This window comes from Chiloscyllium punctatum, chromosome 46, assembly GCF_047496795.1.
Source record: "Chiloscyllium punctatum isolate Juve2018m chromosome 46, sChiPun1.3, whole genome shotgun sequence".
NCBI classification, from domain to species: domain Eukaryota; kingdom Metazoa; phylum Chordata; class Chondrichthyes; order Orectolobiformes; family Hemiscylliidae; genus Chiloscyllium; species Chiloscyllium punctatum.
In genome coordinates, this window is record NC_092784.1 from 27,921,082 (window position 1) to 28,065,260 (window position 144,179).

A 144,179-nucleotide genomic window follows, 5' to 3' on the forward strand; every position below is an offset into this window, starting at 1 on the left:
TCTAATAGTACTGCATTTCTGAATTCCTGGAGTCCGTTGACTGCATTCCAAACTGTGTCTCAATCCACAACGAGAGAGGTTGACGTTCCAGTGAATACAAGGCTATTGTAAAAATGATACAATTCGACATAGGGACAACAGTATGTCTATCCGCTCACTGAGTCTGCTTTTCCACTCAATTAGATGAGATCTATTTTGATAATCCCCATTCCACTTCTCTGCATTTTCCCCATAAACTTTGTATAAAAATCAGTCTGCCTCAACCCTGAATATATTTAATGAGCCAGCCTCAACAGGCCACAGAACCTTCCACAATTTTTGCCTCTCACTGATATGAGACTTGGTGGTCTTTAACCTATGCGGTATTTCTAGCACTGTTTGAATGTTGTACCAATATTAGGTATTATCCTGTCCTCTCACATCTTCTCTGTGGCCAGAGGCAAAACAAAAATGAAAGGTTAAGAGACTTTAATCTCCTCACTCGTCTTCCACGTCAGCCTAAGATACAGCTCATCCTGATCTGTGGATTTGCCAACTCTCTATGCCGCATAAACTTCCAATTCTTCATCAGCTTCTGTATCAATTCACTTAAGGATCACACGGTCTCTCTCCCTGAATCCAGGAACTCCTTCCTCAAACTGAAGACCAAAAGAAAGTCCCTGTTTAACATATTCTCTGGCTCCATGCACCCCCTTGGTCCACAATACTCCCACTTCTCTCCTGCGTTATCCTCTTCTCCTTAATAAACTGAAAGAATGTCTTTGAATTCTTGCTAATCATACTCTCAAATGTTTTAACTCCCCGCCTCCACTTCTGCTCTTCTACTGACTTTTTAAGTTTAACCCTTCACGTTCTATATTCTTTTCGGATCTCCATTGACCTGCTCACTTTGTAACAGCTTTAAGCTTCACTATCCTTTTTTAATTCTGTTCGAAATTTGTGTCGGCATCTGAGGTTGTCTTAGCTTGTTTTCCTAAATCATGCTGGACCGACACTGTCATCAATTCCATTTTGATCAAGTGATCCCTCAACTCCCCGTCCCACGCTGTTCTGCGACAGTTTCACCCAGAAGCAACTTCACTTTAGTCAGATCCTGTCATATTTTTTCCTAAAATCGGTCTCCCAAATCCAAAAAGCTTTTATTTTTCAAACATGTTTGGGTCTTTTCCTTCGGAAACTCATAACATATGAGTCACGGCCACTAGTCCTTTCATGCTCTCCCAATCTTGCCTACAATACCTGGCTTCTTTCCCCACGGTGAGGCCCAACAAGCCCCGCCCATTGTTGTAACTGCTACACGTTGATATATTTAGCTCTGTGGAATAACTTTCGAGGCATCTGTCCCCTCTAAAAAAGTTACCACTGCCTGAATGAATGTTTGGAATTGAAATGCCTGAATATAATGATCCTATTGTTATATTAACACATCTCAGGAAATTGGTTTTATATCAGCTCCTGTACTTTCTTTTATCTGGGAGTCTACAATATATTCCCAATGGTGTGTCTGTCATGGTTTTGATCCTGAGCTCGTACCACCAAGTCTCATTAGAAGATCCTTCTTACTGCAATAACTGACTCCATAATTAATAATGTAACAACACTTCCTCTTTTACCACCTTGCCAGTCGTGCCTATGGATCTTGTACCACTGGATATTGTGTTGTCAGCCCTGACCTCCCTCATACACATCTCTGTGATGGTAAAAATGTCACAAGTCCCCATTTCACCTTGTTCACTTATCATATCTGTCTGTCGGATAATATTCCCAGCATTGAGGTAAATGACACCCAGCCTGGAATATAACACCTGGATTACTCTAAAACGCGGAGTTCTTCAATTATTCATTGTTTGTTCTCAAGCTGCTCAATTCATGAATAAAACTTACTCTGGGAATGAATGAATATTTGTTGAATTGTAATTTCTCTTTTAATGAATGTATTCATCAAATGCAACTTTCCAGAAATAAACAGGCAGCTCCACATGTAATGAGTTTCTGCTGTTTAATTCCCTGTTCAGTGTGCAGAGGGGACAGCTCTCAGTAATGGAGAAAGTGAGAACTGAAGGTCCTGGGGATCAGAATCGAAACGTGTGGCGCTGGTAAACCACAGCCAGTGGGGCAGCATCTGAGGAACAGGAGAGTCAAAGCTTTGGGCATCAGTAAGGATTTGGTACCATCCCATGCTTTCCATTTCACGATTGACAGCATATTGGGAAGGCAGCACTGTATATAGTCCTGAAATGGAAAGCAGTCAATCATTTGTTTGGACAGGGAGCAGATATTTTGAGGTGAAGTACTGATTAAATTCAAGTACAAACTCAAGAATTGATAAATCCCTTGGGCCAAACGGACAAAACCCGAAGTTACTACTGGAAGACAGGGAAGAGATTCCTGCGCCCTTGGCGATGATCTTTACTTCCTCACTGTCGACTGGAGTAGTGCCAGATGACTGGAGGGCGGTAAATGTTACTCCTTGTTCAAGGAAGGTACTAGGGATTACCCTGAGAATTACAGACCAGTCAGTCTTACATCAGTATTGGGAAAAGTATTGGAGGGGTTTTTGAGAGACAGGATTTATGATTACTTGGAAAACCATAGATTGATTAGAAATAGTCAGCATGGCTTTGTAAGGGGCAGGTCATGCTTCACAAAACTTATTAAAACTTTGAGGATGGGATCAAACACATTGAAGACGGAGGAGCAATGGATGTGGAATGCATGGATTTTAACAAGGCGTTTGATGATATTCCCCAAGGTAGGTTCATTCAGAAAGGAATGAGGGATGGGATGCAAGGAAGCCTGTCTGTCTGGATACAGAACTGGCTGGCACACAGAATACACAAAGTGGTGGTAAATGGGAAGTATTCAGTCTGGAGTTAATGATGATCAGTGGTGTTCGGTTGGGATCAGTTCTGGGACCTCTGCTGTTTGTGATTTTTATAACTGACTAAGATGAAGAAGTGGAAGTGTCGGTTAGTAAGTCTGTATATATAATAAATATTGTTGAAGTTGTGGATTGTGTGGAGGGCTGTTGTAGTTTGCAATGGGACATTGACAGGATGCAGAACGGGGCTGATAAGTGGCAGATGGAGTTCAATCTGGAAATGTGTGAAGCAATTCATTTTGGAAGGTCGAATTTGAATGCAGAAAAAAGGGCAGGATTCTTGCATTGTGGAAGAACAGGGTGATCTTGTGGTCCATGTCATAGCTCCCTCAGAGTTGCCACCCAGTTTGATAAGGTTGTTAAGAAGGCGTATGATGTTTTCATTTGCATGGGGATAGGGTTTAAGAGCTGCGAGGTTATGCTGCAGCTCTATGTCACCTGGTGAGATCACACTTAGAATATTGTGATCAGTTCTGGTCGCCTCATTGTAGGAAGGAGGTGAAAACCTTAATGAGGGTGCTGAGGAGATTTATCAGGATGCTAACAAAGATGAGTTCAGGGCTTTTCTCATTGGAGTAAAGAAGGATGAGAGATGACTTGATAGATGTGTACAAAATGATGAGAGTAAAATATAGAGTGGATTGCCAGAGACTTTTTTCACATGCGGAAATATCTATCACGAGGGCGAAAAACTTTAATGTAATTGGAGGAAGGATTAGTGGAGATGTCAGAGGTAGGTTCCTTACACAGAGAATTGTGAATGGGTGGAATGTACTGCTGGCAACTGTAGTAGAGTCAGCTGCATTGGGGATATATTAGGCGACTATTGGATTTGTAAATGAATGATAGAATAATGAAGGGTATGTAGGTTAATCTGGTCTTAGAGTAGGATAAAAGGTTGGCTGGACGTCAAGGGCCGAAAGATCTGCATTGTGCTGTACTGTTCTGTGTTTCATGTTTCACCCAGCTTGAGGATTCTTATCAATTGTTGAATGTGTGAGGGAATAATGTGTGTGAGATCAGGAAGCTTTGTAGTGTCGTTAGGCCAAGATGTCCACTTATGGTGTGCATTCTTACAGTCACTTGAGTACCAGTACAATATGTGTGTGACGACCTACACCAGACAGAATCCGTCAAGTTCAGTTATTGACGTGATGCTGGACTTGCCATTTGCTGCTGTTTTCTTCAGATAAATTCTATTGGGTGGCCCATGTATTAATTTTTTTCCATCAACAGAGAAGTGCAATTTCATTTTGATACTGATGGATATGAAGGTGAAATTTGTTGGACACAGTTTTAGAAGGTTCATTGCAAGTAACAGTGTGCTGCAGAATACTGTCAATGTGATAACGTCTTCGCCCAGTGCTTGGTCCAGATAGCAGATGGTTGGAATCTGGGGGGCAGGCCAGATGCAATCACCATAAATAACTTGTGCGATGTGATTCTGACACTCCATGTACATTCATCTGCCCCCGAACAAGGCTCAGACCGAAGATGGAGTCGAACTAATTTGTTGTGAACTAATGATTAAATGACTGACCTGACCCAGGTGGAAGTTCTCTGGATTCATTTAAGAGCAGAATAATGTATTATCCAGTACCACACGCAGCTGTGACTGAATTCAAATCTTTCAAAATCTTTTTTCAATGTAGGTTATGATTGCAAGCTGATCTGAAAAAAAATCAGATATTTGCTATGTTTGTGAATTGTGATTCACAAAAATGTGAATTATCATTATTCAACCAAACAATTCTCTGAAAACAATTAGGTTGATATTATATTTACGTAAATAAAATATACTTTCCTGCCAACATTTTATGATACAAAAACAAAGAATGTATATTTTATTTAATATCGAGCAAAGAACATGTTAAATGACTATAGTGCTGATCACAATTACATACTTTTGGATATATGAACACCAACTAACCACAAAACGTCATCATCCTCTCTCACTGGTATCCTCACATACGGATGAGGAAGGACACCACTTTGACTGGGATAACACATCCATCCTCGGACAAACCAAATAGAGGCACGCACGAGAATTCCTAGAAGTATGGCATTCCAACCAGAACTCTAACCACAAACTCATGGAGTTAGACCTCAACTACCACGCCTGAGAAAAGAAACAGGACGTGACTTCTCCACAGGAAATAACATAACAGCAGGAAATGACACCACAAATCCAAAGAAACCCAAACATATAAATAGAAAGCAGGAATTTTCTGCATTGATTCGCCTGAGGTCCACTGAAGATGAAGATGGTTAAAAGTTTGGAAATGAACTCCCAGCTCAACGAGCAAGCCTACATCCAAAACCTCAAACTGAGCTACAAATATTCTCAAAACTCGCAACAATTACATACTCATTGTCAGTATTCAAAAGAATACATCGTTGGTCCAATATGTGGAAAGTCGTTGGCTTCTGAATGATTGTATTTTTCGAGTGAGAAAACGATTGAACTATCATATAGAAATAGCGTCCTTACACATTTATATAAAATCAATCAGTTTAATTTCTCCCTAAATGTGCAAGCTTCAGCTCTTTACCAACAATTGAAAATGACAATAATTCAACATGAACAGAGAATATTTGTATGAATAAATTATTTGTGTTATTAAATTGAAGTGGACAATCATTGTAAACCTTACAATTTTTAGAATGGATGGTATTTAATGTGAAATGTGCAAAAGAACGATGAACATACATCCTTGTGAGTGAACAGTCAGACATTTTCAAAGCATTTTGTTGCAAAGCAAAGGAAATATTTGTTTTATTTGTAGGGATGCATGATTTAAAATATTCGTATGCTGAGTACTGATTAGACTTTATCATCAAGCTGACCTTGCTATATTTGCATTTTAAATGATTATGCTGCAGCAAATTGATCAGATATTTCCCAACATGTACAACTGGAAATAATCTGATACTGGCTTTGACTTGCATCTGTACATGATAGAGTACAGAACTTTAATGTACACAAGGAGGCTATTTGGCCACAGTGTATGCATCAGCTTGTGAAGTGCCTCCCAAATGCTCCCATTTGCCACCTCTATCACTGTTTTCCTTTAATGTCGGAACTTTCAAATATATATACAGTTCCCTCTTGAATCTTCATTCACAAAGCTCCCAGGCAGGGCATTCCAAATCTTAACAACTCTCTCAATAAATAACTTTTGCCTTATCTAACTCCGAGGTCTTCTGCCGACGATCTTGATGCAGTAATGCCAGCTAACAGAAACGGAGTATTGTTATTTTACCCTGTTTTTCTTTTCATAATTTTGAGCACTGCAATAAGTTCTCATCTTCGACTGTTCTGATCAATAAGGAATAATTTCATTACACTAATTTCTCGCATCCTACCTTAAACTAATTTCTTCATTCCACTTATCATTCTGATTATTTATAAGGTTACAGGTATTCTTTTTCAAAGTGATGAAGGGTGTGTGTTTGTGTGTGTGTGTGTGTGTGTGTGTGTGAGAGAGAGAGAGAGAGAGAGAGGGAGGGAGAGAGAGAGGGAGACAGAGAACACAATTCTCTGTAATGTCTGAATTACACCCAGTGCCTCGTGTAAAAGAGGTAGGGAGTAGGTAACGATTAACTCAGGGGCAAGGGTTTCAGATTTCTGGATCATTGGGCCCTCTTCCAGGACAGGTGGGGGCTTTAAGAAATGGACAGATTGCATCTTAACTGGACAAGCACCAACATCCTGGTGGGGAGGTTTTCGAGTGGAAATTGGGTGGAGTTAAACTAATAAACCAGCAGGCTGGGAAACAAAGCAGCCGGAAAGGAACTGAGCAGAAGGTAGAGGTGAGTAGGACATCAGGCACGGCCAGTCTCATGACCATGCTTCGAGAAGGAATCAAGTCAGTCCAAAATGTGAGTTGGAGGTTGGAATAAATGACAGAGATGTTTATCAGAGATTAACAATTGAAGATGGAATGTATGGGGGACGTGAAGTAGTGAGGTGTGTGAGATCAGGAAGCTCGTACTCAAGAAAACATTAAAGTGGAAAAACAAATCAAAGAAGTTATTTAAAATCCTTAGTTCTAAAAGCACAAAGCATTTGGAATAAAATTGATGAGCTGGCAGTAGATACAGAGATACATACGTATGACCTGGTTAGGATGATTGAAACATGGTTACAGGAAGATCAGGGCTGGACAGTGAACTGTCCATGGATACTTGGTATTCCGAAAGGATATACATGAAGGTAAAGGAGGAGGGATTGGTGTATTGGTTAAGGATGATATCAAGGCTATATTAAGAAATGGTATTGGCACGAAAGAACAAAATGAGAGTTCGTGACAAGTTAACAACGGTGGGATGAACGTGCATATTGAATCAATTAATCAATTAATCAACTAGGCAAAGTAGGCGGCTCCAAGTACAAATCGTAGAGTAGATGAAGGAATGTTTCGGAGAACACATGCATGGAACCCCCCAGAGAGCAGGGTACTTTAGATTTGATATAAAAAAGGAATGAAAAACGATCTTGCAGTTAAGGATCGTCTTGGAAAAAATGATCACAACGTATAGTAGTTTCAAATTCAGATGGAAAGAGAGAGAACAGAGTCACATACGAGAGCCTTAGTGTTGGGTAATGATACTTACAGTGGCCTAAAGAAGGTATTGATGGGGGGTGGAGGGTGGGGGATCAGTCAAAGGCAGGACAGATGAAGAAATTTGGCAAATACTTAAGAGGATACTAAATACCTCTCAATGAAAGTATATTTGTGAGAGAAGAGGAATTGCATGACAGAGAAAAATTATCCATGTCTCGATAAGGAAATCATTGACAGCATGAGGGAAAAATATTGGGCAAATCATACTGCACAAGTTGTCACACTGCACGGGATTGTGTAAGGCAGTGGCCTAGTGCATTATAGCTGAACTGTTCATCGAGAGACCCAGATAATGTTCTGGGGAGCTGGGTTCGAATCCTGCCATGGCAGATGGTGGAGTTTGATTTCAAATTTGGGATTACCAAACTGATGGTGAATATGAATAGATTGTCAGGAGACTGTCACCTGTTTCACTAATGTTCTACGGGAAAGGAAACTTCCATCCTAACCTAGTCTGAGCGACATGTGACTCCAGACCCACAACAATGTAGATAACTCCTAACTGCCCTTTGGGAAATCTGGGATGGGCAATAAATGCTGGCCTACGTAGCAATGCCCACTTCCTGTGAATTAATGAAAACAAACAAAAAAATCAGCAAACGGTTAACACACAACATTAACAGAAGCTATGACTGGAAATGAACGGAACAATAAATACTGATACCAGTAGCTTTCAGTAGTACATAAAAAGAATCGCAGAGTGAAACTAAGTGATGGAACTGACATGGTAACGATGAGAAACACAACAATGGCAAAGGCACAAAAGCAATGCTTTCTGTTTTCACAGACTATACTAAAAACTGTAGTTCCTACAGAGGATCTTGCTGGGATTACTGCTGCTTGTCATTTTTATAAATTACCTCGATGAGGGCATAAAATGATGTGTAAGTAAATTTAATGATGATACTAAGCTTGGTGAAGTGTGGATAGTGCTGAAGGATATTGCAGGTTACAGAGGGACATAGATAAGCTGCAGAGCTGGGCTGAGAGCTGTCAATTTGAGTTTAATGTGTTAGGTGATTCATTTTGAAAGGAGCAAAAGGAATGAAGAGTACTGGGCCAATGGTAAGATTCTTGGCAATGTCCATGAGCAGAGAGATCTTGGTGTCAATGTACGTAGGTCACAGAAAGTTGCCAATCTGGTTAATAGGCTTGTTAAGAAGGCGTACAGTATGTTAGATTTACTTGGAAGAGGGATAGAATTTTGGAGCCACGCGATCATACCGCACTTGGAGTACTGTATATTTCTGTTTGCTACATTGCAGGAAGGGCGTGGAGCGTTTGGAAAGGGTTCAAAAGAGATTTACGAGAATGTTGCCTGATTTGGAAGGAAGGTCTTATAAGGAAAGTCTGAGGTAGTTGCCGCTGTTTTCATTAAAGAGAAGAAGGTTGAGAGCTGTCTGAATTGATCTAGAAAAGATAATCAGAGGGTTAGATAGGGTGGACAGTGTTATGAATTTTTAAGTGTACCATACCTTCAAGTGACTTGAAAGGCTGGCCAGAATACTGGAAAAATTAAAAATGCAATATATGGTCAAACAGCTAGCACTATCTGGGTTGCTATGAGACAAATTCAAATTCAAATTCAGCCAATCAGTTTAAATAATGTACCAAGATGCCAAATGCTAATCAAGTTTGTATTTAGTGTTTTGACAATATTAAAACCTATCAAACAATCCAATCTTTTGGGGTATGAATATTAAACTTTTTGAACAGTTGGCCAGAGCGGCAAAGGGCAACAAGCCGCTAACAAGTCTAGCCTGGGACCAGAAAGATCTGGTGTCTGACAGGGACCTTTATAAACCAAAGACCTGGCAAGCAGAATCCCCAAGAATAAGAAAAGAAGACAGGAATATGGTGACGAATCGATATCTGCTTGGTTTTGAAATAAGACTTTTTAGAAAATCGTAATCAGGATTCTTTGATCGGACTATTATTATAGAGGTGGAGGTATCAGTGTGCATATCAGTCTATTGGTGCGTAAAAACGGCGAACTTGCAAAATTTTGGGCACTACCATGATGACCTTTGAAAAGATAAGATGCTTTTCAATGATTAAACAGAAGAACGAATGTCTGTGGGTAAGCAGTTTGCAGGTGCCCACATTGACAGAATGGATCAAACCTGTTCAGTTAGCAGGCCCAAGCAGCATTTTTATACAGGCAACAGTTCAAATGCTGTCAATTAACTTGAAACGGCACTCGGAGAGTAAGGATCCATTTTAGTGCTAACAATATGAAATCAATCATGCAATAAGACCTTCTTGTGTCAAGGAGATATATATAACAGAGAGGCAATTGGACAGAGGGGGAGAGTCCACTGTTCTCTGCAAAAAATGATGACAGGGAAGTGTCATCTGCAAAATAAATATTGGGGTCACACAAAAAAATCTCCATGCTCTGCCGATAAAGCTCTATCCATCAATAAAGGTGCAGAACACGCTGAGCAAATATTCTTGAAACCAGAAAACAACTAAAAAAGACACTTCGGACAGATAAAGACGAGGGAATAAGATACACAAATTTCAAGAGTGTCTATTCTGGATGAACATTGAGAAACTAAGTTTAATTTTGTTCTTACTAATAATGGATTTATGAGTAGAATCTGCATTAGTAAAACCGCATATCAGGAAAATCTTGTTTTATTCCAGAATAAGTAATTAGTTGCAGAGAGATTGTTCAGTTTGTTAGTGGTTTGTTCACTGTTAAAGTTAGAATCATAGAATTCCTAGAGTAGGAAAACAGGCCTTTCAGACGAACACGGACCACACTGACCCCCGCAAAGAGTATACCACTCAGATGCACTCTCTACCCTATTAACTATATTTACCCCTGACTAATGCACCTAACTTACCCATCCATGAACATTATGGGCAATTTAGAATTCCCAATTCAAGTAACCTGCACATGTTTGGATTGTGAGAGGAAACAGGAGCACGTGTTTGAAGCCCACGCAGACACGAGTAGAATGTGATAACTCCACATAGAGGCTGGAATCGAACCTGTGTCTTTCGCGTTGTGACGCAGCAGTGCTAGACCCTGAGCCACGATGTCACCCCTAGGCAGCCGAATAGTAATTGTTAATTACAGAATCCGTGAAAGGATTCCATTTCATTGAACCACTCCTTTATAACAAACTGGGTGTCAAAAAGCAGGTGTGTTACATCATTTGTCAAACTCCCTTACCACATTATAAGGCGAGGAGATCTTCGCTGGGTGCATTGCTTTTAATTATCAGATGGATGTTGACCTCCACTTCATAATATTATAGAGAGATCGAAGTGGGTCAAGTGAATGATATATTGGTATATGGGGCTTAGCAGGAAAAATGTGTCTGTATTTGAATAGATTGGTGGTTTGAATGGAAAAACAGTACATTAATCCAATGGAGAGATTGCAAATCTGAGGCACAGAGGAATCAGGCAACTGGATCGCAAAAAAATACACGTTGCGTGCACATCATAGGGAGGCAATATAAATTTTCATACATTTCGAAAGAGAATACATTCAGGAGAAGGGAAGATTTCCTACAGTTTTGCAGGGTACGGTTAGACTACTTCAGGAGAGCTGAGGGCTCAATGACATGAAAAGTAGTCCAGAGAAGATTCACTCAACTGATTCCTTTGAGGAGCATTTATCTCTGGAGGAAACATTGTCAGATTGGTTCAGTTGGAGCTTAGGCAAATGACGCATGATCCCATTTAAAGACATAATATTCTGAGTAGTCTATTCAAGTTAAATGCTGAAACAATATTTCAATTTGTGCGAGAGATTCCTCAAATGGATGGACTCCTGGAAACTGGAGAATATCCCAGTGAAGGAGTTGTTTTAACCATCTCAAAGGGTTCTGCGTCTGTGGAAACTTCTCTCCCAGAGTGTGATGGAAGGTGAGACATTGAATATTCTTAAGACACAGTCAGACATTCTATCGGCTATGAATTATGAATTAAAGTTATAGGGCATAGCAGGAATGTGTGTTTCTGGCCACAATCAGATGATCTTATCACATGGCAGACATGATTCAAATTGTCCAGTCATTTACTCCTGATCTTAGTTTCAACGTTGCTTTTGCCTTTAGATACTGACAAATAATGAAAGCATTCTCAAGCGCACAAAGGCTCTCCCTTTCAGAATGATGAGCACAACTTGCAAATGTGATTTTTAATCAGCACTGCGAAAGCACTTGTGGAAGTTTCATGGAGTTATGGAAAGATCAGATGCTTATGTCAAAGTAAAAGCCTCATTAAAACTGCGTTAGAAATCAGATAGGTTAGAATGGATGCCTTTAATTGAGCAGATTCCTGTCAGTTATTCTTGTAAGGTGAATTCCGTTAGCAAAACCAGCATTTATTGCCTATGTCTAACTTCCATTCAGAATAATGTGGTGAACCCCAGTGATCCTCGTGGTGCAGGGACACTAACTGATATGTTTCAAAGAGAGCAACAGGATTCTGAACAAGTGACAGTGAAGGGACAATGATATTGATTCAAGTCAGGATGCTGTGTAACCTTGGAGATTGTATTCCTCACCGAATGATAGCGACGGAAATAGTGGGACAGTCTCTTGTTGTTCTTATTTTTGGGAATTTACAGAGTGATGTAGTGAAGGTCTTTTATGAGGGAGCCTGAAATAGCATTTTGAAAACAGAGCTGAACTCTCTTTTTACGTACGTTCTGCCACCTCTGCATGTTTTATTTACAAAGCTTGTAAATAATTTAGGATGGACCAGGATTTGGCATCTTGCACTGGAACATTTGTATTTTCCGTGCCACTGAAGTATGTGCTTTGTAACATTCCCAAGAATCGTCACAGCTGAAACAAAAATCTGCAGAATTTAGGGATTCATTCATTGTTGTTTGTAAGAGTGAGTGTGATGAGGATAAAGATTCAATTAAATTGCACGTAATGGACACACTGCCGGAGTTCAAAATCATATTCCCACGTTTTCCTTGAATTGGAAGCAAATTATTAGAACAAACGCCCATTTGCACATCCTGTAAAAAAAAAGTTTAAGAAATGTTGAGACGCCACACTGGGCGAGAAAATACATGTCGTCTGCACCTGATGGAGACAGAGAAATTCAGAATAGCTGCACAATCTGAGCAAGAATCAAGTGATAGAAAAAAACATATAACAAGTCTTTTCTTAGACCATGATCCCCACCATGGCCCATCAGGCAATTACATCAACTGCAGTAACTAATCTAATTTCTCCTGGTGATCCACTAACTCCACACTGCCCTCCCAAACACCAGTCAATATCCCCAAGCTGATGGCCCTCTGATAGCACAGGTCGCTTCCATCTCCTCCAGACATCCACAAACAGGATAGCCCAGGCAGACACATTACTTCAGTCTGCACATGCTACAAACACTCATCTCTTCCTACTTTTACTCTAATCCCTCCTGGTCCAGTCCCTTTCCACATACATCCGTAATTCATCTGACTCTTTACACCAATTTAGAATTTCCATTTTGCAGGTTCCATCCACCTCCTCTTTCCCATGGACGTACCATCCTATTACACATCCACCAACACCCTCCCCACCCCACCCCCACTAGGATGGTCTCAGGAATCTCCGCTTCTTCCTGGAACAAATGGCCTGAACTGCACCCAAACACCATCCTCCAACTGGCTGAGCCCGTCTTCACTCTCAATAACCTTTCTTTTTAACATCCCCATGATCACTCTAACTTTGCCTTTCCTACACAACTCTTCTCTCTTCTGGTGTATCTTGTGCCCCAGCTCCTGACTATTGTTGCGAGGCCTGGAAAGGACTCCAATCATGTTTTCTTTCACCTTTTCGATACCTCAATTCTACCCAAGATTCCCCATCATCTGACCCTACTTTATATCTTACTATTGATTTAGTTTTATTTCTTACCAATAAGGCAACCCCACCTCCTCTGCCCACCTGCCTATCTTTTCAATAAGATGTATATCCTTGAATATTCAGCTCCCAATCCTGATACCCTTGCAACCATGTCTCCGTGATGCCCGCCACGTCATACCTGCCAATTCTGATGTGCGCCACAAGCTCATTTACTCAATTCCTTCCACTGCATACATTCAGATACAACGCCTTCAGGCCTGTATTAACAGTTCCTCTTCACGTTGTCATTCGTTTGTCCAGTTTGCTTGAAGTTTGATTGCTATCATTCTCCATACACTCTATCATATTTATGTCTGTGTTGGAGATTTTAATAACTTCTCCTGAGTTCAACACTCTTACCTCCTGCTTTAACTCGGGTTTTCTAATTCCGCCAATATCCGACCTTGCCCACCCTCGCCCTATTTAGTTTAAAGCCCTGTCTACAGCCCTGGATGCGCGATCCCGTAGTACTCTGATCCAAGCACGGTTTGGATGAAGACCACGCCATTGGATTCCATTCAGCCCGTTTACTCTGCTTTGCTATTCAAGTGAATTGTATTTATTCTGTTCCTTTCAATGGCAGTGTCTATACTCAGCATCCCTAGTGGGTCACAAAGTGCCTAGTGTCTTTCGGTACACCGTCCAACTTAGGGAGCATCCAATGCCAGGCGATGAGTTCTGAGGAGTCTCAGGAGTGGTTCGAGGAAAGGCTGCATGCAGTAATGGATGGACTGAGGGACTGAGAGGGATAGCTTGGGAACCAGTGACACTGCACTCACACAAGTGGCCAGGCAAGTCTCCTGAACACCCAGGGCAGCCTGAAAACCAGGGTCTCTTTTACGAAAATCGGTTGCATTTGCTTCATCGGCCTGAAGCAGAAATCCTGCCGATGGCATAAACACGGAGATAGACAGTGGAGAGACGAACGGAGTTAATGCTCCGAATGGAAACATGGGGAGATTGTACAAACGCCACACAGATAGGCTCCAGAGATTGGAATTGAACCCGAGTCCCTGGCACTGTGAGGCAGCAGAGCTGTGTCATCATGCCTCCCAATGATGGTTAAATGGATTAGCATAGTTACATGTTGCCTTCTGCAGTCAATTCCCTGGAATAATCTCCCTCAGTCTCGATAAGACTGGGAAGCCTTTCTATAGCAGCAGAGGATAATTCAAAATAAACAATAAGGTAGATAATATGGAACGTATAAGCTAGCTCCCCATATGAAAGGAGACTGCAAGAGTTTAGGTAAGATTTATAACAGGAAGAGATGCAAGAGTGAACATTGGGCAACTTGAAAACGAGGCCAGCCACAGAGAAACGGAGAAGAAAAGAATTTGAGAATGAAATGAATAGGTGCTTTACATCAGTCCTCACAATGGTTGACAACTAGCAGCATTCTAGAACTTCAAGACAGTCAAGGGCGAGAGATGAGTGTAGTGGTCGGTGCTGATGAGAATGTGCTGTGGAAGCTGCAATGTTTGAAGATGGAAGGCTAACAACCCAAAGTTCTGAAGGATATAGAGAAGATTGTGGAGGCAGTGGTGGTGGATTTTCAGAAATAAATGTCCTCAGGAAGCGTCACAGACAACTGGAAAATCGGAATGTAAAATCTCTGTGCAAGGAAAGAACGGAGGCAAAAGACAAGAAATCATAAAGCAGTTAGCCTGACATCGGTCATTAATCGGGTTTTCGAGCCCACTATTAACAATGAGGCCGCGGAGTAGAGTCATCGAGATGTACAGCACGGAAACAGACCCTTCGGTCCAACTCGTCCATGCCGAATCAGATATTCAATGTCATATCGTTCCATTTTCCAGCATCCAGCCCATATCCCTCTAAAGTCTTTTTAAGCATATACCCATCCAGATGCATTTTAAGTGTTGCAAATGTACCAGCCTCATTAGCCATGGTTGATTTATCTCTTCAATTAGATATTTATGCATTTGAAGAATGTATATGTGTTATAAATGATGTATCTTTTCAAATTCTAGCTATTTCCTGTCTCTGGACAAAGCTTTTAGTGATTTAGAGGTCTCCTCTTTCCCAGTTAATAAAATCACACTTAAGTATTTATTTTCATGTCTGTTCATTTTAAAGAAAAAAGTCTTGCCGGAGTGTTGCTGAAATGATATTTAAATTTTGGTGTGACAAGACTATTCCATGTGCCAATGTGGTTAGGAATAGGATGGTAGTAGAGTTAAATACATGGCCAAAGAACTGGTAGAGGAGGCAGCACTTCCAATATGTGTATCATTGGGATTCCCGAGTTCCTCTCTCAAACAAATCTGTATAATATTAACCTAGCAGTTATACATACTCACCCAAGCTTCAAGTTCATCCGTCTTGCCTGTCATACTCCTCACATTATAATCAGCGCACTTCAGACTCATTGTGTTCAGTAACCTCTGTCTGTTTGTTGTTGGTCTTCGCTATAGTGGGATTAGTCACCAACCCCGCCTCAGTCGTGTACTTGTTGACCTACTGCTCTGGTTCCCAATGTGCCCCCCTTCCCCAACGGCCACATTATTTTAAATCCTCCTGAGTGACAGCAGCAAACCTGCCTGCCAGGAGATTGCTGCCAGTTCAGGTCCATCCCGTCCTCTTGCGTACATCCTATCGACCTGCAAATCCCAATGATCTTCATATCGGAGATTACTGCCAATTAAGGTACATTCCGTCCTTCTTGTGTATATTCTATCGACTCAGGATCTGAAGGCATTGGGCTGAAGTGTGTTTATGGCAAAGCAATGATTATTATGGGTAAGGCAGATGAGCTTACAGCCTGATTCAATACATGGGACCATGATGTTGCAGCCATTAAAGACACTTATTTTGGAGAAGGACAGGACTGGGCGTTCACCGTTCGAGGGTTTTGTTGTGTTAGACAATATATAGAGGAAGGTTAAATAGGTGGAAGAGCAGTATTACTAATCAGGGATAATGTTGCATTTGCACTCAGAGAGTTCGTACTGGAGGGCTCATCCACTGAGGCAATATGAGTACAGCACAAAAAAAAGATTGATGCAATTACTGTGTTCGGATTATACTATAGTCCTTTCAACAGCTACCGAGACTTTGAGAACAAATGCGTGGGCCAGTTATGGAAAGGTGTAATAAAAACAGAGTTATCATCGTGAGTGACTTCAACATCCCCAGCATTGATTGGGACTCCCTTAGAGCAAGTGGCTTCGACGGGGCAGAATTTGTTTTGTTTACTTGAAACGATATGTGGATATTCCACGATAGGAAGGGCCATACTGGACCTCGTATTGGCTAATGAGCGTGGACAGGTGTCTGACATTTCAGGGGGACAGCATTGTGGAATCATTTTGGAAACGCCTTCAGTTTTAAGATAGCTAAGAACATGGATAAGTCAGGACCTTTTGACAAGCTATGGAATTGGAGTAAGGCAATTTACGTCAGTATCAGGCAGGAGCTTGGGAGTGTTAATTGAGAGGAGTAGCTGTCAGGCAAATCCACATTTTGTGTATGGCAACTATTTATTAAATCCTAATTGCAATATCATCTGGTGAACGTCCTCCCGACTGTTCGAATTTCAATCTATTTTATTTGAACAGATATTTCAAAGTTGCTGTATACCAGAGAACAGCAAGCTCCATTGTGCCCTGTGTCCTTCACTGAACCAGCTTGTCTCTACAGGCACCTAACGTTCCTATTGTGGGTCAGAGAACCACAGAATTAATAGAGCACAGACGGAAGCCATTCAGTCCTTCGTACACCCATGAGCTCTCCAACTACGCTATCTTGAAAGCAGAGAGAGTTATTGGAGATTGATACACACACACACACACACAGACACAGAGAGAGAGAGAGAGAGAGAGAGAGAGATGGAAAATGAAAGAGAAAGAAAGAATGTGAATGGAGATAAACAGAGAGGAGAGAAAACGGAGTGACAGAGTGAGTGACAAATGATGAGGTGTGAATCGGACATGAAATTAGATAGATCAAGAGACAGCATGAGGAGAAATAGACAGGATATGGAAGTTTTATTTAAACATTTTCCCTGAATCACAAGCCCTTTGTCTGGGATCCATACCCTGTGAGCACCATGCTGATACTGGTTGTGATCCTAGATCATTTATCTCCTATAATATCACAGAGTTGAGTGGCTAACAGCTACACAGAATGCAAGAGATCAATTGACTGGCTCCAGATAGAAGTTAAATTAAATTAAATGGACTGTGCCAATAGTAGCAGGAACTGATCACCTCCTGAGTCACTGTGCGAGAGACTGGGCCAGAGAATCTCAGTGAGGGGTTCGCTGTCAGAGGGCAAATCAGCATCTCAGCTGTGGGTCAAGTAATGACTGAAAATGATTGGACACCACTTCCATGGTTTAGTAATCCACATTTCACTTCATCTAGCTCGATATCATTAGTGCATTTTAACAATCTGTTCTCTTTGTAAATTTCATATTTTGGTTTGTCCAGAAAATCGTGGTGTCCCTGTATTTTGTGTCGAATAAACACATTTCATTTCTGGGGAAGAAAGAACCTGTTCTGATGATTTGGAGATGCCGGTGTTGGACTGGGGTGTAAAAAGCTTAAAATCACAAAGCACCAGGTTATAGTCCAACAGGTTTAATTGGAATCACACGAGCTTTCGGAGCAACGCTCCTTCATCAGGTGATAGTGGACGGCTCAATTGTAACACAGAATTTATAGCAAATATTTACAGTGTGAGGTAACTGAAACCAGACATTGGAAAAATTGATTGTCTGTTAATCCTTTCATCTGTTAGAATACAGTGCTGGTTTCACTTCTTTCATGTGTAAATCACAACCCCCTTTTTTTTAAAGTTACATTCTCGGGTTAGCTGTTAACAATGGTGATAACTAGACAATATGCTGAAGGTTTTGGCCCCCTGTGTTCTCTGTCTATGCCATAATGCTTAGATTGATTCGAATCTAAAAAGTGAGATAACGGAGTTTTACATAAATTCATGCAATTTTTGAGCTCAGAGTTCTACATGAATGCATGCAGTTTTTGAGCAAAGTACAAGGTAACCCTGAAAGGACAAATTCACCCCACCTATGTGTGCATGTGGGTCTTTGTCTGTCTGCGTGTGTGTCTGTATCTGTTGGAGGTTGTGAGTGTGAGAAAGTGTATGTGTGTGTGTGTGTAGTGAGTGCAGAATGTTTTAAGTCTGTGAGCGGGTGCGTGTGGGAGTGTGTGTATGTAAGAGTGTGTGAGGGCGTCTGTGTGCGTGTCTGTGTGTGCTTGTGTCCGTGTGTATATGAGTGTGTGTGTGTGTGTGTGTAGGAGTATAGTGCAATGGTGGTCGCCTGCAATGTGACATGAACCCAAAGTCCCGGTTGAGGCCCTCCCTATGGGTACCGAACTTAGCTATCAGCCTCTGACTCGGCAACTATTATCTGCTGCCTGTCCCGAAGTCCACCTAGGAGGATGGTCACCCGAAGTGCCGAGGCTCAATGTCCTGGACCACTGAAGTGTTCCCCAAATGGGAGGGAAACCTCCTGTCTGTTGATTGTTGTGCATTGCCCATTTTTCCGTTGTCGTAGCCTTTGCTCGGTTTCCCCAATGTACCATGCCTCTGGGCATCCCTGCCTTCAACCTCTAAGATAGACAACGTTGGCTGAGTCACATGAGTACCTTCCATGTCCAAGTAGGAGGTGGCTACACGCGTAATGGTGGTATCCTTGTCCACACTCTGATCCGTCTTGCAGCATCCACCGTGACAGGGTTGTATGGAGTTGTCCTGAGAGCCGGGCAGTTTGCTACAAACAACGATCTGTTTGAGGTTCAGCGGTGTTTAAAGGCAAGTAGTGGAGGCGTGGGGAAGGTCTTGGTGAGGTGCTCATCCTCATTGATAATGTGTTGCAGGTCACGAAGAACATAGTGTAAATTTTCAGCTCCTGGGAAGTACTGAACAACGAAGGGTACCCTCTCAGTTGCAGCACGTGTCTATCTCCTGAGGAGGTCATTACGGTTCCTTGCTGTGGCACATCGGAACGGGCGGTCGATGAGTTGTGCATCATACCCCGTTATTGTGAGGGCATCCTTAAGTACTTAGATGTGTCCGTCAGGTCCCTCCTCATCTGAGCAGATCCGGTGTATGCATAGGGCTTGTCCATAGGGATGGCTGTTTTAATATGTTTTGGGTGAAAGCTGGAGAAGTGTAGCATTGTGAAGTTGTCTGCAGTTTTGCGGTAGATGTTCTGATGGGACAGCCTTTATCGGATCCATGCTGAAACCAGAGTCCAACGGAATCGCATAACTAGAGCAATAGAAAGGGATGTAAATGGAATGGGAGTGGTGGTGGGGGTGGGAGTGGGGGAACTGGAATCAGTTATGGGGTAATTAGAAACCTGAATTAAAAGTGCAGAATTCAGGATAGATTATTAAAATCTCCATCACAGACATGAATAGGATAGAGTATCTGGAAATGATTAACAAACAAACTTCAAGCACATTGAAAGACGAATGACAATGAGAGGAAGGATGGTTAATATAGGACTGACAGTGTTATATCTGAATGCATGCAGTATAAAGAATAGGTAAATGAATTCGTGACCCAGATCAAAATTAGCAGGTATGACGTGATGGGCATCACGGAAACATGACTGCAAGGTGATCAGGATTGGCAGCTAAATATTCAAGGGTATGCTCCCTATCCAAAAGATACGCAGGTGGGATGATGAGGTGAGGTTGCCTTATGAGTAAGCAATGAAATTAAATCAATAGCAAGAAATAACATAGGGTCAGATGGTGTAGAATCTGCATGGGTAAAATTGTGGAAGCACAATGTTAAAGCAACCACAGTTGGAGTCTTATACAGTCATATACAGTAGTGAGGAGCTGAGCCATCAGATACATCAGAAGATAGAAAGGTTGTGTAGGAAAGGCAAGGTTACAGTGATCATGGGCGATTTCAATATGCAGGGGGACTGGGAAAATCAGATTGGTAGTGGATTATAAGAAAAGCAATTCATGGAATGTCAAAAAGATGTTTTTTTTTAGTAGCTTGTGGTGCAGTCCACGAGGGAACAGGCAATACTGGTTTTAGTGTTGTGCAACGAGGCAGACTAGATAAGGGAGCTTAAATTGAAGGAAGCCGTCAGAAGCAGCGATCATAACAGGTTTGAATTTATACTGCAATTTGAGAGAGGCAGAAGATAGAATCAGAGGCAACAGTACTTCAGCTGAATAAAGGCAACTGCAGAGGCATGAGGGAAAAGCTGGGTAGAATTGACGGGGACAGTAGCCGAGCAGAAAAGACAGTAGAACAGCAATGGCAGGAGGCTCTAAGAGTAACTTAGGAGACACAGCAGAGATACATTGCAGGGAGAAAAAGGCATGGTAGAGGGAGGATGAGGCAACCATGGCTGACGAGGGAAGTCAGGGGTAGCATCAAAGCAAAAGAGAGAAGTATATAAGGTAGTGAAGGACAGCGTGAAACCAGAGTATTGGGAAGCTTACAAAGACCAACAGAGGGCGACAAAAATGTATAGGGAAGGAGAAAATAAAATAAGTGGTAAGCTAGCCACTTAGATATATAAAGTGCAAAAGAGAGGCAAAAGTAAATAATGGAAATGATGCCAGGGATTTGGTGGTGGGGAACTTTGAGTCAGTCTTCACAGTGGAAGACATGATTAATTTCCCAAAAATTCAACAGAGTGAGAGGAAGAACGGACTATGGTGGTCATCACCAAAGAGAACGGGTTAGAAAACAGAATGGACAGAATGCAGATAAATTACCTGGACCACATGGACTACACACAAGCCTTGAAAGGGAGATAGCTGAAGGTGTAGTGCAAGCGTTAGTTGTGATCTTTCAGGAATGACTAGATCGGGAAAGGGCAAAGTGGACTGGAAAATCGCTAACGTGACAACCTGTTTGACAAGGGATTGAGGCATAAAACATAACATTACCGACTGATTAACCGAACCTCAGTTGTGGGTAAGATCCTGAAATATATCATGAAGGATGAGATTTCTGAATACTTGGACGTAGATGGTAAAATTGGGCAGAATTAGCATGGTTTCATCAGGGGCGGTCATGCCTGAGAAACCCACTAGAATGTTTTGAGGAAGTACTGAGCAGATTAGGAGAACCAATGGATATTATTACCTACACCTCAAGATGTCCTTTGACAAATTGCTACACTGGAGGTTATTGAGAAAGGGGACCCATGGTGTTAGAGGCAACGTGCTCGCATCGATTGAAGCTAGCAGAGAGTAAGGGTAAAGTGTGCCTTCTCACGATGGCAGTCAGTGACAAGCATTGTTCCACAATGCTCCATGTTGGGAGCACCAAATTCCACATTATACAGTTAACGATCTAGATGAAGGAACTGAGGGCACTTTGGATAATTTTTAGTATTAAAATCACCAGAGTGTGGAAACAGGCCTTTTGGCAAAATAACACCACACCAACCCTCCGAAGAGTAACCCAAGCAGACCCATTTTCTGCTGACTAATAACGTAATTTATGGGCGATTGAGCATACTCATTTCACCTAATCTGAGCATGTTTGGACTGTAGCAGGAAACCAGAACACCCGGAGGGAACCCATGCAGATATGGGGAGAATGTGCAAACTCCAAACTGGCAGTCACTCGAAGTAGGAATCGAACCTAGTTTCCTGGCACTGTAATAACCTCCAAGCTACCGTGCCACCCACAGCCTGATGTTCAGACTGTACAAAGATATGAAGAGGGTCAGATAGCATTGAAGAGGACGAGAGCTTGCAAAAAGGTGCTCCACCGATTCTCCTCAACTTCCCACACCTCTGGACGGGAACACCACCCTTCCGACCACAACAAGGATAGACCGCCATGATCCTCAACTTCCACCCCACCAATCTCCAGATACAAGTCATCATCCTCCATTATTTCTGCCACCTCGAGTCAGACACCACCACCAGAGATATATTTCCCTCCCCACCCCTATTCGCATTCTGCAGAGACCATTCCCTCCACGCCTCCCACATTAGGTCCCGCCCCCATTCCCCACCAAGCCATTATCCACTCCCGGCATCTCTCCTTGCCATCCTAAGTTGTGTAAAACGCGCGCCTACATCTCCCCCCTCACCTACATCTAAGGCCCCATAGGACCGTTCCACACCCCATAGATATTGCATTGTGTTCCCTGTCTCCTGTACATTGAGGAGGTAGGATGTCTGCTTTTGGAACGTTTCAGGGAACATCTCTGGGACACACACACATACACACAGACACATACATACACACACACACACACACACACACACGCACACACACACGCACACACAATGATCCCACCACCCTATGGCCGAACACTTCAACTCTCCCTCCCAATCCGCCAAAGACATGCCACTCCTGGGGCTGCTCCACTGCCAAACCAAAGTCACCCAACACCTGGAGGTACAACATCTCGTCATCCACCTTAGGGCCGTGCAACCACATGGTGTCAATGTCAATTTCACCAGTTTCCTCAACTTACCTTCCTCCACCTTATCTCACATCGAACACTCCAACTTCGCACTTCCCCTTTGAACTTTCCAATCTGTCCACCTTCTCTGACCTTCACGACACAACCCACCTTCGTCGAACTATCGCCTTCGACGCTATCACCCCCCCAGCCTGACCCTCTCTATTTGTCTACAACCCCCTTCCGCCCACCCTCCTCAATCCTGACGAAGAGCTTATGCCTGAAAGGTAGCACCTCCTGCTCCTCGGATGTTGCCTGACCAGCTGTGCTTTTATAGCACCACACTTTTGGACTGTGATCTTTTGCACCTGCAGTCCTCACGTTCGTCTGCAGAAGGATGTAGGCAGTTTGGGAGATTGGGTAAAGACCTGCTCAATAAAGTATAGTGTGCGAAAGTGTGTGGTCGTGGTCTTTACCAGAAAGACAAGAGGTATGGACTATTTTCAATATTAAGAGTAAAATCAGAAGTCTGAAGTCCAAAGAGACTTGGTAGTTCTAGTCCAGGCGTCTCTCAAGGTAGACTTGCAGGTTCTCAGTAGTTAGGTTGGCAAATACAATCATGCCATTCATTTCAAAAGGGTGTGAATATAAAAGCAGGGATATACTTCAGAGTCTGTATAAGGCTCTCGTCAGACTGCGTTTAGAGTATTGCGTGCGGTTTTGGGCCCTCTATCTCAGGAAGGATGCACAGACACTGGAGGACGTTCATAGAAGATTCAACGGAATGGTCCCAGGAATGAAAAGCTTAACATATGTGGGACATTTGACGATTCTGGGTCAATATTTGATGGAGTTTAGAATGATCCCGGGCATCTAATTGAAACTTACTAAATACTGAATGACGTGGACAGAGAGGATGTTGGAAAGATGCTTCCATTGATAGGAGAGACTAGGACTCGGCCCGGCATAAAGGGAAGATCTTTTAGAACAGAGATAAGGAGAAACTTCTTCAGCCAATGAGTCGGGGATCTATGGAATTCACGGCTACAGAAGCTGTAGAGACCGGGTCATTATGTATATTTAAGATTGAGATCGTTAGGTTCTTGATTGTCAAGTGGATCAAGGGTTATGGTGAGAAAGTGGGAGAGTGATGTTGAGAAGCTTAACAGCTATGATCAAATGGTGGAGCAGACTCAATGTACTGAAAGGTTAAATTTCTGCTCCTATGTCTTCTGGTCTTATGGTTAATGTTGGCTGTCCTCATCCCTCACTATAGATGCGTCATGATTCTGACCTTATGATTTATAAAGTGGCACCTTCCAATACTGATGACTGGCAATATTATTATCTCTCCCTTCAGTCGCAGCAGCCATTTCCTCCAATTCCTCTGTCTCCTCCCCAATGTCATAATCACACTGTAATTGAAGTCCAATAAATGATACTTCATCATAGTTCGTTGATATCAATAACCTCAACAGCATGACCCTCACTTGCCCCGTCTGATCCTCAAATAACAATCTGAATTGTATTTGTCACGTACAATTCTGTGTAACGTATCCATGCAGTTTGCCTGTTATAATCCATGTTTTATTAAGCACATTTTCCCATCAGATTATGGACTAAAAAAAATCACTCATCAATAGAATCACGGATCAATAATTTCAGGCTATAAGTTTCCATTTATAACGGAAGAAATTTATAAATGGAGAAACTGGTTTATTGTCCAACACTCCTCCGTCATTATTCTCATATCCAAGGCAGATTGAATGATTACACACAAACATCTCCAACATCCCTTCTCCCAGTCACTCCCACATATCCCATGTTTAAATGTTAAACGTTATTTTGAATTTTAATAAAATTAATATTGAATTGAAAGGGGTTAGCTGGAGCTAATTGTTCACCGACTGTGATTATTGTCAATCTCTTTGGATTCTATTTATCCCAGTGGAGGGTTTCCATCGTTAAACAATAAATGGGCTCTGTCAATACATTTCCCCATTAGTGTGAGAGGGAGTACCACCGACAGCACTAACAGGGATCAGCAGCTCCAAAGGGAAAGGAGGAGAGATTAGAATCTGAGAACATTACACTCGAATGTTCCAACAATGGATCAGAATCTGTGAACATTTGATTTGAATGTTTCAACAAGGAACAGGAGTTTATCCTTGGGTCTTTTACTTTCTTTCTCAGTCTTGGATATCATTAGCATGGCGGATCCAGGAAATCCTTTGGATTATTCAAGGTGGTTACTATGCCATCCTCACTATAGTTGGTACTCCTAGCAAGTCATTCTCTTTGACTGTTACACTGGATTGAACTGAATTTCTGCTCATGATACGTAAAGTTTAGAAAATGGAAATCAATGTCTTCGGTTCCAATCAAAAATTCCTTTGCTTATAAAGTATATAAAGCAAATTACTATTTACAAATTATTCACTGATATGCGAGAAGGAACCAGACTGTTCTCAAACTCCATAATCCTTTCTGTCCGGCACAAATTTACATTATCATATCCTCCCCACCCACCAATCCTGCCCAATGCCACCATTATGATATCCCAGTCGCCTCCTCAGCCTCAGTGTAATTCCTAAATGAACCATCGTTTTTGCTTTTGTTAAATCCGATACAGTTGTTTCTTCAAGGCTCTTCAGACCACGTGTCAATTACAAAATAATTGCACTTGAGATGTTTAACTTGTTCTCTGCACAGAATCTGTCAGATGTATGACAGTGTATAGTACTCAAGTCATTGACTCTTAACCTAATGCCATCGAATCATAATCCATTGACATCTCATGAAGGAAGTTGACATAATTGAAATGAACCCATTATCATTTGTGAGAAAAAGCCCATCTGCTTGCCTCATGTCCTTTAGAGAAGGCAATGGGTCATCCTTGCCTGGTCAGGTCTCGGTGTGACTGCAATCCCACAGCAATGTAGTTTACTCTTTACTGTCCTGTGGAACAGCTGAACCAGCCACTCAGTTTCAGATCGGTATAACATGCTGGCCTGACCAGGGCTGCACACATCCCGTGAGGGAAGAACAATGGAATGATAGCTCCTTCCTCTGCCTGTTTACCATATCCCGATAGCTCATTTCCATTCAGGTAAGTGAACATTCCTTGTTTTAGGTGTATTCTATATCTTTGAAGTTCTCCACAAGTGTGATGTTCAACTCCATCTCTGGTGTTGTCTTTATTGGTGTTGATGTACAGACGTAAGGAACTTGTAAATGTCACGTCAGTCTCAGGGCATAGAGAAGGAATGGCTTTTTGACACCACAGGAAAGAAACAGAGACGGCAAAGTGAGGGAATTCAATTATTATGAGAGTGTTGTTGAGGCAGTATTTAGGGTATTGTGGGCAGATTTTCTCTCCTTTATAAGAAATGATCTCCTCGTCACAGAGAGAGTGTGAAATAGTATCAACAGACTAATCACTCGGATCATGGTACCATGACGAGTGAATGAAGATTAATCTGTAGCGCTGTGAGAGAATAAGAGGTGATTGCAATGAAACTTGAGGGGAATAGACAATCACTCATTATGTTCTAAACAGACACTAAGAACGTGATAAATTCCATTGTATGGTTTTTTACTCGGGCTATAATTCTCGATGGTTTAAGTGCCTCTGAGAACGTTTTCCCTACTTCAACCCCACTCTCCATGTCGATTGACAGAGACAGGTTCAGGCTTTGCATACAGTCTCCCCACATTAATACAGTGCATTCGGTGTGTGTGATTCTGCTCAGAACGTCATGTTATCCACAATCCCGACAGCAGCCACAATACCTTCACTCTAAAACAGTTAACTATTCTCAACAGTTTCTGTCCTCGATGGAGAACATGGGTCTGTCTTCTCGGAGGTGGAAGATACCTCCTTGAGACTTCGCACAAAATATTTGGCTTCTCTCCTCACTGCCAGGAAACGATGTTAAAATGGCACACGTTCCACATGCAATGGGGCTATGAGGAACATCATAGAGCCGTCTCCGAGTGCAGTCTCTGCTCCTTTGGTTTGTCACGTTGGAGCATCAATGACATCCTCCTGTTCCTGCATAAGCCCTTGAAGGGATGAATCTTCTCGTCCTGGTCGTATGGAACACGTTCAATTGTCTGATTGGTCTTTGCACGTTCCTGTTCAGCAGTTAAATGCACTGACCAGACTGCTTCTTTTCCTGTGGAACAGGCAGAAGGGTTGAATGGTTTGTCCCTCTTCTTGTTCATTCGTTTCGATGGCCTGAATTACTTCCTCATATCCGGATGCAAGCACCTTGAGATGCTGAATGAGGTCCTCTTTTAACTGTGGAAATGTGCAGTGTCTGGCCGTGCTGTTACATGATTGTTACCGACACTTTAACAGCACAAGCCTGAATGTTGTCCGGGTCTTGCTCTATATGGATACAAACTGGTTCAGGAGCTGACAGTGTATAAAATGTTCTGAATATTGTCTGATCTTCAGTGACCATCACAACTTCTGATATTATGGTGGTGGAAAGGATTGATGCAGCAGCTGGAGCTGTTTGTGCTAAGGAAGCTCCCCTGAGAATCTCTAAAGTGATGTCCTGGAACTGAAAGGATTGATTTCCACAAACCACGCATATCTTCCGTTGTGCTATGGATGACCCCGACCAGAAGAGATATTGTGGCTGATGTCCACTAAATTTAATTTAGTCAGCGTTCCTTGGTACCATCCTGAGTCAACTCCGACCTTGATATCAGGGTCTGTCACTCTTAGCTGGGCTCCTGTGTTCACCTCTTTTGAACTCATCAATAGGTTACTGTGTCTGTGTCGGGAGTGTGTTCTTCTCACAGAGGGTATTGAATGTCAGGAACTATCTGGATGAGAGATTTCGGGGATCTAGATCACTCAAAGCAGTTACAGTGGAGGTCGATTGTTTTTTGCCCACTATCATTGAGTTGAAGTGTGTGAAGAATTGGGAAATGAATGGAATTGTTACCAACAGTGGATCAGCCATCATGGTATACAATGGCACAGCAGAATTGACTGGCCAAATTAACTCATCCTGTTCCTTATGTTCTCATATCCTGTATCTGGAAAGTTAATGGTTGTAATTTTCCTGAATGTTGCAGTCAGAGAGATCAAATTATTTTGTGAATCATCTCTGAGTGATATCTGTGGGCTGTATTCACAGTGAATCTTTTTCCACTACATGACCAACAAATGAACCACAGGTTGCAGAGCGGAAACACTCTGTAAAGAGACCAGAGGCGTCTTTCGAACCCAGCTTGTATTAGTCAATAACATTTTCCAACCCACACCATACTGTGTGTGTCAGTCTGGAGGAACTGAATGATATCCTATGTTACTGTGAACCAGGTATTTGGAGCAAGTGGCCTCCATCTGCTCCTGTGCGGGGCTGAATAAAACATTGGAACATTTGAGTAAGGAGCAGGAGTGGGTCATTAACCACTTTGCCACTGCTGTACCAGGTACTAAGTTCGTGGCTGATCTGGTTGTGGTCTTAGCAGCACTTTTCTGTATGCACCATTTCCATTCATTTATTTCTCTATTCAATACAAACACCTAGACATCACATACTTCTGGGAAAGGCATTTCCCACTTTTACAGGTCTTTCAGAATTTCTCATTCGTGTTCCAACCAATGTTACAGGGTCACTGATTCCTTTTGCAGTCACATTCCTCCACTGGTTACAACAAATTTCAAAGTTTAGTGATAAGGCCAATAATATTAGTGTCAGCCTGGCTCATCTTCTCGAAAAATGTCACAAACAGATAAACGTACAGCTGCATGCACACATGAACACACACATTTTAAGACAAAACAGAAAAAATGAAAACTTTCCTGAGTTTCATAATGGCTGAACTCGTAACAAATGGAAGATGACAGAATATCCCAAACGTTATTCTGTCCTCTGAAGTTCTTCCGCTCACACAAGCTGCTAGTAATGGGATATCTCCCCGGAACAGTTGGATTTGGTTCAATTCGCTTTGCGTCAGATGGTGGAAAGATGCCAAAAAAACTGTCATCAGGAAACCTCCACGATTGGTAAAGATGAGGCAGGATTTCTTTTTCTCTTGTCAGGCGGAAGAAAATGAGAGCGTGTGTGTATGTGGGGGGGGGGGGGGGGGGTGTGAGGGGGGGTGGGGGTGGTGGGTCACTTTGCTGCTGTTTCTTAGGCAGGTACCATTTTTCTCCCACCCTGTGCTAAAATATGTAATAATGCCAACTGAACACCAAAAAGGACCATGTGTGATTTCCTTGAACATTCTCTGGAATGGATGATAAGGCGCTATATGCAAATGCATCATTACTGCTGTTGTACATTGTGCCTTTCCTTTGCAACAACAAAAAAAACAAAATCCCAGCTGTTTAATTTGATACCATGTTTACATGTGTCTGCATAATTTTAAGTAATCGGTTGATGTCTTCATTACATCTGCGTTAAAATCAATTTTACAACAGAGTGTGAAGCCCTTCGTTGTGACTCCTATCGCCGAGCTGGGAATTTGTGTTGCAAACGTTTTGTCCCCTGTCTAGGTGACATCCTCAGTGCTTGGGAGCCTCCTGTGAAGCGCTTCTGTGATCTTTCCTCCGGCATTTAGAGTGATTTTGCAATTCCCTTGCAAGGACTGCACAAAACACTACATAGGACAAACAGGAAAACAGCTAACAGTCCGCATCCATGACCACCAACTAGCCACTAAACGACACGACCAGCTATTCTTAGTAGCCACACACGCAGATGACAAGCAATATGAGTTCAACTGGGACAATACTACTATTATAGGAGAAGCCAAACAGAGAACAGCCAGGGACTTCCTAGAGGCATGGCACTCATGCACAGATTCAATCAATAAGCACGTCGACCTGGACCCAATATACTGGCCACTGCAGCGGACAGCTGGAACTGACAACCGGAAACGGCAGATACAAATCACGATAAATGCCAGAGGAAACATCACAGAAACGCTTCACTGTCTGTTCCCAATAAACATTGGCTCTCCTGTCCAGCAAAGATCACTCGAGCTCAGCCCTGAATATCGTCAATAATCGCGTCATTACTGCTCTATGAGGAAAAGGGCACCACAGATAGCACAACACTTAAGGGGAAAGGAACGTCCTTATTTCATTGCTGGGCCCGCTATTTTAAAACTGTGTTAACCTAACATCAAATTGTCACCTTTTCTGAAACATGGGAACAGAATAATTAGGAATAGACATAGACTATACAGCCCTCTAAACGTGTCCAACATTACCACTGACTCATTCTCTGCTCCTGTCCCAGGAAGAGAATACCAGATAGCATAACACCACACGAGCATTAAAAAAAGAAGCAGAATTAGGCGATTCTGCCCATCGAGTCTGAATGTCATTGAATAATGGCTGAGAAGTTTTGTCAACATCATTCTCCTGACGTCTATCTGTAACCCTTGGTACCCCTATTCATTAAAAAAAACTATCTATGTCTGGTTTATCGACTCAATTGTCAGTGTTTCTTTGTGTCTGTCTGCGTGCCATCTGTTTGTTCATGTGCTTGGGTCTCTGTGTATTTGTGTGTAAACATTTGTTCTTCCGTGTATTAGCCTCTGCATTTTATCTGTTTAAGTCTGTTTGTGTGTGACAGTGCATATCTCTGTATACCTCGACATGTGTGCGGGTCCGTCTCAGTGCATGTGCTGTGAGTGTTTGTATATTGGGGTGTTTACATGTGTCTCTAAGTATTTCTGTGTCTGCATCTTTCTGCAATGGGATACTTGTTGTTTTGGGAAGGAAAGAAGTAGCAGAACAGACAGAGCGGTTAAAGTGAGTATTGCCCTCCACATATTCAGTTCCTTATTCAGTTGGTTGGATGTGGATATGACGGAATCTCCATCCAATTCACTCGGTCCGCTCCGGCTCATGCTAGAGTCCTACCAACATGGCGGGGAGAGGGGGTTAGGGAACGGATATCGGACATGCCAACACCCGGCTTGGTCTTGTTCCAGGCTTTTTATCCAAGAATGGGAGAAAGGGAAGCGGGGAATGAGTTGTTCGTACTGTTGTAGGTGGTGCTGGGGGAGAGGGTTGCTGAATGGTGAGGTGTCTGGAGGGAGTCAGTCCACAGTGCAGAATCCATAAGGTCTTATTGGTGTGGGGGTATTGCATTGGCGACGGAAAAAATGATGGAAGGAAGGTGCTGAATCCAACAGTGAGAGTAGTTGTACACGAACTTTATCTGGAGATAGAGCATGAGCCTTGTTCAGCGGTAGGTGCTATAAGAGATATACAGTGAGTGTGAGGGAGCAGAGAGAATATGGTCACGCTTATCCTGGCAGAACGAGGATACAGAAAGTCCTGTATTGCTGGACATTTCTTCAGATCATCTCAGCGTCGAGGTGAGCCTCAATGAACGTCTTCTCTCAGTCTGTCACTAATAATGCCAGCGACCCTGTCCATCAGATCCCACAGAATCGGTTTGGGAGCATCTTAGCAATGAGAAACAAGCATTGGTGTGTTCTGCCGTGCAAAATTGTCGTGGAAATTTTGTATATTTTATGCTGTGGAAAATTGGTATTGTTGGTGCTGCAGTAAGACTGAATTATCTCACTTTACATCTAAACTGCGTAAACTGCTAATGCTGTGAAAAATAAATTCCAGCAGTGTGTATCAGGGAGCTTGAAGAGTGTGTTGTGATCCAAACTAGAGACAAGGTTAGTTTGGATTTGGTGATGTGTGATTTGAAGGATTAATTAATAACCTTGTTCTGAGGAAAAGTGACATTAATAGGTTGCATTTTACACGGCATCTGCATATACTATCGAATGTTGAATATGATGGTCCAACATAATGGAAGCCTGGAGGCTGGAGGGTCAAGTTCGCTCCAGTGAATTGAGAAAGTACAATACAGCATTCAGTGAAAGACACGTCATGTTTGTCAGAGTCATAGAGTCCTAAAGCACAGAGGCAGACCCTTTGTTCCAAACCGATCCTTTCCAACCAAAATGTGCATTCACACTAACCCCATCTCCCTGCCATTGTCCCGTTTCCATCCAATCCTTTTCTATCCGTGTATTTGTCCAAATTCCTTTCAAATGTTGTTCATGTTAACCCCTCAACCACTGGCTGCTCATTCCATATGTGCACCAGCCTCTGTTTAAAAAAAGTTGCCCTTCAGATTCTCTTTACTTCTTTCCCCTCTGACATTAAACGGATGCCCTTTGGTCTATGATTCACAACACTGGGAAAAAGATTGAGTGCATTAGCCCTATCTTGTCTCTCATGATCTTATATACTTCTGTAATATATCATCACATTCTTGTACACTCTAAAGAAAGAAATCTAGCCTGTCCAAACTCTCCGTATAATTCAACATTGAGTACTGGCGATATCCTTGTGAATTTCTTCTGCACTCTTTCCAATTTCATCGCATACTCATGGGGCAAATTGAACAAAACCAAACAGAGTATTCCAAGCGCAGCCTCACCAACATCCTGTATAACTGCAACGTAACTCCCCAACTTCGATGTTCAATTCCCTGACTAATGAAGGCCAATATGCCAAAAGCATTCCTCACTGTCGTCTACCTGTGACTCGACTTTGAGAGAACCGTGCACCTCAATTCCAAGGACCCTCTGTTCCACTGCACTCCTTCAGTCCCATCCATTCACCATGAAACTCCTACCTTGATTGGGTTTTCCAAAATGCAAGACCTCACATTAATCTATATTTAACTCCATTTGTCATTTCTCGATCATCTACCCCAGGTGATCAAGGTCCTGATGCAATTTCTGATAACCCTCCTCACTGTACACCATACCGCCTATTTTAGTGACATAAGCAAAATTACGAATCTTGCTTTGTACATTCTCAATAAAATCATTGATAGAGCTAACAGCAATGGTCCCAGCACAGACCCCTGAGGCACTCCACTTGCCACAGGCCTCAATCCGACAAGCATCCTTCCACTATTACACTCTGCTATCTCACATCAAGCCAATTGTGTGTTCATTTTTCCAGCTCCCTCTGGATTCCATCTGATCGAACATTTCAGAGCAGTCTATCATATGGAACCTTGGGGTGACGCAGTGGCTGAGTGGTTAACATTGCCGCCTTACAGCGCCAGGGACCTGGATTCAATTCCGGCCTCAGGCAACTGACTGTTTGGAGTTTGATCATTCTCCGGTGTCTGCGTGGATTTCCAGCGGGTGTTCCGGTTTCCTCCCACAGTCCAAAGATGTGCAGGTTACGTGAATTGGTCATGCTAAATTGCCCGTAGTGTTAGGTGCATTTGTCAGGGTGGGTTGCTCTTCGGAGGGGTCGTGTGGGTTCCCACACTGTAGGTAATCTAATCTAATCTAAAGGCCTTTCTGAAATCTATGTAGACTACGTTTGTCACACGACCCTCGTCTACGTTCCTGGTCAGTTCATCAAAGAACTCTAAAAATTAGTAAATTGTGACCTTCCATGCACAAAGCCGTGCAGACTGCTCCGTGTCTTTCCAAATGAATGTGTATCTTATCTCCGAACCTTCTCAAGTAACATACCTATCACAGTTGTGAAGCTAATTGGTTTATAGTTCCCATGTTCTTCGTTGAAGCTCTTTTTGAATAAGGGCACAACATTCGCTCCCCACCAGCCTTCGGTGACTTCACCTGTGGCTAACGATGATGCAAAATAATCAGCCAGGGCTCCCGCAATGTCTTCTCTCTCTGATGGCTGTGTTCTTGGATATATCTGGTCAGGGCCAGGAGATCTGTAGAAATATTGCATATTCTAAAAAATACGTCTTTTTAAAGATACAATTACCAAAGAAAGGGAAAGTGATTTCATGATGGTTAATATAACAAATTAAAAATTATATTCATCATAGGAAGTGACTTCAGGAGAATTTCAGACATTGTGAAAACGTGAGAATACTCAGACATTTTTCTGTGTGGAGTTTCCAATGCTCCCTCTGTCTCAGTTGGTTTCCTCTGGATGCTCCAGTTTCCTCCCACAATCCAAAGATCTGCAGGTTAGGTGAATTGGCCATGCTAAATTGCTCCATAGTGTTCAGGGATGCGTGCATTCGGTGCATTAGTCCGGTGTAAACGTAGAATCGTATGGAAATGGGTCTGCGTAGGTTACCCTTCGAAGGGGCAGTGTGGAACTGCTGGGCCCAACGGCCTTTTTCACAATGTTAGCATGCTCAGAGCACAAAATCTGCATAAATCTACAATCTGTATTTCAAAGGAAACAAAATAAAGCAAGGTCAAATCAGAAATTGTGAAATCGGGAAAGGAGAATATATTGTTGGAAACAGGGAAATGGCCGAGATATCAACCAGTTACTTTGCATCTGTCTTCATGGAGGAAGAGCCAGAAAATCACCCAGAAATACCAAGTGATCATATGGAACTTGTGACACTAAAGAAGTAAAGTCAATTTATGCCAGTAACAAGGTAGTACGTGAACCTGTAGCTGGATTGCACATTTCTAAGTCTGACAAACCAGATATACTTCACATCAAAATATTAGCAATAAATCAGCAAGAGAATTATAAACTGTGCTGTCGATGACTGTTTACTTTCCTGCTCTTTGTGCAGTGGCCGGAAGCCATTGTAGATAAATGGCAGGAAATAAACGTGTTCCAAGAATTGTTAGTAAATGGAATGGATCCAAACATCTGCAACGGAAGAAGAGACAGTGTGGACAACTGCAGACCAATTAACTTGACATCTGTAAGAAAACCGTTGGAATCTACTACATACCACGTGATGTTCGATATTTAGAAATTAACAGCAACATTTGAGAGTATCAGAATGTGTTTCTGACAGAGAAATCATACTTGACAAACTTCAGAATTATTTGAAATTGCTTCTTACAGCATAGATAATGGGGAACCAGTAGAATTGGCATATTTGGATTTCCAGAAGGCTTTTGGTAAGGACTCATGCAGTGAGTTCATAACAAAATTCGTGTGAAAGGCATTTTGATGAATATATGTAAGTGGATAGTTAAAGTTATGTTCGCCTTCGTTTAGATGGAAGGACATGTTGAAGCAGTTTCACAGCGTGTTGGTGAGACTGTTTTTGGAGAATTGTGTGCAGTGTTTTTCATTCAATCTGAGAAAGAATATACTGACCGCAGAGGAAGTGCAATGGACATTCTCCAGATTAATCCCTCAGAAGGCGAGATTGAGAAGTGCCTGCAGTGAAATTTAGAAAATTCAGTGAACATATGACAAGTTGGAAATAAACAAATTGTTTCTCTGGCTGTCTAATCTACAGTAAAGACCAATAATGGCAGGATAAGGGGCAGGCCATTTAAAATAGAAAGAAGAAGCAAATTCACCACTTGAAGGGACTGACTAACACAGGGGCATGGAAACTTGCTGGCAGGGTAAGATCAGGGAGAATCCCCAGGTATTCTGCAGGTATATCAAGCGGCAGAGTAGTTCTGTGGTTAGCATAGCTGCCTCACAGCACCAGGGTCCCAGGTTCAATGCATACCTTGGACAACTCTCTGTGTGGAGTTTGCCAGTTCTCCCTGTGTCTGCATGTGTTTCCTCCGTGGTCTCCGGTTTCTCCCACAGTCCAAAAATGTGCAGTTCCGGTGAAATGGCTGTGCTAAATTGCCCATAGTGTTAGGTGCAATCGTCAGAGGGAACTGGGTCCTGATAGGCTACTCTTTGTGGACTGGTTGGGCCGACCGACCTGCTTTCACACTGTAGGGAATGTAATCTTATTAAAAAGGGAACAATTCACACTCATGAATGACTTGCCAAATTGCATCCAAATCAACTTAGTGTTCGCATACAGAGCATGATATTAGAAGGCTATTTGTGTGACTGTAGATTGATGTCCAAAGTGCACCACAGGGATCAGTGCTGTTTCCTCGTTACAGGTAATCCGGATGTGCTAATGTTGGACTGGGGTGGACAAAGTTAAAAGTCAGTTAACACTAGATTATAGTTGTTGTGGTTCTGTTCGCCGATCTGGGAATTTGTGTTGCAGACGTTTTGCCCCCTGTCTAGGTGACATCCTTAGTGCTTGGGAGCCTCCTGTGACGCGCTTCTGTGATGTTTCCTCCGGCATTTATAGTGGTATGTCTCTGCCACTTCCGGTTGTCAGTTCCAACTGTCCGTTATATTATATATTTCAGTGGTCAGTATATTGGGTCCAGGTCGATGTGCGTAATGGGTGAGCCCATTGGTGTGCGGATGATTTGTTTATATATTTGGTTGTGGAATGTGAAGTGTGTTGTGAGGCACAGGTCCGGTAGGTTGAGTATGCAGTCTCTGTTTATAGAACAAAGGATGAAACCTGAAAGCAACAACAACCCCAGATTCTATGGACTACCTAAATTGCACAAACCAGACATCCCACTCAGACCCATAGTATCACTACCCGGTACACCATCACACAAACTGGCTAAAGAACTACAGTAGAAACTGAAACACCTGATCTGCGGATCCAGACACTCTATACAGTCAATTTAGGAATTCTTGGACATCATCAGAAATATACACATAGACAAGGAAGAAACTCTGGTCTCATTCGACGTCATGGCACTGTTCACCTCTATCAACCAAACCCTAGCCAGAGAAACAATAGCCAACTTGCTGGACATACAGAATAGACAACAGGACGGTGAACCTATCAACAAAGACGGCATACTCAAACTACTGGGCCTGTGCCTCACAACACACTTCACATTTCACAAATCAATGGGACACCCATGGACTCACCCATCTCTGGACTCATAGCAGAAGCGGTATTGCAAAGGTTAAAATAAACTGTGTGACCGCAAATTCAACCCAAACTCTGTGTCAGATATGTGGACGACACCTTTGTATTCATTAAAAACACAAAAATCGAGAACACACACCGGATCATCAACGCCACACTCACAGGAATCCGATTCACTCGAGAGGAAGATAAGAACAACCAACTCCAATTCCTTCACATTATGGTACAGAGAACACCGAACGGAGAATTCACCACGAAGGTATACGGGAAAGCCACACACAGAGACCAAGTCCTGAACTACGAAAGCAACCACCCCAGCACACACAAAAGAAGATGCATCAAGACACTGCAGTACATTAGAACTGCAAAAACGGGAAGAAGAACACCTATACAATGTACTCGCCAAAAACGGTTACCCTAGCAATTTCATCAACGGATGCCAAAGGGAAAGACAACGAAATGAGTACATGCCATAACCCAAAGGACTAGCCACACTACCATAAATCAAGAGCATTTCCGAACTGACAGCCAGACTACTGCGACCACTAGGACTCATAACAGCACACAAACCAACAGCCACTCTCAGACAACAGCTCATCAGGACGAAGGACCTGACACCCAGCATGACCAAAACCAATGTAATGTACAAAATCCCATGCAAGGACTGCACAAAACACTACATAGGACAAGCAGGAAGACAGCTAACGATCTGCATCCATGAACACCAACTAGCCACGAAACGACGCGACCAGCTATCTTTAGTAGCCACACATGCAGATGACAGGCAATATGAATTCGACTGGGACAACACTGCTATCATAGGACAAGCCAAACAGAGAACAGCCAGGGAATTCCTAGAGGCATGGCACTCATCCACAGATTCAATCAATAAGCACATTGACGTGGACCCAATATACCAGGCACTGCAGCGGACAGCCTGAACTGACAACCGGAAGTGGCAGAGACAAACCACTATAAATGTGGAGGAAAAATCACAGAATCACCTGATGAAGAAGCAGAGCATCGAATGCTAGTGCCTCTGAATAAAAGTGTTGGACTATAACCTGGTGTGATTTTGTAACCTTAAAAACAATTAGCCAGTTGGTTGCAAATGAGGAGGAAGGTCTACATTTACAGGAAGGTGTAAATGGAACCGTCAGATGGGCAGATCAATGACTGACGGATCGTAACCCTAATAAAGGTGATGATTAAGGGTAGCGCTAAATTAATGGAAACACGCAAGGCAGTTCAGCGGGTGCTTCTCCACACATCCCTGAATGGGTATGGACAGGGTAAGACACAAGTTGATAAAGCATAGCGAATGTAAACCTGGCCTTTTTTTCATCGACGCATAGATTATAAGAGCTATGCAGAACGTTAGTTAATCCAAGATGGAATAATTTGCATAGTTCTGAGATCCACGTTACAGGAAGATTGGGATTGTACTGGAGGGGTTACAGAGGAGATTCACCAGGATGTTCACTGGGATGTACTATATCAGCAATGGAGAGAGGATGGATAAGCTCCGGTTGCTTACTTTGGATCAGAGAAGGCTGAAGGGGAGTTGATTCCGGAGGATAAGATTACAAGGGTCATGGAAAGCGTAGATAGACAGCAGTTGTTCCTTTTTGTCAGTGGGTCAAGAACAGGTCAGCCCACCTTTTAAGAGGAGGGTTTGAGGTTTAGTGAGAACTTGGGGATTTTGTTGACCCAGCTGGTTGTGGGTCCTGGGATTTACTTCCTGAGAGGGGAGTTGTCAGGGGTAACCTAACAACCGTGAGAAAATGATTCAAGGTTGCGCACTTGAACTGCCATAACATTCCCAATAATGGGTCGTGGTTCAGAAAGTTGGACTAATGTCGACCCTGCTGTATTTGTGATGGCACAGAGTCTATGCTCCTCTGATTGTATGGCTGTGGAATGTTAGTCATTCAGCACCTTAATCCGGAATTGATGGGTTTCTGAATAGTATATTAACAAGGGTTAGAAATGCGAATTTATAATTGGTTCTAAAAACATATACCCGGCAAAATTAAGGGAAAAACGGTGCAGTTTCCTGACAGGCTGAAACCAGAGAATTGAGGACAGGGTAATGGCAGAACAATGAAGCAAATATTTCAGTTTTGTCTTCACAGAAGAAAACAAATTTTAAAAAATCAATCTTCCCAGCAATACTAGGAAACTTCAATCTGGTGGGAAATAAAGGCAATAGAATGAATTGGCAACTAAACAGTTGTAGAGGAAGTATTGGAAACGAAAGTAATGGGCTGAGACAAAGTCAATAGAGATTTATGAAAAGGGAATCATATTTGAGAAACTGACTGAGCAAAATTATGGGGAAACAATCAATACAATATGACTGAATTTTTAGGAGAATAAGTGATAAAGCTCCAAGCCTACCATACAAATTCAAATCTTATGGGACTGGGGTTAATATGTGGATATAATTTAGAATGGGGGAGCTGACATGACACAGCGAATAGGAATAAAACAATGTGTTTTCGAGTGGAAAGCTTGGGGGTATAGCAGGAATCGGGGCTTGGGTCCCAGCTATTCCCAATAAACACCAAACTTGTGGGATTCAAATGCAATATTCCCAATTCTGCTGATGGCACTAAATGTCGATTTCGGATTGTGAATCGTTGAGCAGGATGTAAAAAAGCTCCAAGGTGATTGAGACAAGTGGAGTGAACAGGCAAATACGTGGCAAATGGAGAGCAATGGGGGTATATGTGTCGTCGTGCCGTTTGGTGGGAAAACAGGACAGAAACCTCCAATTTGAAAAGGGATTGGTTGAAAAACTATTGATTTATAAAGGAACTTCTGCTGCATTTTTGTTTCGTTCTGCGCAGACCTCCGAGGTCTATGCAAGACAGTGCGTTCTGAAGCAAGCAGTCAATACTGGGAATGGCTTCGGCACCCTGACCAGTGTACATAGAGCCACCAAGTGGGGAGCTGTAACATTGAAAAGGGTTTGGATCTGACTTCACACCATTCACTGAATGTATTATTGCAGGAACAGAAAGCAGTTAGGAAGATAAATGGGGTGTTGATCTTCATTCTAGGAGGATTTGAGTCCAGGAGGAAGGGTGCCTTACTGCAGCTGTGCAGGTCATTAGTGAGACCCCATCTTGAACATTGTGGAGTATTGTGTGCGGTTTTGGTCTCCTTGCTTAATAAAAGACAAACCTGACATGACCTGACTGATCTCTGGGATGACAGGCTTGTTGTGGGAGCAGAGTTTGGGGCGACTGGGTCCGTATTCCATGGGCTTCAGGAAAATGAGTGGAAATCTCAGAGAAGTATATAAAACTCTGACAGGGCGAGACAGACTGGAAGCAGGGATAATAATCCCCCTCACGGGGATGTCTAAAACAAGGGACCACAGTATTAGATACAGGCAGGTCATTCTGCTTTGAGATGAGAATAAATGCGTGTACTCAGAGACTGGCGAACCTGGGGAGTTCTCTCCCACATAAGGCTGTGGAAACCAGGGCATTAAATATAAATAAGGATTTCTGGACACTAAAGGGATCAGCAGACAGCTGGAGTGCAGCTGCCACATCAATCAGATGTTAAGAAAGAGATCTCTGCAGTGTCAACAGGACTATGTTTCCCGTTCCCTTTTCCGACAACGAATTTTCGGTCAGTTGCATCGTTCCAAATCTTGGAGCAGTTTGATAATGGTGCAATATAAATAACAGGGGTTTTGGGGTTAAGGGACGAACCCTGAAATACCAGTAAAAACCAAAAATGAAAGGTGGTCTAACACACACTCTAGCACAGTCTAAGTTAATCTGTAAAACATATATTGCAATGAAATAGTGCTTTACATGTTGCATTTCAACATTACAGCCACTGACTACAGCGCTGTACCTTTCATGATGCTCTTCACCAGACGTTTTCGGGGCTGACTGACCATGTGATGTTGCCATAGAATTCCAGTTCTCCCCAAAATTCTCCCCCCGTTCGTAAAACGATGATGTTTCTTCGAAATGTAGCCTACAATTCCCAGTGTGAGGCTCAGTTTCAAGGCTTGCAGGGCGGATTGCAACCCTGTTTTAGCTGAACACACTGTGTGCGCATTTTGCATGGAGAGGATCACAAGCTTGGGTTTTGCTGTTCAGCCAGTATTGGAGATGGAATCGCGTAACAGTGACCAGGAACTTGCTTTATGTTTTAAGAAAAGCACACAATTTGGAAACGGCATTGCAGCCAAATCATGATTAATAGGCATGTGTCATCACAGAACGGCCTGTATGTTGATTGGAGGAGCAAAATGTATGGACAACAGTGACGACAGCAATCCTTATTACATATTTCACGATGTTTAAGCATATAAAGGGATACAGACACTGTGTGAGGGAAACTACACTGAGGACATTTTCTCCATTAGCTAGAATGGGGAAGGCTCACTGTGTTGAATAGCCTACTCCTTTCCTGATGTTTCTGTGCAGTCTGTGGGAAAGCTTTGCAAAAGTTGTCAATAACTCTTACATGTTCGGAAGGAAATCTCTTCAGGGTGGACAGTATAGTGTCTCCTGTTCGCTTTTCAATACTGAGTCTAGTGCTGGGTATTAGGACCAGTTTTACCCTTGAAGTATTCGAAGCACTTTGATACAATTGAGAAACTTTCTTGGCCGTTTCAGAGACAATTGAAGAGTTTATCACATGTCTGTGCGTCTGGAGTCACTTTTAGGCCAGACCAGAAAAGCACAGGAGATTCGCTTCCTGAAAGTACATTAGGGAAGGAAATAGATGTTTACAATGTACAATGGCTTTAGGGTCACGATTACCGATACAAGATTTTAGATATTTATATGATATTAAATTTTTAAATTTCCACCAGCTGCCAGAGCATTAGCCTGGTCTGGATGAGTAATCCAGTGACATTTCCATAGCAGCACCATTTCCATATGGGGGCCTATCAGAAACCGCACTGAGCAGGTTATTTCTGTGCTGCTTGACAACTCTGTCAGAAAGAACTCCTAACAATTTGAGTATCCAGATGGGACTGAGGGCGTGGTAATTTGTCAGATTGTAATTATTCACCTATTAGCAGACTGAACATAATTGAGTAATTTTCCGCATTGCCAGGGAGATGTCAGAGTTGAAGCTGAAATGAAGCAGCTTCCCCAGGGACACGGCTTGTTGTGCAGCACAAGTCTTCAGTCCTATTTTAGGAATGGAGTCAGCGCCCATTTCCTTTGTTGTATCGACTGTGTTCAGCTGTTTCTTCATCTCACGTGCAGCAAATCAAATTGATTGAAGACTGGCATCTGTGATTCCATGTGCATTATAGCGAGGGTGATCTGCATCATCCAAGCAACACGTCTTGCTGAGGATAGTGCATGCACTGTATTGTTGTCTTTTACACTGATGTACAGGGTTGTTCCATTATTTAGGATGGTGATATATCTGGAGTCCTCTCCTCCAGTAAGGTTTTAAATTGTCAGTTTACATTTATGACTGGATGTGGCAGGACTGCAAATCTTAAATCGGATCTGTCAGCCTTGAAATAATATCTCCCTCTCTCCCAGATGTTAGCCCTGATGTCTGGAATCCAACCAGCCAAGTACGGTAGCTTTAATGGGTTATCATTACGTTTAGATACACATGATTCTGACTCTGACACGTTCACCCCACATTTGTCACTGAACAGTAGATCAGCTTGATGCTCAGTGTAGACTGATGGATTATCCTGGGTAAACAGTTACAGATTGTGATTGCTTACAATGCTGCTTCTGCTGCTGCTGTTGTCACATAATAGGACCAGTTCGAACTGCAATATCTGCGATTCCATACTTCTGACCGTCCCGCAGTTCACATCAAGACCCATTCACCCATCAGGCCTGTACTCAGTGACCTAACCTGGTTTCTGATGTGGTAATACTTCAATTTTCATATCCTCATTCTGCTGAGGGTGTCTCCCGAGTGTAACGCCTACAATTTGTTACATTTTTAGACATATTAACATATTCATCTGAATCTTTTCCTATCCTGCAATGCCATTTTCTGTGTTCAAAGTGAATATGTTTCCTTTTCTCTCCCTGACCATTTATAGTATCAGTGATGCCAAACTTATTTGTGCAAGAAAGTTGTGCACATTGTGTTATCGTTCACTTCCTGGTGTATGGAAGTCCATGCTGAACAGGGCGTATGAGCAGCTTTGACACACAATTTTGGAACTTGTTCAAAAACAGAAATTGCTGAACAAACTATGCAGGTCAGGCAGTATATTCTGGAGAAAATGCAGAGTAAATCTTTCGGTTAAGTGTCCATTCTACAAAGCTCCCAGATACTATAGCGTTTTTTGTATTTTTGTTTCCAGTGTCCATTGTTTGTTTAATTGGAAATTTGTGCTGTGCCTATTCTGAAGAAACACAGCAGGTCTGGCAGCATTTGGAGAGATATAGAAACAGAGTTAGCGTTTCCAGTCCAGTGTGTCGCTTGTTCAGAATTGCAAATGATCAGAAAATGGGCTTTTTATTCCCTTGTCAGAGGTGAGGGATGGATGACAGTGTAAAGAGGGTGTGGCAAAAGATAAATCGGGCTTTTATCAATCGTGAACGAGAAGATGATGTAAAATGGGTTTAAATTAAGATGTGAGTTGGGGAAAATGGTTTTCCATCCTGAGTACAAGCTATAGAAGGCACAACCAAATTGGGAGACCAGGAGGAAGAATGTTGACTATGTGGCATTACACAGATTTGGGCAGAGATACGTTTTCACTGTAGACACAGTCACCCCCTTCAAACAAAGATATTCCGCTGTTTGATTTCTTATTGGCAACAGTAAGAGTTTCATGCTGCCTTAGTAATGTAATACGAAAAAAAAAACAGATCACAGTATGAAGTTTGGGGCTGAGTGTTGTTTAGCATTCGCTGTTAATATTGTCTCAAATTTCTAATGATTATTTTTACATGCTTGGTCTTGAAGTTAATATCAGATGGAGTGAAGAAGATTGTGGGGTGAAATGAAAGAAGTGTATAAAATCATGAGAGACATGGATAGGTTGCACAGCCAACGTCTTTTCGACAGGATAGTGAATGTCAAACATGGAGGGCATAGCTTTAAGGTGAAAGGAGAAGATTTAAAAGTGACGAAGAAGCAACTTTGTCATGCAGAGGGTGACGAGTGCATGGAATGAGCTGCCAGAGGAAAAGTGGTAGATGCAGCTACAATATTGAAAAGACAGTTGGACAAACATATTAATGGGAAACGTACAGAGGCATTTGGGACAAGGGCAAGCAGGTGGAACTAGTTTAGTTTGGAAAACCTGGTCAGAATAGATAAGTTGGACAAAGGGTCTGTTTGTGGGTTATATGGCTGTATCAATCAAGAAAGTGAGGGAAAAGAAATAAAAGATACGATGTAAGTACATTGGCTGAAATATAAAAACAAGCAGCATGAGATTTTCTGTGTTTATAAAAAAAATCAGAATGAGTGCGTGACGTTTTGTGGAAATGAAGTCAGGAAAGTATATTGAGGATTTTTGGAGGGTGTGACGGGGGAATTGCCCAAAGGGAATTTGCAGGTAATTTACACCAATATTTTGCATTGGTCCTCACAAGGTGAGGCAATGTAAATATTTCAATGCTATAAACAAAATAGTATTCGTAGGGAAGTTCGAACAAAAGGAACAAGGATATTTTAAACAAATAGAGAATTGTAAGGGGGGAACAGGTCCGCAGAAATTCATAGCTGGTTTTAGAGGAAGTAGTCACAGAGTGACTGGTGGCACTGTGTAAAATTTTCCATAACTCTCTGGATTACAGGAGTGTTCCAGCGAGTACCACCAATATGGCGCCTGTCTTCAAGAAATGAACAAGACTGAAAGCAGGAACCATTTAGCTTCACCATTATTGTTGGGAATCTGCGAGAGTTTGGTATTAAGGATGGAATTGCAGGGCATTTAGTAGTGCTTCAAGCAGAATCATTATGGTTTTATGAAAGGGGATCTATAAAAAATCGTGCAAAATTTATCTGGATACCCCTGACAATGTAACAAGCGGACATGATGAAAGGGAACTGGTAGACATGAGGCTTTCCAAAGATTATCCATAAGGTATCACAACAGAAAGGTTTTTACACAATACTGGAGCTCATAATATGACGGATAATATATTTGATGGAATGACGATTGGTTAACACGTAGAAACTGGAGAGTAAGGATTAATAGATCTTTATGATAAAATGTATCAAGTGGAGTACCACAAATGCCAGTCCGATGGCATGAGTTATTGACCATCTATACTGATAGCCTGATGGTGGAAGCTGAGTGCAGTGTCCATCCGAGTTTGTGGATGACACTGAGAACCAAAAGACAGTCCGTTATATAATGAAAGTGACTCCGAAAAAAGGAGCAGTTAAAAGGGATTGGAGTGTTTTTGTGTATGAAGCATAAAGTCAGCATGCTGATGAAGCAAGTAACTAGGTTGGTTTATTAGGCAGGTTCCTAGGATGAAAAGGTGGAATTATTGAGTACTTCTAAATTGGTGAGGTGATTATTCATTGTCGCTGAAATGAATGAGGGTGATGTAAATGAAACTTACAAAATACAGAGAACGCTGAAAGGTAAATGTAGAGAATATGGGTCCACTCTTGGCCAGAGTCTTGAATTCGGGCATATCGGTACAGAATAAGGGATACTGAATTCAAACTGAGATGCAACAAATGTCTTCTTTCTGAAGGTAATGAATATCTGGAATACCCTAACGCAGAGAGTTGTGGGGGCTGGGATACTGAATGTATTTACAGATGGAGTGGAATGGATTTTGACATATCAGCGAGTTGTAGGATACAAGGGGTGATCAGGAAAGTGGAGTTGAGCCCTGGAGTAGACTAGCCATCTTCTTATTGAATGACAGTGTAGGCTTGAGGGGCTGATTAGACCCCTTCTGTTCCTATTTCTTTCGTTCCTATGTTATGCTTTTGAAAAGTAACTGGTTACTTTCCTGGAAGTCGTGTTGTACAATGTTGCGTTCAAGGAGAATCGAGAATTTGTTTGAGTTAACCCTGGGTGGGGTATGGGGCTATATCCACAACGAACCTGGATCTCCCCACCCAAGTGGGGAGCAGAAATTACAGAGAAGGGAGGCATGGAAAGAGGAATTGGGAGGTGGCGGTCACTTCCTGAATCAGTCTGAATTTTCCAAGTCCATTTCTGAAACTACACCTAACCATCGGAATGGACTCGATCTTCCCCAGTATAGCAGGTCCTAAGGGCTGAATGGAACATCAGAGAGTAGGGTTGACAGACACGATTGGACCTTTCGGACCTTTGACACTACTCCACCATTAAATAAGGACATGGCTCATCTCATTGTGTTCCAAGCTGCTCTTTCCTCTCCATGCACAATTATCCCTGATTCACTTGTCTGTGGAAAAGCAGACGAGTCCAGCATCGATATAATATAAAGATCAACCATCAAACCTCTGGGAAAGAGAATTCCCACTTGAATGAAATCCCACTTTGTGAATTTCTCCTCACTCTGGTTGAGGTTGGAGGGTGTAAACAGTTTGCCTTTTTAGTCCCACTCCTCCATTGCTCGCAACAAATTTTAAATGGAACCATGCTGGTGATATGGCCAATGATAAAGGTCTCAGACTGGGTCAGGTTCAGTGACAGGAACAAGTCAGACAGTTACTTTTCTTAAGGCACAGAGGAGCATGGTGGATCTGTGTTCAGCACTGATGCTTCACATCACCAAGCAGCTGACCTTAATTCCAACCTTGGGCAACCCTCTATGTGGAGTTTAAACATTCACCCCGTGTCTGTGTGGGTTTCCTCCCAGTGCTCCAGTTTCCCCCCAACAATCTAAAGATGCGCAACTTAGAGTGGATCAGCCATGTCAGATTGCCCTTAGTGCCCGGGGACGTGTTAGTTAGGTGGGTTAGTCATGGCAAAAGCTGCATTACGTGGACGGGGCGGGGCTGTCTGGGATGCTTTTCAGTGGGTCAGTGTGGACTCGATAGGCAGAATGTCGTGCTTCACCATTGTCGAAGTTCTCTGAAAATGACACAAGTTTGGATTATAAAAACTCCTAGTGTGTATTTACCAGATCGACTGTCCTCAAGGTTTTTTGTGTGTTTAAATCAAATCATGTCTCATTCCAAGAGTAACCTGTTAAAACCCCCATTATATAAGCTCGTCATCGTAGTGAAGTGAAACATCTCTGAACTTCTTCCAATGCAACTATATCCTTACTCAGGTAAGGACACACAAAAGATTGACACATAGATATGACGTTAATTTTGTTTTTGATAATTCTTTAATTTTTTTTCAGATAATTGGATGCAGAGATGTTGAATTTTTTTGAGATACAGACCGGAAGGTTCATAAATAACGACGGAGCCATGGATATTTGGGGTATGGGCAGGAAAGTACAGTGTGGGGGTAATGCTGACAGTGGTACAAAATAACACTGCTCCACAACATCCAGGAATATAAGCCAAAACGAAATGATGACAAGGATAACATTTTAAAATGTTAACAGTGATAGAATACAGATCCAAAGGACCATGGGGCTGTTCTGTCAATAGAGAAGGAGACCACTCGTGGTGGTTTACGCTGAGGGTTACCAAACCTCGGGTGACGGGGTAAGGTTGAGAAAGCGTCCCCTTCATGGTAACCTCTGTCAGTGTGGGGAATTGAACCTGGGCTGTTGGTTTCCCTGTACATCACAAACCATCCGTCCAGCCAACTGCGTGGGAGACTGTGTAACTGCTACATACAGAAAAAGTCACAGACAAAGGGCAATAGAATTTTTCATAACAAGGAAAACGGTACAATTCAGAGAACGGTCAAGATAATGGCTGAGGATAAAAATGATCTTTGCTATGATTTGTATGTTATAATGAGAAAAGTATTTAAGAGCTGTCTTTAGCTGAATACGATAAGGTTAGACAAGTGAAATAACCAGAATTATTGATTGTAATTTGATATTAAAACCATAAAATAAGAGTATATTTCCGAATAGTCTGTGTAAAATGTGCTTACCATTACATAGACATATAACGCTCGTGGAATATATTGTGAGGAGAGTCCGTCCCCCATGGGAAATGGCTGCGAACAGGTACTTGATGAAAACCGGGGTAAAAGTTCTTGAGTGTCGTGTCGTCAGTGACATAAACTCAAGGGGTTGAATGTCTGAAGCTCCTTTAACATGGAGCTCAGGTCACAATCAGATCACCTCCGATCTTATTAATACTAGAGCACGTTTAAATGGTTGAATGCTCTCATGATGGATTTGAATAGTATGTGATTTTAAAAACATAAATCTCTACTCCTTCACCTTACGTATTGCATACTGGGCCACTGACATTTTTCTGAAAATTGGAATTACTTGGAACGTTGTCTGGAACATTCCATAATTAGCATTCTCCAGAACATTCTATCGCCGTGTGGTGGTATTGAAAATGTGAGGGGGTGGGGAGAGAGAGAGAGACAGAGAGAAAGAGAGACAGAGAGAGACTGCTGCATGCGGTAGAGGGAGCACCATTGAATGAGAGGGACACCAAGGGGTGGGGTGGGTAGTTAATGAGGTGAGTTCCATAAGATAGCACCAGGAAACTAGCTCAACCTCGTACAGAAAATCCCTCTGTCACACTCAATGAAAATGGCACTGAGACAAACCAGTTTTCGATTCAGCCCAATGAGTCATACACTTTGCTGACCACACTCCCAGATACAAAGCTGCAGAACAAACGCTTATCCAAAATTCTCCATCATCTGAACTGACACCAATGGGATGCAAAGTGTCCTATTCACCCATCATTCCTGAGAATACTGGCTCATGTTGTAGGATGCTCTCGAAATATCTTCATTTCAGCATTCTGAAACCTGTGATCTTCCATGAAGTCGTCTCTCAATCTCGCTTTCTCTTTTTCACAAAATGCTTTTGTTTGTAGGTATTTTAACTGATTCCTCTGTCATCACTCTGCCAGTGATTTACACACCCACAAAACCCCTTGCAATTGCATAACGGAGGTATGGAGCTGTAAATGGACGGGAGCTGCATATCCTCTCACCTCCAGCATGGGCTGCTAGTTTCTCAACACTGGGCAGGGGTCTAACACAGTGTTACTGAACAATGCACTGGGGTGGTGCACACAGCTCTGCATGGTGGGAGGGTTACAGATGAATTCACTGCTATTCACAATACAGCTCCCCACACTGAACATGATACCTTGTTCGCGTTTATAGAGAAAGACTCTCGTGTGGGCTACATATCACCCATGCTGGACAGACTGTTTTGTCCAGGCTTCTTAATCAATGCACCAATGTGGTCTGTACTGCTCTGCATCTTGGACAGATAGCTAGTGGATTACTGACAGCTGGACAGTATTCCATTCTGGACAGATTGCTGAGTTGTACTGAGCCTGGTCTGCACAGTCCTCCGTGCTGAGCAGATATCTCATCTGGTCTTATATCTGGGCTGGAACTGTCGTGTGGACTGTGTATCTGATAAAATTCCTGATAGCGTTATCACTCATACAGCTCGGCGCATTTCGCTGTCAAACCCCGTGTTCCTGAAACTTCTTGTCCATTAAATAATTGTCCAATTAAAACATGAATATCTGTCCTTCTTCTAATGGGCTCGAACAGACCCCTCTCATAATATATGAAGAAGGTGGTCTCGACCCGAACATTTTCTTATTTTAAAAGTAATTGCGAGGTGCTGTGTTTCAGGTGCAATTCGTTTGGTCAAAATATTTGACCTTAAGCAAAACACAATTTATTCAAACAATGTAGACAAAAAAAACAACAAAAAAGGAATTTAGAATAATTTAATTCTTGGAAAACTTAACAGATTAATAGGTTATTTTTTAAATTACTAAACAGTAACTGCTCCAAAATGGTAACATCCCAGAAACGCACACTTGTCCAAAAACCAATTGAGGAAACATATTGTCTGACATGCAGTTCTCCAATCCAGGAGGAATGAACATCAAAAGCCAATTCTGAGGGAAATCTCAGTGTGTGCAGCAGCCGCGAGAGATTTTCTGCCTTCGACACCTGCTGAGACCCCAGCAATAACTGGTGAAAGGTAAAACTAAGAATCCTGGTTCAATGAGAGTTGGACCATCACTCTACAGGACCAGGCCGCGGCTGCAAGGACAACAAGGAATGGACTGTATCTACACTGTCATTACAGCTGTAGTAGGTCTCTCAAAAATGCCTAACCCCACCTAAGCCATGCAATGTTAGTAAGATAAATGTCAAAGTTAAATAGAAATAAATAAAGCAAAAGGATGCAGCAGGCCTGGTAATCAGATTCAGCCTCAGGAGCCCAGCAATTCCTACCCTGCCAACAGAGAGGAGAATCACTGAGCTTGTGAAGAGAAAGCATCATCTCTCTGCCTCACCTCTAACTTTACAATTCGTGACTTGCCATTAGCCCGACAGCCAGCAATGTCAACATCTTAGGAAGACCAAGTGTTATGGCCATTTGTCATGGTTGTTGTGAAAGGGGTTAAATTGAGCAGTTTGTTCGGTGACTGTGATTGATGTCAGTCTTCCTGGATCCCAACTGTGTCCCTGGAGGCTTCTATTAATTAGGGCCTTTCTTCAACCTGTTATCACATAGTATCAGCGGCAGTGTCATCCTTAAGATGATTGGGATCATCAGCTACAGAGAATGTGTAGCACTGTGAGACAATACGAAGTTGAAACTTGATGGATATGGACGAATTCTCATTACATCCCAAACAGATTAATAGGGTGAAAATTCCGTATTTTGAACTGGATGATTAACTCCCGATAGTTGACATGCCTGTGCAGAACCCTTCTGTCCATTGACAGAGAGGTACAGGCTCTGAATGAACCCTGACATTTTAATGCACAGTTACTGTGTGACACTGAATTGAATGTCACTTTGGGCACAATCCTGTCAGCAGTCACAATACCATCAATATGAAAGAGCTAACAATTCTGCACCACCTTCTGACCTCCATGGAGACCATGGGTGTACTATCCTGGAGATGCAAGACACCTTGGTGTATGGCTATAAAATGTTGGCCTCATCCCTACCACCAGAAAACCATATTAAAGTTACACATATGTACTGTGAGTAATTAAGCCACGAAAAAACAAGATGGTGCAATCTATCTGTTTATTCCCTGCTCCATTTGTTTGTGAAGTTGCAGCATTTCTGACACCTTCCTGTTCCTGGGTTAGTGACTTGAGAAGTTGAATTATCGCTTTCTGTCCCTCAGTAAGTAACTCCAGGTGCAAAACACTCTCTTTCTGATCCCGTGTAAGTGAGGGAGTGAGCAGATTCCTTCTCCTACTGTGTATTTGGCAGGAGGGACTGAATGAGCTATCACACATCTTGTCCAATAGTTTGATGAGTTGAATGACTTCCACGTATTCTTGTGAACAGAGATTGAGGTGCTAAATGAGCTGCACCTTTTACTGTGGAAATGTACAGTGTCTAGCAGTGTTGTTACGTGAATGTTACCCAGACTTTAACAGCACTATCTTGAATGGTGTCCAGTTCTTGTTGCACATGGACACAGACTGCTTCAAGAGCTGAGGAGGGTCACCTTGTTCTGAAAACTATGTAAACGTCAGTGAATATCCCCAATTCTGCTCAGTTTGGACTCAATGGTCTGATTAGCCTCCTTCCACGCTGTAAGAATTCTATGATGACAAATTGGGGATGCCTGGACTGAGGGATCTACCCTGAGAATCTCTTGCAATGACGTCCCACGGCTGAGATGATTGATGTCCACTGATGATAAACATCTTCCCTTGTGATGTGAATGATTACAAACAGTATAGAGGTCGTAATTAATTCTCATTAAGTGTGATTTTCCTCAGACTCCTTAAAATCAACCTCAGTCTAATACTGCCTTGAGTTCAGGGCCAGACTCTCTGTCTAATCCCTCGTGTTTCCTATTTTGTTCATATCAGTAGGTCATGGTGTAGAAGCAGAGAATGTTTTCTTCATACAGAGGATAGCGAATGACAGGAATTCTCTTGCACAGACAGTTAGGGGAGCTAGATCACTGAAAGTGACCAGTGGTGTCCCGCAGGGATCAGTTATGGGACCTCTTCTCTTTGTGATTTTTATAACTGACTTGGATGAGGAAGTGGAAGGGTGGGTTAGTAAGTTTGCCGGTGACACTCATGTTTGTAAAGTTATACATGGGTGTTTGCAGGGCTTTTGAAGGTTGCAACAGGACATTGAGATAGTGCAGAGCTGGGCTAAGAAGTGTCCGATGGAATTCAAGCTGGAAACGTGTGAAATAATTCCCTTTGAAAGCTCAAATTTGCAGAATATGGGGTGAGAGGCATGGTTCCTGGTTGTGTGGAAGAACAGGGATTTTGGTGTCCATGTCCATAGATACCTCAAAGTTGCTACCTAAATTGATAGGGTTTCTAAGGATGCGAATGTTGTGTTAGCTTTCATTCGAAGGGAGATTGACTTTAAGAGCCGTGTGGTTATACTGCAGATCTGTAGAGCACTGGTTAGACGGCAACTGGTATATTTTGTTCACTTCTGGTCACCCCATTATTGGAAGGATGAGGAAGCTTCAGAAAGGGTGCAGAGTAAATTTACCAGAATGCTGCCTGGACTGGAGGGCAGGTCTTATGAAGAAAGGTAGAGAGCTAGGTTTTTTTTCTCATTTACATTAATAAGAATGAGAGGTGACTTGATAGAAGTGTAAAAGGTGATGAGAGGCACAGAGAGAGTGAATAGCTAGAGACTTTTCACCAGGACAGAAATGTCTATCACCATCGGTCATAATTTTTAAGGTAATTTAAGGAAGGTTTAGGGGAGATGTCAGTGGTAGGTTTTTCACACAGAGCATGGTGGTTGTAGATTCAATTACGTGAGGGAAACTTGGCAGAATCTTGGATAGGCACGTGGAAGAAAGTGCACGGAAGAATGTATGCGAATCTGATCTTAGAGTAAGATAAACGGGTGATACAACATCAAGGGTCGAGGGCCTCTACTGTGCTGTACTGTCCAATGTTCTGTATTGGATGGATGTGTTTGGAGAGGTTGGAGAAGGCTTCTGACCTGGCAGAAAGTTGAGAGTTATGACGATTTGGACTTTAAAGAGGATTTGAGACGAAGGGCAGATCAGCCACAATCTTAGTGAAGGGCAAGGCCGGCTTGGTTGGTGGTGGTGGCGGGGGGGGGGGTGGGGGGGGAGGTGGTTGGGGTGAACAACATGCTCTTGTTTCTGATGTTCTCACAATCTGTTATTGGAAAGTGTTATTTTCCTGGAAGTTCTGTTTGAATATTGTGGCCTGGGAGACCAGAGAATTTTGTGAGCCATCTCTGAGTGAGGTACGGGGGCTGTATTCACAATGAATCTGGGTTTGCAACATGACCAATAAATGACACACAAGTTGCAGACAGGGGAAGCTCAGTAAGGAGACATGAGGGTTCTCTTCCATAATCTTCCTGGGATTTCCAATTGCATTTTCCAAATCACCCCAAACTGTATGTGACAGTATTAAGGGACTGAATGGTAGCCGCTGTTTCTGGCACCAGTTTATAGCAGCAAGTGGTCTCCAACTGCTCCTGTCTAGCAGGTTTTAGTGGCTGAATGGAACACAGAAACATGGGACTGAGGAGCAGGTGTGGGTCATGAGATACTTCGAGCTTTTTTCACTAGGCACTACTATTGAGGCTGATCAGGTTGTATTGTCAGCCCCACTTTAATGTCTGTATTCCAGTATCCGTGACTCACTTCTCTGTCAAATATTGAACGAACTCAGGTTTGAATTTCTGCAATCAGAGAGGCACCTCAAACTTCTGGGGAAGAGAATTTTCACTTGAAAGGACATTTTAAAAAAAATTCCTCATCCCTCTTATTCAACTAGAGAGTGATACAGCGTGGAAACAGATCCTTTATTCCAGCTGGTCCGTACTGACCAGATATCACAATCTGATCTAGTCCCACTTGCCAGCATTTAGCTCATCTCGCTCTGGACCACTCCTATTGATGTACCTGTCCAAATATATTTAAACATGTAATTGTACCTGCTTCTGTCACCTTCTCTGACAGCACTTTCCATACATGCACCACCCTCTTCATGAAAAAAGTTACCCCTAACGTACCTTCGAAGTCTTTCCCCCGTCACCTTCAATCGATGACTCTACTTGTGGACTCCCCGGCCCTGGGGAAAAGACCTTGGCCATTCAGGCTATCCGAACCCCTTATGATTTTATAAACCACTTTCATTTCACCCCTCAGCACTCGACAGTCCAGGGAAAAAGCCTCAACCTGTTCATCCTCTCCCTGTCGATGAAACCTTCAGGTTATCGAAAACCATTATAAATCTTTTCTGCACCCTTTCAAACTTAACAACATCAATCCTTTAGCAGAGCCAACCAAATTGTACGTTGTATTCTTAATGTGGCCTCACAAGCGTCCCTATGCAAGTGCAACATGCCACCCCAACTTCTATACTCAATGTTCTGACCGATTCAGGCGAGCATGCCAACTGCATTGTTCACCACCCGGTCTACCTGCAACTACACTTTCAAGGAACTATGAACCTTCATCCGTAGGTCACTTTATTCAGCAACATTCCCCAGGGCACTATCCTGCTTTAACTTACCAAAATGCAAAACCTCACAAATATCTAAATTAAACTTTGTCTGCCTGTCCTTGGCCCTTTGATGGTCAACGGTGCCGTTGTACTCTGAGATAATCTTCTTCACTGTCAACTGCACCATGATTTTGATGTTATCTGTAAACTTACTAACCATGTATCCAATATTCCCATCCAAGTCGTTTATATTCATGATGAAAAGCAGTGAGCTCAGCACTGATTCTTTCAGCACACCGCTGGCGTCAGGACGCCAGTCTGGAAAACAATCTTTTACCTTCAGGACAACGGGAACATGCTGACCCAAATGTCCATCCACACTGACCCGATTTCCCAGCACTTGGCCCATAAACGTCTCTGCCTTTCCTGGCCATGCACTTGTCCAAATGACGTTTCAATATTCTTTCTTTCACCCTCTCTCTCTCGTCCCTTCTCTGTCCGCGCCCTCTCTCGCTTTTGCACCCTCTGTCTCTCAGCTCCTCTCGCTATCTCTGGCCCCCTCGATGTCCCCTCTCTCTCGCTCCCACCTCTCACTCCCCCTATCTCTCTCACCCCTCTCTCTCGACCTCTTTCTCACCCCCTCTGTCTCTCTCGCTCCCCCTCTCGCCCCCTCTCTTTCCAACCCCCTCTTTCTCTCTCTCTCCCGCTCCCTCGATCTCTCGCTCCCCCACGGCCCCTCTTTCTCTCTATCTCTCTTGCCCCTTCTCTCTCTCAGTCGTCTTTCTCTCTCTCTAACACCCCTCTCTCTCGCCCCTTCTGTCTTTTTCTCGCCCCTGTCTCTCGCTTACTCACCCGCTCTCTCTCTCTCTCGCCCCCTCTCATTCATTCTCGCCCTCTTTGTCGTGCCCTCTCTTTTTCCTTGCCGTCTCTCTCTCTCGACCCTCTCTCTAACGCCCTCTCTCTCTTGCTCGCCCTCTCTTTCTCTCGCCCCGTCTGTCATGTCCCCTCTCTCTCTGTCTCTCGCCCCTCTCTCTCTTAAACCACTCTCTCTCTCGTGCCCCCCTCTCTCTCTCCCTATCTCTCTTGCCCACTCTCACTTGCTCCCTCTCTGTATCCTCCCCTCTCTCCTACTCACCCACTCTCTCTCTCCACTCTCTGTCTCACCCTCAGTCTCTCACCACCCCCTCTCTCCTCCCCTATTTCTCGCCCCCTTTCTCTCTCATCCCCCCTCTCTCCCTCTCTCCCCTCTCTTTCTCGCCCCCCTCGCTCTCGCTCCCCTCTCTCTCTCGCCCACCCCCCTCTCTCGGCCACTCTCTCTCCCTCTCGCCCTCTCTCTCACCCCCCTCTCTCTCTCGCCCCACCACTCTCTCACCCCCTCTCTCTCACTCCCTCTCTGTCTCATCCCCTCTCTCTCGCCCCCCTCTCCCTCACCACCCTCTCTCTCACCCCCCTCAACTCCCCTCTCTCCCCCTCTCACTCCTCCACTCCCCCTCTCTCTCCGCCCCCATCTCTCTCGCCCTCTGTCTCTCGGCCCCTCTCTTTGTCAGCTCCCCTCTCTCTTTCTCCTCTCTCTCTCGCACCCCTGTCTCACCGCTCTCTCTCAGTCTCGGCCCCTCTCTCTCTCGCATCCTCTCTCGCTTTGGCACCCTCTCTCCCTCTCAGCTCCTCTCCCTTTCTCTTGCCCCCTCCATGTTCCCCCTCTCTCGCTCCCCCCTCTCTCCCCCCTCTCTCACCCCTCTATCTTGTCTTCATTCTCATCCACTCTGTCTCTCTCGCTCCCTTTCTCTCTCTCGCGCCTCTATCTAACCCCCTCTTTCTCTCTCTCTCCCGCTCCCTCGCTCTCTCGCTCCCCCCGCGGACCCTCTAACTCTCGCCGCCTCTCTCTTCTTGCTCCTTGTCTCTCTATCTCACCTCTCTCTCTCTCTCTCTCACCCCTCTCTCCCTCGCTCCCTCTGTCTCTGTCTCGCCCCTCTCTCTCTCTCGCTCTCACCCGCTCTCTCTCTCTTGTCTCCTCTCTTTCTTTCTCGCTCTCTTTCTCATGCCCTCTCTTTTTCCTCACCGCCTCTCTCTCGCCCCTCTCTCTAATGCCCTCTCTCCCTCTTTCTCGCCCACTCTCTCTCTCGTCCCCTATCTCGTCCCGTCTCGATCCCTCTCGCCCTCTCTCTAGCCCCCAACTCTCTCTCGTCCCAACACTCTCTCACCCCCTCTCTCTCACTCCCTCTCTGTCTCATCCCCTCTCTCTCACCCCCCTCTCCCTCACTCCCCTCTCTCTCACCCCTCTCAATTCCCCTCTCTCCCCCTCTCACTCTCTCGCTCCCTCTCTCTCTCGCCCCCATCTCTCTCGCCATCTCTCTCTCGCCCCCTCTCTTTCTCAGCTCCACCCTCTCTCTCCCCTCTCTCTCTCGCACCCCTGTCTCTCCTCTCTCTCTCACTCTCAGCTCCTCTCCCTCTCTTTTGCCCCCTCTATGTCCCCCTCTCCCACTCCCCCTCTCTCCCACTTTCTCTCTCATCCCTTTCTCACGCCCTCTTTCACATCCCCTCTTTCTCTCTCGCTCCCTTTCTCTCTCTCCCCCTCTCTCTAACACCCTCTTTCTCTCTCTCTCCCGCTCCCTCGCTCTCTCGCTCCCCCGCGGCCCGTTTTTCTCTCGCCCCCTCTCTCTTCTTGCCCCTTCTCTCTCTCACCCGTCTCTCTCTCTCTCACCCCTCTCTCGTCCTCTTTCTCATCCCCTCTGTCTCTCTCACTCCCCCTCTCTCTCTCGCCCCCTCTCTCTCACACCCTCTTTCTCTCTCTTTCTCCTGCTCCCTCCTCTCTCGCACCCCCGCGGCCCCTTTTTCTCTCGCCCCCTCTCTCTTCTTGCCCCTCTCTCTCTCTCTCTCACCTGTCTCTCTCTCTCTCACCCCTCTCGCCCTCGCACCCTCTGTCTCTCTCTCTCTCACCCCTCGTTCTCTCTCACTCACCCACTCTCTCTCTCTCGCCGCCTCTCTTTCTTTCTCGCTCTCTTTCTCGTGCCCTCTCTTTTTCCTCGCCGCATCTCTCTCGATCCTCTCTCTAACACCCTCTCTCCCTCTTTCTCGCCCCCTCTCTCTCTCTCGCCCCTCTCTCGGCCCCTCTCTCTCCCTCGCCCTCTCTTTCGCCCCACACTCACCCTCGCCACACCACTCTCTCACCCCCTCTCTGTCTCACTCCCACTCTGTCTCATCCCCTCTCTCTCACGCCCTTTCCCTCACCTCCCTCTCTCTCACCCCCTCACCTCCCCCCTCTCCACCTCTCACTCTCTCGCCCCCTCTCTCTCTCGGCCCCATCTCTCTCGCGCCGTCTCTCTTTCTCAGCTCCCCTCTCTCTCTCCCCACTCTCTCTCGCACCCCTGTCTCTCCTCTCTCTCTCAATGTCGTCCCCTCTCTCTCTCTGTCACTCTCTCGCCCTCTCTCTCTCGTCCCCTCTCTCTCTCGCGCCCTCTCTCGGTTTTGCATCCTATCTCATTCTCAGCTCCTCTCGCTATCTCTTGCCCCCTCTATGTCCCCCCTCTCTCGCTCCCACCTCTCACTCCCCCTCTCTCTTTCTCACCCCTCTCTCTCGCCCTCATTCTCATTCCTTCTGTCTCTCTCGCACCTCCTCTCTCTCTAACCTCCTCTCTCTCTAACCCCCTCTTTCTCTCTCTCTCCCGCTCCCTCGCTCTCTCGCTCCCCCGCAGCCCCTCTTTCTCTCGCCCCCTCTATCTCTCTTGCCCCTTCTCTCTCTCACCCCTCTCTCTCTCGCCCCCTCTCTTTCTTTCTCGCCCTCTTTCGCGTGCCCTCTCCTTTTCCTTGCCGCCTCTCTCTCTCGCCCCTCTCTCCAACGCCCTCTCTCTCTTGCTCGCTCTCGCTCTCTCGGCCCTTCTCTCTTGTCCCCTTTCTCTCTGTCTCTCGCCCCTCTCTCTTACACAGCCCTCTCTCTCTCGTGCCCCTCTGTCTCTCTGTCGCCCCCCTCTCTCGCTCTCACACCCTCTCTCTTGCCCACTCTCTCTCTCCTCCACTCTCTCTGTCTCTGGCCCCCACTCTCTCTCACCCCTCTCTCTCTCGCCCCTCTCTTTCTCGCGCCCTTTCTTTCTCAACCGCCTCTCTCTCACGCGCCCCTCCCTGTCGCCCCCTCTCTCGCACCCCTTTCTCTCACCTCCTCGATCTCTCTTGCTCCTTTCTCTCTCTCTCTCCCACTCTCTCTCGCCTCCCCGTCTCTCTCGCCCCCTCTCTCTTGCACCCCCTCTCTCGCCACCCTTACGCTACACTCGCTCTCGCCCTCTCTCTCGTCCCCTCACTCTCGTCCCCTCTCTTTCTCTCGTACCCCTCTCTCTCGCCCCTCTCTACCTCTCTCGTGCCCCCTCTCTATCTCATCCTCTCTCTCTCTCTCCCCTCTCTCTCCCCCACTCTCTCACCTCCTCTCTCTCACCCACCTCTTTCTTGCCCCCTCTCTCTCACGCGCCTCTCTCTGTTTCCCACTCTCTCGCACCCCTCTCTCTCGCCCCCTCTCTCTCACGCCCCTCTCTGTTTCACACCCCCTCTCTCTGCCCCTCTCTCTCCCTCTCTCTCACCCTCTCTCTTTGTCACCCCTCTCTCTCACACCGTCGCATTCTCTCTCGCCCCCTCTCTCTCACCCCTCTCTCTCTCACCCCTTCTCCCTCTCACCCCCTCGCATTCTCTCGTCTCCTCTCTCTCACGCCCACTCTTTCTCGCCCCCCTCTCTGTCGCTCACTCACTCTCTCTCGCCCCCTCTCTCTCTCGCCCCCCTCACTCGCCCCCTCTCTCTCACCTCCTCTCTCCGTCGCCCCCTCTCTCTCGCCCCCTCTCTCTCTCACTCCGTCTTCCTCTCACCCCTATCTCTCGCACCCCCTCTCCCTATCACCACCTCTCATTCTCTCTCGCCCCCTCTCTCTCACCCCCTCCCTCCCTTGCCCGCTCTCTCACTCGCCCCCTATCTCTCTCGCCCCCTTCTCCCTCGCCCCCTCCCCGTCTCATCCCCTCTCTCCTTCTCACCCCCATCTCTCTCCCCTCTCTGTCTCACCCACCAGTCTCTCTCACCACTCCCTCTCACCCCCCTATTTCTCGCCCCCTGTCTCTCTCAGCTCCCCCCTCTCTCTCTCACGCCTCTCTCTTTCTGGTCCCCTTGCTCTCGCACCCCACTCTCTCGCGCCACCACTCTCTCACCCCTCTCTCTCACTACCTCTCTGTCTCATCCCCTCTCTCTCACCCCACTCTCCCTCACCCCTCCTCTCTGTCGCCCACTCTTTTTCTCCGCTCCCCTCTCTCTCTCCCCTCTCTCTCTCTCGCACCCCTCTCTCTCATCTCTCTCACACTCTCGGTCCCATCTCTCTCTCTCTCTGTCTCTCTCTCGCACTCTCTCTCTCGCCCCTCTCTCTCTTGCGCCCTCTCTTGCTTTCGCTCCCTCTCTGACTCTGAGCTCCTCTCCCTCTCTCTTGCCCCCTCTCTGTCCCCGCTCTCTCGCTCCCCCCCCCTCTCTTTACCTCTCTCTCTCACCCCTCTCTCTCTCTCCCTCTTTCTCATCCCTTCTGTCTCTCTCGGTCCCCCCTCTCTCTTGCCAACTCTCTCTCTAACCCCCTCTTTCTCTCTCTCTCACGCTCCCTCGCTCTCTTGCTCCCCCCGCGGCCCCTCTTTCTCTTGCCCCCCTCTCTCTCTCTTGCCCTTCTCTCTCTCTCACCAGTCTCTCTCACCCCTCTCTCTCTCGCCGCCTATGTCTCTTTCTCGCCCCTTTCTCTCTCTCTCTCCCACTCTCTCTCTATCACCCCCTCTCGTTCTTTCGCTCACTCTTTCTCGTGCCCTCACTTTTTCCTCGCCGCCTCTCTCTCTCGCCCCTCTCTCTAACGCCCTCTCTCTCTTCCTCGCTCCATCTCTCTATCGCCCCCTCTCTCTTGTCCCCCCTCTCTCTATCTCTCACCCATCTCTCTCTCACACCCCCCTCTGTCTCTCGTCCCCTCTCTCTCTCGCCCTCTCTTTGTTGTCCCTTCTCTCTTTCTCGCCCCCTCTGTCGCTTTCGCCCCCCTCTCTCGCTCTCGCCCCTCTCTCTCTCTCTCTCTCTCGCTCTCTCTCATTCTAGCCCCCTCTGTCTTCTCCCACCTCTGTCAGGGCCTCCCCCTCTCTCGCTCTGTTTCTCTCTATTCTCTCTCACCACCTCTATCTCTCTCGCCCCCTTTATCTCTTCTCCCTCTCTCTTTCTCACGCTCTCTCTCGTCACTCCCCTCTCTTCCTTCTCCACTCTCTCGCACACATCCATTCCTTCTCTTTCTCTCTGTTTCTCTCTCCCGCACTCTCTGTCTTCTCTCAACTCTCTCGTCCCCTCTTTCTCTCTCAGCACCCTTCTCTCTATCTCTCACCAGCTCTCTCTCTCTTGCTCTCTATCTCTTTATTTCTCTTGCCCCTCTATCTCTCTCTCTCTCGCCACAACGCACTCCCTCTCGCCACAACGCACTCCCTCTCATCCCCCTCTAATTCTCGCTCATTCTTTGCCTTCCCCCTCATTGCCCGTCCATCTCTCTTGATCTCACGCTCTCTCTTGCCCTCACGCTCTGTCTCTCGCAACCCTCTCTCTCTTGCCAATTTCTATCACCCATTCTCTCTCTCTTGCTCCCATCTCTCACACACACACCTCTCAATCTCTCACCTCCCTCTCTCTTTAAAAACTTGTCTCTCTCAGCCCCTCTCTCAGCACCTCCCTCTCTCGCTCGCCCATCATCTTTCTCTCGCTTTCTCCCTCTCATTCGCCACCCCCTTCTCTCTCATCCCCCTCTCTCCCACGCCCCTCTCTTTCTCGACCCTTTCTCTCTCTCCACCGTCTCACTCTCGATCCTCTCTCACTCCCTCTTTCGACCCTCTCTGTCTCATTCCACTCTTTGACCCTCTCTCTCTTGCCCCCATTTCTCACCCAGTGTTTCTCTCCCTCAATGTCTCTCAGTCTGCCCTCTCTCTCTCTCCTCCCCTACTCTCTCGCCCCCTTTCTCTTTCTCCTGACCCATCTCTCTCTAGGTCTCTCACGCGCTCTCTCTTTCTCTCGCATGCGCGCCATCTCACTCACACTCTGTCATGCTCCCTCCCTCCGTCTCATTCCCTCCCCGTCTCTCTCTCGACCCTCATCTCCTCCTGTCTCTCTCTCTCTCTCTCTCTCCCTCACATCATCTTTTCCTTGCTCATCTCTTTCTCTCCACATTCTCTCGATCCAGCACTCTCTCTTTCTCTTTCTCTCTCGCTCTCTCTCTCTCACTCTCCTCTCTCCCGCCCCACTATCTTCCACTTCTCTTTGGCTGAATCCCTCTCTCTCACCCCTCCATCCCTCCCTCTCTGTCTGACACACTCTTTCTCCCTGGTTCTTCCCTTTCCCTCCGAAGTGTTGAGAAGAGAAAGTGCGTAGGGAGAGCGAGGGAGAGAAATGAGGAGAAAGAGTAGGGGAGAGAAAATGGGGAGGCCAGTTTGGAGTGGGATGGGAGGCAGAGTAAGTTAAATCCAGCTCCTGAGCTCAGGGTGCGGTGCCATCCCCTTTCCTGAGGACCAGGCCAAGGGGCTGAGTCTGTTTCTGTCCAGTTCAGCTTCTCCAACAAAAAGACACACAACAGCATCGTTCAACCTGCTGCTCGGCACGGTTTAATGAACATTTTTATTGTTTACAAGTGGAAGTGATGGATACAGTCAGTGGGATGGTGCCGTTTCTCACTTGCCCTCGAGTTGTGAGAAACATTGAAATGTTTCCCTGTAACCCATGTGTGGGAAAGGAGGGACAAACTAGCGCTACCCTCAGTCTGTTCCCATATAGACAAAGTTAAAAATCACACAACACCAGGTCATAGTCAAACAGGTTTAATTGGAAGCACACTCGCTTTCGGAGTGACGCAATCACCTAATGAAGGAAGGTCGCTCCGAAAGCGAGTGTGCTTCCAATCAAACCTGTTGGACTATAACCTGGTGTTGTGTGATTTTTAACTTTGTACACCCCAGTCCAACACCGGCATCTTCAAATCATGATCAATATAGACAGCTGCTCCATCGCTGAAACACTGAACTGAAATGAGAAAATCCCGGATGGATTGATTAATGATGGAATTTGATGGATGGATGGATTTGGGTGAAGGGATATTTCAGCAAATTCTTCAGCTGCTGCCTGAACTTAGTCTGGGTCACGACATAAATCGCGGTGTTTGTGCAGCAACTGAGGAGCTGCAGCATGAAGCCCAATTCCTGCACAAAGTCATTGAGATACACAGAGTAATACCCAAAATCATACATCCGTCTCCATATAGAATACAGCATGAATGTTGACCATAACAGGATGAAATTGGCCGAGATCACAAACAATAAAATGATGGATTTTTTTCGGTTTCGCATTTCAGTGTCAGACAGAGCGTCCCCATTAGTGTGAGTGCGGAGTCTCCTGCGGGCTCTGCTGGTCACTAAAATGTGTCTGACAGTGAGAACATTAAGCAGAAGAATCAGGAGAAATGGGACACACGGGTTTAGAATGCTGTGGAGGAACTCGATTGTGACCCAGACAATGGACAATGCAACACCGTCGGTTAAATCACAAAACCAGGGGCGGTTCCACAGCCGATACTGAGCCGTGAGCATCAAATACCAGAAAATGTTCTTTAAACAGCTCAGCACAGTCACTGCTCCCAGAACCACAGCAGCCGTTTTCTCACTGCAATATTTACTTTTCAGCTTCTGGCAACAAATGGCCACAAACCGATCAAAGGTGAAAGTGACGGTGAACCAGACAGAGCAGTCAGTGGCTGCATAAAGCAGGACGGCGTGGATATTACACACGGGGACGGAGTACCTCAGGAAATAAAACTGTTCCTGATAAACAATGGGAATGTGTCTCAGGATCAGGTCGAGGATAATGACCAGGAGATCCGCCGCTGCCATGGCCCCCAGGTAACGTCTGACACATGGAGACAATCCACAATCTTTATAAAGCAGGACGTAGATGGTCACTACGTTAACTGTGAGGAAGGAAAACAAACCCATTATCCATCAGTGTGGAGGCAAAAGGACCCGTTTGATCGGGGACCCAGTGAGATTTTCAAATGTGTCCCTGTATTCAGGGATTTATTAAAATAATTGGAGTTGGAATAAAAAAAGGGAAGGTGGGAATTACTAACAAAAATGTTACATAAACCACAAGAAACCCTCCCTCTCCAAACGCACAGAGACACGTCCATTAGGACAGATGGTTTCCAGAACATTCCCATGCACTCGATTACTCGAGAGCAGACACAGTCACTCCTTCCCAATTCCTAATATGGAGCGTGGAAACGTTGCTGTCCTGAAGGACTCTCTCCCAGTTTCCGGAAGACAAAGGGAGTTTTGGAAATTTCTGTCTTTCGGTCTAAATTGTGGTCGATTCTGTGTCCGGAAGAAATGTAAACACAGGAAAAACGCATTCACCCCTTTAACTGCCCAAGTGACCTTCGGAACAGTGTCTTCTTCTCTCTGGAACGGTATCTCTTCCCTCGGGATCTTATCGTTTGTTCAATTCACTGACGTCCGGCCGTTCACAAACAAAGTCGGGGACAGAACTTTCCGGGGAATGTCAGTTATAGAACGTTAGGGACAGAACGTTCCGGGGAATGTCAGTTATAGAATGTTAGGGACCAATCGTTCCGGGGAACCCCTTTTGTGTCCATCACCTTTCCCCCCTATCCAACCCACCAACATGATGTACTGTGCATGGAAACACTGCAACATTAATGAGAGACGGAGGGTCCAATCACAGGAATGGGAAATAAAGGCATTGCCAGATCAGCTGAAATGGTTAGATATACCACATTCTCAACACACCTCACATATCCAGCCCAGACATTCAAAAACCCAGAGGAGATATCTGTTCACCGTGGAACACTGTGTGGACCAAGCCAGTGTACTGCTCAGTACAACACAGCGATCTGTCCAGAGTGGAACACTGCACAGATCATATCAGGGCACATATCTTCAAATGCAGACTAGACATCTGTGCACTATGGGAAGCTGGAATAGACAGAAAAGCTCCAGATGCTGGAATCCAAAGTAGACAGGAAGTAAGCTGGCAGGACACAGCAAGCCAGGCAGCACCAGGAGGTGGAGAAGTCGACGTTTCGGGTGTAAGCCTTCGACAAGATTCCCGAAGAATGTAACTGCAATTAGTTTCAACAGAATTATATTGGGCAGATTCTAACAATAACTTGTCTTACTGACATTTTCGTTGATTGTGACAGAGGGATTATCTGTACGAGGCTGAGCTAGTTTCCTGGTGTTATCTTATCGAAATTACCTCGTAACTACCCGCCCCACCCCATGGTGTCCCTTTCATTCAATACCAGCGCGATTCTCCCAGCCACCACGGCTGGAGGTACTCACCATCGCCCGGATACCCCTGGATATTCCGGGATCCCTGGCACCCTGGCACTGGTGCCATCTTTAAAAGGCCAATGGGCACATGGTTGAGCTTTCTCAGTTGGGAGCTGCTCTGAACAGTTTACCCCGAGCATGGCAGATAAGGGGCAATTACACCACGGTTTGTCTTCAGTGACACCGAGGTCCTGTTGATTGGGCTAGTACAGAGGAGGACCCCTCTCTTCCCAGAGGGGGGCACACCACCAGACCCACCGAGCATATTCTGAGCTCACCACCCAGCTCAGTGGCGTATCTGCGGTCTGAAGAAATGCGCAGCAATACAGGACAAGCATCAATAAACTTTCCTGCCCTGTTAGGTTAAGGCTCACCGTATTCTTTGCTCCCTCACACTCACTGTATATCTGTTATAGCAACTACCCCTGAACAAAGCTCATGCTCCACACTCTCAGTACTGCATGCAACACTTTCCTTTTTTTTCTCTCTCTCTCTCTCTGTCTCACCCCTTCACCACAACCCCCACAATAATAACACAGCATGGATACAATACAGTGGACTGACTCCCTCTTGACCCCTCACCATGTCCCCCCACCTACACCAGCACGAGCAGCAGGGCCACATCCTACCAACCTCATTCCCTTCCCTCCCCTTTCTCCCATTCCAGGAGAAACAGCCTGGAATAGGACAGAAATGGCCAAGCCAGGTGTTGGAGTGCCCGATATCCGTTTCCTCACCCCCCCACCTCCCCGGCATGTCGGGAGGACCCTTGTACGTGTTGGAGAGGATCGGGATGCCTCGTGTTGAGATTCTGACACTTCCATGTCTCACCGACCGAGAAAGGAGCAAGGTTCAGTGAAGGGCAATTCTCACTTTAAACCCACTGGCAGCTCAGTTTCCCCACAGAACAAATTAGAAGCCATGGCACTGATGCCATCTCCTTTTTATTGCCGAGCTGGTACAAATGGAATCCCCACGGTCTCGGTGGGCAGGAGGGTGGGCTCACAGCATCTCGTCACCACCACCTCCCAGGAAGGGAGCACAGAGGCTCCGTCCTCCACCTCCTTCTGTAAACATTTCAGATACTGAAACTAATCTGTGAGAGTTACTGCTCCCCTCACTTGTCCTGACATCTTCACCAAGCTATGCTCATATACAACCAGGGCCCTCTGCTCTTGCAGCCCCTGTATACCGGTACAGCCTGTTTTAAAATGTCTTTCATTGTCTTTCCTACCAAAGTGCATCACCTCACACAGCTCTGCACTGATCCCCAACTGCGATACACCTGAACATGACACCAACGTGTCACTGTCCTGTTAAGAGTTCCACACTGTCGTCCATAGACTTTGCAATTCTTCCATGTTTGTCGCCATCTACAACCATTGAGATTGTTACAGTTCTCAGTCGCCATGAAACAACTGAAATCCAGCTCGTGAGCAAGTGAAATGCTGACATATTCCCACGGACGGAATCGAATAATGACTTGCTCTCAATGGAGCAACAAAATTCCTGATACAGACCAGATGGAGTGAATGAAATATTGACAAACCATAGAGCAAGAGAAATCCGGATTCGTTACAAGTATCTGTATTGACATCAGGGTATTAATGTAATGAAGTTGAAAGTGTGTACTGTACCTTAAAGAGAGAGGGAGAGCTGTTCTGAACTGTGAGCTTATAAGCACCTGTGTATATGAGTGCTTATGGGCGGCACGGTGGCACAGTGGTTAGCACTGCTGCCTCACAGCGCCAGAGACCCGGGTTCAATTCCCGCCTCAGGCGACTCTCTGTGTGGAGTTTGCACATTCTCCCCGTGTCTGCGTGGGTTTCCTCCGGGTGCTCCGGTTTCTTCCCACACTCCAAAGATGTGCAGGTCAGGTGAATTGGCCATACTAAATTGCCCATAGTGTTAGGTAAGGCCTAGATGTAGGGGTATGGGTGGGTTGCGCTTCGGCGGGGCGCTGTGGACTTGTTGGCCCAAAGGGCCTGTTTCCACACTGTAAGTAATCTAATCTAATGAGAGAATGGTAGACCCAGATTGTCAAGGACAACTGAAAATGCGTAACATTTGGCTGTGAAATAGATGCCTGAGATCGTTCCTGTTTTGACAACAATTCGAATGAGATGATCCAACGCTGTGGATATTAAAAATGCAGGCATTTTGAAAATTGCAGACAGAACAACTGCCATCAACACAGCAAAAAGACAGAAGATGACCCAGTGTTATCTACAGCCGCAAGAAAACACACAACTGTTGTGTCATTTTGAAATTAAATTAGTGCAATTTTATTAAGTGTCTTATTGAAAAAGAATATCGTTATAGAGTTGGAGTGGGTTAATATGCTGTTCAGAGAAAGGGAGTCTCAGAGTTCAGCATGCTTGATGTAAAATGTTCACGTTTAGAGTTAAAAAAATTGATGTTATTATTTAAATAGAGGAATTTGGGAGTTCTCTGTCACTCATTTTAACAGTTTACGAGGTGAATTGAGTATTTCTTTATGTTTAGCTTAAGTTACAAGATGAGCTCAATGCTGTGTTCGAACAATTCCAGTGTGTATATTGTGTGTCTCTGTGCGGGGCAGGTCTGGCAGTCTCTGTGGTGCTTAAAGTGATGCAATGCCACCCTCTGCTGGCCTCCACACGCCACTGCACAAGCATTGCAGAGGGTGAAAACCAACAGGGGATTCATTCAGAGAGGGGGAGGGAGATGGCAGCTGCTCACAGCACCATCCAAACTGATGTCTTATCCATGTACTGATCCAAATATCCTTCAAGCATTGTAACTGTCCCTGCTTTCGCCACTTCCTTTGGAAGTTCATTCCACACAAAGCCAGATTTTGTCCAAAATAATTACCTCTCATGACTTTTGTAAATCTTTTTCCTCACACTTAAAATATCCCTCAGTTTTGAATCCCCAACTCTGGCGAAAAGATATCAGCCCCCCAGGGTATCTGTACCCCTCATGATTTTAGAAACCTCTGTAACGTCAACCCCTCAATCACATACTCCCCAGTGAAAAAGTCCCAGTCTATCCAACCTCTCCTTATTGCTGAATCCCTTCACTTCCAGCAACATCCAGGTTAATGTCTTCTGAACTCTCTCCAGCTTAATAAAATCAAAGTCAATAATATCAAAGTGAATAGTTAAAGTATTTTCTCCAAAACTAGAGGACATAGGCTTAAGGTAAGAGGGGGAAAATTACATGTGACAACGCCAGAGACCCGGTTCAATTCCCGCCTCAGGCGACTCTCTGTGTGAAGTTTGCACATTCTTCCCATGTCTGCGTGGGTTTCCTCCAGGTGCTCCGGTTTCCTCCCACAATCCAAAAATGTGCAGGTCAGATGAATTGGCCATGCTAAATTGCAGGTAGTGTTAGGAGAATGGGTCTGGGTGGATTACGCTTCGCTGGGTTGGTGTGGACTTGTTGGGCCGAAGGGCCTGTTTCCACACTGTAAGTGATCTAATCTAATCTAAATAGAGGGGCAGCTTTTCACCCAGAGGGTGGTTTGCCTATGGAATGAGCAGGATGCCCAGACTGGACACTGTATTCCAGAAGAGGACTCACCCATGTCCTGTACAATCTCAACATGACCCAATTCAGTCCCAATTCCGATACTCAAAGGTCTGACCTATGAAGACAAGTATGTTGAACACCTCCTTAACCACACGACCGACATGAGATGCAAATTTTAAAGTATTATACCTGACAGTCTTGGTCTCTGTTCTCCAACGCTGCCAAAAGCTGTACTTTTAATTGCATTGGTCCTGCTATTGGTTGATTTACCAAATCCAATACCTCGCATTAATCCAAATTAAACTCCATCTGCCACTCCTTAGCCCAGTATGTGATATTACAACCTCCTCACCTTCACCGTTTAATATTACAATTCCCTTCCCCTTTCCAGGAGTCCTGCACAGTCCGGCCTTGTTATTATTTAAGTCCCTAAGCTTGGTTTGAGGAGGAGGGACAGATTGAAGGCACAGTCAGTGGGGAGGAGAGGCTGGACAGAGGTCAACGGCCTGGTATCATTTTATTGTTTTAGCAAGAGGGCAGACACAGGAGGGTAATAGTGATCAGTGTTTTGGGGCCAGAAATTATTGTCTTTCTTTGTCTCTGGCGTTCAGTAACAGATATCGATTCGAGACCCATCATTGTGCAGAGTGTGCCTGCAGGATTTATGTCCTTAATATTGCAGAATACAGATAGTAGCGATTTTAAATAGAAATCATAGCCAAGCAATTAAAGATGTTCATGGTTTGTCTCGATGGGGGTACAGCACATGCACTCAGCATGTTACAGTTGAGACAAATATCTTGCATTTGTTTTACAATGAAAATGATTTTGTGTAGTACAGCAATGTTAAACAGATTTTAATAAATCCACACCGACTGAAGGTTGGCCGTTAAAAAGTGACCCAAATTCTTGGCATGGTTTCGATCTTGCATAGTGGGTAACGCCACTGCCTCTGAGCCAGAATTGTGGATTTGATTCCAATTGCTGAACATGTGTGATATTCTCCCTATTTCTAGACCAGGCGGTCTGGATTCAAGTCCTACCTATTGAGGAGGTGTGTCACGGCATGTCAGAACAGGCTGGTGAACAAACACACAGGAGAATAATATTGCAGCTTTTGGGCTATTGCCAAGTGGTATTTGCGTCCCCTTCTCTGGACACAAAGTTCTCGTTTCCAATCCCACAGAGATATTTCATGATATGTTTAATCAAACTGATGGAAAAGGAAGAGGTGTCAGTATTGAATTTTTGAATTTCGGCCCAGGGTGACTGAAAATACAGCCATTCGTGTTGATTGGAGTCACATTTCGCATCAGTGGAGGTTTATAAAATCATAACGGACATGGATAGGGTGAGCAATCAGGGTTTTTTCCCTAGATAGGGGCGTCAAAATTAGAAATCATTGGTAAAAAGTGAGAGGGAAAAGTTTTCGAAGAGTCCTCATAGACACCTTTTCATACAGAGTGCAGAACGTTATGGAGTGAGTTATCAGAGGAAGTGATGGAGACTGGTATAATGACAACATTTAAAAGACATCTGGATGCTGTCAGATCTGCTGAACTTTTCCAGCAATTTCTGTTTGTGTTAATAATAAGATGCATTCCTTTTAACTCAGGTATTCTGAATACATTAAACATTTTATTTTTAAAGCACGCATTGACATATTAACACATCTCCAAATCAACTCAGCCCATTTTCTTCTTAGGGCAATGCTCCACCTACATGGAACACATAATGTGATGGAGTCATAGTTCGGACAATGTGCAAAGAGACCTGACACGGTACCGTTTGGGAAAGGATGACATTACTAAGTAATTTAACTCAGAGACGAAGAAAACGTTATCTGCCTAAGGAGGAACGGTCTGTTGCACTCTCTCTCACTCATTGATGCTCATCACAGCAATGTTACAAAAACAGCTTTGCCACTCTACTTTTTATAAAATCCCCATAGTATGAAAACAAGGCCTTTGGCCTCCCCAGGCCCTTTCCCCCACCTTATATATACGCCCCTGACGAATACACCTAGCCTAGAAATCCCTGAACGCTATGGGTAATTTAACATGACCAATCCACATAACCGAAATATCTTTGGACTGTCAGAGGAACACCCGTTACAATCCCACATAGATACGGGGAGAATGTGCAAAGTGCAATTCACAAAGGCAGCAACCCGAGGGTGGAACACAACCCAAGTCGCTGGCATTGTGAGGAGCAGTGCTAACCACTGAGCTGCCATGCCACCTTCATGCAGGATTCCTGACCAGAAATTGTTGGAATCTCCTGACTACCTAAAGCTATCGGAATTCAGTCAAATCGAACTCTCCCAGAATGAAATCCCATCACAAGCACTTTGTGTGAGCAGAATCACTTGAGACATTTTGGATATTTTCTCAATTTTTCCTTTCAATGAGTTACAGTAATATCTGGACAAAGTTCTTTCTACTTAAGATTGCTGAGATTTTGGTGTGTGTGTGTGTTAGAAAGAGAGATATCGATGCAATATCCAAACAGTTTGCCATTCAAAATTTCATCAGATTTTGACGAACATTGCTGTGGGTCATAAACGTCTTGTTTTAGCAGATTAAAAGGAATTAGCATGACTTGTTCCTAAAACTGACCCAGTCTGAGACCTCTCTCGTCCGCCATATTACCAACCTGGTTACATTTAACCATTTATTACGGGCCGTCGAGGAGTAGGATGGGAAAAGCAAACAGTGACCCTAAAAGCTGGGGAACTATTAACAGATGAGCCTGACTTCTATCATAGGTATGTCCTTGGAAGGGCTTCTAAGGGATAGGATTTAAGTACATTTGGGAAGGCAAGGTCTGATCCGAAGCAGTCAACATGGCTTTTAACATGGGCAATAATGGGTGATTAATTTGATTGAGTTTTATGAAGAGGTGACAAAGAAGATTGGTGAAGGCAGTTTGACCGACGTTGTCTGTATGGACCTCGGCAAGATGTTCATAACATTCTGATTTGTCGAGAGATTAGTAAGGTTAGGGCACATGGGATACAGCAGAAGCTGGTCAGTTGGATTCAAAATCGGCTTGAAGGGCGAGGGTTCTTTTTCCCTCTGGAAGCTTGTCACCAGCACATTGCTGCGAGAATCAGTACAGAGTTCACTGCATTGTGTCACTTATATGAAATACTTGGATATGAATATCAGAGACATTGTAAATAAGTTTACAGATGACGGTGGTGTAGTGAATTATCTCAGAGTACGAGATCACAATTACATGGGCCAACTGGGCAAGGAGTGACAGATGAAGTTGAATTTCGATAAACATTTTGGGAATTATATGTTTAATGGTAAGGTCGTGGGGAGTTTTGGGGAACAAAGGGACCTAGGGCTGTGGGGGCATAGTTCCTTGAAAGTGGAGTCGCAGAAAGTGTGGTGGAGAACACATTAGGCACACTTGCGTTAACGAGGCAGAGCATTGAGTATAGGAGTTGTGGTGGCATATTGCGTCTGTACAGAACGTTGGTGAGGCCACTTTAAGAATACTGAAAACAATTGAGATGCCTGCAGGAAAGATTGACTGGTATGTTCCAGAACTGGTGGGTTTCAGATTTAGGGAGAGGCTGATTAAATTGAGATATTTTCCCCTGGAGTGTCACTGGCTGGCGGGTGACATTATAGAGGTTTACAAAATCATCAGGGACATGAATATTCTGTATATCCACTGTCTGCTTCCCAGGTTAGGGGATTCCAAACCAAAAGGGCATAGGTTGAAGGCCGGGGGAATGATTTAGAGGGGACCTGAGAGACAAATGTTTCATAATTAGGATGGTGTGTGTATGGGTAGTGTTGTCAGATGAAGTGGTGAAGGCGGTTAAAATCGCACATTTAAAAAATGTCAGAAGGAGGAGGGATATTGGTCGAATGCTGGCAAATTGGAATAGATCAGATTTGTTTATCTGATTGGAGAGGACATAACGGGTCAGTTTCCATGCTGCATGACTCTGATTGCATAAGAGGGATGATGAGAAATTTTGAAATGACCTTTGGAGAGGGAATTCTCTTCAATGGAAGTTTAGCGTGCCTCTATGTTTGTATTGATTGAAATCTGAGTTAGTAACTACTGACAGAAAAGTGAGTCATGGATAATGAGGTACAGACAGGAAAGTGGGGCTGAGGCTACAACCTGATCAGTCACCATCTTAGAGTCTTGTGGAGAAGGCTCAAAGTATCTAATGATCCACTCCTGCTCCTCAGTCACATATTCCCGTGTTCCATTCAGCCCGTCAAACCTGCCATTGGTGCCAATTACTGCTATCACCTGGTGTACAAGAACAGAAGAGACCATTCAGCTACACAAGTTTGTCACATACGGTTAGGGGTAGTTAGGAAAATGTAATTGGAAAAATCACAGGCTGAGGATGAAAGATGGCCCTCATCTCTTTTTACAGAGTTTCGTCTCTCTGCGACTTGTGCTCCATTTGTTAGTCATGTTATAGACCCAGATTCACTGTGAATACAGCCCCCATACCTCACCCAGCGATGGCTCACAAACACTTCTGATCTCCCTGATTGCAACATTCAATAACAGAACATTCATGAAGATAGCACCCACGAACGTTCCAATAACAGAATGGGAGAACATCAGAAAGAGGGACAGGTCATTCACCCTCCAAGCCTGCTTTGACCTTCACTAAGATCATGGCTGATTTTCTCTACGTCTCAAATCCTCTTTATAACCCAATTTTTCACATTTCTCAACTTTCTGATAAGTCGAAATCCATCTTCTTCCTGTTTAAGTATTTAGCTCCCTTACTATTGTGGAAAAGAGAATTGCTCTTATTCAGAACTCTCTGTTCTATCTGTTGCTGTGCATAAAAGAGATGAACACAAGATCTCAGAAAAGAGTGACTAGCTCTGATATCAAAGCAATGTTTGACTGATGAGTCTGTCAAGGAGCGAAGCAAGTCTGGATTTATTTGGGAATCGGTCTAACTCCCCTACTGGGTAGAGTCGATCAGAGGAAAACGGAAGATGTTTGTGCTTCATGGATGTCCATCTTCTCAGTCTTAGAGCGTCTCTGCAGATGATTCTCAGGGTAGCTTCCACAGCACAAACATCTTCAGCTGCTTCATTAATGTCTTCCCTCAAAATAAGATCAGAAGTGGGGATATTTGTTGCAGATTACATAATGTTCAGAACAACGTGTCACCCTACAGCTGCTGAAGCAGTCTGTGTTCATGTGCAGCAAGACCTGGACAGCATTCGGGATTGTGCTGTTAAAGAGTTTGTAGCATTCACTTAACAGTACAGCGAGATGCTGCTTAATTTTACAGGGGAGAAGGAACTCATTCGTCACCTCAAGCTCACTTCACAGAAATAGGAAGAAACCATTCAGCCCATTGAAACAACTGAACAAGAGGAATAGCCCATTCGGACTCTGCTGCCTATTACACAGTAAGACAAGGAATCCAGTGTTATGGACCAGGCCAGAGCCCCTTAAAATTATTTTAAGATGGTAGTTTAAATCTAACAATTTTGTTATTCTAAAGGTAAATGTAACATAACTGGTTCAGATGTAATGTGACTGGCGAAACTACTTGATGTTAAGCACAACACAGTTTATTTAAATGCTGTCATTAAAATACAATCAACGAAAGAGGAACTTAGAATAACTTAAGACGGTTGGAAAACTTAACAGAATAATAGATACAGGACCTATTACTAACTAACTAGACTGATATAGTAAGATCCCGTAAAGACAACCATTTCGCAAAAAGGCAACTGCAGACACAAATTCTCACATAAGTTCTCGAGGAGGAAATAAAAAAAATCCAGAAAAATTCAGAGATTAGCCGCTACCAGGCATTCACTGGACCTTCCAACTCTGTTGAGACCGCAATAGCCTCTGATGTTACTGAGAAAACAAAACTCTGAAATTCTAATCTGTCAGAGCTGGTCACACCCTTACAGACTGCAATAAAATAAACTCAACTTTTCCAAAGCTATTTACTTTAGAATACTAACTAGCCAGCTTGGCTTCTATTGTTCAATTTGTCTCTTATAAGAAAGCAGGAAGAAAATAACATGTTAACGCATCATCATACTCGCCAAAACATCGTGCTGTTCAACAGGAACCGGGGTCAACCCAATCAGGCTCTTGAACTTGTCCAATCGCACGAGGAAGAAGCCATTCAGTAATTTGGGTCACTTCCACAGATATAGAAGGAGTCAATTCAGCCCCTCGAGTCCCGTAATCAGAGACAGAAGGAGGTAGTTGATATTTCAACATGACAAGGAAATGGAGCAGAGACAGCAAGACAGACTACACCGTGGTGTTCATTTTGCCTCCATTGCTCTTGGTACACACGTGGAACTTTAACGTGCTGTTCCAGCATTGAAGGGGAAGGCAAATGCTTTGTGTGAAATCTCAGGGAGGCATCTTCCATCTCCAAGAAGGCAGCCCGGTTTTCTCTATGTAGGGCAGGGGTTGGGGAATGGCTGACTGTATCAGAAGGAAGGTGTTGTGGCTGCTGTCGTGGATTTTGAACAACATGATGTTCAGTACACGGTCACACACCGACTTCACGTTAATGTGTGGAGAGCTTATTGGAGCATGCAAATTATTCGGAATGCCCAATTAGAATGATGAATGGACTGTCGAACATCACCTAAGGCTGATCTTGCTTATGTTGATCTTGTCTCGTGCACATCTTGCACAGTGTAATCTGAATGCATTACTCTGTCTATGTTTATTTTCACTCTCAGATCTGTACGCCGTTGCTTACCATGATCTGCCTGTACCAATCACAAACAAACCTTTTCACTGTACTGGGGTACACATGGCATTTAATCATATCAGTAAATCCTCGAAGTATGGAATGTATCAACTACCAATGTCTCTCTTGGAAATAAGTGATCATCGCTAACCCTCAAGTTTCAACGCAAAAATTTCTTCGTCTCTCACTGCTCTCCTGACTAAACACTCAGTTTCTTCACTCTCTCCTCATGGTAACATCAGCTGTGGCTGTGGTAAGGGCATCATTCCTTACAAAGGAGATCAAACCTGTGCACAGTGCCACAAGTACTGTCTCATCGAAGCTCTACAATTACAGAAAGCTGGCTTTACTTAGGTGCTTCAATGATCTTACAATGAAAGAGAACACATTAGTTTTTATTCTCGTAACTTAGTTAGAGTTTGATTAAGTCGAGGCAGTGTGTTGCTGAGAAAGCACAGCAAGTCAGACAGCATCCAAGGAACAGGAGAATCGATGTTTCAGGCAGAAGCCCTTCATCAGGGATGATGAGGACTAAACAGCATGGTATTGTGAGTGGAAGATCATACCTTGCAAATTTGTTAGCATTCTTTGATAACGTGACCAGGAAGGTTGACGAGGGTAGGGTGGTGGACGTAGTTGATCCAGATATTAGTGAGGGCTGTGATAAGGTTCAACATGGTCAGCTGCTCTGGAAGTTATATCGCATGTAATCCAGGACGAGCTGGCAAATTGGATGCACAATCGGCTCGACGGTAGCAAGCAGAGTGTCATAACGTAAAGATGCTTGTCGGACTGGAGACCTGTGAATAATAGAGTGCCTCACGGGTCAGTGCTGGTTTCATTGCTTTTTTTTAAATCTATATCAATGATTTGGATGAGAATGTATAAGGCACGATTAGTAAGTTTGCAAATGACACTAAAATAGGTGGTATCGTGGACAGTGAGAAAGGTTATTAGACATTGCAGCAGGACCTTGATCAGCTGGGCGAGTGAGCTGAGAAATAGCAAAAGGAGTTTAATAAAGATATGTGTGAGGTCTTGAATATTGGAACATTAAGTCATGGTGAATGTTCTTCACGGAGGGCCTCGAGGAGTGTAGTGGAACAGAAGTGTATTGGATATCAGATGCAAGGTTCTCTGAAAGTGGAGTCACAGGTAGACCGTAGACACAAGGCTTTTGGTACACTGGCCTTCATCAGTCAGGGCGTTGCGTTAAGAAGTTGGGAAGTTATGTCATCATTAGTGCAGCTTCCATCCGGAATGTTAACGATGCCCATTTCAGAGAAATCCAGTAAAGACCATCGGATAGTCTCCTGTCCATTGTGGTAACATTCAAATCTAATGTTCTCAGATCCTGATACTTGTTGGAACATTCCAGTCTAAACTTATGAGATTCTGATACATTGTTGGAACTTTCCAGTCTACTGTTCTCAGATTCTGATCTCTTCCCTCTCTCTGGAGCTGCTGATTCTAATGATATTCGGGATGCTGCTGTCTCTGATACTATGGGATAACACATTGAAAGAATCCCCTTATTAATACAAGAGGGAAACCATCCAGTGACACAGTTAGGATCCGTGGAGACTGACATCAAAAAGTCACTGTGTTAACCCCATTTCACTACAACCCTTTTAATGCAACAACAATACCTAATCTTGATGGGATGCTGACATCGCCTGCTATTGGTCTTATTGTCTATCTCCAATCACTCCAACAATGTTCGAGGTAAAGGAGAAAGATGATGCTTTCTCTTCACTCTCTTGACGCTTCCGTTGTGCTAATCACATACAATGCTCTATGCAATGGTATTCCTTGGAGCCAATCGAGTGGTTTTTCCTGCACTGAAGTCTACTCCACCTCAACAAGTATCATTCGGAAAACTACCTCTGGGGACAACTGCCCTGAACACAGGAAATACAGATTTCTCTGGTCCTTCCTCTCACTCCTGTAGTAAAGCAACAGTTCATCTTTAACCAATGCACTTCAATTTTTTTTCTAAAGATGCAAACATCTTACTATACAGTTTATCAACCTCGCTTTTTTCAGATTTTTGGCCTTAGCCCAAAAGTAAATGTTACGTTTACAATTGCACTTTCAATTGGGGTTAAAGCTTCAGAGGGAATTTAGATATGTCCTTGGTTAAGAAACAGAAAGGAATAGGAGAAAGTGGCCGTAGAACCTGAAGAGGAGTAAAGTGATATCACCACCAATTCACCAATATCTTCTTAACAGACGGAATAAAATAAAACACAGAGAAAGAAACAGAATACATTTGGGAATGGCGAGTGACAGTGTAAACATAACAGGATAATTTGAAACGGAGGAAATTATTTTATATGCACTCTTTAAACAGTATGTGTGCAGATAGATAAGATTGTTCATATTTGCAAAACACATTCATAATAAACAATGGAGAAAATGTTACCAGAGTATGATGCATATGATGTCCAAAATTTCAAGAATATTAAAATATTATTTGATCCTCATCTGAGGTGTCATGCGCCCCTTCTCTCAACCTCCCCTCTCCTCTTTCTGGGTTTCCCTGCTCCAGTCTCTCACACTTACCAGGATATGTGTTCTAAATTCCTGCTTCTCGTTCCCAACTTCTTTCAGTTAATCCATTTTCTACCAGGAAATAAATTTATGGTCCTGCTGGGTTCTGTCAACAGCTGGTATCTGTAATATCGTTGGAGATAAATGTTCGGTCACCAGACCCAGCATTTGCGCATATTACTGTGTTGTACATACACAGTACAGAGCACCACAGCACACGGGAAATACCAAACCAAATGGGGAAGGACATCTACCTCTATCGGTAATGTAGTTTTCACTAATTGTACATCTCATCATCTATATTCTCCCTCACTCTCTCTCTTTGTATCCCGTTAATAAATCGTCCAATTATTCTGCATGTCCCATCTCTCATTTGCATTTCTTGCTATGATGTGATTATAATTGAGTAACGTAACTGCAAAGACACGAGGGAGGAGCTGGCCAAATTTAATTGAAACGTGAACTGAGCAGGGAAGACCATGGTACATCAATGGCAGCAGTTTCTGGAGATAATTCGGAGGCACATCAGAAATTCATCCCAAAGATGAAGAAACGTACTCAGGAATGGACAAGGCAGCCGTGAGTGATAGGAGAAGTCAGAGATAGCATCACACCAAAAGAGAAAGCATACAATGTTGTGAAGATTATTGAGAATCCGAAGGATAGACAGACCTTTAATTACCAGCAGAGGATAACTAATGAAAGCAACAAGGAGGCGAAGATGAAATAGGATGGTAAGCCTGGAAATGATATAACCGAAGACTGCAAGACGTTTTTAGATATGTAACAGGGAAGGGAGGGCGGGAAGAGCAAACATTACACCGCTAGAAAATGAGGCTGTGATAGTTTGTGAGAAAGAAAGAAATAACAGAGGGGTTGAATAGATACTTTTTATCAGTCCTCAAAGTGGAAGACACCAGCAGCCTACCAGAAATTCAAGTGAGTCAGGGGCAGAGGTAATGATAGTGACCACCACAAAGGTGTAGGTACTGGGGAAGCTGAAAGCTCTGAAGAAGGATGAATCATCCAGGCATGATGGACCGAACCTCATTCTTCTAAGGAGACAGCTGAAGTGGTTGCAGTGTTCCTGTTGGTGATATTTCAGGAATTTTTCAGGAATCACTGGAGTAAGGGAGGGTCCAAGAAGACTGGCATATATAACCCCTGTTTAAGGGATGCAGAAGACAGGAAATTACAGGTGGCCAGGCAAGTTGAAATTATTGTTAAGAAGCCTTATTGTATCCTTCGGTTTGTGGATAGTTGTATAGGATATAAAGCACAAGGAGGTCACAGAGTTCTGTGTTTAATCTATAACATAACAAGAGTTGGATTTACAAACACTATTGCAAAGAGCGGACTTGCAAGTACGCTTGAAACAAAGCAAATTAGTTCAAAACAGACAGGAGCATATGTGACAGATTGTGATCTCGACCCTGTTGTTAAGATGTGAGGAACAGCTTGTGACTGAACAGACAAAAAAAACTGTCAAAAAAGCACGACTAAATTTGTTGCTGTGGGAGTCCCAATGATGTAGTCTGTTTTGCGAGATATTTGGAAAGATCGCTGACACATTCCTCATTCCTGAGCAACCCAACATATATCTTCCAGCTGAAGCAGCTTTTCTCTTGTACTCTTTAAATCCAGTCTCCTGTCATTGCTGCTCGCAATGGTATATCCCTTACATTGGGAAGACCAAACAGAGATTGCATTCAGAAACACTCCCATTGTACCTGTAGGAATAACCCTGACCTTCTCATTGCTTCCCATTCCAATAACCTACCTTGCTGTCATGTTACCTTTTCGTTCTGGGCTGCTGCAATGTTCGAATGAAGCACAACCCAAGCTCGAGTATCACCTCACTTTACACTTTGGTGCGTTACAGCCTGTAGAAGTTAATATTCAATTCCATAACTTCACAAACCAATTCCATTATGACTGTTGAACATTCTTCATAAATTGTTCCTTCAAGTCTCCCTCAGACCGCGTCTTGTTTTTATTGCACACGACAGAGGGAACCCATTTCTCCCATCCGAATATTAATTTACAACTATTTTATATCTACTTCTCTTTCACCTCAATTAAAAGCACACTTATCTTTTGCACTGCATCTCCACACCCTTTGATTTCCGTCACCTGAACATTCACCTCTGCAGGGGATGGAAAAACCCATTTCCAAACCTTATAGTTGTGAAGAAATGGCACATTTGACTGTTAAGTTTAACCCTGTTTCTGTCTTCGCAGATGGTGCCAGACTTGCTGAGTTTCTCCAGAAACGTACAGGTTCTTCAAATTTTCAATAAAGGAAGAACTGCGGATAATGGAAATCTGACACAAAAACAAAAGTTGGTGAGGAAACTGGAAACTTTGAAGGGTCACTGAACGTAAACAAAAAAAAAAACAAAAGACTCCGCATTGACTCCAGAAATGCTGCCAGGCTGGCTTAGTTTCTTCAGTCATTTCTGCTTTTGAATATGTTCCACAGACGTGTATCAAAGCTGCTCAAAAGCCCTGTCCAACACGGAGCGCCACACAGCGGTTAATTAATGATAACACAAGCTGCATAAATGCATTGGCTCTGAAACTACATAAGACTGGCATCACTGACACTACAGACCTCATAATCATGTTCAGGGAGCGAAACAGAGAGAAACACATTCAATTCAAGCACAACTCGAAAGAAAAAGATTCAGATGAATTGGTTAGAGGGTCTTTGAGGGATGTGACGAATTGGAGCTTCGACACGTGGAGAGGCCCTCAGCAGAATTATAAAATTAAAATGGAAGTGTTACCTCATCAGAAACCAGAGTAGGTCACTGAGTACAGGGCTGATGGGTGAATGGGTCTCTGTGTGAATTCGGAGCCGGCAACAGAATTGCATTGCAGATTTTGACGCTAAAAACTGGACATTCATGTGGTGCAGCAGACCATAGCAGCAGAAGAAGCTGAATTGCATGCAACCACAATCTGTAATTAATTGCCGAGATAATCCCTTAGTCTGCCATTATCATGAAGCCGATCTATGTTTCAGTGACAGTGTGGATGAATATGACAGGGTCGGAACCATGTGTACGTGAACCTGATGGTAACACATTAGAGCAACCACACTTGACTGGTTACATTCTAACGAGCTGAACTAACATCTGATCGAGGGGGATAAATGACCCACACACGAATAGATCACATCGAAGCTCTGGCGCCCTGCCACATCCAGTCATAAATAGAGATAGACGATTAAGCAATTCACTGGAAGAAGGGCACGACAAATATCTGTTTCCTAAATAACAGAACGGCCTTGTACATCATTGTAAAAGACAAGTTTGGAGTATCTCCACCATCCTCAGCTAGAAGCGTTGAGTCTATGACCCACCACACCCTTCTCATGATACCCGGAGAATCACAGATGCTAGAATTCAACCAATTCGATTGGCTGCACGTGACATGAAGAAACAGCTGAACACAGTAGATAAGACAAAGGCAATGGGCACCGACACCATTCCTGCAATACATCTGAAGACTTGTGCTAAAAACTAGCCGTGTCCCTGGGGAAGCTGCTTCATTCCAGCTCCAACTCTGACATCTCGCTGGCAATGTGAAAAATTACTTAGCTACGTCCAGTCCACTAAGATTAGATTAGATTAGATTAGATTACTTACAGTGTGGAAACAGGCCCTTCGGCCCAACAAGTCCACACCGCCCCGCCGAAGCGTAACCCACCCATACCCCTACATCTACATTTACCCCTTACCTAACACTATGGGCAATTTAGCTTGGCCAATTCACCTGGCCTGCACATCTTTGGACTAAGAAGAGAATAATTGCAATCTGAACAATTACCACCTCCTCAGTCCCATCACGACAGTCAAAGTGGTAGGAGTCTTTTTGACTGAGCTGTGAAGCAGTAAAGAAATAACCTGCTCAGTGTGGTTTCCGATAGGTCCCCATGGGAGATGGAGCTGTTGTGGAAATATCACTGGATTACAAATCCAGACCAGGTTAATGCACTGGCAGCTTGCGGAAGTTCAAAACAATTAATTAAAAATCGAGTTTTAAAATCTGCTATCTGTAATAGTGTTCTTGAAGCCAATGTCGATTGTAAACTTCTTTTGCCTTCCTCAATGTACTTTCTGGAAGAAAATCTCCCGTGCTTTCCTGGTCTGGCCTAAAAGTGACTCCAGACGCACAGCCATGTGATAAACTCTTCAATGGTCTCTGAAACAGCCAAGCAAGACACTCAATTGTATCAAACTGTAATGAGGTCTTAAAGGATAAAAACGATCAGAGAACCCAGCCACAGCCTCGGTTTCGGAAAAGGGAATGGGAAGCAGAGTTCTGTTGACCCTGCAGAGACCTCCTTCCTAACCTCTGCTCTCTCTCAATGTCAGGGTTGTCTTTTATTAGATAAGGAGACTAAAACTGCACACGATTTTGCACCATGTTCGAGATGGGGTCTCGCCAAGGCCCTGTATAGTTGCAGTAAGACATCCTTACTCCTGGACTCAAATCTCCTTGAAATTAAGGTCAACACACCATATACCTTTTGACTTGCTTTAATTTCCTGCAATATTACTTTCAGTGACTGGTGTACAGGGAAGCAGCTTTTGACAACATTTGCGCAGCTTTCCTACAGACTGCACAGAAACATCAGGAAAGGATGAGGTCATGCAACACATTGAGCCCTGCCACATTGTCTTTCATGGAGAAAATCTCCTCAATGCACTTAACCCGCACAATTCACACATCCCTGTATGTCATGAACAATTGAAAAAAATATGAAATAGAAACTGCTGTGGTTTCTTCGGTCCATAGAGCTTTCTACCCTATTCAATTACTATGGTGGCTGATACTGTGTCTCCACAGCATGTTCCTGTCTTCTTCATTCCATCAGTAGCTAGAAATCCTCAATTTGTTTTCAGTGCCTTTGCTTCCACATCCTTATGTGGGAGAGAATTCCCCAGGTTCCCCAGTGTCTGAGTGCAGACATGTATTCTCATTTCAATGCAGTGTGACCTGCCAGTACCTAATACTCGAGCCCCTTGTTTTAGATGTCCCAGCCAGGGGAATTATCATCCCTGCTTCAAATCTGTCTCACCCTGTCAAATATTTCACTGAGATCTCCACATATTTTCCAAAAAAAAACATGGAATACAGGCCGGGTCGCCCCAAACTCTGCTTCCACAACAAGCCTGTTATCCCAGTGATCAGTCTGCTCTGCTCTCTCTCAATGTCAGGGTTGTCTTTTATTAGATAAGGAGACTAAAACTGCACACGATTTTGCACCATGTTCGAGAGGGGGTCTCACCAAGGCCCTGGATAGTTGCAGTAAGACATCCTTACTCCTGGACTCAAATCTCCTTGAAATTAAGGTCAACACACCATATACCTTCTGACTTGCTTTAAGTACCTGCAATATTACTTTCAGTGACTGGTGTCCAGGGACACCAGATCCTTTTCAGCGTTACAGCTACCCACGTGGTGGGTCTGTGTATACTGGTCAGCGTGCCAATCACATTTCCAGTATTGACTTCTAGGTTGAGAACTCACTGCCCTGCATGTGCCTCGAAGGGCTGCACAGAAGGAAACAACAAAACGGAGCACTATTCACTTTGTAGATCAATATGTTTCAACTAATCCCTTTTCAATTGGTAAGCTGCCAAGCTATTGTTCCCACCAAAGGGCACAGCTTCGCCTCTACTCAGTTTGCTCTCCATCTGCCACATATGTGCCCATTCACCTCACTTGTTTCAGTCAGCTTGGAGACTTTTTGCAACCTCCTCACCCATTTATAATCCCACATCCTTTAGCGCTGTAAGCAGGCTGGGATATATTGTAATTAACTCCCTCAGCGGAAGTTTAATTGGTAGTGTGAATGGCTGAGGCCCAAGCACCACGCCATGCGATTCCTCAGCAATCTTCTTCTGATTTTTTTTTTCAATTTATATAATTTATGTATCTGAGTGTCACCAATATTTATTGTCTGTCCCTAGTTGCCCTTGAGAAGGTGGTGTTGAGCTGCCTTGTTGAACCACTGCAGTCGAGAGTTGGGAAGCTGGTGTCTGAGAATCTTTGATGTACCTTTTCAGTGTGGCTCGTCGATAGTGCACACTGCTGCTGCTGAGCGTTGATTGTGCAGCATTGTGGATGAAGTGATAGTCAAATTGATTGCTTTGTCCTGGATGGTATTGAGTGTTGTTGGGGCTTCCTCATCCAAGCAAAAGGGTAGTATTCGATCACACTTCTGACTTTTGCATTGTAGATAATGGACAGACTTTTGGAAGTCAGGAGGTGAGTTACTTGTCGCAGTATTCCTAGCTTCTGACCTGCTCTTGGAGTTACCGTGTTTATGTGGCGAGGCCAGTGAGTTTTTGAGCAATGATTACCCCCCAGGATTTTGATAATGGGGGATTCAGTGGTGGTACCACCATTGAATGCCAAGGGGCAGTGGTTAGATTGTATTTTAGTGGTGATGGTCACGGTCTCGCATGTGTGTTGCGTGAATATTACTTGCCACGTGTCAGCCAGGATACTGTCCAGATCTTGTCGCATTTGGATATGGATTGGTTCAGTATCTGAGGAGCCACAAATGTTGCTGAACATTGTGTAGTCATTGGTGAACATCCCCACTTCTAACATTATAATAGAGGGAAGGTCATTAATGAAGACATCTGCCCGAGGGACTCCTACAGACTTGTCCTGGACCTGGGTTGACTGCCTTTCTTCAACCATGACCATCTTCCTACGTGTCAGGTATGATTCTCACCAGCGGGGTGTTTGCCTCTGCTATCCATTGGTTCCAGTTTTGCTCAGGCCCCTTGATACCACACGTGGTCGAAGACAGTCTTGTTTTAAATGGCTGCCACTCTCACCCCATCTCTGCGGGAGTACATATTCCTTTTACAAATGTACCTTGTGGGCTGCCACAGATTTCTGTACTCATGCCTTATCTGTTTTTCATCAATACCTTTACTCGGTTGACAGGATATAAAATGCCACAACCAGTTATTCAGATGACACTAACATCGGTGGGACATTACTTCTGAATGAAGATGTAAGGGGTTTAAAAATCAATATGGATATGTTGAGGGAATGGGCTAACAGTTGGTAATAAAAATTAAAGTGGATAACTATGAGATTATTCAATTTGGCCAGCGAAATAGAAAGGCAAATTATTATCTAAATGGAGAGACACTTCAAAGTGCTCAGGGGCAGAGGGGTCTCTGTGTTCACGTGCATTTCACAGAAAACCTGCATGCAGCTACAGCAAGTAATGGGAAAGGCAAGTGTAGGTTCAGTTTTTATTTTTAACAGGATAGAGTAGAAAGGTAGGGAGTGATGCTGTAGCTATGCAAGGCATTCGTGAGGCTGCAACTGGACTTGGGAAAGGATGCATTTACATTGGAGGTAATTCAGAAGAGCTTCATTAGATTGATTCCAGAGATGAGGGGTTCGTCTTGAGATTGAGATTGAGCAGTTCAGGTCGATAGATTCAAGTCTATAATAATGAAAGGAGACCTCATCGAGGTCTGTAAAATGCTAAAAGTAATTGACAAGGTAGATGTGGAATGGATATTTTTTTCATGTGCAGCAATCTACAACAACACACCAGATTTTCAGGATGGAGAAATGGCAGGAAAGTGGAACAGAGGTCGCGATGAGATCAGCCATGTTTGAATTCAGTGGTGGAGCAGGCTGGAGCGGCTGAATTACTGATTGATGTTCCGATTTCTTATTTAGCTCTTTGAATATGTTACACAGGAAAGAGGGAGGACTGGTTATCAAACAGGAAGCAGGCACTCCACAAAAATCAGTCTAAATCAGTTTGATCGAACTTCATCAGTGGAGTCACACAGTGACTCAACTGATTACAATCTGTATCAATAATCAGTAGGATGGAACAGATGTACTGTAACTACGTTTGGTGATGACTGTGTGATAAGCAAGGCGTAAAATTATCAAGAGAGGCAGATGGAAAATAACATGATGTAACCTGTCATTTTATTTACAGGAAGAATGGAAGGGAGTATGTTACTAAAATGGAGAGAGATTACAGGACTGTGTATTGGGGAGCTCACTCAGACCCGGTTCAGACATGGGAGGTTTTGCTCCATCTCCCTGATGGTCTGCTCCCTGACATTCCCAGTGGCCCAGTTGCTCTCAGTACATACCGGATATTTTGATGTTGTTGGTTGGCAGTGGGGACAGTGTTTTAAAACGTGTAGCAAGGGGACGGACTTTAAGATACATTCATTTCTTTCTACATGGAGACCAATGATGAAGGGGTGGTCTGACTGCTTCTGAAAGCAGAGGCTGTGGCTGCTGCGAGGAGAGTGGGTATTAACCAACATGATGTACTGTGCATGGGCGCACTGTAACATTAGAGGAGTGAGATGTCCTTCGGTTCCCCTCCATCTCCTCAATGACATGGGGACCCGCAGAGCAATGTACATCATTGGGAAAATTACTGGGAAAACAAGGATACACTCGGCAGCTCCGTGCTGAGGGAGAAAACATTGTGTTCACCTCAACACACATATACATCCTCCGTCTCTGAATGGTGACATTGATGTCGACATACTGGGAAATGATGGATATGTCACCCAGGCCTGCCTGGAAATTTCCAGATCATAGAAGTCACAACTCCCCCTTTGAAAAAATGAACAATCAATAGGCATAAGTGAAATCATTTTAAACCCCTTATTCTCACTGTTTCCGTAGACTACAATACATATATACATATACATACATATGCTAAGTATGCAAACATTCATAATTTCATTTTATTTCTCTCAGTTTACTCCAGCCACAGAACGCCACTGTCTTTCTTCATCCAAGTCTCGACAACTTGTCAGCAAGTACGGTTACTCGTCCTGTCACCTGTATAACTTCCAAATTGAATGGCAACAATAATAACCTCTATCTGAATAGACTAAAAGTTTTCTCCCTAAATTTCTCAAGCGTTTAGGAGTTATGATCATATGTCGATTTGTCTCGGGCACGTTATTTACAAGTTAAATATGAACAACTGGCACGGATTTGGATAATCGACACAGAGTGATTGAGGGAAGTTTCATGGACAGCTCAGTTAAAGTGGTCAAGAATATTAAAAATAAAGGCATTGACAGACACCATATCGATATAGATCAGCGTGCACAGGAATGTCAGATGGATGGGATTTTGGGATGAGTTCAAATCAGATTTGTTTCTGCAGGTTTCAAACCTATAGTGTCAGCAGCAGATTGTGGTCATCGTTAAGTCTGTATTTCACAGCTCAAGGTTCAAACAGCAGATGGGTTAAGCCAGTGAAGCATATTCTGGAGCAGTGATTAGTTAAATTTACTAATGGTCGGGGCATGGTGGCAGGAATCAGCTCATGGACAAAGGGATCATCAAAGTTATGGTACGTCTGTTTCAAACAACACCTGCATGTTTCACCTCCCAAACCCACCATCCCCACCCCACACTTCCACCCCACCCCCCAAGCCACTCAGCACGCTGATTTGGAAACATACTGCTGTTCCTTCACAAAATCCTGGTATTCCCACCCTACTGGCATTTTGGGACAACCAACAGCAAGTGAACTGCAGCGAGTTAAGAAGGCAGCTCAGTCTCACCTTCTCAAGGGCAAATAGAGATCGGTTATCAATGCTGGCCAGCCAGAAACATCCAAAACCCACAAATGTATGAAAATAAAATATATTGGCAAGGGATGGGATGGGGTCCCAGGAAGGAAATGGTGTTTATAAACATAATAGATGTCAATGACCTTCATGCTCCCAATATTTAAATAGCAAGGGCAGAGAGACAATGGTTCACATCTGCAACTAAATAGGTCAACGTAGGGACCCATGAGAAACACTGTCAGAAGCAAGAAGGGAGACAGGAATTTAACTGGATTCAAAGTATCAACAGGAACACTATCGGTGGCAAGCGGTGTAGACTATATCAAAGAACAGAAATACAGTCATAAAAGGTTTCTGGAAAAAAAATATCTGGACAGTGAGACTTACCAGGGACACCAACGATAGACAGGAGAGGATAATAATAATATTGAATAATGCGAAGAGCATCATAGATCCGTCTTGATAACGAAAACCAGTCATAATATGTAGAAAGATACTAAACAGTATTGAAAAGCACAGGCCTTCAGGCAGCATCCGAAGAGCAGAAGAATCTACATTTCACGTCTCAGCGCTTCATTAGGAATGAGGCTTGTCGCACAAAGTTGCTGAGAGATAAATGGGAAGAGGATAGGAATGGGGAATTTAGCTGAGAATATGATAGGTAGATAAAGGTGGGGGTGGAAGCGGTATGTCGGAGAGGTGGGTGGAGCAGAAAGGTGAGAAGGAAGATGGGCAGGTAGGACAGGTCATGGGGGCTATGCTGAGTTGGAAGGATAACGTGTGGGAAAGGAAAATGAGGAACCTCGTGAAATCCCCATTGATCCGGTGTGGTTGCAAGGTCCCAAGACGGAAGATGAGGCTTTCGCCCTTCAGGCATCAGGTGGTTAGGGGTTGGTGGTGGAGGAGGCCCAGGACCTTGGTGGAATGGGAGGGTGTGATGAAATGTTCGGTCATGTGGCAGTGGGGTTGGTTGTGCGGGTGTCCTTGTGTTATTCTCTGAAGTGTGCAGCAAGTTGGCGTTCTGTCTCCCCACTGAGGAGGAGACAATATCGGGAGAAACAGATACGGTAGAAGTGCAGGTAAAACTCCGATGGATGTGGAAGTATCCTTTGGGGTCTTGGGTGGAGATGAGGGGGGAGGTGAGGATGCAAGTTTTGCAATTCCTGCGGTGTTAGGGGAAGGAGCTGCGAGGGTCGAGTGTTTCGGTAGGGGGTATTGCCCTGATGTTGTAGTCACGGAGGGAATGGTCTTTTTTTGAGTGAGAATAGGGGTGGGGAGGGAAATATATCACTGGTGGTAGGATCTGTTTGTAGGTGGCACAAATGGGGAGGAAAACACATTGTCCCTGGAGGTTTGGTGGGGAGGAAGGAGAGGAATGGTGATGTTATTTTCCTGTTGCATTTGGAGGAGTGGGATTCGAAGGCAAAGGTGTGGGATTTGGATAAGCTGTGCTGCAGGGCATCGTCGACCATGTGGGAGGGGAAGTTGTGGTATTTGAAGAAGGAGGTCATCTGGAATGTACACTGGGTTCAGAATGTGGTGCTGGAAAAGCAGGTTAGATCAGACAGAATCCGAGGAGCAGGAAAATCGGTGTTTTGAGCAAAAGCCCTTCAACAGAAATCGGACTTTTGCCCGAAACATTGACTTTCCTGCTTATGGGATGCTGCCTGACATGCTGTGCTTTTCCAGTCCACTCTCTGGACTCAAATCTACAGCATCTGCATACTGGGTTCAGCCACTTCTGTAGTACTGCCTTGAATTCTGTTCTCCCTGCTATAGAAAATATATTGTTAAACTTGAAAGGGTGCAGTAAAATAATTACAAGTATGCTGTTGATGTTGGGGGAGCGGGTGATGTTGACCTACACAGAGAGTAGGGATAGGTTGCGGCTATATTCCCTGGAGCGTTGAGTCTGAGGAGCGACCTTCCTGAATCCCGATGCTCCAAGGTGAGCAACGTCAAAGAGCAGGGAAATAGACAGGGCAGTTATTCACATTATAACTAGACAACTACTCATGGGACAAGTTGCCGAAATATGCAAGTAGACTGAAGAATGCGACTAGCCAGAGGATTCAGAATTTGGAGGATCCAATCACAAGAATGAGAAAAAAAATAATGGAATTGTCATGATTAATTATATCACATTCTCGATCTACCTCAAACAACCAGCCCTGACACCATAAATCTGGAGGAGATATCTGTTCAGCATGAAGCACCGTGCAGACCAGGCTCATGTACTGCTGAACACAACTCTGCAATTATTCCAGCGTTGAACACTGGGCAGACCATAGCAGTGCATTGACCTAAAAGCCCAGATCAGAAATGATTTCAGCAAAGAGCATTGTGCAGATTGGGCTGATGTACAGTACAATAAAAAACACAATCTACCCAGAGTGGAAAGGTATGCAGACCACTGCAGTGCATTGATCTATACATCCAGATAAGATATGCAACCAGGGTGTGGAACTGTGTCCACCACCCCAATACATTGCTCAGTCACACTGTTTGAAATCACTGGCCAGCGGGGAGAAACTTGCAGTCCATGCTGGGAGTGACAGAATGTGCAGCTCCAACCCATTTACAACTCCATATCTACACTGTGCCATGATAAGGCATGCTGTGGGTGTGAACATGACTGACAGAGAGCGATTGCCTGGGAATCAGTTTAAATACCAACAAATGGGCGGAGTTTGCGGTACCAACAGAGAGGGCGAAATTGAGAGACAATGCCCTGGATGGATGCGTTTCCAGGTTCTATAACGTTGAAAAACAAAGTTTTAAACAGTATCCTGCAACATAATCCAGTGTTTCCAGGAATGATGGGTGAACGGGATATTGGTGTGTGGTCAGATTAAGGAGCGTATTGGATGAGCATTTGTCTGCAGCTTTGTAACATGGAGAAGGGTGAGTACAGACTTCGATTCATTGGGCTGAATCTAACAATAACTTGTCTCAGTGACATTTTCATTGAGTGTGACAGAGGGATTGTCTGCACGAGGTCGTGTTCGTTTCCGAGTGATATCTTATTGAACTCACGTCATTAACTACCCAGCCACCCCATGGTGTCCTTTTCATTCAATGCCAGCTTGTTTCTCCCACCCATTATGACTGAAGGTACTCACCATCGCCCGGATGCCCCTGGATAATAAGTGATCCCAGGCACTGGGGCCATGTTTAAGATGCCAATGGGCACATAGTTCAGCTTTCTCAGTTCAGAGCTGTCCTGCACAGTTTACCCCGAACATGCTAGATGAGGGGCAAATATACGACGGTTTGTTGACAAAGGCAAGGAGATCCTGGTGGATTGGCTAGTACAGAGGAGGACCATTCTCTTCCCAGAGGGGGCCACACCACCAGAACATGGTCTGAGTTCTCCACCCAGCTCAGTGTAGTATCTGCGGACTGAAGAAATGTCCAGCAATACAGGACAAGCATCAATAACCTTCCCCGCTCTGTAAGGATAAGGGTCACTGATTTTTCTCTGTTCCCTCACACTCACTGTATGTCTGTTACAGCACCAACTCATGAACAAGGCTCATTCCCCACCAATCTCATTGCATCACCTTCGCTGTCAACACCCCCCCCCCTCACCCTCCACTACGCCCCTTACACGAACAGCATTGCATGGACGCATCATTGTGGACTGACTCCCTCTGGACACCTCACATGTCCACCCTCCGCACCTGCACCAGCACTAACAGTAATGCCACCCACGCCTACCCTCACTCGCTCCCTCCGTTTCTCCGATTCCAGGAGAAACAGTCTTGAATAGGACAGAAAGTCCCAAGCTGGTTGGTGGAATGCTGGATATGCATTCCACCGCACCCCCCCCCCCTCCCCTGCCATGTGGACAGGACCCTTGTAGGAGCCGGAGAGGATCGGGATGCCTTGTGTGGACATTCTGAAACATCCACGTCACACCAACAGAGTAATGAGCAATGTTCAGTGAAGGGCAATTCTCCTTTTAAACCCAGTGGCCGCTCCGTTTCCACCCCCACCCCCCTCCCAGCACAACTTAGAAGCGTGGCCCTGATGCCATCTCCCTTTTGTGCCGAACTGGTCCAAATGGAATCTCCACATCCTCGGTGGTCACCGCCACCTCCCAGGAAGGGAGCATGGAGGCTCCCTCCTATATCTCATCCTGTAAACAGCTCAGATACTGAAACTAATCGGTGGTAGTCACTGCTGTCCCCACTTGTCCTGAAATCTTCAATAATCTGTGCTCATATACAGCCAGTGCCTTCTGTTCCTGCACCCATTTTATAACCGTACATCCTGTTTCATATTGTATTTCAATGTTCTTCCTACCGAAGTGCATCACCTCACACTGCTCTGCATTGAACTTCATCTGCCATACACCTGAAAACTACACCAACATGTCACTGTCCTGTTGGCGTTCCACGCTATCCAACACAAACTTTATAATTGTTCCAGGTTTGGTATCTGCAAACATTGAAATTTTGCTACAGTCACACGCCACAGAAATACCGACTCACTCACTATTGTAAGCAAGTGCAATACTAACACACTGCCTGAGGACAGAATTAAATACTGACACACACCGGAAAGTGTATGTGAAATATTAAAAGGAAAAACATGAAGCAAGAGAAATTCTGACTGCCACTCTATGTCTGTATTAGTTCTGCGTATTAGTGAGTGTCTATATGTCTCTGTATTAGTGTTTGTGTGTATCTGTGGGTATCAGTGTGGGGCGAGTCTGGCAATCTCTATGGTGCTTAAAGTGATGTAATATCCCCCTGACATGCGTTCTGAGGAAGGGTCACTCGACCTGAAACGTTAACTTTCATTTCTGTCCACAGAGGGACAGAGGGAGGGCAGCAGCTTACAACACCATTGACACACACAGACACACACACAGACAAACACACCCACACGCATAGACACACACACACAGAAACACACACCTCGACACACACACACACACACGCACAGACACAGACACACACACAGAAACAGACACATAACATGCACAGAGAGATAGAAACACACAGGAGGGGCACACAGAGATACATATAAACAAACACAAATAGACAAACGCGGACAGAAATATGCAGCTACATGCTTGGACATACAAACACACGTGGAGTCATCGAGTTACACTGGGTGTTTGGAAACAGATCTATCGGCTCATACAGTCCATGCTGATGATAATCTCAAATTAAACCAGTCCCACCTGAATGTGCTTGGACCATATTTTCTCTTTACGTGTACTTACTCAAATGTCTTTTAAGCGTTGTAACTTCATCCACATCCATCACTTCTCAGAACGTTCATTCCATACACGAACCAAATGATGGAAATGAAAATGCATTTCATGGGTCCTGATCAGGTATAAATGAGAATTCTGTTGGAAGCTCGGGAAGTGAGTGCTGGAAATCTTAATGACATGCTCTTTTCATCAATTTCCAAATGTGAGGTGCTGGAAGGCATGAGGTTGACTAACGTGGTGCCATATTTAAACAAACTGAGAAGGAAAAGCCAGAGAACTATAGACCAATGAGCCTGACATCGGTGGTGGGCAAGTTATTGGAGAGAATCCTGAGGGATAGAATGTACATGTATTTGGAAAGGCACGGACTGATTAGGGATTGTCAACATGGCTTTGTGCATGCCACATCATGTCTCACAAACATGATTATTTTTGCTTGAAGAAGTAATAAAAAGGATTGATGAGGGCAGAACAGTTCACGTGATCTATATGGACTTCAGTAAGGCGTTCGACAAAGTTCCTCATGGTAGACTTGTTAACAAGGTTCGAGCTCATGGAATGCAAGGAGAACTAGCCATTTGGATGTAGGACTGGCTCAAAGGTAGAAGACAGAGGGTCGTGGTGGCAGGTTACTTTTCATTCTGGAGGCCTGTGACCAGTGGAGTGTCACAAAGTTTGGTCCTGTGTCCACTGTTATTTGTCATTTATGTAAATGTTTTGGATATGAACAGAGAGGCATGATTAGTACGTTTATAGATGACACCAACGTTGGAGGTGCAGTGGACAGAGAAAAAGGCTACCTCAAAGTATAACAGGATCTTAATCAGATGGACCAATGGGCTGTGGAGTGGCAGATGGAATTTAATTGAGGTAAATGTGAAGTACTGCATTTTGGAAAGGAAAATTAAGGCTTAGCTTAGACATACAAAGTTATGTTCCTGAGAAGAGTTTCTCAACAAAGAGACTTTGGGGTGCAGGTTCATAGTATTTTGAAAGTGGCATTGCAGATGAACAGGATAGTGAAGAAGGTGTTTGATGTGCTTGCCGCTGTTGGTCAGTGCATTGAATGTAAGAGTTGGCAGGTCATATTGCGGCTGTACAGAACATTGGTGAGGCCACTTTTCAATACTTCATGGAATTACGGTTTCGATGATAGAGGAAGGAAGGGAGAAACCTGAAAGGATTCAGAAACGAATTGCAAAGATACTGCCAGGGTTGCGGGTTCTGAGATTTATGGAGAGGCTGAGTCGGCCGGGATTATTTTCTCTGGAGCACCAGCGGTTGCTAGATGATCTTGGAAGTTCCAAAGTCATAAGTGGAATGGATAGCGTTAATAGCCAAGGTTTTTTTTCCCCGATGAAGCACGTTCCACAGCTAGAGGGTATAGGTTCAAAGTGAAAGGGGAAAGACTTAAAACGGATCTAAGGTGCAACGATTTCAAAGAGAGGGTACTGTGTATGTAACGAGCTGCCAGATGACGTTGTGGAGGCTGGTACAATTGCAACATTTAAAAGGCATCTGCATGGGCACATGAATAGGAAGCGTTTAAGGGATATTGGCCAAATGCTAGCAAATGGAACTACATTAATTAAGGACATCTTGTCAGCAGGGACGATTTGGAAGGAAAGGTCTGTTTCCATGCTGGACAGCTCTATGACACTATCGCTTCCGTAGAACTTTCTCCTGTCATCTTAAAATGTCTCCCAGTCTTAAAATCCACCATCCTAAGGAAAGGACACCTGCCATTCAACATTATTTATGCCCCACATTGTTTTATAACCCTCTATAAGGTTGATAAGGTCTCAACATTCTACGCTGCATTGGAAAAGGTCCCAGTCTATCGAGGCTGTCCTTATAAAATAAACACTCCAATCCCAGGAACATCCTGGTAAATCTTTTCTGAACCGTCTCCAGTACAATAATATCCCCAATGTGACTGGGTGATCAGAACTGCACACAGTACACCAGGAGAGACCTCACGAATGTCCAGCGCAACCTGAAGATAATATTCCACCTCCTGTACTCAAAGGTCTGAACAATGAAGGCCAGCAAGCCAAACGCCTTCATACCCACCCTGCCTACACATGATGAAAACTGCATAGAAATATACCAAACTCCTAGATCTCTCTGTTCTACAACGCCACCAATGGCCTGACATTGAATTTTATAGGTCCTCTCACAGTTTGTTTAACCAAATTGTTTTTATCTAAATTAAACTCCATATGCCACTCCTCAGCTCAGTGAGTGATAGTACTGGGAAAGGAAAGCTGGAAAGTAGTCCCCTACCTTGAAGAGTTTCGTGGTATTAAGAAGAGGGCCGTCACACGTCACAGGCGGGAAAGAGTGTTTGGTGTTTTTGAACCAGAAAGTATGCTCTTCCTTCATCTCTGGTGTGCGGTGATCAGTATCTATTCCAGATCGTGTGAAGTGCTGAGTGTGTCTGTAGGATGAAAATCCCTCATATTGCAGATGTAAGATAACAGCTAATTAAGGTGGAAATCATAGCCAAACAATTAAAGATCTTCAAAGTTTATCTCGAAGACAGAGCACATAAACTCAGCATCCTATATTTGACGTGATTACCTTTCATCTGTTAAACACTGTAATTCTTTTAACTGTGTATTCAATAAAAGTGAACCAAACTTTAATGAATCCATATGGACTTGAACGCTGACATTTAAAATGTGACCCAAAGTCTTGGCATGGTTTAAGTATTATGTAGTGGGTACTGCGCATGCCTCTGAGCCAGAGCTGTGGGTTAGTTTTCAATACCTGAACTTGTGTGGTAGAGTCTCTCACTCTGGACCAGAAGGTCTGGATTCAAGTCCTGCCTGTTATGGAGGTATGTCACAGTTATTCAAAAGAGGCTGATGAACAAACACACAGGAGAAAAATATTGCTGCTTTCATGATTGTTGCCAAGTGGTTGTAGTGTCCCTACCTTTGATCCCAAACGTCTAGACTCAAACCCCAAAGAGGTGTTTCTTAATATGTCTGAACAAGTTGATTAAAATGATTTTAGAATTGTGAATTGATGAAGAAGGAAGGGGGTGCCAGTATTGAAATTCAAAGTCGAGGTCCGGGATGTTTGAAAACACGGCCATTCGTATTTATTGGAGTCACATTCGCAAATGGTAGTGGTTGATAAAATCACGAAGACCATGGACAGTGTGAATAGTCAGTGCCTTTACCCCAGGGTAGGGAAGTCTACAACTAGAGGACACAGAATTAAGATAAGATGGACAGATGGTCGTGCATGTGTGTAATGAGCTGCCAGAGGAAATGGTGGAGGCTGGATCAATTACAACATTTAAAAGGCATCTGGATAGGTTCATGAATTGGTAGGGTTTAGAGGGATTTGGGACGAATGCTGGAAAATGAATCAAAGTTAATTTACGACAACTGGTTGCCACGAATGAGTTGGACCAAAGGGTGTGCTGTACAACTCTATAATTCATTGATCCTATTAATTATGATCTCTTCATAATCTTATGTGACCTCCTTCACCTACCACGATACAACTCATCTTGGTGTCATCCATAAACTTGCTCACCACGCCTTCTATTATTTACATTTAAGTTATTGATACAAAAGACAACCAAAAGTGGATCCAGCACCAATCCCTGTGGAGCGCCGCTGGTCACAAGCCTCCAGTCCAAAAGCTAACCTTCCTCCACTACCCTCTGTCTGCCGCCAATGAGCAGAAACACACACACACATACAGAATATAGAGACACAGAACAGTTCTGTCTTTAAGGCAGAGATAGGTATGTTTTGATTGACAAGGGAATCAAGCATTACAGTGAGAAGGTGGGAGAACCTTGTTGCAAAACATGTCAGCCATAATCGAACAGCTGATCAGACTCGACGGACCAAACAGTCCAGTTCTATACCAATGTAGTACGCTCTATGGTTTATGCTTTCTGAAATGTCTACCCAAAAGAGCAGTGAGACTGAGTTTGATAAATACTTTACTGAACAGAATCGATGGGAATGTGGGATAGGTTTGAGGGGCTGAATGGTCCATTTCGTTCCTATTTGTTGTGCCTACATATCTAAAAACAGAAAAGGTGACTTGCAGTGAAGTTCATAAATTTTTAAATTTAGATGTTGCCCCATTGAAGATTGAGATGAGGAGGTTCTTACCTCCTTAGGGTTGTGCAGTCTGTGGTATTCTCTTAACCACGGAACAGTAAAGACTGGGTCATTGAAGATATTCAAGGCTGACCTTGACAGACCTTTGTTGTACAGGGGAGTCAGTGTTTATTGGGAATAGACTAGAAAAGAATTTTCAGCCGCAAACAGACCAGCCATGATCTTTATAATCTGGGCAGCCGGCTGGAGCTCCAATCTCATTTGATGTTTCTAAATGCACCCCTTGAGCCTGTTACAGAGGGAGTGGAAGACCCCATTCAGCCAGACAGTATCACTGCAATGAGGCAGGAGGAGCCCATTCTGCCTATCTAAGGAGATACGCAGGAATAGAATGAAGGATTCTGTCATAGTGGAAGAGAGATATACATCAGGGAAACAGACTTTTTGATCCAACTCATCCGTGCCAATCAGATCTCCTGCAGTAATTAAGTCTTAAATGCCAGCATTTCGCCCATCTCCCTCTGAATCATTCCAACCCATCTGGATGACGTTAAATATTGTAAACACACCAGCCTCCATCACTTCCTCTGGCAGCTCATTCCATACACACACCATACTCTGTGTGAACAATTACCCCTTAGATCCCTTTGATATCTTTCCCCTCTCACCTTAAACCTCTGCCCCCTAGTTCTGCACTCCCTTACCCAAAGAAAAATACCTTGCCTATGTACCCTATCCATCCCCCTCGTGATTTTATGAACATCTATAAGGTCACCTTTCAAGACAGTCGTTTATTTTAATGTGTATTGACTGCAGCAACTTTTCAATACAGCACAAACAGCCAAAAATGAAATTAATGATTAAGAATATTGGTTATGTTGTTAAGGAGATGCATGTTAATCAGGCTAACAGGAAATAACCCCTCTTCCTCAGTGTCTCTGGTAAAAATTGAGGACATGACTGATATTGCAGAATGGTTCTATTGCTACATCTGAAAGATCACATTTTTGACTGGGTAGCGATCCCCCCAAAACTTAGTCTATTTTCTGTGCTCATCTTTTAAACTCTCAGGGATCAGGATCATTGACGGTACGAACTACATGTGATCATCTGGCAACAAATGGCTGGAAGAAGGATCACTGTGATCAGAAACAAATCGACAATCAGCTACACAGCATAACAGAAGGCCTTGCAACTTTTCTGGGCAGGTACGCAGGAACAGGGAAGCCCTGGTTGGCGACGAGGAATTGCAGAGTAGAGATAATTACTTATTTTCATGTTGGAAAGCAATCACTAGTGGAATTCCTCAGGGATCAGTGTGAGGTCATCAACAGTTTACAATCCTGTTTATTGATTTGGATGAAGAGACTGAATGGACTGGAGTTCAGACAACAGAACAGTCATTCAATAAGATGGCAAGTGGCGACACGGTGTCTGCAATGGGATACAGACAGTGGAGTCGTGAGCAAACCTTCAACAAAGATTAATACATAATGTGGGTAATTGGAAGTTTGTGTTTTGGAGGAAGCATAAAACAACAGTAAATTATGTAACTGGAGGCGGAATGCAGAACTCGGTGGTACAAAGGGATTCGTGTGCCCTGGACATAAATTATACCATGTTAGTCTGTAGATGCAGCACCTGATTTGGAAAATAAATGCAATGATACTTTTTCTTGCAGGCCGTTTCTGAGACCACATCTGATATACTGTGTGTAAGTTGTAAGTCTACTGATGTGAAAAACCAATTGCTTTTGTTACTTTTCAAAGATGTTTCTCTTCACTCATTCTTGGGATGAAGGCATTATGTTATGTACGATTAGATGTTTAGGTCTGAGAATGAGAAATGTTCTTATTCACCATATAAGATTTTGAGCTGGTGCATATCTGATGAATATTTCATCTTGTATGGGAGAATAAGACTGGGGAAGTAATTTAACATGAAGATGTATTATTCTAAATACAGATACTGTGAAGATATTAAAAGTTGTACTTTGAAAGTATACCGGAGCATATATACCGGAGCTTCACATCTAATGGAGCTATTTGTTACGAAAGTATTGGCACTGCATATCACAGCAGCAATGATTTACCTACATGGCGAAGGGAATGCGATGGAATCGTACAGTTCAGACACTGTCAAAAGTGACCTCATTTGGTCAAGTTTGGTGCTGGATAATGTTATTGTGTGATGCAATTCAGAGAGGGAGAAAACGTATGCTTCCTAAGATAAAACCGTCTGTTGCTCCCTCTCTCTCCTTGTTCCACTTCCCAGCAAAGTGTGTGAGTGGAAAACTCCTCAGTCATCTTTACAATTCATGGAGGATTCCTGTTGAGGATTCACTGGAATTGCCCCATTGCCTGAAGTAAAGGCGGTTCAGCTAAATCCACTTATTCCAGGAAGTGATCCCATTACCAGTAGCTTTTAAGAGCAGAATAGCTCCATAAGCTGAATAATATTTGGAACAATTACTTATGTTTCCTTTCATCATGAGTTCAATTAATATTTGGGCAAAGTTCTCCCAAATTAACGCTCTGCCGAAATGTTGTTGTTCTGTTGATCATGAAACGTGTGCATGTGTCAGTACATCTAGAAAAAGAAACATTGGTGCTCAGATTTGTAATATACAAACTATCATTCATCTTTCCAACGTAATTTGAGTAACTCTTTTTGTGTCATAAATTTGTTAATTTTAGCAGGGCCAGGAATCCTGCCTAATTTGTTCCTCACCATAACCCAGTCTGAGACCCATATTGTTGGTGAAATCACAAACACGGTTACATTAACGTTTGCAGTAAGCAGTGGAAGCATGGGACGAGGAAAGGGAATAGTGACCTGAACTATAGATCGGTGAGCCTGATGCAATTAGTGGGCACGTTGTTGGAGAGGATTGTGAGGGATAGGATTTGCATGCAATTGCAGATGCAACTACTGATTAGGGATAGTAAATGTGGTTTTGTGCATGGGAAATCAATTCTAACAAAATTGATTTCGGTTTTTGGAGAGGTGACAAACAAGCTTAATGACAGTGTGGTAGACGCTGTCCATACAGCTTTCAGCAAGTAATTCGACAGGATTCCACATAACAGACAAGGTAGTAAGTTTAGATAATAAACGGATCCAAGATAAGCTAGCTAATCCACTTCAAAATTAGAGTGAAGGTAGGAGGCAGAGGTTGATAGAAGACTGCTTTTTAGACTGCAGCCCTGTGACCAGTGGTGTAATACAAGGTGCTAAGTCCATTGCCTTTGTCATTTATATAAATGAATTGGATGTGAATATTTGCTTGTTTATTATGTCTACAGATGACATCAAAATTGGAGGTGCAGTGGCCAGCAAGATTTACCTTGGAGTAGAATGGGACCTTAATCAGATGGGGCAATGGGCCAAGGAGTGACAGACGGAGTTAAATTTGGATAAATGTGAAGTGTTGCATTTTCGAAAGGTAAAATACGGCAGGACATATACAATTAATGGTGATGACCTGGGGAGTGTTGTTGAACAAAAGTGTACAGGCTCTATATCCTTGAATGTGAAGTCGCAGGTAGACGGGGTGGTGAAGAATGGGTTTAGAATGTTTGCCTTTATTGATCAGTACACTGAGTATGCAAGTTGGGAGATCCAATTGGTGAGGTGACATTCAAAATATTATGTCTAATTTGTTTCTCTTTGATATAGGAAGGATGTTGTTAAACTCGAGAGGGTTCAGAAACGATTTACAAGGATATTGCCGGGCATGGAGGGATTCAGCTATAGGATTGAGCTGGACAGACTGGGAATTGTTTTCTCTGGAGCATCGGAGGCTGAGGTGTAATTTCATAGAGGTTTATAAAATTATGAGGAACATGGATAAGCTGAATACCCAAGGCCTTTTTCCCAGTATCGCTGAGTCCAACACGATCGGGAAAAGGCTTATGGTGAGAGGAGAAAGACATTAAACCGACAAAAGATTCATGCAGACTGTGGTGTGTGTATGGAATGAGCTGTCAGAGTAACTTTGTTTGGGTCATAAATTTGTTAATTTTAGCAGATTAAAGAATCCTGCCTAACTTGTCCCTGATACCTATATTGTTGATCAAGTCACCAACCCGCTTACATTAGCATTTACAGTGAGCAATGGAAGCGTGGGACAAGAAAGGGAATAGTGACCTGAAATTTACATCAGTGAGCCTGATGTCATTAGTGAGCACGTTGTTGGAGATGCAAGCTGCTAACGTTACAACATTAGAAACGTATCTGGATGTGCATATTAATAGGAAGGATTTAGAAGGACATGTGCCTAATGTTGGCAAATGAGTTGAGATTAGATTGGGATGTCTGGTTTATGTGGACAGGATTCCTGCTGTACGAACTGTAAAAGAGATGAGGAGTAATTTTAAAAGGGCCATTTGAGTGGGAATTCCCTTCCCCAGAGGTACGTGATGCCTTTTTGTTCACATTTATTCAAACTGAATTCATTGAATATTTCACAAAGATTGAGTCATGGATAATGTGAAACAGACAGGAAAGTGGGACTGAGACCACAACCCGATCATGCACAAACTTAGTGCCTTGTTGAAAAGTTTCATAGTGTTGGGTGACCTAACCTTGCTCCTGAATGCGATGTTCCATTGTTCCATTCATCCCTCCAAACTGCTAGACAGGAGTAGTGGAGGCCACTTACTGTTATAACCTGGTGCACAGAAACAAGGAAGACCATTCAGAGAACTTTCAGTGATCTAGCTCCCCTGACTCTGGAATGGAGAATTTCTGACATTCACTACCCTCTGTTAGAAGAAACCATTGTCTGCTCATGCACGATGACCGATTGATATGAGCAATAGAGGTGAATACAAGGGATTAGCTAAGAGCGACTGACCCTGATATCAAGGCAGGTTTTAACTGAGGATGACATCAAGGATTCTGAGCAAAATCGCACTTCATGAGAATTCATTGCAAACTCTCCCGAGTTTGGAGTCATTCACACCACAAGGGAAGATGTTTATCACCAGTGGACATCAATCAGCTCAGCCATGGGACATCACTGCAGGAGATCCTCAGTTTCGCTCCCTCAGCCCACGCAACTCCAGTTTGACAGCGGGGAATCCATGCAGTGTCGAAGCAGGCCATTCATCCCATTGAGTTCACACCGATCAGAAATGGGGATATTCACTGCAGTTTACACAATGTTCAGAACACTTAGCCATCCGTCAGGTCCTAAAGTAGTCTGTGCCCATGCGCAACAAGACTTGGACAGCATTCAAGTTAACGTGTCGACAACACTCATGGAACAGCGCTGCCAGACACTGCACACTTCCATGGTAAACGAAGGAGTTCATTTACACCTCAATCTAGCTTCACAAGAATGTGGGAGTCATTTAGCCTCTCAAAACTATTGTGCAAAAATAGGGATAGCCCATTCAGTACCTCCTACCTGTTATGCAGGAAGAAAAGGAGTCTGCTCACTCCCACAGGTCACTTACACAGGATCAGAAAGAGACCATTTCACACCCGAAGTAATTAAAACGGACAGGAAGAGGTCATTCAGCTTCTCAAGTCACTAACCAGGCACACCAAGATGTCAGAAATGCTCCAACATCACAAACAAATGTTACACGATCTGCACAGATAGACTGCTCCACCTTGTTCCTCGTGGCTTAATTCCTCATAGCACAAACTTTAACATGGTATCCTGGCATTAGGAAAGAAGCCAATTTTTAACCATTTCCAAGGAAGCTTCCATCGCTGAGAAAGCAGACCCATGTTTTATCTGGGAGTAGGAAGCTGGTGGGGAAATGGCTAACTGTTTCAGGATGAAGGTATTATGGCTTCTGAAAGGTTTGTCTATAATCTTGCATTGAGTGCAGGGCTACACAGTAAGTGCGCATGAAATTGTTCAGAGTTAATTCAGAGAGTGTGTCTCTCTGTCAATCGAAATGAGGACTATGCACAGGAATCGAGCATCATGTGGAAAATATCGAATTTTTCACCTTATCAATGGCTGCTTGAGACATAATGAGGCTCCCTCTATAACCATCAAGTTTCAACTTTTTATTCTCTCACAGCGCTGCCGATTAAACACATAGTTAATGCACTTTCTCTTTATGGTAACATCATGCCAGGGTTCAGTCTGGTGAAACTACTTGCATTGTCTCGGTAACGTGGAGATCATTGTTTATAAAGCAGACTCAGTCTGTCCACAATACCCTAAACACTGGTTCAACAAAACACTACCATTGAGTAAGATATATTTGCTCTTGTACTTTAATAATTTCCCATGATGGACCACATATCCTTTACAGTTGGAATTATTTCCTGCCACGTACGAATTCTGTTAGTGACTTATAAACAAGGACATTCAGGTCCTTTTCAACAACAGCCCTTCCCAACCTCTCACCATTTAATAACGATGATGGTATTTGTTGTTCACATCTGAATTATTTTTATACCTTGTACACAGCTATTGCACAAGAGCTGATCCTTCTGATACCCCACAAGCCTTCTGTCCAGAGAATAGAAAACATTATCTTCATTTTGCCCATTATGCAATTTTTAATCCATTCGGTGTATTCCACATTTACCTACCCATGAACTATAAATTCTCCTCCCACCTGCACTCTACCATGTCAAGCTTAATCTGAAAATTCAATTACGCCACACCCGCGGGTACTCAATTGTCAATCATTCAACGGACAGAGTCCACAACTCCAGCAGGTTTAGCAAAGATCATTTCTGTTTACTGAATCTAGGTCAAATCTATCAAATTATATCATCATTCTCCAAGTATTTTGTTGTCACATTTATTTTAAAATGCTATAATGTTTTTTTCACATGTTACATCAAGCTATTTAGTTTTCTGTTTTCCCCCTCTGTCCTGTTTTATATATTTATGTTTACAATAGCTGTTTTCCAGGCTGCAGGATCCTTTCCAGAATCTAACCAGCTCTGAAGAATAATTAGTAATTCTTTCACTGGCTCTGTTGCCACCTCCTCAATACTCTGGGATGGAACTCATCAGATGCAGCACCTTACCAACCTTTAATTCGAATGGATTTTCAAAAACATACTCTTCATTAATTCTAGTTTCGTGATTCCCGCATGTTCAACAGTAATCCTGTTCCCTTGTATATCTGGAAGTTTGCTTCTGCACCTTCCTTAGGGAGATGGACTCAATGTCTTCCACTCAGCTGGCAGATGGCTACCGACAAGCAGTGAATATTTCGGAGGACGGCACTTCGGAGATGATGAAAATGATAACAACCCCTGCCTGGAAAGTTCTCGAATTAACCCAGTTCACTTCATGGCGAGTGTCAGCATTGTTCTGTCCCTGGTGTGAGGCAACAGGTTATACTGCTGGAGGGGACACAGCTCAGTGACCACATCATTTTTGAAAGGTTCACATTTTACTGGTTCAGTTTTGAAAAATATTCCTGGAAATCCCAGGGAGGAGAGTACAATGACCAGCCCCTCCCTGTTAATAGAGCTTCCCTTCTGTGTTGTCTTGGCTCCATTTGTTTCCCATGGACCCAAAAACGTTATAAATCCAGTGTCCAGAGTGGGGTTACCAGACCCTCGCGTCTCTCTGAATGGATGCAGCAGCTGATAATACACAAACCCGAGAAAAGCACTCACTGTACCTCCCCTTAATGTCTAATGACAGACGCAAGTCAAAACCTCACACACACACAGTGCACCCATTCCGTATTGAAAATGTTTCTTTTCCGGGCTGAAAAAGTCGTTTAATCTCTGCACAGTCCCACAGTAACAGTCCCTTTCTCTGAAGATGCAGTTGACAATGTAACATTGTGTTTTTTTGTATCTCAGCAACTATAAGGACAACATCGGTATTGCCAATGGAGTCGATCATCACCTCAGAGAACAGAGATAGAAGGAATATAATTCACTTTAAACAGGGGCATAACAAGATTGACGTGATATTCAGGAATAAGGGGAAATGGGTTATTTTAGAAGAAGCTCCCTTTTTATTTTCTTTCTACTTCATCATCAATTGTCCCTTTGTTTGCTTTACATTTCTTTCCCTGTATATCTCTCGTTTTCTCTCTCTTGCTCGACATTTCTTCATCCATTCAACTAACCTCCCCTTCACTCATCCAGCCATTCCTGGTAGAAATAATATTATTTCTCGTTGCTTTCAGTGTTGATGTAGATCACTAAACTTGCAACTTTATCTGTTTTTCTCCTGACAGAGGCTGCTCTACTTGCTGAGATTCTCCAATATGTTCAGATACTGGGGAATTTTATTTCAAATCTCCAGCATCCACAGTTCCTTGGTTTATTTCACCTTTAATATTGTTGTTTCACAGGATGTCAGCAACACCAGCAATGGCAGCATTTGTTGTTCATCACTAATTGCCCTTGGCTGTGCCCTTGCCATTTGTCTGCACAATATGGAGCCACCATGTGGTCGTAGGTCTGAAGTCACACTTAGTTACTTTACCAATGGTTATAAGTGAAATAATGAAAGAAATCCTGATGGTTAATGGTTGCCATTAGTAAAGTGAGATTTTATTCCAATTTTTGTCATTCGAATTTAAGTTCTGTCATCGCCTGTGATAAGATTTTAAACAATGCCTTCAAGGTATTGCCTCTGAATTACCTGTCCATTGACATTATTACTCTGACGTGTGGTCCCTATTATGAAATAGCTGGAGAGACAAGCACAAGTGTATATTCAAAATATTTACAATTGAAGGAGAGGTCAGAAGAGAACTGAAGCCATAAAATCTGAAGTTAACAATGGGGCAGATGACGGCTAATTCAACAACAGCACTGAGGCAGAGGTGAGATAGAGACAGGGGAGATAATAGTGGTGGGTGTCGGAAAGTTTGATGACAGAAACAATGTAGAAAAACAGTTGTGGGTAAAACGAAGAGTCAACGGTCTGAACAATTTTGTTCCTATTTAGATGCTTATGAGTGAGGAGTCTGAAATTGATGGAAATGAAGTGGAGTTTGTGACTGAAACTGAAAATAACAGTTTATGAATTTGTTATATACTAATAACTAAAATAGTAATAACCTTCACCATCGTTTATAGAATTGACAGAGATAGGCTTACTAGGACCATCAATAATAGCGAGAATGGGATAGTAACCTGCTTGAATAATCATCAGTACGGCTTGTATCCGCAACTCTAAACATGCCCAATCCAGTGAAAGATAGTAAAGACTATAGGATAAACTCCTGTCCTTTGTTGGAACATTCCAGTGGATTGTTCTCAGATTCTTATTCATTGTTGGAACTTTTCAGTGTAGCATTTTCAGATTCTGAACCATTGTTCGACATTTCAGTCTGTTCTATGACTCTCTTCCTCTCCCTCTCTCTGTAGCTGCTGATCCCAATCATCTTGAGGATGCTGCTGCCGCTGACATTATGAGATAACAGGTTGAAGGAAGCCACTTATTAATCGAAGGGGAAACCCTCCAAGACACATTTAGGATCCATGAAGACTGACATCAATCACTGTCACTCTACAAACAGATCCAGGTATCCCTTTTCACAACATCACTGACATATAACAATAATACTTGGTCTTCCTAAGATGTTAACATCGCTGACTATTGGGCCAATGGCACATCTCCAATTGTAAATTTAGACGTGAGGCAGACAGATGATGCTTTCTCTTCACAAGCTCGATGATTGTCCTGCGTTTTGGCAGGGGAGGAATGGCTGGGCTCTAGAGTCCGTCTGCGTCTGATCACCAGGCCTGGTGCATCCTTTGGCTTTATTTATTTATATTTAACTTTGACGTTTATCTTACGAACACTGCGCGGCTTATCTGGGGTTAGGAATTTTTGAGAGGTTCCTACAGTGGCATAGACTGTGTAGATACATCCCATTTCTTTTGGCCCTTGCAGCCGCAGACTGTTCCTGTGGAGTGATGGCCAAACTTTCAGAATTTGCTTTTGATATTCATTCCTTCTGGATTGGAGAACTGCATGAGAGACAATATGTTTCCTGAATTTGTTTTGTGATAAGTGTGTGTTTCAAGGGTGTTACCATATTGGAGCAGTTACTGATTAGTAACTAATTAGACATATAAATCCGTTAAGTTTTCCAATAAATTAATTTATTCCAAGCTCCTCTCGGTTTTGCTTTATTTTGTCTACAGAGTTTGAATAAATTGCGTTTTGCTTAATGTCGAATATTTTGACCAAACGAATTGCATCTGAAACACAGCACCTCACAATTACCTTTAAAATAAGAAGATTTTTGTTTAGAGGCTACCTTCTTCATATATTTTGAGGAGCGTTTGCGGGCCTCCATAGCAAGAAGGACAGATATTCATGTTGTAATTGGATAATTACTTAATGGACAATGAGTTGCAGAAACACGGGGTTGAACAGCTGAGTGCGCCGAGCTGGACCAGTGATAACTCTGTCAGGAATTATATCAGATACACAGATCCACCTCACAGATCTAGCCCAGGCAAGTATAAGCCCAGATGAGATATCCGTTCATCACGGAGCACTGTGCAGACCAGGCTCAGTGCAACTCAGCAATTTGTCCAGGATGGAATACTGTCCAGCTCTCACTAATCCATTAACTATCGGTCCAACAAGGGAAGCAGTACAGGTCACACCAACGCATTTATTCAGAAGCCTGGACGAATCTGTCTGTCCAGCACACCAGTGTCTTGCTCTGTCAACTTTGCCAAGGTACCTGTTCAGTATGGGGAGCTGCGCAGTGAATAGCAGTGAATTCATCTGCAAACCTGGAGCGGTAACTCTCGCAGCATGTCGAGCTGTATACACCACCCCAGTACATTGCTCAGTAACACTGTGTTAGATCGCTGCCCAGCATGGGGAAACTTGCAGTCTATGCTGGAAGTGACAGGACGTGCAGCCCCCATCCATTTACAGCTCCATATCTCTGTTGTGACATGACAAAGGGTGCTGTGGGTGTGAAACTCTCTGTCAGAGGGAGATGGCAGGGAAATCAGTTAAAATACCAAAAATCAAAGGAATTTTTGGAAAACGAGAAAGAGAGAGTGAGAGACAATTTCATGGAAGATCAGAGGGCTCAGAATGCTGAAGTGAAGATATTTCAATAGCATCTTGCAACACGTGCCAGTATTCCCAGGAACAATGGGGAAACGGGATATCGGTGTGAGTTCAGATGACTGAGATTTATGCATGACAGTTTGTTCTGGAGCTTTGTAACTGGGAGTAGGGTCAGAAGAGTCTTTGACTCATTGGGCTGAATCGAAAAATAATTTGTTTTAGTGCCATTTTCATTGAGTGTGACAGAGGGATTGTCTGTGTGAAGCCGAGCAAGTTTCCTGATGTTATCTTATCGGACTCACCTCATTAACTATACAACCGACCCCATGGTGTCACTCTCATTCAATGCCAGTCCGATTCTCCCACCCATCATGGCTGGAGGTACTCACCATCGTCCAGATGGCAATGGATATTCCGTGGTCCCTGGCACTGGGGCCATCTTCACAATGCAATGGGCACACGCTTGAGCTTTCTCAGTTCGGACATGTTCTGCACAGTTTACTCCAAGCATGGCAGATAAGGGACAATTTCACCACGGTTTGACGACAGCGGCACAGAGCTCCTGGTGGCTTGGCTGGTACAAAGGTGGACCATTCTCTTCCCGGGAGGGGGGGGTGCGGGCACGCCACCAGAACCACCAGTTCAGTGTGGTATCTGCCGTCTGAAAACATGTCCAGCAATACAGGACAAGCATTCATAACCTTCCCCTCTCGGTCAAGATAAGTGTCACCGTAAGCTCTCTGCTCCCTCAACACTCACTGAATATCTGTTATAGCACTTACCCCTGAACAAGGCTGATGCTCCACCACTCTCACTGCCACATTCAGCCGCTTCCCTCTCTCCCTCTCCCCCTCTCTCTCGCCTTTTCAATACACCACAAGGCGATAGAATTTTGTGGAGGCTGTTGATTATGGAATATTCCAGATAATGTTCCACATAATTCCAATGTTCTGGAAAGTGTCAGTGCCCCAGGATGAAACCCATAAGGGGAATGAGCTTTTTAAATCACATATAATTCAATCCCATCATGAGGCCATTCAGCCCTTTAAATGTGCTCTAGCATTACATAATATCGCCGCTGATCTGATGCTTTTCTCAGCTCCAAGTCGCAGGAACATTCAGTCATTCAACCCTCTGGGTTACTGTCACGGACCAGACGACACTCAGGCACTTTTACCCGGGTTTTCTTCAAGCGTCTTCTCGAGGGCATTTCCCATGGGGATGGACTCTCCAAACAATGTATTCCATCAGCTTTATACTTTTATGTAATGTTAAGCACATTTTACATAGACCAATCAAAAATATACACTTATTTATGGAGATTGATATCAAATTGGAATTAATAATTCTAATTATTTCACTTGTCTCATTTTATTTTATTCAGCCTAAGACAGCTTCTAAACACTTTTCTCGTTATAAAATATTATTTTAGCAGGGAACGATTTTATCCACAAATGTTATTTGAACATTATCTAAATGGTACCCTTTTCCTTCTTATGACAGTTTCTCTTGACCTTTTTCTGTGCCTGTTTCTGTCTGTAACAATTACACAATCTCCCACTCAGTTGGCTGGATGACCGGTTTGTGCTGCAGAAGTAGCTCAACAGCGCAGTTTCAGTTCCTCACACTGATAGAGATTACCACGAAGGGGACCCTCTCTCAACTTCACCCCATCACCCGAGGTGTGGTAACTCAGGGCAAACACTACTAGTGGTCTCTCTCTAATGACAGAACAGTTGCATGGTACTTTCGAACTGTATTCTATCACTGTTGCATTTTAATTTTTTATCTATGTCATAATTTTGCTTTGCATTATATTCCTGATTTTTTTGAATATGTCTGATTTGGTACCACTGTCAGCATTACCCTCACACTGCAATTTCCTGCCTAATAATCCTTGACTCCGTGTTTATTTATGTACCTTCCGTTTGTGCCTCAAAAAAATCATATCTCTGCCTCCAATACTCTGTGGGGAAGAGAGTTACGAAGACTCACAACACTGAGAAAACAAACATAAAAATCATCTGAGATTATTTTCTTATCCTTACCTGAGTAACGATATAATGACATTGGAAGCAGATCAGATATGTTACGCTTCAGATATTCGAGGTATGAAGGGCTTATATTATGTAGGCTTAAAAAGGTTACTCTTGGAATGAGAGCTGATCTTATTGACACATGCAAAACCTTGCAGACAGCGGATCAGGCAGATGGCCACTGGGTGTGTTTATAGACCAAACTTATTGTCATTTCATACAATCTTTACAGTGTGGAAGCAGGACAGTCTGCCCTTCGTATCCACATCAACTAACCAAACAGCATCGCACACAGATCTGCCCCCCCCCCCCATATAACCCCATATTTCACATGACTAACCCACCTAACCGACACAACCCTGGGCACTATGGGCAATCTAACATGGCAATCCACACTAAGCTGCATATGTTTGGTCTGTCGGAGGAAACTGGGGCACTGGGAGGAAACCCTGACAGACACGTGGAGAATGTTCAAACTCCACATCGAGGTTCGCTCGAGGTTGCAATTGAACCCTTCCATTCCTGATGAAGGGATAAATTGCCCGAAATTACGATTCTCCTGCACTTCGGATGCTGCCTGCCCTGCGGAACTTTTCCAGCACCACTTTAATCTAAACCTTGGAATTGAACCCAGCCGTGCTAACAACAGATCCACCATGCTCCTATGTTAGACATATACGTTAATTGTGTACGACTAAAGAAATCTGCCTGACTTGTTTCTATCATTGAACCTGACGCAGTCTGAGACCTTTATCTTTAGCCAATTCACCAAACTGGTTACATTTAAAATTTGTGAGCAGTGGAGGAGTGGGGCAAGAAAAGGAAATAGTGAAAACCTCCAACCACAGTCAGAACAGGAAAGTGGAGAAATTCATCAACTAGGAATTCATTCAAATGGGAATTCTCTTTCCCAGAAGTTTGGGATGGCTGGATCTTTTTTATTATATCGAGGCTGGCTTCGTCTGATTTTCCATAGATAGGTGAATCAGGGATAATGGTGCACGGAGAGAAACGTGCAGCTGGGACCACAATGAGATGAGCCAAGAACTTATTTACGGGTGGAGTAGTGTCAACGGACCGAATGCCCCGCTTGTGTCCTGATGTTCCATTCAGTCCTTCCGACTTGCTACACAGGGACAGATCGAGGAAAATCCAGGCCGGGTCAGGAAGTGACCCTCAAGCCCCCCAATCCTTCTTTCCAGGCTTCCCCTCTCTGTCGGTTCTGCTTGAGATTTTGGTCATGTTACAGACCCAGAGTCAGTGCGAATAAAGCCTCCATACCCCCCCCGCCCCCTAGGGTTATCTCAAAAATTTCTCTGCTGTCCCTGTATGCAATATTGCGCAACACGAATTGTGGTAAAATAACCAGTGACTTTCCAAAACCATAACGTTTGAACATAAGAAATGGGAACATGAGTAGGCTATTCGGCCCCTCAAGCCAGCACTGTTAGTCAATAAGAACATGGCTGATATACTCTAGGGCTCAACTCCACTTTCCTGCTAAACCCTTGTATCCCTTAACTCGCTGATGTGTCAAAAATAAATCCACCCCGTCTGTAAATTCATTCAGTGACCCAACCCCTACAACTCTGGGGAATTCCAGACATTCACTACCTTCTGAGAGGAAACATTTCTTTACATCTCAAGTTGAAATCGATATCCCTAATTCCACACCTATGTCCCTGAGTGAGGTACTCTTCCCAGGAATGGAACCAAATTCTCAACATCTACCTTGTCAAGGCCTCTCTGTATATTGTACGTTTCAGAAATATCACTCTCATTCATTTAAACCACAATGAATATTCGCCCCACCATCTGAGACGTATACAATAATTGAACCCTTTCATCCCAGGAACCCGCCTAATGAACTAAACTAGTTACTTGCTGCGTCATCATGCTGACTTTATGGTTCTTTCACAGAAACACGCCAATCCGTTTGTACTGCTCTTTACTTCGGAAATCCACTTCATTAAGTAAAAACTTGCGTTTTGGTTCTCAGTGTCATCACCAAACTCGGGTGCATGTTGCACTCAGCTCCCGCCTTCAGACGATTAGTGCAGTTTGCAAATAATGAAAGCCATCGGACTGATATTTGTTGTACTTAAGTAGATACGTCTTTGTCAGAACAATTAATTAATCCTGACTCTCCGATTTCTATGTGTAAACCAACCATCATCCCATGCTAATACATTATCTATCATGCTATGAGCTTCTGTCTTGTATAAGAATCATAATTTTGTGATACCTTGTGGAAAATTGCTGGAAAGCCTCGTGTCTACGTCAGCTTCATCACGTCCGCCTGTTGCATTCTCAGGGATCTCCAGAAAAACTTAGCTTGATTTTACAGATAAAATACAGTTCCTCTTTCACAAAACCATGCTGACTCCATGTGAAGCTTTTCTAGATGCCCTGCAATTCCTTCCTTAATAACAGACTCTCGCAGATTGTCAGCAAAGTGGTTCCAGCTTTCTGTCTCGCTCATTTCTTGAAGACAGGCGCCACATTGGTGATTCGCCAGTTTTGCTGGAACACTCCTGAAATCCACAGAGGTATGGTATATTTCACACAGTACCACTAGTCACACTGTCACCACTTCTTTTAAAAGCAGGTATGAGTTATTGCTGACTTGTCTTCCCTTATTCTTATCTGTTTGTTAAAAACCTTGTTCGTTTGTTAGAGACAGCTCAAGAGCTTCCCTCCTTCTGCCATTTTATTTAGATCATTGAAATACTCACTGTCTCTGTGAGGAATGATGTAAACTGTTGGTGTAAATTATTTGTTCCCTGTAGTCAGTTCGTCAGTCACAACCTCCAAATGTCCTCAATATACTCTCCTGACTTAATTGCTTACTTCGGTCACACACCCATCTTGAAAGTTTTTTTTAATGTGTACTCGGAAAAGCTTGTGAAATTTGTTTTTATGTTTGTTGCTAATTTACTTACATCATTTCTTTTCTTCCTTTTCCCTCGCTTTCTAGATTCATGCAGTCATCGTGAGCACAAATAGACCCTTTAATCCAACGTGGCAATACTGGCCGGGATTTTCAAACTAAGTTTGTCCCATCTGCTTGCACTTGACCTATATGCCTCTAAATGTTTCCCATTCATATGTTTGTTGAAACATCTTTAAAATGTTGCAACTGTACTTGCATCTGCCACTCTTCCTCTGGCTGCTCATTCCATATACATACCACTCTCTTCATGAAAATCCTGCCCCTTTGTCTATTTTGAATCTTTTCCCTTTCACCTTAAAGCTATGTCCTCTATGTTTGAACTTCCCTATCCTATGAGAAAATACCTTGTATATTCACCTTATCCATGCCTGTCATGATTGTATAAGCTTCTATAATGTCACCCCGCAACCACCTACACGTCACCTCATACTCACTTCAAGAACAAACATTTAAAGATAAGCACTGCAAATTTGAAATAATATTAAAAATGACAGGTCAACAACACTTAGCCCAAACCTCATACTGTGATTTGTTTTTCTCCATGTTACAATACCAAGGAAACAGGAAACTCTGATTAGTACCAAAAAGATATCAAACACCTGAATTCCTTCGTCTCAAGGTGGTGATGATCTCTACGCTGAAAACGTATCTCTGGCCAGATCTATGTAATGAAGGGAATGCTTATACTACACGGTAAGCATGCTTTAGCAGAGTGAGATGAAGGTTGAGTGTACTTTTTGACATTTGGATAACAGGGTAAATTCAGGGCAAAGGGGGAGAGGGGTTTTCAATAAGGTTTACTCCAAGAAGGAAAATTCGCGCAAAGAGATGTGAGTGGAATGTTCAAACCAGCATGAATGGAGAGGCCGAGTCATACTGAGACCAGAGGCAAAGTGGCAGCACCAAACGCAGATTGATACAAGTACAGGGAAGGTAGACTGGATCAAAGAACTTAAGGTGATGTGGGAAGGGACCATAATGTGAGAGAACATGCTCTGCAATTGGAGAGCGAGAACGTGGAATCAGGAAGAGGAGAGGAGCAGGGAAGAGGATGGAACAGCAATGGCAGGGGATTCTGGGATAATTCAGGAAGCAGAGCTGAAATTCATGCCTAGCATCAGCCAGTAATCCCTGGAATAAACATCCTAAATTTGGCACGATATCAATGCTCATCAATTTTTGATTGATTAGTATCCTTGAGAGCTTTAGTCAACCATGGGTGCTTCATCTCCTTATCAAGTCCTTCTTTTTGAGCAGAAACAAATAATTGCTGATCATTATGCTTGAATGCATGCCCATGTATACACACTAACCTTCCCCTTGGTTTTTATTCACATCATGCTTCAGACCAGATATGAGTTAGAACTCCTCCTTTTAATGTCTGGTTCTTTTCAATCATTCAGAGGGAACTTCTGCATGTGACTGAACACATGATCAGCGGAAGGTGACTCCTTTTTCCCAGTTTCTCCATCTCTGACGATTCTGCTTGATGATGCCACATTCCAGTGAGCTGCCTCTGACGTGAGCACTTTTACTTCAAACCAAAAATACGCGAACTACGGTGGACAGGGCCTTATACTGAGACTGACCTATCTTCCGTGTTACCGCCCCCATTGCACCCTCATTCAGTTGTACTGTTTCAAAACAGTCTCCACACAGCTGGAGGCCTGCACGTTGGCTCAGTGGTTAGCACTGCTGCCTCACAGCACTAGGGCCTCGGGCGACTGTGTGGAGTTTGCACATTCTTCCTGTGTCTTACTGCTTTGAGGAACAGTCCCACTCTGTCTGCAGGAATAACCCTGACCCTCTCATTGCTTCCCATTTCTAAAACCTACCTCGCACTTATGCTAACATTTCGGTTCTCAGCTGCTGCAACGTTCCAGTAAAGCACAGCCCAAGGTCGAGTAACACCTCACTTTACATTTTGGTACATTACAGCCTGTAGGAGTTAATTTTCAATTCGATAACTTGACAGCCTGACCCCATTATGACTGTTCTCCATTTTCATACATTCTCTCTCCTAGTCTGGCTATGACCTTGTGCAGTTGTGTCTTCTTTATCTTGCACTCATTAGAGAGATCCCCTTTCCCCCATTCGCATCTTTCACATTATCTTCTCGTTCACCATTGTTAAAAGCCCATTTATCTTTTGGAACACTCTCTTGTACGCATCACCCGCTACCCCACCTCTGTCAAGGGATTAAACATCCCATTTTCCAATCCTTTTCCGTTCTGAAGAAGTGTCACACTGGTCTTGAAAGGCTAACTCGGTTTCTCTGTCTCTGCAGATTCTGCCTGACTTGCTGAGTTTCTCCAGGTCTAATTAGGCACAGGACAAATTTTCAAATAGACAAATAATTATGGATACTGGAAATAAGAGCCAAATATTTCTGTAGAAACTGAACCCGAAAGACGAACTCTGCTTTCATTCCACAAGATGCTGCCAGACCTGCTTAGTTTCTTCAGCTATGTCTGTTTTTAAAACACTTCTACAGATGTCTGTCAAAGATGTTCAAATGCTCTGTCCAATACGGAGCGCTGTGCACCAGGGAAGTGTACAAGAACACCTGGTGCACAGTTTTACTGGCTCTGAAGGTGCATAAGGCTGCATCACGGGTACTGCAGAGCTCTTTATCATGGTCAGGGAGAGAAACAGAGGGAAACACATTCATTTTAAATAAAGAAGGTGTCATTACGGGAATGGAAAAGATTCACATGAATATGTTAAAGAATGTAAGTAATGTGACAAATTGGAGGCGTGACACCATGGAGAGATCCTAACAGAATGAGAATATGAAAATGGAAATGCCACCACATCAGAAACCAGGTTAGATCACTGAATACAATGCTGATGGGTGAATGTGTCTCGGTGTGAATTGGGAGACAGTAGAATTTAATTACAGATATTGCAGCTCAAACTGGGCATTCATGTGATGATGTAGTTCACAGGAGCAGCAGAATTGTGTTCAATCACAATCTGTAATTATTTTCCTTGGGATAATCGCTCAATCTACCATTACCATCAAACTGATCCATGGTTCAGTCAGGAGAGTGGGTGAACATACCAGAGTCAGAACCATGTGTACCTGAATCTGATGAGAAACCATTAAAACAATGGTACTTGACCGGTTACATTCCAAATAGCAGGACTAACATCTGATAGAGAGGACACAATTATCTCAAGACCAACAGATCAGATCTAAGCTTTGCAGTCCTGCCACATCGAATTATAAATATCAATTAACTATTAAACAACTCACTGGAGAAGAGGACTCCACAAGTATCTCCACCCTAAATAATGGAACAGCTCTTTACATCAGTGTAAAGGATATGGATATAGTGTCTGCACCATCCTCAGCCAGGATTGTTGAGTGGATGATCCACCTCACAACCATCTTGATGCCCTCAGATGGCAGTCTTTAATCAATTCGATATTCTGCAAGTGACATGAAGAAACAGCTGGACATAGTAGATAGGACGAAGGCAGTGTGCTCTGACCCCATTCCTGCAATGGGACTGAAGGCTTGTGCTGCACAACAAGCCGTGTCCCTGAGGAAGCTGTTTCATTCCAGCTCAAACTCTGACATCTCCCTGGCAATATGGAATAATACTCAAGTATATCCAGTCCCCTAAGAGGGAATAATTACAATCTATCCACTTACCACCCCCTCAGTCCAATCATGATAGTCACATTAGTGGGAGTACTTTTTGACAGAGTTGTCAAGCAGCACAGGAATAACCAGCTCAGCGTGGTTTCTGATAGGTCCCCATGTGGAGATGGTGATGTTATGGAAATTTCACTGGATTACTAATCCAGACCAGGCTAATGCTCTGGCAGCTGGTGGAAGATAAAAACAATTAATAAAATATCGAGATCTATAATCTGCTGTCAAGAATATTGACCTTGAAGCCAATGTCGATTGTAAATACCATTTTCCTTCTCCAGTGTACATTCAGGAAGTGAGTCTCCCCTGCTTTCCTGGTCTGCCTAAAAGTGACCCCAGAATCACAGACATGAGATAAACTCTTCAATGGTCTCTGAAACTTCCAAGCACGACACTCAATTGTATCAAACTGCTCATAGTTCATCAAGGATAAAACCGGGACAAAACCCCCGGTTCCAGACTTGTTGTTGGAAATGGGAATGAGAAACACAGCCCCGACGTCCCTGCAAAGACTTCTTTCCGAACGTCTGAGAGCTTGTGACAACATTTGCAGAACTATCCCACAGACTGCACAGAAACATCGGGAAAGGAGGAGGTCATTCAACACATTGAGCATCTCCCACTCTCGATAGTGGAGAAAATCTCCACTCTGCGACTTGCTCCGCACGGTGTTCATATTACTTAACATATTTAAGTATGGGATTTCTAAAATGGGAACTGCTGTAGTTGCTTTGGTCCATAAATCTTGATTCTCCCTTCAATATACAGGCAATGCTCAGATAGCGCATGTTTATTAAACAATACTTGTCTGCAAAACAATTCATAATTTGCGCATCCTCTTTATAAAGCGAGCTTCCATTCACTGTAACGTAATTCCATCCCCGGCACCAGCTGAACAGCAAAACCCAGCCTCAGGGTCCTTTATTTGAAAAAAATGCAACCTCAGTGCGTTCACTAAAGCAGGAATGCAATCTGCTCCTCAAGCCTTGAAACTTAGACTGAAACTAGGAATTGTAGTCTGCATTTCGAAGGACCTTTATTTCAAACCGGAATTCCATGTCAGCATCATGTGGTCAGTCGGCTCACGTGCTTTCTGGCGAACAGCTTGGTGAAAGGTACAGTGCTGTAGTCAGTGACTGTAGTGTGAAAGTGTTACACAAACAGCATTGTTTCATTACAATATATGAATTAAAGATTTTCTTAGACTATGCTCGTGCGTGTTAGATTAATTTAAATTTTGCGTTTTTAATTATTTTTTGGGGGGTGTGGTTTGCCACTTCCTCACTTTTTCCCATAGGCTGCATTATTAATAGTGCATGATTTTCTACTATTGCATGGTGTTCCACAGGAATACAACTACGTGTTATTGGAGGAAAACATGGAATGATATCTGATCCTCTATCTTCACACGATACGACTGCTCTCTGTCAATCCCTTTAATTTCTGGAAATCCTCCATTATATTCAGTACCTTGACTTCCACAGCCTTATGTGCAAGAACATTCACCAAGCTCAGCAGTTTCTGAGTGAAGATATTTATTCTCATCACACTGCAGAGTGGCCTGTCAGTGCCTAATGTTGTGGACCCTTGTTATTCGATGTCCCAGTCAGGGGAATTATCATCCCTGCTTCCAAACTGTCTCACACTAGCAGAATTTTAGATATTTCACTGAGATCACCACTCATTTTTCTAAACCCCATGGAATACAGGCCCAGTTGCCCCAAACTCTGTTCCCACGACAAGCCTGACTTCCCAGGGATCCGTCTGGTCATCCTTCAGTACTCTCCCTCAATGTCAGGTTCGTCCTTTATTTGGAGGGCTTATCTTATGAAGAGAGGTTGACTCAGCTCGGACTTTTTTCATTGGAGAAAAGGAGGAGGAAAGGGGACCTAATTGAGGTGTATAAGATAATGAGAGGCATAGATAGAATCGATAGCCAAATACTATTTCCGAGGGCAGAAATGACTCACACGAGAGTTCATAGTTTTAAGCTGGTTGGAGGAAAGAGTAGAGGGGATGTCAGAGGTGGGTCTTTACGCAGAGAGTTGTGAGAGCATTGAATGCGTTGCCAGCAGCAGTTGTGGAAGCAGGGTCATTGGGGACATTTAAGAGACTACTGGACATGCATATGGTCATAGAAATTTGAGGGTGGATACATGAGGATCAGTGTTTGGCACAACAACGTCGATTGAAAGACCTGTTCTGTGCTGTACTGTTCTAGGTTCTATGTTCTCTACGGTAAGAGAGGAAAACAGCACAAAATACTGCACAATATTCGAAATGGGGTCTCACCAAGGGCCTGTACAGCTGCAGTAATGCACCCTTACTGCTGTATTAAAATACTCCTGAAATGAAGGTCAATGCACCATTTATCTTCCAAACTGTTTTCTGTTCCTGCAATATTGCTTTCAGTGACTGGTGTACAAGGAAATACAAATCCTTTTCAACGCCCTCCCATATTCCCAATTCCTTCGAATCCGCCGCATCTGTTTCCAGGAGGACCAGTTCCAATACCGAACAACCCAGATGGCCTCCTTCCTCAAAGACCGCAATTCCACACACATAGCCGCCGCCCCCCCCCCCCCCCCCCCCCAGACGTGGTCGACGATGCTCTCCACCGCATCTCCTCCACTTCCCGCTCCTCCGCCCTTGAATTCCACCCCTCCAATCGCCACCAGGACAGAATCCCACTGGTCCTCACCTTCCACCCACCAACCTCCAGGTGCATCGGATCACCCATCATCATTTCCGCCACGTCTAAACGGAGCCCACCACCAGCGATATCTTTCCCTCCCCTCCCCTATCAGCATTCTGCAAATACCACTCCCTCTGCGACTCCCTCGTCAGGTCCACACCCCCCACCAACCCAACCTCTACTCCCGGCACCTTCACCTGAAAGCGCAAGAAATGCAAAACTTGCACCCACAGCTCCCCCTCACTTCCCTCCAAGGCCCCAAGGGATTCTTCCATATCTACCACAAATTCACCTGCACCTCCACACATATCATTTACAGCATCCGCTGCACCTCATGTGGCCTCCTATATATTGGGGAGACAGTCCGCCTACTTGCAGAACGTTTCAGAGAACACCTCTGGGACACGCGCACCAATCAACCCAACCACCCTGTGGCTCAACACTTTAACTCCCCCTCCTACTCCACCATGGACATGCCAGACCATGGCAACACGATGGCTGGAGGAAGAACGCCTCGTCTTCCACCTAGGAACTCTCCAACCACAAAGGATGAATGCGGATTTCTCCAGCTTCCTCATTTCCCCTCCTCGCACCTTATCTCTGTCCCAACCCTCGGACTCAGCACCGCCTTCTTGACCTGCAATCTTCTTCCTGACCTCTTCGCCCCTACCCACTCTCCGGCCTATTACCCTCACCTTGACCTCCTTCCACCTATCGCATTTCCAACGCCCCTCCCCAAGCCCGTCCTCCCTAGCTTTTATCTTAGCCTTCTTGGCACACTTTCCTCATTCCTGAATAAGGGCTTATGCCCGAAACGTCGATTCTCCTGATCTTTGATTTTTAACTTTGTTGCCCCCTATCCAACACCAGCTCCTCGGGATTACAAATATTTGCTTGGATCCCTTCCATTCATCTAAAATGCTTGGAAAACATTTACTATCTTCCATTTATCTACAATGGCTTCCAGTCTCTGCAGAATGTACAGGAAAGTAAAACACAATCATCGACTGTGCAATTAATACTTCCATTGGTGCCTTGTTTCTGACATTTTGATACGAAGTAAATCTGTTTTGTCAGACAGTAGATAGTAGATAGTAGATTAATGCAGTCTTTGTGTCCCTGTTTGTTAGCATGCATGTTCTCATTTTGATTTCCTTATCAGCTTCGTGGCCCTCCTTTTTTGGGTCATCAATTTCCAAGAATTCTCAGGTTTCTACAATTTCTGCAATTCCCTCTGAAGTCAATTTCGGTAATTGATACAATATTTAATTTGTTACGTTAACCATCATTAAGTCACTTGCTCACTCTGTGTTGTTTTTAAGTTCAAGAAAGAGACATATTTTTCCGACTTTGCAGTGCTTCTATAAAACTTCTGATCCTGACCAGATCTATGCAGGAACTCTGCAGGTGGATAGAGAAGAAATTACGGAGCCCAGGTTGGTACTTTCCAACTTCCCTGGCCAACGGGTGAGGTCCCGGAGGACTGGAGGATAACGAATGTGGTGCACCTATTCAAGGAGGTCTACAAAGATAATCCTGGGAGTTATAGTCCATTAAAACTAACATCTGTAGTAGATAGTTACTTAAGAAGATTCTGTGAGATAAGATATACCGAGGAACCTTGATTATCCCATTGAAATGGACGGAGCACTACTTCATTCAGAAAATTGATTATTTGGTTAATTGGTCTACTCTGGGGCTCGGAGTTTTCTGTGAAGTCTGCTCCCCGTTCAGGAGACAAGGCAAAAGCACACTGCGGCGAGACCCCACACCACGTCGCCACCCACACTGCCCCATCTATGCCCCGCCCACTCTGAACTCTGTCCACTCCAACCCCGCCCACCGCCCGCACACAACCCCGTCCACTCCCACCGCACGTCCCCGTCTACCCCCACGAACCCGAACCCGCCTGCTCCCACACCCCCCACCAGCCCGCCCACATCCTCATCCGCTTCCACACCTAGCCACTGCCTGCCCCTGCCCGCCCCCAACCCAGTCCGCTCCCACCGCAACCATACCCCCACGAGCCCACAACCCCGTCCAATGCCACAACCATCTGGCCCTGTCCGATCCTAACCCTGCAACACCAAATCAGTCCCTGAACCCCCCACGCCCAACCATTCCCACCCATCATCTAAACTCCATCCACACCTCAGCACGCCTCTACACCTGCGCCCCCAACCCCGCACCCCCAAACTACACCTCCCCAATGATCTCCACCCATTATCGGACTCCCGTCCGCGGCCCCATCCGCCCCTAGCCCTGTACCCCCAAACCAGCATGTCCAGCCACCTCCCACGGGGCAGCCGGACTGTAGACCAACAGGGCTGCGGCTGCTGCTGTCTTTGTGGGGTAAGTCTTCAAAAGCGCGCACACATACACACACACACACACACACACACACACACACACACACACACACACACACACACACACACGTTTTGACAAGTTCCACCTTTGCTGTGTACAGGACAATTTTGGCGCAGTTATCTGGGGAAGGGGGCTTCAGGGTAAACCCTGGTGAAGAACTCCAGGGAAAGTGGGGTGAGAGAGAGAGAAGGAAGGAGGTCAGTCTTTTGGAGACGGCACCTGGACTGTACTTGGCAGCATTTTAGTAAGACAAGTTTTTTTTTTAAATCATTGTTCCTGCAAACAAAAGACGCAATCAGGGTTGAAAGACAGAATGTTTCTCTCGGGACCTTGAGGTCCCCTTTGGATAATCCAAATTTCGGATAATTGAAAATTGGACAATCATGATTCCTCTGTACAGTCACGTGAAAGACATGGTTTGATTAGCAGCAGTCAGCATGGCTTTGTACATGAGAGTTCATGGCTCTCGAACTTGTTACAGTGCTTTGAGAAAGTGATGAGGAACGGTGATGAGGGCAGAATTGTATGCATAGTCTATATGGATTTCAGTAAGGCCTTTAATAAGGTTACAGAAGATTGGCTACTCTGGAATGTTTGATCACCTGAAATCCAGGGGGAGCTGGTAAATTACATGCAAATTGGCTTGGTGGTAGAAAGCAGAAGGTAATGTAGGAAGGATGCTTGTCGGACTGGAGACGTGTGAATAGTGGAATATCTCAGGGGTCGTTGTTGGGAACATTCTTTGTTTCTATATGTATATCCATATATTATATACATATACATATATATATAGGCAAATTTATATATATATGTGTAAAATATATTACAATCATTGATGATCTAGATGAGAGAATATATATGTGTGTATATATATATAATACACACATATATATTCTCTCATCTAGATCATCGATGAATGTAATATGTTTTACAGATATATATACATATAATTTGCCTATTAGATACATCTATGATCTAGATAAGAATGCACAGGCATGATTTGTAAGTTTGATGACGACACTAAAATAGGAAGCATCATGGAGATGAGGAAGGTTATCAGGAATTTCAGAAATTTCAACAGTACTTTGATCAGCTTGGGAAGTGGACTGAGAAATGGAAAATGCATTTCAATACAGATCGGTGTAAGTTCTTGCATTTTAGAAAGTCGAGTCAAGGTTGGAGTTTCATGGTGAATGGTTGGGCCTTAAGGAGTGTAGTGGAGCAGAGGAACCTTGGAGTTCAGGTGCACGGTGCTCTGAAAGTTGATTCACTAGTAGACAGGACAGTGAAGAAGGCTTTTGGCACACTGGCCTTTATCAGTCAGAGCACTGAGTATCGAATTTGAGGAGTTACGTCGCAGTTATACAGGACGCTGGTGAGGCATTACTTGAAGTGTCATGATCAGTATTGTTCACTTTACTATAGGAAGGATGTTATTAAACTGAAAAGAGTGCAGAAGAAATTTACAAGGATGTTGCCAAGGTCTTAATGGTCTGAGTTATAGGGAGAGGTTGGACAACCTAGGACGTTTTACTTTAGAGTATATGAGACTGAGGGGGATCTTATAGACACTTAAAAGATCACAGGAGGCTTGGATAGAATGAATGCACCCAGTCTTTTCTTCCCAGTGTTGGACAGCAATCACGGACTAGAGGGCATGGTCAGGGGTTAAGACAAAAAGGAAAGCTGACGAGCAATGATCTTTATACACATCTTGGTATGCATATGGAATGAGTTGCCAAGGGAAGTGGTTGAGGTGGATACATTAACAACATTTAAAAAGCATTTGGACAAATGCATGAATAGGAAAGGATTAGATGGATACAGGGCAATGGCAGGGAAAGGGGTTGCTGTGTATTGACATTTTGTTCAGAATGGACCACTTTGAGCTGAAGGACCTGTGCCCGTGCTCTGGGACTCCATATCTCAAATAATCATTGATTGTCACACACTGAATGTTATATTGTACTTTCCCAATTTACTGGAGCAAACTTGACCCTCTACCCTCCAGGCTTCCATGATGCTTGACCACAATGTTCACACAATTGATATTGTATGCGGACGCCATGTAAAATGCACTTTATTAACGTCACTATTCCTCAAAAGCTGCTTCAGAGTAGGGTTAGTAATTAGTTTTTCTTACTACACAACATCAATTCCGAAATAACCTGCTCTCTAGTTTGGTTCACAACATACACTTCAACCCACCTCATAAACACTTATGGATTTTATTTTTCACTGCATGAGCACTCACTTAGTTAACGCAGTTTAGATACAACTTGAGACTATCCAATAAGACTGCAGTATTCACAATACTAGCATGTGTAATTTCCAGAGCAAATGATGTTCAGATTTTCTGCTACCGGTTTGGCTTAGATACATTAAACACCAATGTTTGCTTCTCCTTGCTCTTTGTAAGCTCTACCTAAACTGATTCTGTGAAAGCTGAGGGACGTGGACTGTGTCGTTATTAATGATAGCCATGGACAAGACATTCGGGGAGGCACAAATCGACGCTGGGATGATCTGAATAAATGCCCAACAATACAAGGCAAGCATCAACAACCTTCCATGCTCTGCATAGAAAAGTGTCACTGTATTCTGTCTGCTCCCTCACACTCACTGTCTATCTGTTATAGCAACTACCCCCGAACAAGGATCAAACTCTATTTCCAAATAAGTCTCAGGCCCGACCACTCTCACTATTGAATTCAGCAACTCCCTTCGCTCAATTGCTGTGTCACTTGTGCAATCGCCTCCACACTAATAACACGACATGGATACAACACTGTACCCACCTGGACCAGCACTAACAGCAGCGCCGCCCACTCCCACCCTCACACCCTCCCTCCCTTTCTCCCATTCCAAGAGAAACAGCCTGGACTAGGACAGAAAAACGCCAAACCAGGTGGTGGTGTGGCTGAGATCTGTTCCCTCTCCCCTCCCCACGCCGTGTGAGGAGGATCTTTGTTCGAGCAGAAGAGGACCCGGACGCCTCATTTGGAGATTCTGAAACATCCACGTCGCACCAACCGAGTAAGGAGCAATGATCAGCGAAGGTCAATTCGCACTTTAAACACATTGGCAGTTTCAGCGCCAGCTCTCTCACTCTCCAAAAAGAAACAGATACCTCACTGCACAGAGATGTAGGCATAGAATTATGTCGAAATGTTGGTAAATACCCCAATATACTAACATGCACAATATGTACAAGACGACAAGCATACACACACATACAAGCACACAAAGACATATACAGTCACACACAATAGAAGCAAACACAGATAGAAATACACAGGCTGATACACAGACAGTCGGAGGCAAACAAATGCTCATATAACAAGCAGATGGACATACAAACACATACACACACACACACACACACACACACACACACACACACACACACACACACACACACACACACTCGTCTCATTAAGACACAAATAGATCAGTTTTTGATGTATAAGGGGACCAAGATTCGAGGCAAAAGGCAGAAGAATGAGGTTTAGGAACATAGAATAAATTATTGAACGGCATATCGGTCTCAATGGGGCGAATGGCCTAATTCTGTTCCTTTTCTAATTCTCGTAATTTTCGAATTAGGTATTCTCTTAGTGAGACAGCAGCAGAGGCTAGGTTTGATAAGTATTTGATCGGAAAGAGACAGTGGGAATTTGGGACAGGTTTGGAGTGCGGAATGGTGTCTGTCTATTCCTAATTACTGAATCTTTTTACCTGAAATGAGGTGGTGATTTGATGTTGGGTTAACACAGTTTAAAATAACGGGTCCCGCAATGAAATAGTATTGTGCTCTCTGTGGTGTCCTCAGCCTCAGGGAGCAGTAAAGACTCGGGTATTAAAGATATTCAACGTTGAGCACGACTGATCTTTGCTGGACAGGACAGTCAATGTTTATTGGGAACAGATAGGAGACGGATGGTCAGACACAATCGGATTACCCATTAGCATTCTGAATGTTGCAGCCGAATGACCAACTGCTGTCCCTACCCCATGTTTTGTTTCCTCAATCCACCCTCGATGTTGTTAAAGAGATATACTGCTGCCCCTACCCCATGTGTTGTTCCCTCAATCCACCCACGAGGCTGTTACAGAGATATACCGCTGCGCCTCCCCCATGTGTTGTTCACTCAATCCACATCTTGATGCTGCTACAGGGTAGGGGACTACCCCATTCTGTCAGACTGGATTGTTACAATAAGATGGGAGGAGACCATTCTGCACTTCGAAGGAGTTACACATGAATATGGAATGAAGTAATTCAGCTCGTTGAGTACGTTACACAGCCCAAGAGGAGGCCATTCAACCCGCTTGAACTGCTGCACAAGAAGAGGGAAGCTGTCGTGAACAGAAAATACAGTAGAAATAAATGTTCATTTTCAGGTTGCAAGACTGTAACCTATGGAGTGCCTCAGAGATCACTGTGGGATTATCAATGACCAATAATCTGTATCAAAGTTCTGGAGGAAGGGGACTAAATGGCTTCAAGCCCAATTAGCTCGTTAACCAAGATGGCCATTCAATATGTCGTCAAATGCAGGTAGTGAGTCGGCATTGTGATACAGGCAGGGAAGATTAGTGAGCAAGACTTCAGCAGAAATAACATACCGCGAGTTGTCCATTTTGGAAGGAAAGTTAAAACAATGGTAGTCCGTTTAAGTGGGGAGAGATTGCAGAACCCTGGGATATAGGCGGTTTCCATTTTCCTGGTACATGAATCATATGAAATCAGTCTGCAGATGCAGCAAGTGATTAGGAAGGTAAGTGGAATTATGCTATTTCTGGTAAAGGGTATTGCTGAGACCACATCTAAAACATTATGTGCAATTTTGATCCACTACACTAAAAAAAAGATATAATTCTTTCAGAAGATTTTCAAAGCTGTTTCTCTTACTCATTCCTGGAATGAAGGCGTTTTGTTCTGGGGAATTATCAGTTTCGATCTTAGATGAGAAATGTTATTGAGACATACATGACGTTCTGGAAAGTCTATCAGCTGGATGTATGTTTTCTCTTGTAAGGAGACTAAAACTAGAGAATAAATTTAAGAATAAGGCGTATTGATATTAACACACGTGTTATGAAGATACAGACCAATATTTACAAATTACGCAAATGCATATAAACATGTCATCAAGTTGTAAAGCGGGGACTTTTTTTTTAATAATGACAGGCACTTTGTGCAACAACAGCGATGATGCACCTGCATATAACCCATTATAACCTTTTACAGAGAATGTTCATGGAGATTGTACATGTCCCAATTTGGTGTTCGGTTGACATTATTGCACGATTCAACACAGAGTGGGAGAAATAATGTTCCAAAACTGAGAAGGAGCACCCGATTGATCCCTCTCTCTTATTTGTCCCGCCCGATAGCAAAGCGTGAGACCATTAAATCCCTGAGTTATCTTTACCACTTGTAAAGGATTCCTGACGAGGATTCATTGGAATCTCTCCACAGCCCGAAGCAAAGGGAATTCAACCAGATCGAACTGTTCCAGAAAGAAATTCCAATACCAGCAGCTTGTGTGAGCAGAATAACTTCAAAGGCAGACTAAAATTTGGGACTTTATTATTTTAACATTTATTATGAGTTCAAAATCCTATATCTCTCTTTTGTTTTTCGAACATGACCCAGTCTGAGACCGATGCCATTGGTCATATCCCTAAACTGGTTCCATTTAAAATTTGTTGTAACCAGTGGAGGAATGGGCCTGGAAAAGGAAACAATGATCCTCCAACAAATGGGAAATTCTCAAAGTGCTATTAGAGTGAAAATTCACTTTCCCAGACTTTTATGGTGTCTGGATGCTTGCACTTATTCAAAGATGATTTACATTCAACCATTTGACAGACAAGTCAATGCAGGAAAATGGTATACAGACAGAAAAGTGATGTTCGATCACAATCAGATCAGGTAAAATCTTACGCCTGGAGAAGCAGTGACAAAGTGTCTAATGAACAACTCCTGCTCCTCAGTCCGATATTCCTATGTTCTATTCAGACCATCAAACCTCCTGCACTGGCGCAGATGAGGGCGACTTGCTGCAAATACATGGTCCACAGTAACACAGGATCTCATTCAGTTCATCAAAACTGTCACACACAGTTTGGAGTGGGTTGGAGAATGTTATTGGGAAATCGAGGCTGGGTTCGAAAGATGCCTCTGGTCTCTTTACACAGTGTCTCCTCTCTGAAATTGTGCTTTATTTGTTGGTTATGGTGTACACCCAGATTCACTGTGAATACAGCACCCATATCTTACTCAGAGATAAGTCACAAGATACTTTGCTCTCTCTGACTGAAAATTTCATTAACAGAACGTTCAGAAAAATTGCAACCATTAACTTTGTAATTACAGAATATGAGAACATAAGGAACAGGATCAGTTAATTTGGACGATCACGCAATTGAATACGATCATGGCTGATCTACTGTTAAAATGAACTCCTCTCTAATGCCCAATTCTTCACACCCCTCAGCCCTCTGACAGGTCAAAAATCCATCTACCTCCTCTATAAATACTTTCAGTGATGAAGCTCCCCTAGCTCTCTAGACCAGATAATTCCTGACGTTCCTTACCTTCTGTGAGAGCAAAACTCTCCCTGCACATACACCGTCACATATTGATATGAACCAGAGGGGAGCATCGGGGCCCAGGAAAGAGTGACTGGCCTTGATATCAAGGCAGTTTTAAACTGAGGATGTCATCTGGACCACTTACTTATTTGAGCTTAATGGGAATCAGGCGTAACCTCCCCACTGCTTGGGGTCTTTCAGAGCACAAAGGAAGATGTTTGTGGTCAGAGGCCGACAACCTCTCAGTCCTGGGACATCTTTTCAGGACATTCTCAGGGTAGATTCCTCAGCAAAGACATTTTCAGCTGCTTCATCAATGGGTGCACACCCCACCCCAGCACACCCCATAACATTTTGTCCCTTCCTCAGCTCCTGAACCAGTCTATGCCCATGTGCAGGAAGACCTGGACAGCATTCAGGTTTGTGCTGTTAAAGGAATATTCATGTAACATCACAGCCAGGCACTGCTCATTTCCACAGTTAAAAGATTAGCTCATTCAGCATCTCAAGCTAGTTACACACGGATATGTGGAAGCCATCCAGCCCATCGGAACTATTGAACAGGAAGAATGACAACACATTCAGTCCTCCTGGCTGTTCCACTGGAAGAGGAGGGGTCTAGTCAGTACATCGAACAGTGAAGCAGGAACAGCATAGATCAATCAGACGCTTGAACCTGTTCCTTGGGACGAGGTGGAGCCCATTCAGCCCCTCGAGACAGATATACAGGAATAGGAGGGTGTCATTGATGCTCCAACATGACAAATCAGAGAATGCACTCAGAGACGGCTCTACGATGCTCCTCGTGACTCCGTTGCCTGTGGTGCACGTAACACTTTAACATGGTTTACTGGCAGTGAGGAAGGAAACCAGATGTTTTGTGCCAAGTCTAAAGGAGGCATCTTCCCTCTCCAAGAACACAGGCACATGTTCCCCATGGAGCCCAGAATCTGGTAGGAAAATGTAATTGATTTCGAATGCAGGTATTGTGGCTGCTGTCAGGATTGAGAATAACATGATGTTCAGTGCAGCATCACACACCAGATGAACCGTTTTAATGGAGTGAAAGTTGATTCAAAGACTGGCCCTCTCTCTCTCAATCGACATGGGGTGTTCGGTAGTGTGAGGGGAATATTGTCAGAGGCTCTTAATCTATCGATAGTCATGTAACCCGAGTAAACAGAAGTCATGGAATTTAATCACCATATCACTTTCCGTTCAGAACATCGTTATTGACTTTCGCTCCCCCTCAAGGTTCAATATAATCACCTCTCAATCTTTCACTGCGCTCGAGATTAATTTTCACTCACTCCTCATAGTAACATCGGACCCGGGATAAGTCTAGTGAAACTTCGTTACACACTCTCTGCGGCAAGCGATCATTCCTTATAAAGGAGAGAAAATCAGTCCACAATATCCCAAAGACTGCCTCAACAACAGTCTCAGGGTTGATTGCAATAACTAATTTTCCTCACTTCGACATCTCAGTTTCTTTCCGTTCCATAACATCCCTATTCCTTCTCTACACTGGGAATGATGTGGAATTTAGAAATTCCTTACATCTGTATGTCAGCATCAATAAAGCCAGCACCAGAGGTGATAATGGAGATTAACACCATTGTCAGGGACAGACTAAAAGAATGCACTTGAAATACGGAATGGTCACCAACCTGAATGGAAATGAGCTGTAAGAATATAGGTAACAGGCAGAGGGAGGGAACTATCTTTCCTTTTGTTCTTCCCTCCACGGGATGTGTGCAGCCCTGGCCAGTTCAACATGTTATGTTGATCTTGAACTGAATCGCTGGCTTGCTGTTGCACAGGACAGTAAAGAGTAAAAAAAAATATTGCTGTGGGTTTGCAGTCACATAGAGACCTGACCAAACAAGGATGACCATTGCCATCTCAAGGACATGAGATAAGCAGATGGGTTGTTTATAAATAATGATGTTGGTTTCAATTCAATGGCACCAATTTCCTTCCTGACTTATCAACAGATTATTATTCTGTAGCTCTAGATTGTGAGTGAATGACTTGAGCACCATGCACTATCTTCCCGTCTGACAGATTGTGTGCAGAGAACACAAGAAATATCTCAAATGCAATTATTTTGTAATGGAAATGTGCTTAGAATGGTCTTTAAACTGGTGAATCCGGATTTAACAAAAGCACAAATAATGGTTCACTCAGAAGTTGAAATGAGGATGAGAAGGAGACTGGGATACCATGTTGGTGGTATTGGACAGGATTAGTGAGTGGAGAGGTAATGGAAATGCACATCTGTGCAGGGCTAGAAGGATTATAGAGTTTAAGAACAGTCTACTTCCTGCCTGCATATTAGTGAGTAATTTGTAAATAGTAATTTACAAGCTATTATTTCTAACGAATGGAATTTTTGGTTAGAACTGAAAATGTTGACTTGAAACTTTTCATATTTAAAATAATATGAAAAACAATTCAATTTAATCTGCTTTAATGGACAGTTAGAATGACTTACCAGGAGTAACAACGATCATAATCGCCTTGAATAATTCAAAGGGTATCCTGGATCTGTGATGCTCTTCATATCCAAGGCTGGGAAAGCCAGTAATGACCTGAGGATATATTCCTGCCCATTGTTGGAACATTACAGTATCAGATTCTGAACTCTACTCCCCCCCCCCCCACTCTCTGGAGCTGCTGATCCCTGTTAGTGCTGTCGGTGATGCTCCCACTCATGCTACGGGGTAACACATGGAATACAGAACAATTCTGTTTTATTAAAACTCAAACAACGATTAACATTTACATATTATGGATGGGATATGTGAGGGTGACTGAGGGAAAAAATGTTGGGGTTGGTAGATCAATTAAGTATAATCATTCAATCTGACTTGGATATGGGAGTAATCCTGGTGGTTTATCGGAACATCAACGTGTTCCTCTGTTTATAAATGGAAACATACATCCTATAACTTCTGCTCAGACATTACAATATAAGTAAGACATTGAGAGAAATGTTATAGTCCATAATCAGAAGAGAAAATGTTCCGAAGACAACGTGGAGATGAAGCAGCCAGACGGCATTGCATGTTAACAAGGAATTGTACCTAAGAGACAATGGTGACTGTACATGCTGGAGAATTCAGTGCTGAAAAAATGTGGTGGTGGAAAAGGCATTGCAGGTCAGACAGCATCCGAGGAGCAAGCGAGTCAACATTTCAGACAGGATCATTCTTCAGAATTGCGAAGGGAAAAAGGGGCTGGTTGGGGTGAGGCTGGGGGAAAGGTAGGCACTCCGTGGACGAGGGTGATAGTAATAGGTCTTTGGGGAGTGTGGAGTGGATAACTGGGAAGGAAGATGGACAGATAGGTCCCCTCGAGAGGGTGGATCTGAGTCGGAGGGTTGGATCTGCGAACTGGGTGCGTGAGGGGAGATTTGTAAATCAGTGAATCCAATGTTCATGCCATGTGTTTGTAGGCTCCCGAGGCAGAAGCTGTAGTTTTCCTGGCAACATTCTGGGAAATCTCTTCTGAACACTCTCCAGCTTAATAATCTCCTTCGGCACTGCACACAGTACAATGGAAGAGGCTTTCTCAATGTCTGGCACAACATCAGCATTGCTCCCAACTTCTAAAGTCAATGATCTGAGCACCCTTGCATCCTTGTATTCTATAACTTTACCAACGCACGACCATTACCAAAATGCAATACCTCACATTTATCAAAGTTAAACTCCATCGGCCACTCCTCATCCCAGTGAGTACTACTATTGCCCCCTCATTCTCCCTTCAGGTTTAAAAGACCCTCCCTTCACCAAAAGGCCTACAGCCACCAACCTAGCGTTTTCCAAAGACCCAGAGATTGGTTTGCCTTGTGTAGGCAGATTGCGCAGTGGTTATGGAGTGGCTGGAAATTAAATAGTTGCCTTGTATCACTTAATGGTTTTAGGAAGACGGAAACCACATGTATGAGATTGGAAATAGTGACCAGTGTGTTTTGGCCAGAAACTGTGCTCTTTCCTCATCTCTGGTGTTCAGCATTGATATCTTTTCGAGATCCTTCAGAGTGTGCCTGTAGGATTTCTTTTGTTAATTTTGCAGACTAGAGAAAATAGCCATTTAAGCTGGAAATCATAGCCAAGCAATTAAAGGTGTTCATAGTTTGTCTTGATAGCAGAGCACATGCAATCACCATCCTGTAGTTGAGTCTAATACCTTTAATTTGTTTAACAATGAAAACTGTTATCTGTTCTGTCAGTAATGCTAATCAGAATTTAATAAATGCATGCAGAGCTGAAAGCTGACACTTAAAATATGGTTTACATCTGGGTATGGTTTACTTCTTGTGTAATAGAAAGCGCCCCTGCCTCTCTGCCAGAGTTCTGGACATGATTTCATCCCATGAACTTGTGTTAACGTCACAATCTCTGGAGCAGATGATCTGGATTCAAGTCCTGCCTGTTGTGGAAGTGTGTCACAGCATTTCAGGACAAGCTGATGAACAAGCACACAGGAGAATCATGTTGCAGCTTTCTGGGCTATTTCTGAGTAGTGGTAGTGCCCCTTCCTCTGAGCCTAATGGTTCTAGTTTCAAATCCGACAGAGATGATTCATTACATGTCTAAAGACGTGGATTAAAATGATTTGGAGAATTGTGACTTGATGGAGATAGAAGAGGTGTCATTATTGAATTTCAGAATTTAGGCCAAAGATGACTGAAAGCACAGCCATTCGTTTTGATTGGAGTCGCATTTACAACTTCTAGAGGTTTATACAATCATGGGAAGAGTAAATAGTAAAGGTCTATCTCCCAGGGTAGGGAAGACCAAAACTAAAGGGCACACGTTTAAGGTGGGAAGAGAAAGATTGAAGAGTGACCTAGAGGGCAACTTTTTCACGCAAAGCATAGTCCGTCTCTGGAATTAGCTGCCAGAGGAAGTGGTGGAGGATGGTGCAATTACTACATTTAAAAGGCATTAGTATATGAATAGGAATGGTTCAGAGGGATATGGGACAAATGCTGGAAAATGGGACAAGATTAGTCCAGAATATCTGGAAGGCTTGGATGAGTGTAAGGGTCTGTTTCCCTGTTTTGCAGGTCTGCGATTCACATATTCAATTGATGAAGATATCGTTATAATCACTGACTGTAAAACATGAAATAAACTTTGTCCGCGATACAAACAATCTTGATGTCATCTGCAAATTTGCTAATCAAGGCTTCTACAATTCTCATCTAAGTTATTGATATAAATGACAAACAAACGGGGATCCAAGACTTTTTCTTGTGAATCGCATCTAATGCCAGGATTCCAGTTTGAAAACAACCCACCACCTCCACCCTGCCTCTTGCCTTTAAAAAGACATACCCAGAGACACACACACAAACAATGCCCACCACCACACTGTCTCTTGCCATTAAACAGTTATACACAGGAACACACACATGAGACAGGAGGCGACCAATCTGCCCCTCAGTGGAGCTACACAGGAATAGAATATATTCATTCAACACATTGACTAAATTACATTGCACAGGAGGAGGCCATAAACCGTTCTGGGCAGCTACACAGGAACTGGGAAGCTCGAGCTAACTGGCTGGAAATGCAGAGTTGAGATAATTTTCAGCTTGGAAAGCTGTAACTAGTTGAATTCCTCCATGATCAGTGCGAGTTTATCAAAGGTTTACAATCCAGGTTATGCCTTGGAAGAAGGGGCTGAACGGACTGGAGCTCAGTTTGCTCATACAGCAGGACAAACAGGTAATAAGTGGAGGCAGAGCATCTGCAATGGGATACAGACAGGGGAGGGCAGTGAGTAAACCTGAGATAAAATGAAAGCAGTACAATGCGGGTGACTGGAACTTTGTGTTTTGGGGAAACAACAACAAAATAGCAGTAAATAGTTTAAATGGAGAGAGAATGCAGAACGTGTGTGTCAGAAATGTGTGTCTTAGTAGATGAATCACATCAAGTTACTCTGAAAATGCAGCAAATGATTTGGAAGGGAAATGGGATGATGCTGTTTTGTACAATGGGTATCGGGTTTGAACTTAGCGATATTTTCCTGTATCGGTACAAGGCATTGCGCAGACCACATCTCAGGTGTTGTTTGAAGTTATGATTCCCACAACTGCAAAAAAAGCAAAATTGCTTTTAAACATTACAAAGATGCTTATCTTTACTCGGCCTAGGGATGAAGGCATGATGACATGAAGGATTAACAGTTTAGGCCTGAAAAAGAGAGATGTTCTTTTTGACTAGAAAGATCACGAAGAGAGTGCAGCTGGTTAATACCTGATGGATATTTCCTCGTGTGTGGGAGAATAAAATTGGTGATGTAATTTACGCATAAGACAGTTTCTTAGGCAGAGTCAGTGGACCAGAAACGTTAACTTTCATTTCACTTCAGACATGCTGCCAGACCTGTTGAGCATTTCCAGCAATTTATGTATTTATTTAGAATTAAAACACATTCATTTTAACGCATATATTGTGAAGACATTAAATGTTTTATTTTTATATTACGCAGGCACATAAAAAACACATCTTCAACTTAAGTAGGGTAATTATTTGTTAATGAAATGATTCTGTGTATGACAGCAGCATAGATGAACCTGCGTGAAGCAGGGAATGTGATGGAGTCATATCGTTCAGACAATGTTCAAGGAGATCTCACATGGTCCAGTTTTGGGACTGATAACATCACTGAATCAGCTTAGAGATGGAAAGGAGTAATGCGTCTGAAAATGAACAGTCTGTTCCTCCCTTTCTCCTTCCCTGTCCCTCATCACAGCAATGTGTGCGGGCAAAAAAAAAGCACAATCGGTTTTATCACTCATGGAGGATTCCGGATGAGGATTCATTGGAATCTCCCCACTGCTTGAAGGAAAGGGAATTCAGCCAATTGCATCTACTCCAGGAAGGAATCACATTTTCAGAAGCTTGCGTGAGCAGAATAACTTCAGAAGTAATTACTAAGACTCGATAGTGGGGGAGACAGACAGGAGATTCTGTCAGGGATCTTTCTCTTATCAGGGATCTTGCTGCATGGGAGCAGGAGGAGGCCATTAAGCTTCTCAAGACACGTATACAGGAACAATAGGGGGTCATTGATGCTCCAGCATGACAAACCAATGAAACAAGACAGCACTGAGAGAGGGCTCCATGATGTTAATCATGGCTCTATTGTTTGTGGAATGTTTGCGACTTTGATGTGGTTTTCGGGCAGTGAGAAGGGAAGCCAGCTGTTTTGCGCCAGGTCTGAAGGAGTCAAATTCCATCTCCGAGAAGACAAGGCCATATTTACTGAGGGGGTCAGAATCTGTTGGCAATAGTTAATAATTTTAGAATGAAGTTATTGGGCCTGCTGTCCGGATTGTGGATAACATGACGTTCAGAGCTGGATCACACACCAAATGAACTGTATTAATGTGGGGAGAGTTTATTCAAAAGACTGAACCACTCTGCCAAAAGAAATGGGGAGTAAAGGTGGGTGAGGGAAACGTATTCAGAGGCACTTAAAATATCGAAATTCATGTAACCCGAGTAAAAGCAACAAGCCGTGGAATTTATCAGCGTATCAGTGTCTTAATGAGTGATTGTTCATCCCCTTCAACGTTCAATGCAATCTCCTCTTATTCTCTCAAAGAGCTACAAATTAATCTTCACTCACGCGTCATGGTGCCTTCATCCCAGGGATTAGTCTGGTAAAACTCCTTTATCTCTTTCTGTGGCAAGGTGATTATTCCTAATAAAGGAAAGTAGGCCTGCCCACAATAATCCAAATACCGCCACAACAACAATCTCAGGAATGATCACATTAACCTTTTCGCTCACTGAACCGTCTCGCTTTCTTTCCTGCGACGAAAAAAAACATTCCTTCTCTATGCACCACAACTGACGTGGAATTTAGATGTTCCTTACATTTGTATGTCAGCATCACTAAAGCCAGCACCAGAGATACCTATGCAGATGAGTATCACGCTCGGGGAGAATGTCAATGAGATTGAATACACATAAAATAGGGGATGGTCACCTACCTGAATGGAAATGAGCTGTACGAGTAAGGGAAATAGCAGAGGAAGGGAGCTATCTTTTCTTTTGTTCGTCCCTCACAGGATGTATGCAGTCCTGGTAAGGCCAGCATGTTATGTTAATCTTGAACTGAGTGGCTGGTTCAGCTGTTCCACAGGACAGTAAAGAGTCAAACACATTGCTGTGGGTTTGCAGTGTTATAACACAGGATAAATCATCTTGCTAGACTTAAAAGCAGCAACAGAGAAAATATTGATCTCGTGTAGCAATCTGTGATAATACTAGAGTCCAAGAACTATTTAAAGTAAAAATTAGCAACTTAATTTCTTAATGTTTCTCAGAGAATAATTAACGAACAATTATTTACAACTTCTTCCTTTAACCTATCTTTGACCATCTCCCCCCACAATACTAGTCGGATTAGACTCCTAATTAAGATATACAAAACATAACTTCTTATCTTAAGACCAGGAAGCTTTCCATTATTCTCTACATTCCTGTATTATTTTCGTCTTGGGGATTCTGTTTCACCAGTTACTGATCAATAAAGGAATCTTCAAGAGAACTATTATTCAGGCAATATTTACATACTGATAGCTTGACAGTTCTCCTATCAACTGCTCAATTTTCAACAGTCTTGTACTCTCAAAGCATTGGATTGCGTCATTAGCTTTTAAGATTGTGAATATATAAAATTTAAACTTGTGTGGAGGTGGGTAATTTGGGGTGGAATTTAAACCGTTACATTGAATTTGTTTTTGTCTCCAGGTAACCAGCTATTCGAGTTCTTCGATCAAATGTTTCATAATGCTTGGTGCTGTCAGGTCGTATTTTCTGGCTTTCACTTCTCTTAAAGGTACAGTACACTCACATGTTCATTACAAAAGTCACACGGAAACCTGATGAGGGAAGAATAACACATTGACCTCCGAAAAATAGTTGAGGCAAGCAGATGGACTTTTTTTGTAATAAATCATAATAGTTGCTTTTAAATTCCACCAATTTCCTTCAATAGATATCAACAGACTATTAATGTGTGGCTCTAGATTATGAGTCAATGGCTTGACCACCATAAACCATCTTTCCGTGTGTGCAGAGAACAAGTAAATCATTCTTAAGAGCAATCATGTTGTAATGAACATGTGGTTAGAAGGAACGTGAAACTGTTGCATCCGGATTGAACAAAGGTTCCAATCATGGTTTATTCAGAAGTTGCACTGAGACTGAGGACGAGACTGGGATATCATGATGGTTTATTGGACAGGATTGGTGAGTGGAGATGTGAATCTGTGAGGGACAGAAAGGATTATGGAGTTTGAGATCAGTCTGATTCCTTATTGCATATCAGTGAGTAATTTATAAATGGTAGTTTGATAGTTATACTTTATAAAGAAAGCATTTTTTGTTTGGAACTGAAGATAATGACTTGCACTTTTCCAAACCTTACATTTCATGCGCAGAAATTCAGTTCAACCCAGTTTAGTCGACAAATGGAATTACTCACTAGGAACACCAACTATCGCGAGGATGCGATAGTAACCACCTTGAATGATCCAAAGGATATACTTGATCCGTGCTGCCAATGATATCCAAGGCCGAGGAATATAGTAAACACCCGAGGATAAAATTCTGTCCATTCCAGTCTAATGTTCTCAGCTTCTGATCCATTGCCGGAACATTCCCTTTTAGTTTTCTCAGATTCTGATCCATTGTTGGAACATTCCAATCCATGGTCCTCAAATTCTGAACCATTATTGTAATGTTACAGTCTAGTGTTCTCAGACTCTGATCTCTCCTCCTCCTCTCTCTGCAACAGCTGATCCGCGTTAGTGCTGACGGTGATGCTGCCACTCATACTATGCGATAGCATATTGAACAGAGCCCATTTATCAATAAACGATGGAAACTCTCAACTGGGTTAATTAGAATCCACGGAGATTGACATTAATAACATTCACTGAACAAATATCTCCAATTAACCAATTTAAATTCAATACCGATTTTATTAGAATCCGAAAAACACTTAAAATGTATACATCTGGCATGGGATATGTGGGGGTGACTGAGGGACGGAATATTGGAGATGATAGACTGATTGCGTGTAATCATTCACTCTGCTTTGGATATGAGAGTATTGTCAAAGGATTGTTAGAGCATAAACAAGTTTCTCCATTTATAACTTGAAACATGGTGCCTTAAATTAATGATCGGTGATTATAATGTCTGTAAAACAAGGAGAGAACTTTTACAGCCCATAATCTGACAGGAAAATGTACCTAAGACAACATGAGTTATAGCAGACAAATGGCATGGCTATGTTAACAGAGAATATGATGTGACACACAATACAGATGGCTATTCGAGGATCAGTGGGGGTAGTTGAGGGTCATGCTGTACTTTAATTGCAGCGTGATTATGATATTGGGGAGGAGTCAGAAAGCACAGAGAATTGGTGACATGCCTGCTGAGACTGGAGGGAGGGAACATGATATTTCCCAGTCATCAGTATTGGAATGCTACTCTTTAAAAATCGAATGAAGATCAAATTCTAGAATGAATCTCCATTGAGGAATGAAGAGAGCCAATATTAACCATACAACCAGATGATATTGGAGCAGAAATTTGGCCATTCAGCCCCATTGAGCCTGCTCCGCCATTCAGTGATGACTGTTAAGCTTCTTAATCCCATTCTTCAATATCTTCTCTTTTCTCTGTCCACTCGGGTCCTAGTCTCTCCTACCATTGGAAGTATTTTCCCAAAATCCACTCTGTCCAAGTCATTCAGTATTTTGTTAGTTTCAATTAGACCTCCTAACGTCCTTATGAACTCTATGAAATATAGAATCCAGAGCTCTCAGATGTTATTCACATGTTGTGCTTCTCATTCCCAGGACCATTCATTCAATCTCCTCTGAAAACCCTCCAGGGCCAGTACATTATTTCTGAGATATGTGACTCAAAAATGCGTACAATAATCCTAGTGTAGCCTGACAAAAGCTTTCTAGAGCCCTCTTGAAATAAATGCCATCATTATATTTGCCTTCCTAACTAGTGACAACCTGCAAGTTTACCTTTCGAGACTCCTGGACGAGAAGTCCCTAGTCTTTTTGCACTTCAGACTTCTGAATTTACTCGCTATTTAGAAAATTTTCCATACCTCTACTCTTTCTGGCAAGGTGCATGAGTTTACACTTTCCCACGTTGATACTTCATCTGCCACTTCTTCGTTCACTCTCCTAACGTGTGCATATCCTTAAGCAGGTGAAAGCAAGTACCGCAGATTATGGAGATCAGAGTCAAAAAGTGTTGTGCTAGAAAAGCACAGCTAATCAGGCTGCATCGAGGAGCAGGAGATTCCACGCTTCAAGCATAAGGCTTAGGAATGAAGGGGGTACATCAGCTTGCATATCTCATTTACCGAGCATACGGTGCAAAATATTTGCATGACAGTTTTGGTTTAGATACATAACAAAGGAACATTTGCTTCTCATTGTAATTTTTAAGATCCACCCAAACTGATTCTGTGGAATCTGATCGACATCGTCTGTGGCGGTTTTCATGACAGACTTGGACAAGACGTTCGTGGAGACTCTCCTCGATGCTGTGATGATCTGCAGAAATGTCCAGCAGTACAGGACAAGCATCAATGCCCTCCCTACTTTCCCAGGATAAGTGCCATATTATTCTCTCTGATCCCTCACACTCACTGAATATATGTTATAGCACTTTCTCCCCAACGAGGTTCATGCTCTTTCTCCAAATAAGGCTCATGCATTACCAATCTCACTATTGAATTCAGCACTTTCCTTCCTCTACTTTTTCTGTCGCCGACGCAATACCCCCTCCCCCGCACGAACACCAAGATGGACAGACTCCCTCTGGCCACGTCACCATTCCGCCCCCACCACCCTCGCCACCTACACTGGCACAAATAGCAGGCCCACTCACTCCCACCTTCACTCTCTTCCTCCCTTTCTCCCATTCCAGGAGAAACAGCCTCGAATAGGACAGAAAGGGCCAAGCCGGATGGTGGAGTGCCCAATATCCAGTATCTCACCCCCTCCCCTTATCGTGTGGACAGGAAACTGGTACGAGCCTTAGAGGACTGGGATGCCTCTTGTGGAGATTCTGAACCTTCTACGTTCCACCGACCGAGTGAGGAGCAATGTTTAGTGAAGGGCAATTTTCATGTTCAACCCACTGTAAGTTGCACCGTCAGCTCCCTCACTCCCCACAAAAACACTTAAAATATTGCCCAGAGTTGCAGGCACAGAAGTACACAGAAATATTAGTAAATACCCAAATTCATTAGCATGCACAATTCATACAAGGAAATAAGCAAACGCTCATGTAGAAGCACACAGAGACATATGCACAAATAGAAACGAACACAGACAGAAACACACATGCTTCTACACAGACAGACACAAACACACAGGTACACAGATACTCGTGTCAGTAAGATATAATTTGATAAGTGTTTGATTTATAAGGGGATCAAAGATTCTCGGGAGAAGACAAGAGAATGAGGCTGAGGAACATATAAGAAATTGGTGAACGGGTTATCAGCCTCGAGGGGCCGAATGGCCTAATTCCGCTCCTATTTTGATGCACGCGTGGTGTTATGTTATCAGATATTCAATTCCTGGGACAGCAGTAGAGTTTGGGTAAGATACATATTTGAAAAGAAATCGTAAGCGGGAATGTGGGACTGGTTGGATGGCAGAATGTTTACACTTATTCTTAATTATTTTGTGTCTCAAACTAGGTGGCGATTTGATGTGAGGTTAACACAGTTTTAAATTGACTTGTCCAGCAATGAAATAAGGATGTACCTTTCACTTTCGTGCTGTGTTATCTGTTGTGTCCTCATACTCAGGGAGCAGCAGAGACACGGTTATTGAAAATATTCAAGGCTGAGCTTGACTAGTCTTTGCTGGAGAGGAGAGTCAATATTTATTGTGAACAGAGAGGATACGGATGGTCAGACACACCTCGATCAGCCATGAGAATTCTGACTGGTGCAGCTGAATGGCCAATTGCTGCCGCTACGCCATGCGTTATTCACTCAATCCAACCTCGAGGCAGCCACAGCGAATCATTACAATGAGATGAGAGAAGACCATTCCGCACCTCTAAAGAGTTCTAGAGGAATAGAGATTGAAGTAATTCAGCTCCTTGAGTATGTTACAGAGACCATCAGGGGGCCATTCAACCCGCCTGAGCTGTTCCACAGGGACAGGGAAGCTATCACTAATAAAAATAGCGTATAGAAATAAATGTTTATATTCAGGTTGCAAAGTTGTATCAAGTTTAGTGCCTCAGAGTTCACTGTGGGGCTGAATAATCTGTATCAAAGACATGTCGAAATGGGACTGAATGGCTTGAAGCTCTATTAACTCGTAAACTAAGATAGTCATTCAATATATCGTCAAATGGAAGCAGTGAGTGTGCAATGTGATATGGGCAGTGAAAGTTAGTGAGCAAACCTTCAGCATAACGTGAGTTGGCTATTTTGGCAGGAAGGATAAAACAGCCGGAAACAATTTGCTTGAACAGAGATTGCAGAGTTCTGTGTTACAGATGTTTTTTTGTGTGACTGGTACATGTGACGTTAGTCGGCAGATACAGTGAATGATTTGGAAGGTAAACGGAATGATGTTGTTTCTGTCAAAGGGTATCGGGTTTAATCAGGAATATTTTACTGCATCAAGACAGGGCATTAATGAGTCCACGTCTGATAGACTGCGTGCAATTTTGGTCCCATAAACACAATAAAAAAAGACACAATTCCTTTTGAAGATATTCAAAGATGTTTTCCTTTACTCATTGCTGGAATAAAGGTCTTTTGTTCTGGATTATTATCACTCTCGACCTTAAATGAGAAATCTTATTGAACCGTACATGATTTTCAGAAAGGTTTCTCAACTGGATACATGTTTTCTCTTGTCAGGGAGACTAAATGTAGAGAACAACTTTTGAGGACACGATGTATTGATATTATCACACGTATTATGAAGACATCAACCAATTTTATAAAAATTACTCAAACGCATATAAACATGTCAAATTAAAAAGTGGGGACTTTTTTTTGCTGATGAAAGATACTGTGTGGAACAAAAGCAACGATGCACCTGCATTATCAGGCATTCTTGAGAGTGTTTAAGGTGAGTGCACATGGTCCAGTTTGGTGTTCAGTTAACATTATTGACCGGTTCAACACAGAGAAGCAGCAAATGATCACTGCCTGAGAAGCAGCAGCCGATTGATCCCATTCTCTTAATTCGTTTCTCCCGATGACAAAATGTTAGACCATAAAATCCCTGAGTGATCTTTACCACTCGGGAAGGATTCATGATGAGTTTGTATTGGAATCTCTGCACTACCTGAAGCAAAGGGAATTCAGGGGAAAGTGAGGACTGCAGATGCTGGAGATCAGAGCTGAAAATGTGTTGCTGGAAAAGCGCAGTAGGTGAGGCAGCATCCAAGGAGCAGGAGAATCGACGTTTCGGGCATGAGCCTTTCTTCAGGAATGAGGATTCCTGATTCCTGAAGAAGGGCTCATGCTCGAAACGTTGATTCTCCTGCTCCTTCGATGCTGCCTGACCTGCTGCGCTTTTCCAGCAACACATTTTCAGCAAAGGGAATTCAGTCGAACTGAACTGCTCCAGGAGGTAATCCCCATTACAAGCAGCTTGTATTAGTCGAAAAGTTTCAAGGGCGGAAAAAACATTTGGGATGCTCTTTCATTTTACTATGTGGTAGAGTTCAAATTTCTGTGTCTCACATTTTTCTGGTAAATGACTCAGTCTGTGACGTACAATATTGGCCACATCACTAAACTGGTTATATTTAAAATTTGTTTGAACCAGTGGACGAGTAGGTCTGGAAAAGACATCAATGATCCTCCAACATTGGTCAGAACATGAATAAGAGATTCTCAAAGGGCTGTTCAAGTGGGAATTCCCTTCCCCTGAAGTTTGTGTGCCCGGGTGTTTGCATTTATTCAAAGTTGTGTTCATTTAACATTTGACAGAGAAGTGAATGTAGGATTTTGGTATACAGACAGAAAAGTGCTGCTGAGACCACAATTAGGCCAGCAATGATCTTAGTGTGTTGGAGCAGTGACAAAGTATCTAATGACCAACGCCTGATCCTCATTCCTATGTTCTTACGTTAAATTCGGCTTGTCAAACCTACTTCAAGGAGCAGAAGGATGCCACTTGCTCGAAGTTCCTCGTCCACAGTAACGTATGATCTCATTCAGCCCCTCAAGATTGTCACACATGGTTTGGTGTGGGTTGGAAAATGTCATTTGGAAATCCAGGATGGATTCTAAAGACACCTCTGATCTCTTTACTGAGTGTTTCCTCTCTGCAACGTGTGCTTCATTAACTGGTCATGTTGTAGACAAAGAATACATCCCCCATACTCACCCAGAGATGATGCATAAAATACTGTTGCCTTTCTGCCTGCAACATTCAATAACAGATTGTTCAGGAAAATTACAAGCACTGACTATCCTATTACAGAATATAAGAACAGAAGAAATAGGAGTAGGTAATTCGGACAATCCCGCCATTGTTTGCGATCATGCTGATCTACTGATGGCATTAACTTCTCTTTAATGTCCGATTAATCTCACTCCTCAACTCACTGACAGGTCAAAAATCTATCTACCTCCTCTTTAATTATTTTCCATGATGCAACTCTCCAAATTCTCTAGCCCAGATAACTCCTAAAGCTCATTACCTTCTGTGAGAGGAAATCAATCCCTGCACAGACACCGTTACATATTGATAAGATTAAGAGATGAACACAGGGGCTCAGGAAAGATTGAATGGTCTTGATATCAAGGCAGTATTTGACTGAGGATCTCATCGGCACCAGCTACTTATTTGAGCTTAATTGGTGTCAGGTGCAATCACCCCACTGGCCGGGGCCTTTCAGACCACAATGGAAGAGGTTTTCGTCGCTGGCCGACAATCCCTCAGTCCCGAGATATCTCTGCAGGAGAAACTCAGAATAGCTACGTCGTCACAAATATCTTCAGCTGCTTTCTCGCGGCCGGACCCAGCATAAAATCAGAAGAGGGGCAAGTCAGTGAAGATCACACAATGTTCAGAACATTTTGTCCCCCCCTCAGCTCCTGAAACAGTCTCGGTGTCCATGTGCAACAAGACTTGGACAGCAGTCAGGATTGTGCTGTTAAAGTTATGGTAACGTTTATGTAACAGCGCTGACAGACACTGCACATTCCCACAGGTAAAGATGAGCTCATTCAGCATCTAAAGCTTGTTGAACTTGGATTTATAGAAGCCCATTGAAAGGACCGAACAAGATGAGGGACAGCCCATTCAATCCTCCTGCCTGTTCCACAGGAGAGGAGATGTCTGGTCAGCACATCAAGCTGTTAAACAGGAATAGGTAGAGCCCAGTTGTGTTCTTGAACCTGTTCCATGGGACCAGGAGGAGGCCATTCAGCACCTCATGACACTTATACAGGAACAAGAGGTTGTCATTGATGCTCATACATGACCAAAAATGAAACAGAGACTGCACTGATAGAGGAATCCGTAATGTTAATCATGGTTCCATTGTTTGTGGAACTTTTGCGACTTTGACATGGTTTTCTGGCAGTGAGGAAGGAAGCCGGATGTTTTGTTCCAGGTCTGAAAAAATTATCTTCCATCTCCGAGAACACAAACCCATGTTCACTGTGGACGGCACAAAATGGTGGCA